Raw genomic sequence first — 144179 nt, forward strand, 5'->3', positions numbered from 1 at the left:
AAACCAATCTCCTTTCCCTTGGTGATTTGATCTCCTTTAAAGCTAAATGTTTTGGATATTTTCCATTTATTCATCCAGTTCCCTTCTCTATACTCTTTATGTCCCAGGAAGCTGGCCAATATAGATTGTATTAAAGGGCTACTTTATCTCTAGCTTCCATTGGGTTTGGCTCATGTGGGGCTTGGGCAGGAGTTTTGAGGGGAGGAAGAAACTGATATCAGGGCATTTATTCGCCCTGCTGTTTCTCTGCTGGTTCACTGATTGGCTTCCTTCTTCCTATCTGGAGGCCCTCTTTATACAGCTTCCCCATGCCCTTGGTGTGTTTGTGTTCCTTGAAATACTGCCTCTTCTTGACCCTTCAAGCGAAGGGTGCTAAAGGCTCCCCACTGTTATGATCCCCAGATGACCACGCCGTCACTTGTTTCCCTCCATAAAACTTTCCTTACAGGCTTCAATTACCCAGCTTAACTCTGCTTTCCATTTCCTGCTGAGAGCCTGCCTTAAGATGCCATTTCCAAGAACACAGTCATTCCCGGGGGTAGGATCTTAACTGGGCAAAGCTTCTCATCAAGTCCTTTAACTCTTATTTTTCAAGGTCTTTTGGAAAAGTAAGCTATTTGGCAGGAAGTCTCAGAGCCTTGAGAATGTATCTAATATTTGAACTGTAACTTCACCTTGGAAACTTTTCCTGAGGAAAGAATCTTAAATATTTGAGAATTTGAATGAAGATTTGTGCAACTATGTTTATTATTAAAATGGTCAAAAACTATAAACAGCCCATATCCCATCCTAGGGGTATACCAGGTATCTTTTGCTTGTCCCACTTCACTGTGCTCTCTGCCCTGAGGGGCCAGCCTTTCTGGACTCCAGCTATGGCTCCACTACCTTCTGGCTTAGGGATAGGCTTTGTCAATGGTGTGTTTTGATGGGAAATCAGAGAATGGAAAAAGAATGAAGTAGGGGTAGTTATTCTTCCTGTCCCTTCCCTGCAGATGACCTCAGGCTGGCTGTGACTCTTGAATAAAGGTAACAGAGCTTGTCAGGTGATATCCATACACTCAATATCTCTGGGGTTCAGTAATTCACTCATATTTTGCCCCTTGAAGCCTAAGAATAGTGATGCACCTCCCCATTGTCTCTAACTCACTGATACAGTCATATTACTGACACCTTATCCCCAAGTTTATAAATAGTCCCTTTATTAACAAATTGTCCTCAAATTATCCAGTTTGAGTATGATATCTGTTTCACTGCCAAGAATCTGGTGGCATCAAAGAGCATATTTAAGTAAACTGAACAACAAACTCACTAGGTAATGTTATATAACATATAAAGATATTCATGAAGAATATATACTAACAACAAAAATGGTAAACCCAGGATGAAAAAGCTCTGAAAAAATAAAGGAAATAAAACTCACCATGAAAATGCAATATATTCTTTAAATTTTCTATAATAAAAAGACATTTTTGTTTGTTTGTTTGGTAAGGAAGATTGGCCCTGAGCTAACATCTGTGCCAATCTTCCTCTATTTCATTTGTGGGACACTGCAACAGCATGACTCGAGTGGTGCATAGGCCCAGACCCAGGATCCAAACCCTAGAACCCCAGGCTGCCAAAACGGAGTGTGCAAACATAACCACTATGCCACCAGGCTGACTCCAACACATTATTTTTTTAACGAAAAATTTTTGTTTAAAGATTAGTTAAAAGTGAAAGACATTGTAGACTAGGCCTAGAGGAATCCAGAAAGACTTTGTAGAAGTCATATTAGAAATGATTCTTGACAATCAAGTAGGACAAATGAGAAGGAAAAGGGGAAAACACATGTTAAGCTGAGGATAAAGCCTCTGAAAAGGCAAGTGAAAGTGCTTGTTGAAAATCAGGATTCTATTCTCTAGGGCATAGGGTAAATGGAGTTGGAAAGAGGGAAGGAAGATGTCATAGAAAATGGCTCTGAGAATGTGATCTGGGGCCAGAATAATCAGGATTTCATAGTTGATGCTAAGTGTCTCTTTCATGGCCCAGAGAGAGGTTGGGAATGGCACAAGATGAACCATAGAAAGGTTTAAGAAAAGGATAATGAGTTTAGATTTGTGTTTCAGAAGGAAAACTCTCATAGCCCTGAGGGTCTGAGATGGCTGGGGAGTTCAAGAAAAGGATGAGAAAAGTCTGAACTAAGGCAGCAGTAAAGGCATTAAACAGAAAGGAAAAGATTGCAGAAACTTCGCTAACATGGGATTAATTTGTTAACTAATGAAAGACAGAGGTTATGCAGCATACATCTCCAAGAGAGAACAATAATAACTAGGGCACCCTTAAAAACTTGATACACTTCTCTGCTACTTTAGCTTGAAAAGGATTTGAATGAACGAAAACATCATTTGCATTTTTTTGTTGTGATTGTATATCACACTGAAATGTGCATCTTTATAAATAATTTTCTTATATTTCTGAATTTTTGAAGAACTAACTTCCAAGACACGAGATTAGTGTTTTAAGTATTTTAAAGATTTTATTACATGTTGTCAACTGGTTGCAAGAAAGATTGAACCAATTTACCGTTCCACCATAAATGAGTTCCTATTTCAACCCTCTATTGTTAACATTAAGTATCGTCATTTTGAAATGTCTTTGACCATTTAATGGCTAAAAATGGCGTCTAAGTTTTTTAATTAGTTGAAGCTAAACTTTGCCAATATATTTTTAAGCACTTGTATTTCCCATTCTTGAATCATATGCTGATACTCTTTGCACATTTATCTATTTTAGACTAAATGCCTTCTTATCCATTTATATGAATATATTCTATGGTATGCACTTCTACACTTTTCTGAAATATTTATAAACATCTATTTTAAAAAAACATTAAATTTGTTGATTTGTTCTTTTGAAATTGGATAAATTATTTTTACCTTTAGAATTTTTATTGCCAATACCAGAAAAAAAGATATATGTAGTCCTGTAGTTTTAGATTAAGCCCTTAATCAATCATGAATCTATTTTCTATAAAGTTTCTAAATTAATGTTTTTTTCAAATAGCTAACAATTGTCCCAACACCATTTATTCTTTATTCCCTCTCCACTGATTTTGAAGCATATTTTATGTTAAATTATTGACATTAGAATCTACTTTTGAGCTTTTCTATTTATAAACTCAGTCATCTTTTTTTTTATTATTACATATTGTTTCCAGATCAGATTATAATATCTTTGAGAAAAGAATTCGGTTTTACTGATGCTTGTATTTTCCATAGGACCTATCACTTTACACATAGTAAATGTTCAATAAATATTTACATATTTATTAAATGAATGTTTAAATTGAATATCCTGTGCCTAATTTACAAAGAATTTCCTCACTATGTTAAAAGGTCACATTCTTCAAGGTGAAACATGAAGTAATTTTGAAATTGGAGAAGGGGCTGAGAATGGAAGCATTCCAAGTAGAAAAATGTCATGTGAATTTGATTAGAATAATTTAAATTTTGTAGTGACTTCATTCTCCAGAGGCGATGTGATCATGAGAAAATGCTGAGGGGGGAATTTCAGTCGTGGGCTTACTCTGAGTTATTGAAGTTTAGAAAACCCTTTAGTTGTGTAATGATGTGCAAATCAGTTCACATACCACCATGGCTCAACAGATGAACTATGTCAATGGTGAAATGTTGTCTTTATAGTGTCTGCTGATACCTTTATTTGGGAGAACCAGCTGTGGGCCCTTAACATTGCTATACATTTAGAGTACTGAGCAATAAAGCAATAACATTTAAAACTTATTACATATTCATTTACCCTCCTGATTACATATAAGTTTAAACATGTTAAATTTTACATAAAAAGCAATATTAAGTATGTTGTCCCTGTCATGAGCAACTAAGTGAAGCTTTCATACAGTTTTATGTCAAACTGTACAAGGATGACTTCAGGCGGAAAAGATTACAGACAAGTTTGTTTGATTAAGGAAACATAAAACTAGACTGTCACAAAGCATGCTAGGATTACTATATAAAGACAGGCTCACTACGTTTATTAATGTGGGTAAAGAATTGTATAGTTACCAGAAAAGGAAAGCTACGTATTCACTAAAACCAAAGATATTTGATGTTACATTTATGACAATATGCAGGTCTTGAAATACGTATTTATGTATTTTCAATGTTGTTTATATTGTGAAATTAAAATAATCTAAATGACCACTGAAAAAACCCTTGCAATAACATAAGGTAAATTCTAACATGTGTCATTTCTGATCGCTCCTTTGATTCTCACAATAACCTTATCTGGTAGTGGTGTGTGTGTGTGTTACATAGACTTTATTTTGTAGAGTAGTTTTAGGTTCACAGCACAATTGAATGGGAAGTACAGAAAGTTCCCATATGCCCCTTAAATCCCGCCACATATAGCCTCCCTCACTGTCAACATCCCATACCACAGTGGTACACTTGTAATAATGGATGAACCTATACTGACACATCATTATCACTCAAAATCCATAGTTTACATTAGAGTTCACTCTTGGTGTTGTACATTCTATGAGTTTGGACAAATCCACCATTGCAGTATTATACAGAGCAGTTTCACTGCCCTAAAAATCCCCTGTGCTCTATCAATTTATCCTTCCCTCCCCCCTTAGCCTAGCAACCATCTTTTTACTATCTCCATACTTTTACCTTTTCCAGAATGTCATATAGTTAGGATCATACAGTATGTGGCCTTTTTACTTTGGCTTTTTTTTTTTTTTTTTGCACATAAACTTTTTTTTTTAATTAATGTTATGATAGATTACAACCTTGTGAGATTTCAGTTGTACATTTTTGTTAGTCATGTTGTGGGTACACCACTTCCCCCTTTGTGCCCTCCCCCCACCCCCCCTTTTCCCTGGTAACCACCGATCAGATCTCCTTGTCAATATATTACCTTCCACCTATGAGTGGAGTCATATAGAGTTCGTCTTTCTCTGACTGGCTTATTTCGCTTAACATAATATCCTCGAGGTCCATCCACGTTGCTGCGAATGGGCCAATTTTGTCTTTTTTTATGGATGAGTAGTATTCCATTGTGTATATATACCATATCTTCTTTATCCAATCATCAGTTTCTGGGCATGTAGGTTGGTTCCACATCTTGGCTATTGTAAATAATGCTGCGATGAACATAGGGGTGCAAGGGACTCTTGGGATTTCTGATTTCAGGTTCTTAAGATAGATACCCAGTAATGGGATGGCTGGGTCATAGGGTATTTCTATTTTTAACTTTTTGAGAAATCTCCATACTGTTTTCCATAGTGGCTGTACCAGTTTGCATTCCCACCAACAGTGTATGAGGGTTCCTTTTTCTCCACAACCTCTCCAACATTTGTCACTCTTGGTTTTGGATGTTTTTGCCAATCTAACGGGTGTAAGGTGATATCTTAGTGTAGTTTTGATTTGCATTTCCCTGATGATTAGCGATGATGAACATCTTTTCATGTGTCTATTGGCCATATTCATACCTTCTTTTGAGAAATGTCTGTTCATGTCCTCTGCCCATTTTTTGATCGGGTTGTTTGTTTTTTTGTTGTTAAGCTGTGTGAGTTCTTTGTATATTATGGAGATTAACCCTTTGTCAGATAAGTGGCTTGTAAATATTTTTTCCCAATTAGTGAGCTGTTTTTTTGTTTCAATCCTGTTTTCCCTTGCCTTAAAGAAGCTCTTTAGTCTGATGAAGTCCCATTTGTTTATTCTTTCTATTGTTTCCCTCAACTGAGGAGTTATAGTGTCCGAAAAGATTCTTTTGAAACTGATGTCAAAGAGTGTACTGCCTATATTCTCTTCCAGAAGACTTATTGTTTCAGGCCTAATCTTTAGGTCTTTGATCCATTTTGAGTTTATTTTGGTGTGTGGTGAAAAAGAATGGTCAATTTTCAATCTTTTGCATGTGGCTGTCCAGTTTTCCCAGCACCATTTGTTGAAGAGACTTTCTTTTCTCCATTGTAGGCCCTCTGCTCCTTTGTCGAAGATTAGCTGTCCTTACTTTGGCTTCTTTTACTTAGCAATATGCATTTAAGGTTTCTCCATGTCTTTTTATGGCTTGATAGCTCAAGTCTTTTCAGCACTGAATAATATTCCATTGTCTGGAGGTCCCACAGTTTATCCGTTCACCTATGAAATGACATCTTGGTTGTTCCCAAGTTTTGGCAAACGTGAATAAATCTGCTATAAACATCCAAGTGCAGGTTTTTGTGTGGACACAAGTTTTCAACTCCTTTGGGTAAATACCAAGGAGTGCAATTGCTGGATTACATGGTAAGAGTGTGTTTAGTTTTGTAAGAAATCACCAAACTCTTCCAAAATGGCTGTACCATTTTGCATTCCCACCAGCAACAAATGAAGGTTCACGTTACTCCACAGCCTCACCAGCATTTGGTGTTGTCTGTATTTGGGATTTTGGTCATTCTAACAGAAGTGCAGCAGTATCTTGTTTTAATTTGCAATTTTAGTAGTTATTTTAATTTCATCATTGCATAGATGAATAAACTGATATTTCAGCAAAAAGTATCTTCTAGTAGGTTATGTTCTTTATCATTGGAAGATGCTAGAAGTCATGGTCACAATAATACATCCCACTGTATGGACCATTCATCATCTCCTAAGAGCTGTAGATAAAGCAAGCTCACAGACAACTTGTGAACATCTGCTTAAAACTATTTACTATCTCTGATTCCAACTTAAAAAAGATATAACATTAAAATGTGAATATGGTTTTACCTGTAACTAAAGTCAATAAAGTCTATAATTTGGACAAAATCTAGTTAAAGGCTTAATACACACTAAAAGGAGCAGTCTCTCAGATGTCTCTCTCACTCCTGCTAACTGCCTGCTAACTAAACTGAGTTAGTGAGAAATCAAGGTTAAAGGAGTAGGGAAGAAACTCAATTCATCTAATTTTATGACTTAGCAACTAAAAGAATCTGATGATAGGATGGCTGGAATGAATAGCTAAAATATTTTTAAACTATCTGTAAATTTCATTTGCTCTCATTACCATAAATGATGAAAAATTAGCTGTCATAAATTTCAAAGCAAGACAGCAGAAGATGATAGAAACAGGAATTAATCAATTCACCATCTTCTGGAGTACCTTTTTCTCTGTTAGAACTCTTTAGGCAATATGATGAAGATAACAACACTGCATTTCTTCACAATATCCCATACATTTTCCTACAAGAAAAAGGATGAGTTGTGGTGACCAATAACATTAATTGGAAACAAGCAAACTTTTTGTTTCTGGGCCACTAGTTACAGATAGATAGATAGATTTTTTTTTTTTTGAGGAAGATTAGCCCTGAACTAACTACTGCCAATCCTCCTCTTTTTGCTGAGGAAGACTGGTCCTGAGCTAACATCCATGCCCATCTTCCTCTACTTTATACGTGGGATGCCTACCACAGCATGGCGTTTGCCAAGCGGTGCCATGTCTGCACCCGGGATCTGAACCAGCGAACCCCGGTCAATTGAGAAGCAGAAAGTGCGAACTTAACCACTGCACCACCAGGTCAGGCCCCACTAGTTATATTTATTGTAAGAAAACCCTACCGATTATTTGCAGGCTCAGGAGAATTCATTTTTATTTTTATAGCCCAAAACACACAGATAACTTGCTTGAAAATAACTTGCAAGGATCATGGTGTCACAGCTGGAATATTCTGTCTTATTTTATTTTGATAACCAGAATTATAACCTCTTTACAACTGGGAAGTGGTGATAAATGGCACTGTGCTTATTCTTCAACAACTCCATAAAACTGGCATCTGACCTACATTTGCATGAGCTTCACATAATAAAACGTGGAAGTCTTTCTTTCTAAAGGGCTTCAAAATTTCCTGTAACAGATTCACAAGCTTTCTTTTCTTCTTCTTGCTACACAGTTGTTTTGACTTAATATATAGAATAAATTGACATCTAACAACATAGAGTTAAAAAATTAGTGCATACCTCATCAATTTCATAAAATTACACCTATTTGCATAAACTTTTATTTAATACTGTAATTGCCACTTACATTTCCAACATCAAGTGTTAGATTAAAAAATGTCATGGAACTCTGATGCGATAGTCACTTTACAATGCAGAGTGCACTTACACATCCTTACAGGAATTATGGATTGACTTTTTTCTTTATTGTGGCACTGCATTGTCTCAAGGGGGGCTGCATTCCTCAGGACTGTGAAATAATCTCTGGAAAATACCCCTGTTGCCCCACTGAAGAGTCACTAATTAGAGCTTGAATATGTCCCTTTTGTGTTCAAATGTCAAGTCCTCATCCCCATCCGAGGCACTTTGCAGGCCCTTCCTTTACGACCACCGAAAGCAAAACTACAGCTGTTCAAATTTGGAACTAAGGAAAGAAAATAAATAATGAAGCTGAGCTAGATTTAATTCTACCTATTTAGAGTACATTGCCTATAGTGGAATGGTGTTTACAAATATCAGTTTTTCAAGTTTGGATCATTCATTTGTTCTCTCAAAAAGACCTGCTTTACAGATCCAGGGCACTTGTAATTTTCCAACTGAGTTCCCGGTTTGCTTGGTTAATTCTGTGGGCCTCAATGTGCAGTCCATACCTGAAAAGGGGGAGTTTTCAATGTTGTGGTTTATTAACCAGGTACTTTCCATTCACTCAGTGAACAATTAGAAAACAGAAAGAAAAAAGAGAGAAAGCCTCCTACTTGTTTTGTTACCCCAAATATGGAGATGGAAACTATTAAACAAATAAGAAGGAGGGAAACTCCCGCATATTTCACCTTGACCTGGCTGGACTCCTTTGATGCCTGTGAGAGGCGGGTGCTCTATGGAAGAGGTCGAGCAGGCTGCTAGCGAAAAATGAGAGGTCAGACTTTACCAAGGAGAGCCACTCCTGCCCCTAGAGGAAAAAAGAGAACCATCACCCTGCGTCTCACATTGGAAACTGCCTTGTTTTCAATCCGGGGGACTGGGTTCCCTCCTTCCGCCTAGCGTGGTAGTGACAGGACCCAAGGAGCCGTGCGGCTTCCCTGACGGTTGCCCAGAAAAACACCACCTCCCCAATGGCACCTAAACTTCTGAGCTGCAAGCAGGCAGAAATGCCCTCCCACCTCCTCTCCTTAGCTTCTCTCTCCTACTTCACTGCCCTTTCTAACTTCTTTGTTCCGTTTATTGGGAAGGTGACGCTTAAGGTCAAAAGACCCACCGTAACTAGCAAAAGCCCTGAGCCACCACCAACAGACTCTGGGAAGAGGAGGCTATCCAACCCAGGGCTGGGGCTACGAGTCGAGAAAAGCAGCGAGAAATTTCGGCCAGCACCTCCGGGTACAGCCCCCACGGACCGGCCCAACTCTCCAGGGGTTGGGGAGACGCCGGACGGCCTTGGGGTGGGGCAAAGGGTAAGCTCCTAACTCTGCAAGCAAAATAGGCAGTGCGCACCAGCGAGCCGAGGGTGTTGGGGGCGGGGAGAGGCCTCTGGACTCCACTTTGTGTTCGGCAGCTGCCGAGCAGTGAGTATCTCCAAACAAAGGAGCGCGCAGCGGCCCGGATGAGAGGCTGGGGTCTGCGCGCAGCTGCCACTCGTGCTGAGCAGGACTCCGTACCCGCTAGGCGAGCGTTGGGGTGCAGGGATTCGGGGAGGACGGGGAAAGGGAACAGGGCGTGCGATTCCTAGTGCGCGGCTATGCATCAGGAGTTCTTGTGAACGATGGGAATGGCAACTATCAGAGCTAAGGGGGAGAAAAAGAGCTGGAGTGAGCAAAACAAAGAGCGAGTGTGGGCCGCAGTGACTTCATGCCTCACCAATGTCCCGCCCACGCTGCTTCGAGCTGTTGCTGCTGCTGCCGCCGGAGCCGCCGCGCCTGCTGGAGGCCGGGGCGAGGCGCTCGGTAGCGTGGGGCGGTTTCCTAGCAACTCGCGGCCCCAAGAGCGCACAGCTATCGGCACATTGGGAGCCAACCCCGTGGGCCGGGGCAGGACCACTCCTCCCCCGCCCCTCACGAGCCTCGTCTCCCTCGCATCCTCGCTGGGTGCACCCCAGTGCGCGCCAGCTGCCCAGGTTCTGGACGGCGGGACGCCTGAGCCTCACACTGGGGCCAAAAGGCGAGAGCACGAAGCTCCCGCCCGCGAGGCCGGCCTCCTGCACCCCCGCGGAACCTCCTCTCCTGCGCTCGCGGCCGTGCGCTCCACTCCCGGCCAAGCAGGGAGCTGCGATGCCTCGCTCTGTGTCCGCGGGCGCCGGCGGGGGCTTCTAGGGCGCTCCTGGAGCCTCCTACCCCGGCTGCTGGCACCCCGAGCTTCCTCCCTCGCCAGCCAGGACGCTGCCGCTTCGATTTTGCCTGCTGCTCAGCTGACGAGGTTGCAAAGCTGCAACTAAATGGAGTTGGCCTCCCTGACCACCTGTGGAAGAAGCTCCCGCTGATTGATGCGCCATCGACTTTTTTCCCTTTCGGCCTCGCTGGCGTCCCCTCCCACAGATGCAGCATCACCCAGTGAATGTACATTAGGCTGGTTTTTCCCCCCAGCTTCAGGCTTTGTTTGGGTTTGATTGTGTTTGGCTCTTCGCTAAGCTGATTTATGCAGCAGAAGCCCCATCGGCTGGAGAGAAACAAAAGCTCTTTTCTTTGTCCCAGAGCGGACTGCGGAGACTTCGCTCGAGTCGCCGCCCCGGGCCATTGGCCGTCGGAGGAGGTGCTTCTCGCGGCGGTCGCGGGACCCGCCGTGCCGAGCTGGGAGGGCCGCGGGGGCCCTGAGATGCCGAGCGGTGCCCGAGCCAGCGTACCTGTACCGCTTGCTCCGAGCCGCGGGGTCCGCCTGCCGGGCCTGCGGGAAAGGTCCTAGCGACACTTGGCCCGCGGGGACCGAGGTGCGCCCGGGAGGCGCGAGCGCGCATCCGGATAGCAGCCAGGCAGCGGGCGCGGTGCGGGCTGCTTTGCATTATGTGCCGCTCGACCCTGGCTTTTTTTACTGCCGCATTTGTCTGCCTGCAAAACTGCCGGCCAGGTCCTGCCCCATTCCTTCGGGCGGCCTGGGTGTTTTCAGTTGTTCTTGGACTGGGCCAAAGTGGTAAGTTGTTTTGTTTTCTTTTGTTTTCTTCTCTTCCCCAAAGGTTTTGGGCTGTCACAAAGAGCATCCCGGCCAGGTAAGTGGCCCGGTGTCAGCCTCCATCTGCCTTGAGAACTTCGTGAGGGCGGGTGTGTGACAGCGTCCTCCATTGCAGGCGGCCTGAGGGAGGCCAGGTGTCAAGCATTTCCGCTCCGGAGTGACAGCAATAACTACTTATACAAGGAGACGCTGCGTGTTGCTCCCGGTTGTTGGGGAAGCAATACGAGAATGGAAATTTGGAAGAGTATTTCCAGAAGCCAATTTAGGGGTTCTGCTCCATCCTTGAAGGCATCCTCCTTGAAGATATCCTTGAAGATGCTTCCCATCTTTCTAGCATGTGGGTCCATTAATCACTAGCTTGCATTTGATTCAAGGCTGAAGATAAATCGCTATAATGGGAGTGAGTCTTCTGTTTTTTGAAGAAAACTATGAAAGAAAAGGATGGCAGTATACAAGTTTCTTCTATCACAGTGCTCGGCCTGAATGAATTAAAAACATTTAAGGAATATCCTTACTTTAAATCACCATTTTTTCAGCTTAAAAAAAAATTCCTAGCTAATTGATCCCCCAGTGAGATCAATCCCTGAGACTGAGACCCTGAAACAGAACCCTGTACCAAGATTGACGGCTTTCAGTCCAGACAAGCCACTTCTGTCAGAATTACCTTGATTTGGAGAGCATACTTATTTTAAAGTATATTGTCCTCATATTACAAATGAGGATAATAATACCTGCCTAAATCACAAAGAATAACTCAGGTCAAATAGCGTATGAAAAGGTGTTTTGGCTCTTCTGAATTATATGCAAATATAAGGTGGCAGTATGGGATTGTTAGCAAACAGTAAAGCATACAGTAAGTAATAGCAATAATCATCAATTTAGGATGAGTTCTTAACGGTTTTAAATATAGGTCATACATTTGTTTTTGCCAACGCAATGACTATTGCCATACTATTAGAGCCTTTCTCTGACCTCCCGTTGAAGAATTGCTGTAACTGTTTGTAGGCTAACATTTTCTCCTAGCTTTGAATTGATGTGTCAAGTTTCTGCCTGAAGCTGATTAAAATGGTCAAGTCATAACTTTATAAATAAGGCTTTATAATGGAAACATCCAGTTAGTTTCACGTATTTTTTGTATATATAGTTGTCTAATATTTGTTTCAAAAGTAGCTTCACCCAGTTATGTGAAATGAGAGCAATCAGAGTAAATTTTTATCTTGTGGTTATTTTTTGACTTGTATGTTGATTTCAAAATAAGTGAAACAAGGCAAAGGAAAAAGTAACATTCGTTATTGATTCTCTTAAGTGGAACACCCATTTGTTGCAGCAGATTTTCCACTGAGCATAATTCCATCCTGTGTTAATAAGTGAACAAAGTATTTTTCTAGATTTAGTAAACACATATACAATAGTAAAATGACCGAAACTTGTGCCAACAGAATACATTTTGTCCCCAATACATAGGCAAAGGAAAAAATCCTACTTGCCTCTAGAATTTGCTAATAATAGTAATAATTTTTTAGTATTCATTGTGCTTGTAAAGATTAGTCAAGTTCTCATGTAATAGCATTGTATTTCTATCCAGTGACTATAACTGATTTGAAGCAAATATTATGAATGGGCTCCCTTGCACCTGCAGTTGTGAAAAGGGAATGCTTATCCAAAATTAGAACAAGGCATCCTTTTCCCAGTCTCTGTCAATATACAAAGGTTTCTGATGTACACTGGTTTGCGTTGCAGTTAAAAACATGCAAAAAATTTAAATTATAGCCAGTGCAACTCAGAAAATTAGAGATCAGCATAAACTGTTGTACTTTCATGATATAGCTACAAGTCTCAAATTATATGTCTTCACAGTGCAAATTAGATGCTTAAAGCAGAAGAGAAATTTAGGTATCAGTTACAAAAGAAATCTTGTTCCCTCGCTCAGTAGTTTACACCAAGGAAATGTTGAGGGCAATAAAGCTATACAAAAGAAACCATAAACTGCACAACAACATAACTTTGGGTTTAATTTTTGAGTAGAATTTATAGGTCCCCAATTCTTAGTGGATTCTTAATCATGAATATATAGTGAGCAAGGGAGATGTTATTAATAAAACCTGAACATTTTTCTGATCTAGAAAAACATTATTGGAGTTTGTTTTTCAACTTTCCCTGGTGGAAATTACCGACAATGAGAGGAACAATAACACTATAAAATGGTTAATGAGTAACTGGAAAACACTAAAGAATACCTAGTGGTTAATATTTGAAGAGTTAATGTAGCAACACTGTTCTTTCTATGTTTACTAGTTTTGAAAGATTAAAATTTCTTTTACCTGCATTTTTATATAGCAATATGAGTGACAAATTTCTTTTAAAAAAGTGGTAAATATTATTGCAATGAAATTTCACCTTTTGTGCATAATCAACTATTTATTCTTTTAAATAACAATCAACTAAATTAGCATCATTTTGTAACTGTGGTATTACTTTACCTCAGAAGTATTTCATAGCATGTATTTTCAGGTTTCTTTATGCTTACCTAAAGAGAGAACCAAGGCTTCATTTTTAAGAATCCAGTCTTCCAAATTATTTGCACGATAAGCATACAAAATAATTCTATCTTAAAGCAACTGAGACACTTTGATAAAAAAGTTGGTGCCGTATATGAAAAGTCTATGTTTGTGTTGTAGATGAAAGCACAATAGCTGATAAGAATTGAAAAATTTCAGAGAAATTTTTGTGCCCCCAAATAGTTCCTTCACCTGTTACCAAATTATCTGAAATTTCACCTTTTAATGGATTTCTTTGGATTAAGCATGATATTGACACTATGTTTCTTTTAACTTTTAACTCTATATTATGGAAATTTTCAAACACATACAGAATCAGAGACAAGGGTATAAGGAATCACCATATACCTATCACCCAGCTTCGTCAACTATCAGCTCAAGGCCAACTTGCATCTCTTCCCCTACCCAGTTCATCTCCTTCCAACTAGATTATTTTGAAGCAAATCTCTCATATCATTTTATCCTAAAATATTTTGGTATCAAAACACTACTGGAGGAGAAACACACTGTCATGCGTGTTAATCCCACAACATGAATTATTTTAGCTGAAAGTTAGGGCCACAAGAATGTTCACTATCTTTAAAGGGAGGAATGCAGAAGTGAAGGAGGCAAGCAAAGACAGACATGCTCAACCATTTACTTTTCAACAGTTCTACTATGGCTCCATTAAAAATATTTTTCTTGAAAGTATGCATATGTAACAGCTTTTTGGTACGCATGTATATGAAGAAGAAGAAATAACATGAATAGAAAGAAATAATAACAGGAATAAATCTACTTCCCCAGACAAACTTTAATTACTTTATCCCGATGGAATCACAGCAGGTATATACCTTGTTTGAGTTTCGTTTTAAGGAGTGCTCCCCTTGTCTATTGAGTCATCGGTTTTTCTCCTCTCTAATGGGTCATTTACAGCATATGCACATCCATGCATGCTGTAATATCTTTCTTCTTCTATTTCTCACTCTCCTTTATAGCAAAAACCTTGAAAGAGTTGTCCATCTGTGCTGTCTCCAACCTTCCTCACCTTCTCTTTGATTTCACTGAAGTCAGGCTTTCTTTACCACCTCTGCACTTGTACCACTCTGTTAAGATCACAGTGACCTCCCTATTGCCAAATCCAATAGCCTATAGTTCATAGTCTTCATCCTGCTTGACGTATCATCTGTCAGTGAGTTAACACTGTTCGAAACACTTTTTTCCTTGGCTTCCTGGACCCACATTCTCTGGTTTAAGCCCCTTTTGCATCTGTGATGTTGGTTCTTCCTCATGTCCCAACCTTCAAATGTAGGAGTGGCTCAGTCCTCAGACTTTCTCTTCTGGATATATACTGAGTCATCAGGTGGACTGATCCAGTCTTAGGTCTTAAATACCATTCTATGCTGACAACCCCAGTCCTGACCTCTTATCTAATCTCTATAATGTATAGCAAACTGCCTCTTCAACATCTCCATTGTATGACTAAAGGCAAAATCAACCCTAACATATTCAAAACCAAACTTCAAATTTTCTCCCTTAAGCTTGTTCCTTTCACACTCATCCTCATCTCAGTAAGTGATAACTCAGTCTTTTAGTAGTTCAGAGTAACATTTTGGCAGCATCCTTGATTTCTCTGTTATCTCACATTCCACAATCAGTTTACCACCTCCACTGCCACCACTCTGGTCTATGCCATTTTTGCTTGAACTCTTGAATGCCTACTGAACTGGCTTCTCTGCTCCATGGTGCAGCCAGACTATGTTCCTCAGGTTCTGTCACCCCTCCACTCAGAACTCTACATGGCTTTTCATCTGTCTGAGATCAAAGGTCAAGTCTTTACATGGCTTCCAAGATCCAGCTGACTTCCTGACCTTATCTCCTTACCCTCTTTCCCTCTCTCACTTTGCTCCAGCAACACTGGTCCTTGCTATACCTTGGATGCACCAAGCATGATCCTACCTCCAATCTTAAACTCACTGTTTCTCTGCCTGGAATGTGCTTCCCTGAGATATTTTGTTGATTCCCTCTCCTTCACTTCTTCCAGATGTCTATTCAAATATCATCTTATCAGAGAGGTTGTTTCTGTCCTCCTTATCAACACTGTGTAGCCTACTTACCCCAGTTACCTTTTTCTCTTATGTACCTTAGCATCCCTGATCTATTATGTATTTGTTTGTTTACTGCTCTTCTCTCTTCTCCCAACCTAGCAACTAGATGACAGCTCATGACAGAAGGTACTTTGTTCTCTTTCTAACTATCGAATGCCAGCTCTGTAAAAGGTGCTCAGTACACATTTGTTGAATGAACGAAAGAAAGAATAAGTAAATTTCTTGTTGATTTTGTCATCAGATTGATTCCCAGTTCATTCCAAGACAGGGCTTCATTTATTTTCTATCAGTCTCTCTTCTCTTTGCAACAAATGGATGAACTGAAGAATTAAGTTCTATTATATTTATTAGAAAATAACAGAATCTTCTTCCAGAAGAAAAAATAATAAAGGTATTCCTACATGTAGTATATAAGCATGCAAAAAAAAAAAAAAAAAAGGTTTGCCTAATAAGCCAATTTTCCTCTTTTTTTTGTCCATTCATATTTGATAAAAATTGACTTAATCCTGTAACCTCTTTTTTTGGAAAAGTATAGTATATCCTCATGTGGTAGAACCATATATAGGACTATAAAAAATATGAGGACTGACCAGATAGAAAGGTTCTCAGAATAATTTTACCAGCTGATAATTTTTTAAATGTATAAGTTTTAAGGATATATTATTTATTCATGAATATATACACCTGCTAAGCTAATTAAGCCTTGATTAGACTGAAAACAAAATTAGTTAATAATTTTAATAAACCAGAGGAAGTCAAGGGATACAGTTTAGAAGAGAAAGGGACATTTTTAATAGGATTGAATACAGACAATTAATAAGATAAATATAATAATCAGTTAGCATTCCAATTTTATTTTTTATCAGACATGAGTAATATCATGATATAGAAACACTATATTACCTTTGCAATTTTCCCGTACTCCATTTTGAATGAACCTTCCTCAAAGCAAATAAAATATTTGAGATAATCTGGTCTTTGTTTAATAGTTTAGAGCGTTTTCTGCCTCACCTGTTAAATTTGATTTACCCAGGTATAAATAGTTTGGTAATAAATTCCTCACTTTGTTCACCCTGCCAGTGCCATTTTATTGATCACTAGATGGGTTGTCAGAGGGTAGTGTTTTGATCTAAGGTTCTTCAAACTTTAACAAATTCTGATCCTATGCAGAGACCATTCAGTTTTCTTTAAAAGTAATAAACTATTTACCTTGTGATACAGTCTTTCTCTTGTTTGGACATTATAAGCAAAGATGCTCAAATCATCCTCCTCGAAAGAGCCTGTTGTATAGCATTCTCAGTTATTTAAATGATGTCTTTTTGCTGGTTTGATAAGTCTCAGTGAGTAACTGATATAAAAATTGTATTACTTGTAATATTATTTAACCAAATTGACATCAGGAAATAGTTTTTTAATATGTTTATTGAATAACCTAGCAATGTTCATAACCAATCCTGTATTGTAGGTGCTCAGCCCTTCTTGGTCCTCAAAACTCTAGTCCCCGTTGCAGCCCACGTCTACACATTTAGAGGAGTTTTGCCAGCATGAGGACTGTGAGGCCTTATGTATCTTCTCCAATTATATATGAAATATATTTTGTAAGCTATATATTGATTATAAAATAAAATAAGCCATAGAAAAAATAACATTTTATGTTGATTCATATTGCATTTTATTAAGTTGAACAATTAAATACTGAGCTTTTTAAGTAGATGGCCTAATTATTAATCTCTAAAAATGTAACTATTCTAATTATATCCTAAAGATGTCATATAAGCATGGCTTCTATATGTAGTGGAAAGAAAGTGTAATGCTCATGTATTTTAACAAACAGTTGGGTAGCTGTCACTCTGTGCCATGCACTGATCTGAATGCTTTACCATAGCGATTTCATCTTCATACTAACACTAGGAGATAGGTAGAATTATTATCCCTGTTTTAGAAATGAGGAAACTGAAGCACAGAAGAGATTAGTAACTTGCTCAAAGTCACCTAGCTAGTAAGGAGGAAAGATGGGATTTGAACACTATTATGTTGCCTCATATTTTCTTCAAAAATTTTCTGGAAGTTGTTCTAACAAACATTCAGTGTGACTGTGAGAGAGAAGACGACCTTCACGCAGTCCTTCCCTGGAGATTCCCGGGCCCTGCCCTGTAACATTGTTGCCCTCACAGAGTAACTGCAGAGGGCAGGATAAAGATTTGTGAGTTGAAGGCATGGTCAAAGCATACCTCCTGTTGAAGCCCCCACATACTCTTAACTCATCTTAATTATACCTCACGATGGTTGTTTTCATATGGGAATGAGAAAGAGAGAGAACACACGTGGCTTTATGGAAATAACCCGGAATGTAACTCTGCCTCCCACAGGATTTCCAGTGTGTTATATAAATGTGTATGACTTGTGGTTATGAGCAAGAAAGAAAAAGAAAGCAACTGACCTGCTAAGTAGCTGGTAACCAGTTCAGTCAAAAGTGTTCAAAGGGACAAAGTTATAGTACACAAGTCAGACTACTGATCAACATAGGGCTCACCGCATTCCTAGCTGCTTGGAGCCACTCTATTATAGCTTGATATTCTATATTGTTTAATATATTCAGAGTATTTCTTCTCCATACATTTTTAATAAAGTAAGTGTTGCCCTGGCTGTTAAATATTTGCAGTGAATAGCCATGTCTAGCAATATTGGTCATTTAGAGCATGGCATTTCCAGTATATGCTAGGCTAAAGGTGTATACTGCTATGCTTCCTTCAGGCAGAACTTTTTGCTGTTTGTGTGTGTGTGTGTTTTGCAGTTTTATAACTTTATTTGACAATCAGTAGTTAGTTCTCATCCATACTGACTGTCTGTAGATTTTTGAAAGTGTGACAATTATGTAGGTAACCAACGTATAGAACATGTTTAGTGAATGTCCACCCTCATGTTTTCTGAACAACTACACATGGGTACAGTATAGGACATTGCTTATTCCTTTGGCCCAGACAGATCAGTTGAGTCTGGTGTCAATGTGCACATCTGGAGTTCCCTTCTCCTTCATGGCAAATTTTTTGAGTGCCTGAGGAGCACATTTCTAAAGCCCACTCTATGGATGCACTTATGAATGCCAATGGTGTATTCTCTGGTCACCACCTCATTGTTGGCAAAATGGCCCTTCTTCTTGCCACTTTTATTTGTGGGATCTATCCAGAGAGCACAAGGGATTGTGTCACTTCAGGCAGAAGTTTGATGCTCTGTCTAAGCACTGGTCATATGGCAGAGAGCAAATCAAAGTCCCCACTCACATGACACTTACAATCTAATTAAAGAGGACAAATATATGTATGTATGCATGTGTATATATGTATATATATATGTATGGTGTATATTATATATATGATAAAATATGATATATAACATCATGTATATTTTATAACATATATGATATACATCAAATATATATGTATATATGTATCTATATATATGATGAAAAGAAGAAGAAATAAAGCAGAGTGAGAGAACTGACCTGAGAGGGACTGGGACAGGCTGCTATTATATATATAAGATAGTCAGAGCAGGCCATTCTAATAATATGACATTAAACTTCTTAAGTTTTTTATTTCTGTGGTCCACTTAAGGCATTTCACAATCTTTCTTATAGTTTACGTTTTCCTAGAAAAACAAGGGGGAAAGATATGTTAGGATTTCCAAGCTGATAACAGTAATAGGAATATTTTTCTTCTTTGCTATTAAAGGTGATCAAATTCTCACTTATGGCTAGGAAGAAAAGAGCTGTAAGGTAGTGAAGGGAGGATGACAAGATGATAAATAAGTGGGTGATACTAGGTAAGAAGATTAAACGAAAATGGAGATTTTTGTTTCTTAACATCAACTCTTTGTCTATAATGGTTTCTCAAATCTGTCCCCTCCTTTTAATACAATGCCATTAGGACAGAGAAAACTTCAAATATCTTTCATTCTATGAGCTTCCTAACCAGTTTCCATCATGTCTAACCTTTGTCCACATTTTACCTCCCTACTCAGTATCTTCCATGGCTCCCATTGTCTGCAGGCTCCTCTACACGGTATACAAATCCCTTCGAGAGCATCCCATGCCTAACACTCTGACTCCTTGTTCATGTCCTGTCTCCATACCCACCCGTGACCTCCTTGAGAGGAGAAACTGCCTGTTGGTTCTGTGTCTCCAATGCCTAGAACACAATAGGTCCTAATAAATTATTTGAAGTAAATGACTCAATAAATGAGGTGAGGACATCAGTTTAAAACTGGGAAGCTAAGCAAATAAGCCCTATTCAGCTCTAACCCTCACTAGAATTTGAACTTTAAGAAATGCAGTTTTCTTTAAAAAGTGTGTTCTACCATACAAAGTTTAACACCATAAAAGACACTTGTCTCTGCTTTCCAGTCCACTCCAAAAAGCAGTCTCTTGACCTTATAGGCAAATCTTTAGCGAAGATCAAAATGGAGGCTTAGTGTTTTTTAGTCTACTTTTTACAAATTTGTTTTGCCTTCAGATTTCTCTGATAATTATTATTTTCATCGTTGATAATTAAGTATAAAAAGTAATCATGATCCTTTACCACTGTGTATTTTAAAATGGATTTATATTTAGATTATACAAACTGAAATTTGTAGTCATTTTAACAAAATACTAAGAAAAGCAATGAAAAGAGAAACTATTCTAATCCATTTAATCATTATTCATTCATATTTTCTTAGAGCACCTACAGCTTTGTGTCAGGCACTGTTTTGGCTTCTGGAGTTAAAAGAATAACAATGGTAAACATTTGTGAAGTATTTTTCTGTATGTCCTTCTGTACATGTGGTATGAAAATATATCAGTTAATGCCCACAACCCTCTGAAGTATGTACTCTGATAATTTCCATTTTATAGGTAAGCCAACTAATTAAACAACATTGAATAACTATTTCAAGATCTCTTCACTAATAAGTAATGGAACCAGAATTCAGGCCTGTGTGAGTTTGACTCTGCACTCTCTCAATCACCATTAAAGACTATCTTCCAGGGGTGAGAAGAGTTCCTACCCTGCTCTGGCCCTCCCCACAGCCAGGGGATCCATAGGGCAAGCCTATCCATAGTCTTAAATCTCCAGAATTCTCTGCCCAAACATCCCCAAAATACATTCAGGGCCATCCTGTGGGTAGACTGTGCCACTCGTATGCCAAAACCTAGGAGAAAGAGAAGTACACAGAGGTTGGACATGCAGGGCAGGAGTGTCCATGCAGTAAATGATAGGCTACTTTCAATGCAGAATAAAGCTAGATTTGAGAGAGAAGAGGGGCAGATCAAGGGCTACAGGGGCAACACTTCACACAGTGCCAAGTTCCCAACCAGAAATTTAAAGAGTCTGAAATTCTAAATTCAGACCTAGCCTTCTAGCGCATTACCAATGCATATTTTTCAAGATGGGAATATAGAAATCATTTTACTTAATGGTTTCTTATCTTAGGTTGTAACTGTTAAATATTTAGTCTTGTTATGCCCGCCACCATTTGTATCCTTGCTTGTGGCCCTAAGAAATTTAGGGGCAGACTTGTCTAGTATTTTACATATTATTAGGGGGAAGGGTGGCAAACAATGGAAGCACCAGAGATGACTGCATAAGGAGAACCACCTCATGTCAAGGTGCTTTTATATGTAGGGAACTGAATGCCTTTGGTAAACTCTAAGATGTGTACAGATTACACTGACTTCTATTCTTGCAAATAGTGTTGTAGTGAGAGTCTAGTGAATGCATATTTTTAATTTAGTTTTACTTTTTATTTCCCCCATTAATTTAAAACATGTCACAGAAAACATTTTACTTATATGAATAAGCCAACTTTGATTGAATTATTCAACTAGCATATATTTAATATGTACAAGTGAATGAATATGTAGAAAAAACATTTTCATACTGCCTTCATGGACTAAAAGGATTATTTTTCAACTTAAAAATCACTCTTAATGTGACTTTCTGTTTTCACAGTAAGTAAATTAGTATAATTTACAGATCAAAGAAAAATATGATGGAAGTCAAAATCCTTTCCATTAGGATTTTATAATTTAATTAAAACAGTCCAACCTTTCAACAAAAGTACCAGAATCGATTCTTGCTAGGAAATTACTAATATTAAACAGGTATATTAAAGTTATCCTCCATGAGTTATTTAAATCAGTTCCCAACTAAAATTAGTTTAATTAATAAGAATAGGATCATTAAATCGAAATGGCAGTGTTAAATTATAGTGGTCTTATTGAATATATACTCCTAAGACGACTTTAAAAGATGCTTTTGAGTGCTGTTATTCAAAGTACTAAAAGTTCATATTTTAAAACAGCACATAAGGCCTTAAAAAGTGGCCTTTCACAGTAACCTTATCAATGAGCCAACCATCATTACTATACTGGTTTTAGAGACATCTTATCTCTCTTTCCCAGGTGTTTTTGTTGTTTTAATCAACAAATACTGTCACATTTGTCAAAGACAGAGTCTGTTGCCACTCCAGATCAGTACTGGTGCAGTTTGAATATTCTAGAGAGTTTCCCCAGGTAGTATAAAGTAAGGAACCAGAATAGCTTCCAAGGGCTAATTCAAGCCAAAGTCCATGGGATAGATCAAGTTTGGAAGTGGAGGGAAAGGCTGGCAATGAAGACAGGAGGATAGAAGACAAGAAATATGTCAGGTCTGAAGAAACGTGCCAACTGTGTCTTATTAGGTATGTGAGGTGTGCAGTGGCTGTAGGCCAGAGATGTTTTAATGTTTTCCATGGTTTTGGAGGCAACTTCCTTTTGGAATAGAAAGTTGATATTGCAACATATGCCAGTGGTAAAATGCACCCACAGTTAAGGTACAGTTTGTTCCACATATACATATGGTGCCAAGATCCTATCCTTAGAATTGAACTGCAAACATTTTCCCAGGTACAAGCATTTTTCCTGATTTCAGTGGGGACCATATTTAGTATAATTCCCTAGTCTGTTACAGATACTGTGTAGAGAAAGGAGCTGGGTGGAAAGCTTTATCCTTAAGGAATGAGGGATTACCGCAAGGCTCCAAAGAAGCTTTAGAATATAATAAAGTTGACCAAAGAAAACAATTAAAAGAAAAATTCAAAATTCTACAAGATTAGATTGACAGGAGGTATCTTAAGGAGTGCCAAACTAGGGAATATCTTTCCTAATTGCCAGCTCAAGTTGGGCTAGGAGGCCAGGCTGGCTATGCCTAGTGATGTATTCATTGATTGTGGTAGAACTAAGAACACAAGAAAGTTTTGGAGTGTGCAGGAATTGCTGTAGAACTGGCTGTTCTAGTTGGAAACAAAGGAACTCATTGTAACAGAACTGTATTATTGGCAGAAAAATGACCTAGCTAGTCTTTTTCTTAGTACAAGGCATACCTTCCAAGATATCACTGTATTGTCTTTTTGTACATTTGGTTTGGATTTTTATGGTGAATTGAAGACAAATAGATCATAATTTGAAAAGAAAACCTTCTTGAAATGATACATAGGGCTTAAGTTTCAAGAAAATTCATCTGGAAGATAGTAACACTGAAAGAGGCACTCAAGAAAGGAGTCAGTTTCAGACATTCTAAATTTTGGTTTAAAAGGTCCCTTTTCATGAGTGATTCAACCACAGCTGTGTAGAACCAGAGCCCTAAGGTGAGGGCCAATGTATGTAATCACAGTACCTGCCCTCTGAGGTTGGTAATGGAAATGTGAGAACCAGTTATTAGTACCAGTCCCTACTTCAGAGGAGGTAGCATGTTTGATGCCTCTTGAAGAAACCAAGGTCACATGATACTCAGTGACATATGATGGAACTATGATGGGGTAGAAGAAGGGGAGGGGGTTTCCTGAGCATGTACCTGTGCCCTGCTGAAGGCAATATAACACAGCTGTAGAATAAAGCCCAGTGCTCCTGTTAGGGTGCACATGGTGTTGATACACATGTCCAGGACTGACCCTTGGCTATTTGGAGCTCAGCATAGCATTGATGCCAGAGGTCACTGCTCTCTGAGAACAGGGTTGCAGGCTAGATTATCTGGTGATAGACTTACTGGGCCAGAAATTGACTTACAGGCATTATGAAGAGTCAGATATCAGGGCCTTTTTAACAATTTCTGCCTCTCAGAGACGTGTTTGATTTTGAAGTTAACAAAAGACAAGTGCTCCTTCTGACTGAATTATTTGGCAGTGCAGAAATGTTTGGTTGGTTATAACTGTCACTGGATGTTACATCCCTCTTCCCGACAGGATAGACTTCTCAAACACTACCCAGATGACTTGGGTTTTTTTCCTCCTAGATGGGGTACTTATCAATTCCTTTGGGTATAATTTCTCTAAACAAAAAAGCCCATGTATGGAATCACGATTTTCTTGGCCCTTTCGCCAAATTAGATGTTTCTAACCCTGTGTTAAAACTTCAAGCTCCAGAGAACAGCAGAATTGGGTCTTCAAGTTCTACAGAGCTGCCTTGTGGCAGAGGACCTACTAACTGATCAGTCCACTTTAGGATATTTGTTACAGTTCCTTATTGGCAGGCAGGGAACCGAACACACAGGAAATCCCAAGAAATGTAGAATTATCTAAACTTTGGAAGCTCACTCTCCGGTAAAGCAGCATTCTTAGATACGATTTCCTACAAGGAACTTGAGTTCCTAAGAACATTACCCCTAATAGCACAAACTCACTTTTCTAGGGCTTTGAGGATGTTGCACAGTGAGTGGCTCAGGATGGTCCAAATGAGTTGGTTATACAAGGCAGGCTGTTGAATGTTGCCCAGATATACAGTGACTCCCTCCATCCAAAAGTTCACAGAAGATAGCACATGAACACTGGGAGACTGGCAGGGAATTCCAGAATCTAAGAGGGTATTACCAGTAATGTTCATACCTATGGCATATTTGGAAAAGGGTCTTTCATTCATCTCCTTTCTAAATTGTTAGCATGCAAAAGTGAAGTGCAGTGGAAATCTGGGTGTTTCAGGGTTGACTAGGAGGCAAGGAATCAATGACCACAGGTATGCATGCTGCATGTGAGAGCACAGAAGCTGAGGAACAGAGTCTGGTTGTCATTTGTTTCAGAATAGAGCAGAGCCTTCCAGGCCAGAAGGGGTAGGTAAACTGAGTTATCTCTGCATACTCAATGGATCTGCAACATGAGTCTGATAGGGTATAGATACACTCTATAGCCTCAGTCAAGGTGAGGGAGTACCTCCCATTTATCCACGCAAACATAATCATACTTGGTTGTATATTAAAAAAGGCAGCTTGGGGGCCTTTAGCAGAAGTGTAGGGGTTGAACCTGAATGGGGTAGTTAAGCGTTGGGAAACAAGAGACCTGAGGTCCAAGGGGAAGCTGAGTAGAAAACAAGTGGGTTCAGATATGAAAGATTAGACCTGGAGTGTTGGACATTGGGTGACGATTTAATTTCTGAGTGGGTTGCTGCTGTTTCACCAGCTTTTACTGATCCAGCAGAATTAATTAATTCAATCCATGATCATTCATATTTTGACTCTTTCTTTTGAAAATCTTTTCAAGACGTGTTTATAAAATTTCCTGCCTTGATAAGTACATTATTCGAACTTTCTTTGAGATTTGAGGAAAGCCTCACAGTTATTCAACCAATAAATCAAAAAGTATTGCTTGAGCACCTACTCAGTGCATTTGCCATTGTACTAGTTGCTATGGGGACAGAGGAGAAGGAAAATACCATGCAGATGGGATAGCTGCGCCTGGGGCACTGTGTGAGCACACAAAGCAAGGTGGTGATGTGGGGCTGAGGTGGGCAGTCTGGGTCATTAGTGCTGTAGCACTTTAGACTTCTGAACCAGACAGGATATAGGTCAAATGTGTCCTGATGCCAAGACAAAACCTCAAAGTCTCTTCTAAATATTAAAACTTAGTTTTCATTTTTCCTATACTTTAGCAGAGAATTAAATTATAGAGCCTTGATTAACTGAAATTTTCAACTACTTAGACTTTCTATACATATGGTTCACCTTTTTAGGCACAGTGTATTCCTAGGGACTGTCATAAAATGCATCAGCATGAAGCAAAATCCAGGTTGTGCATCCTGTACCCTAATAGTATACATGATTACTTACATTGTTTTTAGCTATTGGCAGAAACTGTTAAATCAGTGTGTAAAGATGGGAAGAACAAAAGTACAAGGATTAATTTATAAAATGAGTAGAGTAGGGATATCAAAGTGGTAAAATTCAGGGCCAACTTGTCAAAAAAAAAAAAGTATTATGTATGAGTGTTGGGGAGCAGTGCAGATGGCCAAAGAGAGTAAGTGCAGAAACAGGACAAAGCTTCCCCAAAAGGAGAGTGCCACAGTTGACTGAGAGAAGGGACACAATTAAGAGAAAGTTATCTGAGTGACACAGAAGTAAACATATCAAGTTAAAGAAAGAGCAAGAGCAAACAGGACATTTTGGTTGATAGAAGAGACATGCATTCATCTTCTCATTCAACAATTATGTACTGAGTCTCTACCATGTGCCAGATATTGCTCCAAGCCCTGGGTATAGAGCAATGAGCAAAACAGACAGAAATATCTGCCCTCATGGAGTTTACATTCTAATGGTAGAAGGCAGACCATAGACAAAATAAATAGAATGTGTACCATGCTGGAATGTGCTATAAGTCTAGCACCTTCTGTAGAATCAAACAAACTTAGATTGGGAGTAAGGAGTACTGGTGTGAGCATTCCTTGAAGTCTTGAAGGCAGTGAGAGAGTTAGCCTTGTGAATAATTGGAGGAGGGGTCAAGAAGAGATTAGATAGCAAGAGATGTAAAATAGGTAGGAGGATAGAAGGACTGGGGGTGGCAGATTGTTGGTGTCTGGATCCTAGAAGGAGTGGGTTAGATTGAAAGACAGGAGGTGGTGGTCAGAGAGGGTGATATGTTAAATTGAGATTGTAGATGTGTTGCAGTTACTGGTAATTACAAGGTCTAAAGCTATGACCATGGAAGAAAGTAGCTAAATCAGAGTGGAGGACAAAATAATTGGAGGAAAAGAGAACAAGAACTGAGGCATCTGGGTATTGCAAAGATGATCTGCATATATACTGAAATTGCCAAGAACTGAAATAGTAGTGTTGAAGAGCATGATAATGATCAAGGAGTCAAAATTCTCTAGAAATGAGACGGCATCACCTTTCTCATGGTCAGTAAATGCTTGCAGCAATTCCGAGTAGTGGGTGATGTAATCTGAGTTAAGAGTGTCAAAGCTGGGTGAGGGTTAGGGATGAGGGAAGGAGAATGCCCTGGAAATGGCAATGAGAACTAAGGAGGACACTTATCTGCTTCCAGGCTCAGTGCCATGAAGGTTTTGGGAGAAATATCAGTCATCACTCATGAGGTCAGTAAGGGAAGCCGTGTCCTCAGGGGAGAGCCAGGTTATGTTAGAGCAAGAAGGGATGGGAACATTCAGAGAAGAGACTGAGATACAGGGAATTCTTCCGGAAATGGACTATGAATTTTGGAGAGCACAAGAAGAGGGTTTCTGGAGTTCTAAAGGAGTGCAGATGGGGAGAGGAGAGATTGTGTAGAGCCTTATAGGGATTAGAGCATGTGGGGGAAATGAGGGACATCTGCAAATCTTAGACTCCTTAAAGGGACTGATGTAAACAGGGAGAAGTGAGATTAGTCTTTGTGAACTCAAGGTAGACAGCAATGATGAGATTGAGTGGTGACAGGGAGGGGAGGTTCTGGGGCTTGCTCTTGATACCTATGGAAGGATGGGAAGAGGTCTGAGGAAGCCTGACTTTGTTCTTCTGTGAGGGGCTCAGTCTATCCTATTTCCTGTCGAGTGGGAGATGGATTTTTCTGGATGCCTTGAGCTACCCTTGACCCCAGATGATGAAGCTCATTGCCTAAGGAAGTGTACAATACCTGAGGATTATACCTGAAGGTGGTACAAACCAACAATGCTTTGGAAGTGAAAAGGTTTAGCAAAGACTTTCAAACTGTCTAACATCATCTCCTCCCTGGTAATTACAAGGGAGGAGATGATTTGCTTCTTGTTAATTATATTTACATATGTGAAATATGTAAATTATACACACACTTGCATACCACATAACTAAATAAACAAAACACAAATAACTAAATATCATACATACAAATAACTATTATTCAATCAGAATGTAAGGATCACAATGCAAATTCTTATAAGGATTAGAAAGTGGAGAGATCAGCTATACCTGAAGGGAACAGGAAGGAATTGACGGCAGAGATGTGTGAGATAAGTGTCTAAACTGGATGCTGAAGGACTAGAAGGATTGTAATGGAGGGAAATGCCCAGGATGACTCTGCAGGCAGAGAGAGGAGGCATACATATTGTCCATAACACAGGGCATCAGAGGAGAGGTGAAAGAGGGAGCAGTAGAGTTAGATCTAGGCAGATTTGTTAGAACTTTACTACTCAGCTGGCAGGAAGTCATTGAAGGCTTTTAATTTGATTCTTTAGTAGGGTAGTAATGTGATACATTAAGGATGCTGTATCAGGAAGCAAATCTGGCAATAATTTATACAATGAATTTTAGTGGTAGATGCCAGAGTTAAAAGACTGTGAGAAAGTTGTTACAGTAAAGCAAATGATAAATAGTGAGGGTCTAAACTAGGGTGAAGTCCACTAACAGAGAGATGAATGCTAAAGAGACTGAGGTAAAAGCAAGAAGTCTTAGTGACTTACAGGTTGTTATGGTCGAGGAAGGAGTCAAGATTGACCACAAAGATTTAAAGCAGAATAACTAGGAGAATAAAGTAACTAACAGAAAATAGGTCAGTTAAGTCAGGAAGAGCTACTGGTGGATGGGAAGATGATTTTTATTTGAGACTTGCAGATTTTGAAGTTCCAGCAGGAATCTAACTAGGATATCTAGCAGATTGTTGACAATTCAAGAGAGAAACTTGGGTGAGAGTTTGAAACTGCAGATACTAATTTGGTGGTCTTGTGCAAGGAGGTGAGACTTACAGTCGTGTTAGTTCATGAAGCTATCAAGGTATAGAGTTTAGAGAGGTGTCAAAGTATCCAAAGATATAAAAAATTAATTAATTGTGAGAATGGAAGAAGTGATAGAAAGCATACTCACTGTTAAAAGACAGAGGATATTTAAACATTGCTAAATGCTAGTTACTAAATATAATTAGGAAATTATTGTTTGACTTGGAGTGAGCAATTCACTAGACAGATAGAGGAAATGATCTTAGCAAGGAGGAAAATTCTCCTTCCTCCAAAAAGAGAACAAAGACAGTAATTTAGATATTTTAGGCAATATAAAGGTAAGTTAGGGTCATATCTTAAATATGACTACTTAGGAGAAGTGTTTGGGGATTTGAGGAGAGAGAATCAGAATAGCGTATGTGAGAAATGATGATGGAAAGTCAACAAGAGGTGAATAAAAGCAAGGCCTAGGGGCTAGGTGAGGTGAGATAGGAATTTGGAAGAGACCCAATCCTTAGTAGGCTGGTGACAGTGCCCCATAAAAGGAGCTTCAGATGCTAAGATTTAAAGTGTTGCTTCAGATGCATCACTCTATTTGTGTCTGACCTACTTCTGTTTATTTTCAACTTCATGTTTAGAATTCTTGGCTCAGGAGCCTGCCCTCTGTCCCATCCTCTGGCTCCTGAATTTGTCACTCATCCTGCTTCTGTTTGGTCTTTGGGTCAAAGAACTCTTTCATGGTTCCATGATCCAGTGGCTCCTGTAGCTCATGAGAATTCCCTGCCACAGTCCCTGGCCCCAAGGATTCCAAACAACTCTTCCTAATGTGGATGTAGTGAGATGTGGAGGTGATTATATGGAATCAGGTGAGGCTGAATACCATGAGCAAGGTGATGAATACATTGTATAATTTAGAAAAGCATCTGCTGATAGTAACAAAGATGAGGAGCTGTAAATTTTGAAAGAATAGAGGTTGATACTATTGGAAATGGGGAATGAGGGATAACCCTATAAGTAGCCAATGAGAGTGAGGAGAAGATTATAGCATTGGTTGAATATTTACCCAAACAATGATGAACTCTGATAAAGCTGAGTTTTGAAGGAGAAGTAATAGTTGGATGACTTCGGGAAATATGGAGAACATGGAGCAAGAATTTCATAGGACAATATGGACTATAGATTAACTCATGATATAGTATCAATATTAAATGTCCTGAATTCATCAACTCCATGGTGGTTTTGTAAGAGAATATCCTTGTTCTTAGGAGGTACACACTGAAGACTATGAGGTAAAGTATTGATAATTGAGATATATATCTAAAGAAGTACCTTGTCAAATTACAGCCAATGAAATTAAACTGGGCAATTATTAATTGTAATAGTTTAAGGCAATTGAAGTATTATAGAGTATTAAATTCATTTCCCATAAGATAAGTGAAAATCTTGATTATAATCAGAATTTCCTTTGCCTGAGCCCAAAAGTAAAATTAATTTTATAAGACACTAAAGTATTTAGGATCATCTTTGACATTGAAGATAGAAGAGGTTTTACTGGAGAGAATAGAATATAAAATATATTAATAAAATTAATAAATTAATATATTAATAAAATATTATTAATGTGTACTTCAAACTATGTTAGTATTATTAGTGACAATAATAGCACTAATTACTAAGATTTTTAATCTTACATTTGGTATTACTACCTACTTTTTTCAATTTTTCTTACTGCTGAGGGCTTTCAAGAAATTCCAAGTAGAATATAAATAATAATTTTTAAATTTGAAGAAAGTTTTACCATCCCATAACTGAGTCAATCCGAAGGAGCATTAAAATAATTTACCTTTTGATCTGAATAGAAATTATGTAAATCAGGTAAATACAGTGTAGGGATAAATGACTTTAGTTAACCACAAAATGATCTGTAAGTCAAAAGATTTATATAATGTGTCATTGGCTTACTTTTTAAAAACCATATAAAGTACTTTAATATTTTTGTATATACTATCAGGAAAGGTATATATTTCCTCACTGTACACTAATTGTCCTTTAGCTAACAAATACTACTCTAAGTTAATGTACAACGCTAGTTTTAAATTTATTGATATAATTTACATCAATAAACTACATCTATTTAAAGTGACAATCGATTTTGACAGATGTGTAGACCTGTGAAACTACCTCTACAATCAACATACAGAACACTTCCATCCCCAAAAAAGTTTCCTTGTGCCTCTTTGCTGACAATGTTAAAATATAAAATGGTGAATGATTCTGCATTACTGGGCAGCTGTTGGGCAACTAACAAATATACCTAACAGACAGGGTTTTGAGTGGCCATTTAAAATAAATCTTTCATATTATAAATTGTATCTTAAAATATTCCCATAATTTAACAGAATTGTACATGCTATAAAGCAAATGTTCTCTACCAATCCTGTCATTTTAACTCATACTCTACTTTTTAAAGTGTTTTTACAGCTCAGTGGATACATATAGCACATAAAGAGGAGCATTTTCCCTACCTCATCATCAAGGAAGCAAAACCTCAGCAAAGTTAATTTATGAAGCCAAAGTCAGAGAATAGGCAGAGTTAGGACAAGAACAAGTTGCCTGCTTCCCTGTTCCAGATTTGGCTTCCAGGGCAGAACTGGAAATTCACAAATGGAAACAGCAACTGCAAACATCATTTCAAGTGCTTCTGCCTCATTAGCATGCAGCCCAGAGCTGTCCCCTGGCAAGAGGTTGGGGAAACACAGTCGTAAAAGGAGAAGCTTTCCCCCATGCTGAAAAAGTGCCAACCAATCTGATTCAGGCACTGGGTGAGATGTTCAGGCTTGGCCTTTGGTGTTAAAACTCAAAGTTTCCTTGTGCATGGAAATAAAATGAATTTTGAAAAGGGCACTGAAGTGTTTAGGGAGATCTTTGGCACTGAGGATAGAAAATAATCCTACTGGGGAGAATCTAACACCCTCATCTCTCTAGTGGGATTGATGATAGGAAAAGTATGACGTACTACTTGTATGAAAGAATTATCTTGAGCTAATAATGGGAATTATTATTGAGTCATCACTTAAGGACTAATAATACCACAATTAGCAAGGGTCTTAAATCCAAACTTTGGGATAATTGTCTTTCTTTATGTTATTCTCTATTCCATATAGACAGTGTTTAAGAGGAAAGGCTCTATAGTCAGAAGTGGGTTCAGACTTGATCTCTGTACTCACTAGCTGTGTGACTTTGGGATGAGACTTTGCTTAAGCTTTAGTTCCCCATCTGTAAATGGGCATAGTAATGCTTTCCTCATTGGAGTTTTCTAAAGTTTCAATGATAATACATATGAAGTGCTTGGTAAAGGACATAAAATAGAGTAACCACTTAATAAATATTTGCTATTTATTTTCCCTAATTTTATCCTATTGTATATATAGATTTGATTTTTCAAGTGGCAGAGTCAAATATAAATACTTTTTTGGTCTTTGAAATGTAATTACAGGAAAACCAAATGCTAAATAAACTAAAATTCACTTTGGATTTTAATTCATTTTTTTACTTAGAACAAAATTCTTTACAATATAGGGTGTTTCTTTGCTGCTCTAATCAAGTGCACACCTGCAATGTCATTTTGGGCTTAAAAAATATAATGTAGAAAACATGTTCCTACTATCCTGGGGCATTTCTTTTACCTTCTTAACTATGCCATTTGAGGTTTTGACATGAATAGCAGTGTGATTTTTTTTTAAGTGGGAGAAAGGAAATTCATACCTGCCAAGAGTTGGAGAGGAAAATAGGAAGAGCCCCTGGAACCTCTAATGTGTTCGATTAAAAACATTATTTAGAGGAATGGAGTGGGAAACCGGTGAATATTTTGGCTTTTATAAAAAGGGAGTGTGCCTCATAAACAGGACAGTTGGAATGTATGGAAAAGTTCCAGTTAAAACAAGATACAAAGCACATGACTAATATTGCTTTTCCAAGTCAGACAAATGCAGCTTTAACCAAAATTTGCCTCAGAGGGGCCTCTGGAGCCCTCTCTGAATCTTGAGATTTTGATCCTTTTTGAAGTTCCGAGTCTGAAGTAGGAAAGCTATACTGAGAGCTGTTGTGATTTGACCCCCATTTTTCTTCCTGAGTTTCTCTCACTTTCTCACCAATTCCTACCAGGTAATTGAGTGTCAGAAGACAAACTGATGTACTTAGGTAAAGGAACAACTGCAGAACTGAATTTGATCGTCCTCAGAAACTCTGCTGGTATGTTGAATACCTGCTTGGCCCACCAAGAGAAACTTTATTGTCTAGGACATAATATGAACCTCAGTCATTTTTAAATGCAAATGACAAATACTCTTTCATCTCCTTGCCACATCCAAGAATATATCTCAAAATGTAGGTAGCTTATAATCTAAAAACAATCAAACAAATTTCAACCAGATTTCTGTGTTGTACCCATCCTTCAAAACCTGTCAGGCCCTCCTTAATGTAAAGAGATTCCTTCATCACCTACTTACGGCATTCTTTCTCCTTTCATATTTCCTGTCACTTCAGCATGGAGTGCCATTTATTTTTTTTATTTCTTGTTTTACACCACCAAACTACTGCACATTTAGGGTGATCTTAGACCTCAGCTTACCTGAGGCCTTCTAGTTTACACCTGTAACATGAGTGTAATTAACAGTGCCCCCTTTCAAGTTAAAAAGTTTTCTGATGTACAGCATAAATTATATGATATTTCAATGTATGCTGCAATCAGAATTTTTCAAAGTAAAGTTGATTAAAATGTGTGTAAACGAATCACAATGAAAGGTTGTGATGTGACCCCACCAGACCTGCCTTCTTGTGATGGCCCGTTTCAACACAAACAAGTGTCATCAGTGACTTCGCAATGGTTCTTCCTGTAAATTCCTTCATGAACTAGAGTTTTGATTAATGCCATCACAGCACACTTTAAGTTCTGACTCATGTCGAGATTGCCCTGAACAGGGCAGGGCAGACTAATGGAATATGTAGCATTGCCTTAACATTTCTTAACCTGCCCAGTGTTGAAAGTGCCTCTTCCCCGCATTTTGTTCTCCAAAAATCTTTATGCTAGCATAAAACCCTTTGAACTCACATGGAGTTTTTGCTATATAACAAGGGTCTTTGAAACTTGTCCTGAAACATGAAGATTATGTGTAATAAAAGCCTAATAAACCTGGCTAATGAGAAGAAGATATATTAGTGCTATTTCCTAACATTGGCATTATAAGGAAGTTCTGCTCAGTAAGAAATTACGCAACCTTATAGGGGCAAAGAACATTTGCTGAATTGAAATTTGCTTTAGATCTGAGCTATAAGAAAAAAATAAATGAATTTGGTGATTTTGCATGTGAAAATGGTAGCCTTAAAAAGTGCAATTTCAATTCAGCATCCTTCCATCATATATTCAGAGTTCTTCAGAAAGAAAACAGTCTTGAGTTTTTAGTTCTTTCCGGTAACTATACAATATCAGAAGACCAAATGTAAAGCAAATAAATTTGTCACTATAGGTATGCTTTTTTCACATTTGGAAACATCAAGATGAGTTCATCCAGATGTGTATCATTAAGTAAACATAATTATATTGCTTTTTGCAAAAATAGGTTTTGGAAATGAAGTATTTTTTTATTGACATGACATTGGTTTATAACATTATATAAATTTCAGGTATACTATGAATAGTATTTTAAAATTTAAATAATCAAGAGCTATAAAAACCTAAGAAATTAAACTGATAAATCAACTGCAACTTAGAATATCATTTATTCACCCCACATTTATTGAGAGTGTACCAGGTGCTAGGCTCAAATACTGGGGATAGAAAGAAAATATGTGTAAGCACTTGGCCTCCACAAACTGACAGACTAGTAGTCTTACTTTTCCAAGGAAAAACAAAACACGAAAAAAAAAAACATCTCTTCAGAGTAGATGGTCTACCATAATGTCATGCTTAACATTTCTAAAAAGGCATTTATATTAATCCTGCTCAAGTCTTTCTCTTATTAATTTATCTTTCAAAACTCAGGTGAATTTTTCTTTTACATCAGAAACAGTTCTGAGAGACAACCCAGAATGGAGGCCACAACTCCATGGTTCTGTGAGTGGCCTGGGCTCCCTTTACCTTTGCTGTTCTTCCATGGGAAAGGTTCCCTCAGGTCTGAAGATGGCTACTGCTGGTCTAGACTTCCCTTCATAGGGCTGGTGCACCATCCCCAACCACTCTGAACTCTGGCTGTTAGTGGCTTACAGCTGTCACCTTAGAAGAATTGGCCTCCACCAAAGTGAGCCACGTGGCTCTGAGGCATCTGGAGGTTAACCCACCCTAACCCCCAAAACCCCTCCAGGCTGCCCTCAGCCAATGACCTACTAATGGGAGGATATAAAAGCCAGACCTCCCTTGCCTCAAGGTGTGACAACTTTGTATCATTTGTGCCCCGAGTTCTGGGTGAGATCAGGCTGAGACCAGACTTCTACTGCATCCACATCTTTGCTTAGTGCCTTGCCCTGTCCTGACCTTCTTACTTCACTTCCTTTCTTAATAAATCACTTGCCAAGAATCTCTACCTCAGATTCTTCCTCTGGGGAGCTAAGACAATTATCTCTTCTTATGATGTCCTCATTCCCTCACCCTGTCTCCTGAGCCACTATATAAGACTTGAACGTGATCATACCTTTTCCTCCAAATATACCTTTAGACTATCAAACCTGACCACTGGAACAGCTAACAGAGAAGACAAGAAAGAAAGGAATCCAAGCTGCTTTTCACTAAAAATAAATATGGGTCTATGTTTTTTCAAGAGCAAGTAGAGGCAAAATTATTTATACAAAATGGTTTTCCCCATAAAGATATTAATTTTCATTTTTATGGGCTGAATGCTTATTTGCTACATGGTTGAAACAAACAATATGGTAAAGGCAGAGGAGAGGAATACTCTAGACTGGGGTTGCTGCTAGAAAGCGGTATTTTCTGAATGTATAATTTAGTAGCAAACTACAAATATTAAAGTGAATTTTTCAACTAATTCTATATGAGCACAGTTGAAACCTGCACTTGTTGCATAAAAAATGTTTTAGTAAGCTCAAGTTCTGCCATAGATGTATTAATTCTTTTAATTATATCTACTTCTTTGTCTATTACAACAATAAAGTTATGTTTCATATATTCTGAATACTAAGTAAAAGAGCAAATGAAAAATGATAATAAAAAATGCAGTTTTATATTATGTTCATATGAATTCCAAGGAAAAAACTAGGAAAAAAATAGAAATACAAGTAGTTGTACTATTTCCTTGCTCCCTCCAATTTTGAGATACTGCCTCAAGCATTAACTTTCTTATGATACATCTCTAGCTCTTCAGAGCGTCCCTATTCAGCTCTACCTTTTCAAAAGAGCTTCCCAAGCTTCCACCTTTTCTCCCATGCCCCTTTATTTAATCCCTATTAAAATTTAACTGACTTTGGTTTTGTTTCCTGTGCCTGATTTTCAAAGAAATAGCCCTAATCACCTCTTCCCTCCCTATATTTTTGTAGGGACCTTAAGGAAGCAGTTTCTCAATCAGAACTTGGAATAACTGGGTAATGGCAAGTGATTAGAATGCTAATCTATTTCTTTGATTTGATTTTTCTATCAAATGACAGCATATATTAAATTAATGTTTAAAAGAGAGCTTTCAATAATCAGGTAATATATTTGAAGATATCTATAATATTTTACATGACCATGATATACAAAGTTATACTCCAAACTTTATTCTATGTGCTCAATTTGCCTGGTTTTGACTGTTATCAAAGGAGAATATGCACTCATTATAAGTGTTTACTTTGTTTTTTTTAAAAAGGAAGTAGCTTTATGTGATTATCTAAGTTTAATTTAATTTGTATAGTAAATGCAATTAGGAAAAGGATACTGCCTGGAAAAAAAGTGCATTTCTGCATTTTTCACAAATCATTCTGTCTAGGAGTAACAGGAGAATCTAGAATGATTGATCCTGAATATCAAGGACTAAAATTTTTATCAGTTTTAGTTGTTCCTTCTTCAGATAACCATGGACATCCTTTAAATTTGGTTCAAATTTTGTGGTTTAGACTTTAGGGCAGAAAAAGATTAGAAATGTTTCCTAAAACTCTCACTTGATATGAAGAAAGATCCCAATCTAAACATTGAACCTTCTATTGTCTTCTCTAGCTGTTGTTGTTTTTTTTCTTTTGTCCATTTTCTTCCTCCTTTCACCTCTATAGATTAAACATTCTCAAAATAATATGAATAAATGCATCATCTACAACAAAGAAATACCTAAGTGAGTGTCACAAATATGTAGTTTCCTGATTTTTGTGTTCCCTATCCTGTTGACGATGGATATTTATTATACTTAATGACAGAATTATAGAGGTCATTTCACATGCGTCATAAACATTTAATTCTGGGAAATAATTGAAAAATTATTCAGATTAAGTCAATGTTCACTATGCAAAATGCAAACAAAATGAAGGGGTTCTAAGAGATTTTCAGAAATCCAATATAGTCATGCCAAAATTGCATTTGTAATAGATTGGACTGAAGTGTATATAATTGGCTTTTAAGAATCATTTTTAAATAATTAAAATAAGTGCAGTAACTTTTAACTTAATAATTACTTCTATATATTAGCTATATTTTTTAAACTTTGTCTTTATGACCCAGGGACTTTCATTTTAAAGACAACCAATTACATTTACAATAAATTAAAAGACACATAATGCTTTCCCCTTTTTTGGAAGCTAGAACTAAATATACACACATATGTATGTATACATATATACATCTATGTATATATACACATATAACATTATAATGTTAATTATAATAAGATTACAATAGTCCCTTTACTGAGTGCCTACTATAACCTAAGCACTATGCTTGGCATGCTTATACTTGCTCATTTCATCCCGTATCAATATTTTGATACAGGTATAGTTAGCCCTGTGTTACAGCAGAGGAAATGGAGCTTCAGAGAACTTAGGTAACTAGCCTAAGGGTACATAGCTGCTAAGTAGCAGCACTATGGAAATTTTTAACTTTGTTCCCAGTAACAACTTAGCAATGCTACCTCATCTCACCTGTTACCTCCAGTTATAACATGATGAGAAAAAGTAAGACTCATTATCATCCTGCTTCCATTGGCCTAAGAATTTCCATTAGGATCCATGAAAAATTATCCTTAATAAAAACACAGTGCTAGAACATAAAGACAAGGTGCTTCATGCACATCACTGGACAAAGAGCTGGACAAGAGCTACCACTGCCCTAGAGTGGGAACAAGAACCACTCAGACACACCCTCCAATGACGTGTCAGCACTGAGGGCTGCTAGGGAACCACTGCTGGAAAGCAGCCTTCCTGCGATGTTGTGTCAGGGATGGGAATGAACTGAGTAGACCTGGAGGCTGATGACAAACTACCAGTGTCTGTAAACAACAGTCACACATTGATGTGTGCACAGTGTAAAGAATATTTCTGTTCGCACAGAAGGCTATGTGTGTGGGTATGTGTGTGTGTGTAAGAGAGAGAGAGACACACACACAGATTCCTAACGTGTAGTGACTAATAGCCCCCACGGTAGCATGTCCCTTCAGTGTAAAGAACTGCTATAATATTACTGGTGTAATATTTTTATGTTAGGTATTTACTTGGTTGCATATTTTAAAATTTAAAAGAAAATCCTCAAAATTCTGCTTACCAAGTATATGTGGCTTGTCTCCTCTAAAGTCTAACCTTGACACTCTCCAGCAGTGTTTGACACCATTCCCATGGAGTTCAATTTATGGCCTTCCTCCAGTTCTGCAGAACCACAAGACCCACCTCCTCCATATCCATTTATGGGATCGTTTTTCCTGTAGTTTTAGACTCTGGGAAATGTCAGTCCTGGAACCGGGGAAGTATTGACAGAACCAAAGTCTCTATCCCTCTCGGTCATCATCCTTAGATATCTGAAGTTTGAGAATAGAGGTTGGCACGATAACATTTTAAAGAAAACAATCAAAAAGCAGAATATAAAGAAAATGGATTTTTTGCTTGTAAATTCACTATTTACCACATGTACTATGGAAGTAGGAGCCTGATTTGAACTTGAATCTGGGTTAACTTAGGACAGAGTCAGACAACCATTAGAAACAAAGACCAGAGTCATAGAATCTGCAGCTCCCCTTCCAGGAAACTACAGTCTTAACTGCCAGAGCAAAACTCTTACCTATTCAGTGAAAGGCTTGGTCAAGTCTGATCTGAAATAGACTTAATTCCATGTTCCAGTTGGGTCAGGTTTAAGAGTTGGTAAAGGTCAAGTTAGGTCTGCCAATGTGCTTGATTTCTTGACCTAAATTGCTTTTCTTTCTGGAACAAAACTAAAAAGGTTACTCCCTCTTCTGAATACTTTAGGAATAAGCAGATTTTACAGTTTTTCAGGCTAAGCCAAATGAAAGGATTTTAGGCTATGGAGTCTTCATAGTTAGGTGGCTACACTGGTAGTTAAAGGAGCCCAAAATATTGTTATTTTTAGTCCTTGGAATTCTAGGCCAGTGAAGAAAATTCTATCCCAGTGCATCTAGATCAATGGAGAAGTCTTGAATAATGTATTTGAAAAGCTGATATAAAGCCAAGGACAAAGGGTGCAAGGGGACATGGAGAAAAGAAAACAGAACAGCAGAGGTGTTAGGGAAGGATGCTTTCAGCTTAATTCATGGGTGTCTGGGGAAATACAAGGAAGAGTGCTCACTACCACCCAGTCAGCACCTCTCTTCTATGTTTATGCCCCTGTAGTTCCCTTCTCTCTGTTCCCACTGGCAATGTCTGTGTGTGCCACCTCCGGGTCAGAACTGCTTACCATGTATTCTAGAATGTTGGAGGAAGTTGACAGAGAAGAAAAAAAGGAACCAATTGGATGGGGACAGCTAGAGGTTTTGTGGTCTCCATCCCCTTTCAAACGACCATGTCCACGTGTTACTGTGTACACACAGTCTTCTTTCATGCCTATGACATTTTTTTAAGGAGATAAAACATAGATTAGAAGAAACAAAACGAGATGGCAAAGAGACATACTAGATATCACTGCCTCTGGGGAGCCATCCTTAAATATGCTCTCTTCCCTCACCTCTGCCCTTCCCTCTAAAGCCGAGTGAGAAGCCCCTCACTATGTTCCCATGGTGCCTTGGTGATCTCTGTCTTGTTCAGCTTATCACACTGTATTTTGTTATTTGCTTATATAGTTCTCTCCTTACCTGGACTGTGAGCTACTTACAGCCAGGATGTTATTTACTGTGCGCCTGTGAGTAAGCTGGTTAGAATGCTGTGATTTCCAGCGTTCCTGGGACATTTCATAGTAAAGGATGGAATGTAGGAAGCATGTAATTGTTCCACTAAAAACTCATGATGAAATTATTTCTGACTCATTCTTTATTATATTTTATGCATTTAGGTCTATAATGACAAGCTTCCTTTTAATGATATAAGTAGTTAATGGCTGGAGGGATAAAGGTAAATAGTTTCCTGGCACAACTATGTTATTAAAGTATCACAGCCAAGTGGGGGTATCTATGGAAGAGTAGATTGGTCATGATCTTAAAGTGATCCAGTCAGAGGAATTAAATTGGGTTAACTAAAACAACTCATTCATTTTAACAACTTTATTTCTAAAATACTAAATCATGCCATTATATCTGGTTTTGATATCCTTCAAGCCAAAAATAATCAATATTAACACAATCCAAATTCCAAAGCTAATTACTCTGTCCATCCAGATTATTTCTCAGAAAGTTCATTCACTATGATTCAACATGGATTTACATGTTGAGATTGAGGTCTGCATATGATTATTTTTACAGGAAAAATTCTAGATCCAAAAATGTCTCATTGATTCAGATAATATGAAATACAGTGAAACTGTAGCAAACTAAAAAATTTGGAGGATCCTCTACTATTGCAGCAGAATTCAAGCCAAACCCCAAAACCTAACTAAAATCACATTTTTATCACTCTCCTTTTCCCCAACCTTATAAAACCAAATAATAACTATCCAGGAAGTGCAGTATCTATTAATTGCAGTGAGTGGACTTAATTTCCCAAAGAAATATATATATATTTTGATGTCATGTACTAAAACTATTGCCAGCTTATTTCAGTTTTAAAGATACATTTTCACCTATAATTGTATGTATTTCCCAATATGAGGGTGAACCATAACACCTCATTTTATCTTCCATTACAGAAGACAATAGATGTGCATCTTCAAATGCAGCGTCCTGCACCAAGTGCCTTGCGCTGGGTCCGGAATGTGGATGGTGTGCACAAGAGGTGTGTCTTTTTTTCTTTCTTTTTTTGCTCTTTTCTCGTTTCCTAACAGTTGACCTTCTCTCTAGAATGATTTCATTGCCCTAATATTCTATGCCTTGAAGGTACATCAGGAAAAAGAAAGATATTGCTGAGCATCAGGAAAATTTTATTTGGTTTTATGCTTGGAAACAGCATATGTGGCTGAATATAAAATAAAATATAACCTTTTTATTAGGAAAATTATGGTAATTTTGCAATGAAGTGCAAACCATTTTATGTTTTCCATCTGTTCTATAGAGAGAATTGGCAAACACAGATAGTAATTTTTGATAGGTCAGTAGGCTTCGCGTGAAATTCTTGCTGCAGCTTGGGGCATTAGGTTATATCCAAGTTGGATCATTGTCTTATACTTGCTTATTAATGAAAAGCAAGCTAATTTACTGGTCCATTTCATCTGTTTTTATTTGAAATACTTGCAGATAAGTGATTTACTCCATTTCATAACATTGTACATCAATTTGTTAGTTACTTAAGGAAAATGGGATGGTTTTCTTTTGACATGTGACTCTCTTCATGCAATACTGTGTACATTTAAATTGCGTGGGATGGAGAATAGTTCAGAAATGTTTCTTGTTTTTATATTCTAAGAGAAACATATCCCAATAACAAATTTTTAGTAAAGCAAGTATAATGCATTCCTTCCTTCTTGTCTCTAAAGTTGTTTTGTGAGTTTTTTCTTTTGTTCGTAATCTTCAATCAGAACTACTTTATATAATAAGTTGCAGTGAAGAAGCCATCTGCTAATTTGGAAGTTCTTTTATGAAATTGTCTAGGTAATTTTACATTTATTTATGTAGCTCTTGGGAATTGGAATAAATAGATCTTTAACAGTCTTTTGCTTGACATGAAGAGAAATCTCTAGCTTTTGCTTCCTCTGATTTAGCTCAAAAACTGCACTTACCATCATCTTTCGAACCTCTCCTGTTACTGCTTGCCCTTATGCATCCCTCAGGAGGAAAAAGAAAGCTGAAAAGTAGTAAAGGATGGTGGACATTACTTTCTTCTATGAAGCAAGTCAGAAAAGCAGCAGGGGAGGGGTTCATGAAACAGTAGCTGTGCCTGGAAGTAAGCATCCCTCCTACTGACAGCCTGAAGGCTTCCTGGATATGCTCTGGGCTTTACCAGTGAGAAAATCAGATGTCACTCAAAATTAAGCAGTGCTTCACCAGAACCCACGGAGCCAGAAAGGACAATTCCATAGTTTCTAGGACCAATTTCATCACTTCCTATGAGCCAAGTGACTAGACAGAATTCACTCTATTCTCTGAGTGTCCCTTTCTTCATCTCTATAAACTGAGTTTGGAATTTACTTCCAGGTTTTTCTCTGTCAAGAAGGCTTCATGGCTTGATATTTCCTGATCCTAACTCAATACTTCCTTTACTTTTTTCCTGCATCACTAAGAAAGATCCTTAGAGTGGTAAAGTTTGTGCCAACTTAACATCAGCTGCCTGAGAATGTTAGTGAGTGTAGTCAGGAGGAACTTTCAAAAGGTGGTTCAGAAAACCAGTTGTCAGCTAAATGCAACATGCCGGCCATATAGAATTTTAGGTTCCAGAGGGACCCCTTCTCCATCTCACACTCTCCTGGCATGAAAAATCTGGAGAGTCACAGTTATGGGTGTTGCAATGTCAGTCCTCCTGGAGGAAGGAGGGATTTTGAGTATTCAGAGGAATGGGTGGTTAAATGGAGGGAGGTAAACCAAGCGGGAAAGGTGGGGTGGCTGCCAGAGCAGAGAAGGCAAACCTATGTCTGCTGTTAGTCAGATCCTCAAAAGGGGATCTCAGAAAACACTCAGAAATGACTCAGTTGTTCATGTCCCAAAAATATTCTATGTAGTGCTGGCTGGTCTAATTTATGTGTTGAAAAAGCAGGCTCTGAAATGAGATAAACTTGGATTCAGATTTTAGTCCCATCAGTTTCTAACTGTATAAACTTGGACATGTTAACCAACCCAGTCTGAACCTCAGTTTTCCCGGGCTTTAAAATGGAAACAATAACTGTACCCATGACACACTGTTGTGAAGATTAAATGAAACAGGCTTTGGGAAGCATGTGGCACACAGGCATTGCTTAAGAAATGAGAGTCATTACTACAAGAAATTCAGTAAGACTCTAGAGCAATTCACCCAGGCTTAGGAAACAGAGTATTGCCTGTGTTACAAACACAACTTCGGGGAACCACCAGTGTTAGGACTCAGCCACTAGTCATATCATTAACAGAAGGAGCTGTCCACTCCCAACAGGCTGACCTGACTTCATTGACAGGAAGAATGTAGATTAATTTTGAAAGATCGCCCACCATTTTGGCACATGCAACTGATGTCTTTTATTTCTCAACCAGTAAGGGTGGAGGGACAAGGAAGAAAGATGCGGTTTTTCTCTGTTCATGACTAGAAGAGATAAACAGTAACAAATTAAGCCTGGTTTGTATAATTTTTAAAGCTGGTCAACAGTAAAGGATCACTGAAAAATTTACACAGGGTATACTCAGTTTACCTACATTCTTGTGTAGCACGTTAATCTGCCATTCTATATATTTTGCCTTCTCTTTCTGTCTGTGCTACATAAAAGTAATTGGAAAATATTTAGAATAGTCAGAATCTTATCAATATTACCTAGTTTAATGTCTCATATTCCTTTTTAACATATGCGAAAGACTTGACAAGTTTTGAAGACTTCTCTTCCTCTCCTGCCTGATGTGTCAGATACAGGTTGTGACTACATAGCCAGAAGTTTAGAGGGCAGCCTCGGAGTATAATTATACTAAAGTATGATATGAAGAGCACTTACTGTCAAAAGGAAGATGATAGGATTCTTTCATTTCTGTGAAGATTGCGATGTCTGGAAGTCAGAAGGACTCAGAAATGAGTAGGAAAAAAAACTTTTCTTATTTATATACCCAGATTTTTCATTAAATGGGTGAAAGTAACAACTTATGAAAAGCCAACCAGAGTAATTTCAACTTGGGCTTTTCAGTCTCAAATAGGTTTTAGATGCAGACAGTTGGAGTATGAGTTTGCTTGAGTATTTCTTGAAGAAAAAGTAAAACATAAGAATTAGAAGAAATTTAAATGACACAAAACACTAAGAATGAAAAGGGTGTGGTTTCAAATTATTTTCTTTTATACAAAGTGTAAAGTAGGCCACAGTGGGTAGGGGCAGCATTCCATTCTTTATTTTGATGCCATGGTCTTTTCTTCCCTTTTCAAACCTAATTGTCAAATTGGCAATGTTTTCCTAACTTAGTTTTCATAGTGGAGTAAAAACAGCCATGCTGATTCAGACATTGCAAAATAATTGAGGCTATTTTGTCTATTTCAGCAAAATGATCTGACATTTAAAGGTCAAGTGGCATTGCTTAATGTATAGTTGCAGTGGATTAACCACACTCCCTTCTTTTCCATTCTGTATACAAAAATAACAAAATCCCAAAATCCCTGGCTGAAAAGAAAAATCAAAGTTACGTGTACTTTATTTCCTTTCCTGATTTGAAGGCTTGGGGTTTTTACATCTGTAAAACACCTGTGGCTCTTGGTCTGTGGTCTGTCACGTGAGACATAAATGAGCAGACACATACCAAGCCTCATGCATCCTCATATTCCCCAGGCTCCTCCAGGATAGGTGGGATTCCCCGCCTCTAGCCTGAGGCTTGCTGAAGGAAAGTGACACGTACAATAGCAGTATATACCACCTTTCTCTGAGGAACTCCAAGTTGTTTATAAACTAAATCTCACATTCAGTACCTCTAAGTTTTGTCAATAGATAGGACAAATTTGGATATAAGAAATTAAAGCTTTGAACATTTTAACCTTCAGGCTAAAATCTATGTGTATGGGCAACAGCAAAGCAAATTGAATTTTTCTATTCCCATGAAGTCATTTACAAATGATTCCTTGAAATCTTGATTGAGAAGGACATATTCTCTTTTGTCTTTTAATTATATTTATGTTACAAATGTACTCCGCACTTGTAATTCTGGATCATATACTGTAATGGGTCACACAGTAAAATTTTTTAGGTTTTGTGGGCCATATACTGTCTGTTGCACATTCTTCTTTTTTGTTGTTTTATAGCATTTTAAAAATGTAAAAAGCAATTTTTAGCATTCAAGCCATACATAAACAGGCCATGGGTTGTATCTGTCCCACTGTCCCTAGTTTTCCAACCCTTGTTCTAAATAGAGAGAGGAATTAAATTAAAATCCTGTATGAATATTTTTATATTGCCTACCACCATCATCCCATCTAATTACTCACTCACCAGCGCCAGGGGTGTCCCTGTTCATAATTAGTGGTCTCTTTTCCAACTAATATTAAACTTGATAATCTCCTTTCTTCCATAACCCTATGACATTCTGTGCTTCCCCTAAATTTAAGGCCCATGATAATTACATTTACTTGCTTAATGGCTGAATTCTCTGATGGTCTGTTGACTCTTTGATGACCAGGACTCCATCTGTCTTGTTCCATTCTGTATCCTCAGCACCTAACAAATAACTGTCCCTGAGTAAGTATTCAATCAACATTCTTTGACTGAATCATTAATTGATTGGAAACCCAATTCTTAGAACCAGCTGAACTAGAGGAATGACTGAATACCAGATCAAAATAGCCACTGCCAGGAAGATCACTGAGCAAATATCCAGCAAATGTGTAAGCAAATATCCCAAATACTTCAGGCCAACATTATATATAATAAAATATATTTCTATACTTTTCAATATATTTCCTGTTCTTAGGAAAAAACCTGAATGGTTACATGAAAAATAAAAATATCAGTTTTTTCTCAGTCAAGATAAATTAAATTTTAAGCTTGCTCCATTAATTCCAAGTTTATTGGATGACTATTGGATAACCATCAACTACCCAATGCTGAATAGTTATGAAAGTTCTAGATTCAGTTGCAAAATCAGGAGAATTTGAGCTGCAATCTTACATCGCCCAGCCTCATATGAGCAACTTCTTTGGTTTACTGAATTACTTAAAGGCTGTTTGTGTGTATAAGAAGTTGGAGGATTTCATAGTCTACGAAATGCAGATTTCCAATTCATTCTTTTATGAAGTTTCAGTACCTAATTAGGCATGTGATTTCTGAGGACTTGCTCTCATATTCCAAACATAATAGTACATAATAAACATACCAGTTGGGTTCTTTGAGAACTGAGGCTTACATTTGGAACCACTGAAGGGTCTATTTTGGCTAATTTTCTTTTGGAGCAATCTTTCCAAAGTAAAATGTTTAGAAAGAATTAAGGTGGCATAATTTTACAGTGATCAGTTAACAGTATTTAAAGTACTTTTTAAATTAAAGTACTTTTTAAATCTTTTTAAATAGATTTAGAAGTTAAAGCTTTATTTAAGACAAATTTGCCAGTACTCTTTCTGGAAACATGCAGCTATTCTGAATAGTTGCATAATTTGTGCAATATTGGAAGATGGCTTCTTTGCAATATTTGTTATGTGGTTTTCTTTGGTTATAATTGAGATGATATGCACTAAAAACATGAGTGATTTTCCTTCTTTTAAACAGGATTTCATTTCAGGTGGATCAAGGAGTGTACGTTGTGATATTGTTTCCAATTTAATAAGCAAAGGCTGCTTGATTGATTCGATAGAATACCCATCTGTACATGTAATGCCAAGTGAAAATGAAATTAATACCCAGGTAACACCAGGAGAAGTGTCGATCCAGCTGCGTCCAGGTTTGGTTATTTTCAAATAAATCTATGATGATTCTTAATTTGAAATTACATTTAGTTTTATTTGCTTAATATTTTGTGGCGGGCAGTATTGGTGTAGTGGAAATAACAGTGGGCTCAGAATCAAGAAATCAGAATTCTAGTCTTTATTGTGCCTACAGCTAACAGTGGCCTCAGGCACTCTTTGCAAATCTGACCACAGTATATTATAATTATGTGTTTTCAGACTTGATCACATTGTAGTGCAATTGTGTTCCCACTCCACTGCCAGCTCTGGAAGAAAGAGAATATGTTTTATTCCACTCTGTTTCTCCAATGCCTAGCAGAGTCCTGGCATGTAGTAAACACTTCATAAGTATTCGCTGAATTTATTGGTTGATTAACTAATTAGTAAGAGATGTGAATTAACTTAAGCTAAGTCCTCAGAGCCTTTGTGACAAACTTTTAAACAGAAAACTACAATTCATAATTGTCATAATTAACTTGAGCTGCTTTGTGATGGACCCTGAGATCAATACACACTTTTCCTCCTATGCTTCTCTTGTACTTGCCTTTCCATCACATTGTATTCCACAGTTTGGCACTATATGCTATATGTAGTAGGCCACTGGAAATAATTCATTTTCTTCCAGTGCTAGAGAATCCCAGTGTACAAACTACATATGGCCAGATAAGTTCAGGCACACAGGTATGCATCGCTCAATTAGAAGCATTTCGTTTTAAGTAGTATGCAACTGCCTTCAAGCCTTCATTATTTCATTCTGGGTGGTCTTGTCCTGTCATTAAGTTTTTTAATAACCATTATTGACACATGACCTCCCTATTCCAAAGCTGAGCTCTTTCTTCCAGACTCTTGGGTTACCAGAAAAACAAAGTCTGTTTCTTTCTTGGCCTTAGGCATACTCCCACCTTCCAATTAAAACTGTGCTCTTCACCATTTAAATAAATATACATCCCAGAATGGACATATATTAGCAACAGCTGGAAAGAGATACATAAAAATGAAAGTAATTAGGTTGGTAAGATTATGGTGCTTTCTTCCTTCTATTACTGCCGTAACAAAATACCATACACTAGGTGGCTTAAACAACAGAAATTAATGCTGTGAAATCTAAGATCAAGGTCCTGGCTGATTTGGATTCAGTTACTAGAGAGGGAGAGAGAGTGACAGAGAAAGAGAGCGAGAGAGAGAAAGAGCTCTCTGGTGTTTCTTCTTAGAAGGGCACTAATCCCATCGTGAGGGTCCCACCCTCATGACCTCATCTAAAAACCTAATAATCTCCCAAAGACCCCCATCTCCAAACACCATTACTTTGTAGGTTACAGCTTCAACATATAAATTTGGGGGGGACACAATTCAGTTCATAGCACTTGATATATAAAATAATATTTTTAAAGGCCATGGAATATTTTTACAAATTAATCATATTTTACTCAAGAAAACTGACTTCCAAAAAGTGAAACTATTTTTATAGGCCAACTCTGAGCACTGTGCAATAAAATTTGAAGTCAGTACAAGAGGATAAACAAATATTAAATAACAGAGAAACTCAGAGAAGCTTCTCTTAAATAAACTTTATCTTCAAGAATAAATCAAAACTCTAGTCATAGAGTATTTAATAACAACAATAACAACTCACATCAAAGTATATGGGATATATGACTGAAGTTGCTCTTAGAAAAATTAAAAACTTTAAATACTTTTATTATTAAAGAAGAATGAACAAAAATTACCTAAGAATACAAATAACGATATAGAAACAACAAAAACAAAATAACCATAAGAAAAACAAGAGGAAGGAATTTATAAGTTAAGAAACAAACAGAATTAATGAAATGCGAAAGAGAAATAAAAAAGTAAAATGAATGTATAAAGCCAAGAGCTGGTTCTTTGCAAAGCCCAAAAAATCAGATAAATTGTTGGCAAAGCTAATTAAGCAAAGAGGACAAAAGCAAATAACCTAATTATGTAGACTATACTCAGAGAAACATATACTGGAAAAAAAGACTAAGAAAATAGTAAGCACAAAAATCTATAGTAAATGTATAAATCTTGATAATGTAGATGATTTTCTAGGAAACTACTTATGACAAATTGACTCAAGAAGAGGTAGAACCCTAAGGAATCTAATAAAGATATAAGTTAAGAAAATTGTAAAAGAAACGCTCCCTAAAGACATTAGGTCTAAATGTTTTCATGAGAAATGATTTCATGTTCACCCAAACATTCAAGGAACACATTATCCCAGTGCTAAGTAAACTCTTCCATAGTTTTAGAGAAGGCCTAGAAGCTATTCAATTTTTTAGCATAACCCTAGTATCAAACCCTTAATAGCATTTTAGGAAATCAAATTAAACTGTATGTGATAATAAGAACAATAGCACCATACAAGTAGATTTAACCTAGAAAACCCAGGGTAGTTGATTATTTTGAAATAAATATATTTTTATTATCTCAGTTTGCCAAAAGGAGAAAAAATGTACTGTTATCTCAATAGAAGCTGAAAAATCATACAATAAAATTTAGTGTTCATTCCTGCCAAAATCAAAATTGAAGAGTATTTCCTTAATAGATGTTAAAATCCTTCTGGAAGTTTTACATAAAGGCAATTAGACAAGAAAACGGAATACAATTATAAACATTTTGAAGAGATAAAGCAAAATTATCATTATATGTCTACCTTGAAAATCCAAGCAAATCAACTAAAACTATTAAAATTAAAAATAAAAAATGTGGCAGGTTGTTTTTTAAAAATATTCAAAAATCAATGAATTTCCCATGTAGCATTAAGTATAATGAAAAATGGGGATCAATTTACAGCAGCGACCTAAAAAGTAAACTGTTTAGGGATAAACTGTTTAAAAAATGTGTAGAAGCCATTGTGCTACCTAAAAGAAGATATGAATAAATGCAGAAGGATTTTATGTTCCTGAATAGGAAGACAATATTATAACAATGAGAGTTTTCTATAAACATATTTTATAAATGAAACAAAATCCAAATGAATCAATAAATGTAAGACAATCCCAATCAAATCTGAATACAGTTTTTTAAAACAAATCTTCAGTGATACTCATTATGCATGTATCTTTGTATATAATAGCATATTTATTTGGGATACATTCCTAGAAATAGATTTACTAGGTCAAATATATGTAAATTTATTTCAGTTTTTAATGTATATTATCAGATTATTCACAAGAAAAAATGATGTCCAGTTAAGGCTTTCATGAATCAACCTTGCCTGTTCTCATTCTTTTTAATCTCTTCAGTTTAAGTGTAACCAGTCCATTAGCTGTTTTCTTTTGCCTCTTTCCTAGTACTAGCAAGCTGGAACATGTTTCCTAAGCTTTCCTATGCCAGCTTTGAATCATAGTATATAAAGCTATAATTTTACCAACACCAGGTATTTAGAAACATCACTCCTCATGATGGAAAAGTCCTTTCCATCATGACACACATAAGAGTCAAGGGTTTAATATAATGCATACCTAAGTGTAAAATGCATTTATCCCCTAATATTGAATTTTATTTATTTGATTTATTTAGAGATAATCACTTTATTCTTATCTGATAAAAATTCATGAACTTCAATGTAGCATCTATCAAGTTTTTTAAATTTTTCATGGATATTTCTATTATATCATATACCAACTAAATTTTTATTTTTATTTTTATTTTTTTTTAAAGATTGGCACCTGGGCTAACAACTGTTGCCAATCTTTTTTTTTTTTTTTCTGCTTTATCTCCCCAAACCCTCCCTGTACATAGTTGTATATCTTAGTTGCAGGTCCTTCTAGTTGTGAGCCAACTAAATTTTTAAAAGAATAATAGTAGGACTATGTAAAGTATATATAACTGGATCTTTAAAATGAGATTTAAAAATGATATTTTCTTTTACTTTTCACTTCTTAAGCTATACTTTTTTTTATTATTTTTGCCTATCAATTTTATGGGAAAGTAATAACAGAAATAGGCTACTGATCCTAGTTTGTGTTCCTTAAGAACATTGAAGTGAAATCTTCAGGAAGGTAGGAGACAGAAAGGAACTCTTTAATTCTGCTTCAGAAGTAATACAATACATATGATAATTTCTTAGTATAATCTATACTTCACTAATTCAAGAAAATGTTTCAAACTTGATTCATTTTAATATTGTAAAGAAAAAAAGCCTTTAATTTAGTGTAGCTTAATTTAAAATGTAAGATTTTTCAGGTATTCTTCCTAAATTAAAACTTTTTTTCAAAAAACATAAAAATATAGAAATCATGCATATTTTCCCTTCACCCCCTGGTAAATATTCCCCTTTTTAGCCCCCGCAGAAATTCGGAAATGTGCTGGAGTCTGTACCTTGCTGTTTCAAACCAGTCTCATTCTTCGGCCTTCTCCTCCCCTTGCCCAAATCTAATGAATAGAAATTGGCTGCTCTTTCTTCCTGCCACAGTTTTCCATATTTTCTTATGGTTTTTCAGCCTCATCTTATTCAGAACTTTTAGCTATCTTTTCTTAATGTCTAGTCATGTTTGCTGCAGCCAGTTCTTCAGAGATACTCACACCATTATTTGAGTGATTTAAAACTCATTCTAACAACTTTTATTCTTTGAGCTATTCAAACCAATACTGGCAATAGCTCTAAGTAGGTCTCAACTTTCCTCCAAGTCTTCTTTCTTATTCTATGTCACAGACTCACTTCTTCCCTTCAAAGTTACTTGACAGGAATAAGGATCTCAGCCTTCAGAATCTCAAAAGGTATGAGGATGAAGCTTTCCTGGAGATAACATAAGTGGTGGCATAAATATTTTGGGGCCAGATGATACTCTTTTCCTCTTAAAGAGAGAAACTATTTAAGCTCTCCCTAAACTGTGGGAAAGAACGCATAGATATTAGCTTCTTATTGTGATAAATATGTGAGCATTTTGAAATGCTGTATCAAAAAATGCTTCAAATATGATTTAGTTAAAGAACATTTATGAGTGGCTATGCATGTACCAAACCCAGAGGCTTCAGAGATGAACAAACAGTTCTTACCCTAATGTTACTTAGAATCTAGTAATAGTAATGGTAATAATTACTAACATCTGCATATTTACTGTGTACCAAACACCATGGTAAATATTTTACATAGATTACCTGACTTAGTAGTTCTTAGCCACTAAAAGAATCTATCTCTGCATAGCCCCCCTCTGAGTAGCATTTAAGATGCTGCTGCATGCATTGATAACCTTACAACGGTGACAGCCACAGATATTGTCTTATTTTTAGATATTTCTTTTTCATTCAATATGTTCAAAGCCTTTAATGTCATCTGCCCTTTGAGCCCTGTGTTGGTAGCACCCCAATATGAACTGAATGGGGATTTTATCTAGGGATAGAGTATCCATGTTCCATGAAAAGGTATTTCTACTGCCTCCAAGAGAAGGTCTCTCCCTCACATATAATTATCCAATTCAAAGCCAATTTGAGAGCATATTGTGGGGATTGTCTCAAGCTCATGGGCAAAACATGGTAATCTAAGCTTGGCCCATTCATTTTCCTCCTTAACAAGCAGAGTGGGGTTTGGGTGAGCCTATTTAGGGCTGCTTACTTTGAGCTAACTACTTAAAGCTAGAACCTTGCAGGAAACATAATTGCCTTGCAGTTTAAAAGTAGCAATTATCATTCTCTCCAGCAATGACTAAAAGGCCTGTGTATGGAAAGATTCTCTTTTCTCCTCTATTGAAAACTTGTCTTACTGAAGTGTCAGCCCATACTGTCTTCAACTGACCCAGATACATGTGCTAATGCCAGCATCTACATAATCCAAAATCAAGTTACAGCAGCCTATACCCTCCAACTATGACCATTTGGCAAAGTTTCCTTACACATCTTTCTCTGCTGAGGCCAGTGAGACCAGGATTTGCTTGCTAAGTCATGAGCAGCAGGTGCATGCTGAAAGCTCCTGTGTGGCTATCATTTGGTTGGACCTCCCTGAATAGCTCAGGCCTCCAAGGACTGTGTTTTTGTTGATGCAACACAAACTCTGCTTGTTGACTGAAATAACCAACCAACAATATAACAACCTGAACAATATGCTGAATATCTGGTGCATTTTGCAATGTCTCTATAAAAGCAGATAGCCATTCATCTTTAGACAGAACCACCATAAACTACAACGATCCACCAAGATGAAAATACCATGTGGCCAGTACCTAAGGCCTTTAGCCATATGCCCAAGTCGACAGTTAAAAGACAATTACACAATTTGTAAAAAAATTTTTAAATGCTGACCCACACATTAAAGTTCAAGCTCGTCCACATGAACCATCCTCGCTAGTTGTGCTCCATTTCTATTTCTCATCAACCCAGCCTTATCTATCTGATTATATCATTCTCTTGAATTGCACTTCTCTACCCCAATTTACAGGACACTTCTATGTGTGCAAGGTTTTTCACCAGATACTCAAAAAGCAGAGATGAATAAATTAGAGGATTCCTTAAATAAGTAGATCAGACTACCAATTATGTTTACAAATTGGTGTTTATTAAAAAAATTTTTCCACTCAAAATATTCCCTGTGGACAAACAGTTAATGCTTACAAAAGTAAAATTTTAAAATTGTTTAAAAAAGTAAAATTCACAAATTGCCTGTATTTAAATTGTTGGCTTTCTTTTCACCATATACTTTAAAAAATTAACTAGGGAGCTACCAACTCTGTAGGGTGCCATATTTTTGTATGCAGGGATACAGATCCTTGTATCAAATGATAATGGACAGAGAACTAAATAGAACTGTATTGCAGACCATTGTCCTTGGGAGGCTCCCACAGTTCTCCTTGTGATGACCCTCTCTTCTCATCCAGTTCCTTTGCCTCCGTGATCCCTCTTCAACATATGTGTATCAGGCACCCACTATGCATTGGACAAATGCTGTCTCCCACATTGCCCAGGTCCACAATGTGGCACTGCTAGGTACCATTCTTTAGACCACTGTCTCATTCCTTCTTACAACTAACTCTTGGGAAGAATCTTACCAAATAATTCATGATGAAGTACTAAATATTTTGAGTAGCTTAATGTACTTCTCAGTACCAGAGTTTTCACATCTCATATGCAAATATGCCTTAACCCAAAAGAGTGAATTTATATTGGCATCCAGTAAGGGGTAATTTTTCTTAAGATGCTTTTCTGGTTTTCTTCAAACCTGAAAGCCACCTACAAATAAACACAGCCACCTACTCTGTCTTGAGATAGAATGCTGCTTGCTATTTTGCGCTGTGTTTTTCTAGATACTAGAAATAAAGTTTCATATGGTGACAATATATTCCCTATTACATTTACATTGTGCTGGCCCATTTGTTATTATCTCTGTCTGCCCTATAGAATTGTGAGAACTGCATTGTAGAAGTTGCAGACTAATAAATTGGTATGGTTTTCAAATTGCCTTAAAATTATTTCAGAATATCCATAACTGCATTTATTATGCACAAATTTTTTATAATTGTTCTATATCTAAAATGTGACTGATTTTTCTTGACAGCTTATCCTGAGATGTTTAAAATGAATACTACATATATTTGTCTTTCTTTGAACTAGGAGCTAAAGCTAATTTTATGCTGAAAATTCATCCTCTGAAGCAATATCCTGTGGATCTTTATTATCTAGTTGACGTCTCAGCATCAATGCACAATAATATTGAAAAATTAAATTCCGTTGGAAATGATTTATCTAGAAAAATGGCATTTTTCTCCCGTGACTTCCGCCTTGGATTTGGCTCATATGTTGATAAAACAGTTTCACCATACATTAGCATCCACCCAGAAAGGATTCATAATCAATGCAGGTATCTAGTGTTCAATGTGGATTTCAGAATGCTAAATAAATTTTTTCCTTATAAAATCTCATTTTGTTTTTATATAAAGGACTCACTAAATTTTACATTTTTGTTTTATTAAATGAGAAATGAAAATGCTGGGAGAGGAGGTATATTCCTGTCTGAAAACTTCTGAGATTATCTGTAGCTTGGACTTTTTATTTTTTCAAATAGCATTCAATTAGTTTTTATCACAAAAAACCCACAAACAATATTAATAATTTTGAATGAACCTTCAATAACCAGGCTACCATGTATATAAATATCTCTTTGAAAATTCTGTATTTCTCCTTTTGATCTTTCCAAATTTACTGAATCAAGTTTATCAAGTTTAAAGTACTTATGTTGCCAGTACTGCATCTATCCTTCCATTAATCTATTGTGACTATGTTTGTAATCATGTTGCTTATGATGTGACTTCAAAGAAAGCTCAGCTAGCACATGGAGGGTAGGTCAGAAGATGAGAATTTGCCTGCTAGAAAGAGCCCTTTTTCTCATCATTTTGGAAGTCTGATTCTAAATAGCATATGCCCCACTATAAAATGAGAACTGACCTTAAAGATACAAGTTTCTCGTACAATATTCTAATTGGGCTGTTGAATTTTCAGAGAGAAATAGATGTTCAGTTCTTCCTTAATAAAACATTTCATTTTAACATCTTCATTCCCAATTCCATAAATTGCTCAGATCATTTTACAGTACACACTCTCATTTAGCAAGATAACTCTGCTATCTGTTGTAGAGGAACAGGAGTGACACATCTCCTCATGGAGCTTCATGTGCTTTCTCCCTGAATGTGGATGGACCTGAGGAATGAGTACGATTTTTTGGGACATCATGGAATTCTCAAAACAATTTTAATGAATTTTGATTGTTCATCAATAATTCCACACCAAACATCTCTTAAAAAATCAGCACATTTTAAAATATGTAACAATAGTATAGTATTTTAACTAAATTCCTAAAACCATTTCCCAAAAAGTGTTTTTCAGCTGTCCTGTGGTCAAATGTGATTGGAAATCACTGCAAGTTCTTATCTCCCCTTAAAATTTAACAGTGCATATTAACATAATAAAAGCCCTTAGGTGTTCTATATTAAAGAAATATGTTTAATCTTCTTTATTTTTTGAACACCAAACCATTATATTCCTATTTCCTACTTGCAAAGAAATAGTTGCCAATATTGAACTTTTCTCTGATTTTATAAAGTACAGATTCTCTCTAACAAAATTTCCTTGGCAAAAAAAAAAAAAGTATTCCCTTCTCACACCAACCAGACAATTTTACTGTGAATAGTATTTTGGATCTTTGAAGGAAGGACAGCAAAATAGAATTTACATTTCTTCTTTTCTCATATAGTGACTACAATTTAGACTGTATGCCTCCCCATGGATACATCCATGTGCTGTCTTTGACGGAGAACATCACTGAGTTTGAAAAAGCAGTACACAGACAGAAGATCTCTGGAAATATAGATACGCCTGAAGGAGGTTTTGATGCCATGCTTCAGGCAGCTGTCTGTGAGGTAAGAAGTTTCACATTATTGAGTGTTTGTTCAGATGCAAAATCCTCCAAGAATTTAGGATTTTTATTTTCTCTTTGATTTATGGAGTGAAAACATAGCATAGAAGGATACACTCTTCTCCTATCTCTTATTCGTCACCAAAGTTATTCATTTTGGTATGTGTTCAAGACAGGGGGACTAAATTGGGAGAGGATTATAAATAGGAAAAGATAAAAGGGAAAAAATAACTTATTCACTTGGAAAACCCTTTCCAAAAGGGCCGCTGTTTTCCTCACTACTTTCTAAGGAAGAACCAGAAATAGCCTGTTAACCTACTCCCATCACGAACTTCACAAACCTGGCTTGTTCTTCTTCTAGGGGAACATTAGAAGTCTCTAGCCAGGAGCTAGTGTGGTCAAATGACTTTGTTAAAATAGAGGATATACAAATAAAAGTTAACGCTATTTATGAGACAGCATTGTGTTTGGGCACATCATTCTAGCCTAACAATGCTTGTTAACTCGAACTTAATGTTTACTTGAGATAAAGACCACAGTACAGATCTATGTTATTGTACAAGGGCTAATTACATCTTTATTTTAAGAGTCATATTGGATGGCGAAAAGAAGCTAAAAGATTGCTGCTGGTGATGACAGATCAGACATCTCATCTTGCTCTTGATAGCAAATTGGCAGGCATCGTGGTGCCAAATGACGGAAACTGCCATCTGAAAAACAACGTCTATGTCAGATCAACAAGCATGGTAATGCAGCAATAGCCTCTTAGTAGTTATGGATCTTCTGATTAAAGTTTAAGTTTAAATGGGCAATTCAGCTGCTCTTGTACCAAGAAATTACCTAAAGGAGCATGGTTCAGAGTCAGGATAAGCCATGAAAGAGAAGTATGGAACAATGCAATCTATAAATGCTGATCAATAAAATATAAGGCTAAAATACTTTGACAATATCTAGTAGCTGACTCTCTGATGTGCTACAAAGCACTATATTACTTACGAAAATGAAAGTGATACAAGAGCTTAATTTTTATGCAACTGAAGGATCTTAAAAATAAAAAATACATACCTTTGCTTTATATAAATAGACTAGTTCTACAGAGTTGGTATCTAAAAATGTATTAAGGATTGGTAAGAAAAGTATATTCGGCCTGAGGAGTCCTCATAGTATAACAGGTAGAATCTAAATAGAGACTAGGAAAAAAAAATATTCTGTACCTAGCTCCTTTCCTCTGAAGCTTATCTATATTTAGGGACTCTTTTTTTAAATCAGTGGATATCTGGATTGCTTCCTGAGGGTTAGCTTCAGCTCTGAATCACATATGTAAATACAATCTCCTAGAACCATATCTTTCCCAGCATTACCTATTCTACATGTGGAAAATCAACTGCACAAAGCATCATTTATTTCTGATATTGACATCTATTTATACATTCATACAAATGTTAGAACAGAAACTTCCAAACTTTTTCAGATCTTGGTACCCTAGTGTCTCAGTAATTCTTTTCCTGGTGCCCCAGGACAAAAAAAAACAAACACAAAACCTGACAGTTCTGTTTATAAAGTCGTTAGTTCCAAATATCTTAACTACTTATGTCCTAAAAACTTAGAAGCCAGTTAAAAAAATAATACATATGAATCATAAAAAATACATACAGTATGTATTATATCTGTGTATATATATACACACATATTTATATATACACAAAATATGTGTGTGTGTGTGTGTGTATGTGTGTCATTCTTAGTAAATAACTTACTAATGGGAACTTCCCAAGCCTTGGAATCAGATGGCACAACACCACCCTCATTTCCTGTTCCACACTGATTTTCGTGCTGCCCAGCTTTGTAAAGATATGATGTCATCTAAAGGAACAGAGTCAAGTGTAATCTTAAAACTGTGAACTACCTCCAGCTAGTAGTTCAGTGGTACCTGACAGATGCCAGGTATCACTGTTTCCCTTGAAATTTAAGATATTTCAAAGCACCCTGGTGAGTGTACTGTGGTGCTCCAAGGAACCTCACACACAATTTGTGAACTACAATATTAGAAATGTATAAATTATGCTGAAATATTTGTGCTTCCTGTGAGCAAAATTTAAATAGTTTAAATTTAGTTAATCTGGAATGCCCTACCAGACTTATTGAAAGTCTAGAGCAGCAATTGTATTACCACATAAAACAAGTTCAACCCTTGGTTGGTTTAGTCTCTTGACAGCAGCCTCAAAATTTAAAGATTTTAAAAGTTAAGTAGGGGCTGGCCCCATGGCCAAGTGGTTAAGTTCCCACACTCCACTTGGGCGGCCCAGGGTTTTGTCGGTTTGGATCCTGGGCACGAACATGGTGAGGCGGCCTCCCACATAGCACAACCAGAGGCACTCACAACTAGAATATATAACTATGCACCGGGGGGCTTTGGGGAGAAGAAGAAGAAGAAAAAAAAGGTAACTAGAGTTTGAATTTAAAAATTTGCGATTTGAGGTTATTCCAATAGTGTCTTTCCCTTTGCTAGTTCTCTTCTACTCAGCCACATTTCACTTTGGTAGACCCACTCACTTCCATTTAGTCATTTCTTATCTTTCTTTCCTTCTATTTAACTTCTTTTAATCTGAGATGGAGTTCTAACTTATTTACTGAGGAGTGGGGGAGGAGACAAGAGGAACTAGTTTATTGTGAGACAAGGAGAAGATATTTTTTAAGGAAAAATAATAATCACATTATTTTCAAATTGCCTTGTATTATTCTTTTGAAGTTTTGCCAAGTCACTGAAGTCATCTCTCCATAATTGTATTTTAGAGGGTGCTATTGTTCATCTAGGAAGGATTCCTTAAGGCAAAGAAATGCTCTCCTAATTTGAGATACAGGCCATGCCATATAACCTTACAGAAATAAATTATAATTCTGGTGGAATTTTACACAGTGTTTGGGCTCTTATGACATCAGGAATTTAGACAGTCTTTCATGAACTTCATTTGCCTTCTTGAACATTGTTCTATCTACTTAAAAGAATGAACCTTCCACATGTCACCAATGGAGCAGTATGTTTATTAATACCTTAGAAGAACACTTTTATCTCATTTATCCCAGGTGTGTATTTTAAGGGATCCTACTCCTAAGAATTCTCATTCCCTTCATTGCCAGGGACACTGCCTTAAAACAAAAGAAGTTGAAGATTTTGATTGATCCCTTGACTATGCACTTATATATACAAGATGTGCTACTGCTCCAAAACCTCTTATATCCAAAGCTACTCTGAAGCTGCTTCTAAGCATATGTACCTGTTCATTCTAAAATGACCTTCATCACCTCCTATTTGGCCATTATAGAAGAATTTAAAAAGGTATAAGTTAGACAAGCAATCAAACACTTCGCTTCCTGGCTTTATCTCCAGCAGCCAATACCAGTAAGGTTGAATGGTATTGGAACTTCTTCCTCCAAGACTCTGGTTCTTTTATTTATAAAAGGAAATAACTGATAAAAGACCTTCTATATGGTCTAAATGACAGGGACTAGAGTTCTACAGCTTGTACACATAACTTTTTCAGGAGGGTCAAGGTGAACTCCAGAATAATAAGTACATGTTTTGAGTACTTATTAACTGAAACCATTGTAGCAAACACTGCACACAGTATCAAATTTATCTCTACAACAACTCTGTACAGTAGTCATCATTATCCTTATTTTACCAACAGAAAAACTCAGGGTAGAAAGTTGATTGAGGACAGACAGCTAAAAAGTTAATAAGTAGCAGAGCTGGGGCTCAATCCAGTCCAATCTTACATTAAAATCTGTATTCTTAACCCCTTTGCCATAGTGTCTTGAGAAAAGTAGAAGAACTAGAGCAATGAAGTTCTTGGTGTCATTTCTGCTCTAACTTTCTGGCTGCAGTCTTACTTACGGAAGAAATAAAGCAGATAATTTGGCTTACATAAATTATAAAACAATATATAATTTAATATATATTTAAGATATAATTTAAAATAATTTATATTTACACATTGTTACATAGTTCTATGTGGCTGTTGGCAAATGATGTTAAACTATTGAATAAATTACATTTTCCACTGCTTTTTCTCCAAGTGTTGGAATGAAAAACTTGAGTAGTAATGCAGTTTTATCATTTATCCAGTAATAATGGCAGTTTAAATTATGGCAGTCTTTCCAAAATGGTAGATGTTACTGTAAAACTTGTTAATGGTATAGAAGATAAGTTATTAATACAGAGGGTCTGGAATTTCACCTTGTCTTCCCACCCAGCTCCTCCAGGGTGATTCCCAATATTACTCAGAGCCCTCCTCACAACCATTCACCCCACCCTTGGTGGAGGCCAAGAACAACACCAAGGTCTGCAGTAACAATAAAACGTGGAGAAGGAGCAAGTTTTTAGAAGAGGCACACAGGTCATGCAATGAACCTTTATTAATGGGATTTTCAAATGTCGCTGACTCAGTCCTGGATGAAGAGATGCAAACAGGCAAGATCTTAGCATACTCCTAATTGTATTCAGTACCTTAACTTTGGTGTTTCTTTCTCTACTCAGCCTTTTTTTTTAAATTTTTTTTTTTTTTTTTGAGGAAGATTAGCCCTGAGCTAACTACTGCCAGTCCTCCTCTTTTTTTTTGCTGAGGAAGCCTGACCCTGAGCTAACATCCATACCCACCTTCCTCCACATTATATGTGGATGCCTACTACAGCATGGCGTGCCAAGCAGTGCCATGTCTGCACCTGGGATCCAAACCGGCGAACCCCGGGCCGCCGAGAAGCGGAACGTGCTCACTTAACTGCTGTGCCACCAGGCCGGCCCCTATTCAGCCTTTTTTTGTGCCTCATCATATTATGGTCAGTGATTCTTCACTCATCCTATTATACAATTCCTCAGAATTCCCTTTCTGCTGGCTTCATGGTTCATCCCCTCTCCTGCAGCCTCATTTGGATAGACTAGATGCTGAATTGATCACCATCTTAGAGGACTGAAGCTGAATTGCAGAAAGCACATTAGGTATTACTAAAGAGTTTTGCTTCTTTTTAGGTAAAAACAGTCATTATTCTGCTTCTGACTTCTCATGCAATTTTGTTTAACATGTTCTTGATTTATAATAAGCCATTTAAGAAGCTTTCTTTTTATCATGTATTTCAACTATTTGGAATTATATTCAATTTTTCCAGAACTGCAGACGAAGAAAGGGAGCTCAAGAAGATGCTTTACTAGTTTAATCCATAATTTTGCTACCTGAGTTAACAAACTTTCAAAAAGTTATTATATTTATTTGTGTTCCTTTTTTTCTGAAAGGGCTATTTCTGAAATTTTTAAAGTCTGGGAGACTCATTTTAATTAATGCTGACATCAGACAGTATTCTATGTAAGGAGACAATTTTAACCTTTTAGTAAAGAGATCTGTTAATTATTTTTGCTGCTCTGTGACTAAGAAATAGTCTCTTCAACTTCAGAAAGTGTTAAATGTCTCTCTTTTTCTTCTTCTCTGCTTCTTTGTCCCAGACACATGCTAATTCATTGAGCACTTATTCTGTGCAGGGCACCATGCTGAGCATATTGTTTATGTTATCTCATTCAATCTTTAATGACAACCCATGTTATAGATGAGGAAGCCGAAACTTAGAGACATCAGATTAATTTATGTGATGTCACAGAGCTACTACAAATATCCGAGTCAAGCTCCACACCTAAGCTATCTAATGCCAGAATCCATTGATGTGCTTCAACCTGATGCTGTGCTGGCTCCCTCCATTTATTACCACTGACACTGAGCTAGGTGATCTGCCAGACCCTTCTATATCTTAGCTAATTAAATCTGCATGTTAACTTGGCAAGGTAAGCATCATCATACCCATCCGTAATGGATGAAGTGGAGAGGGAGGGTAAACATGTTGATTCTCAGATCTCAAGCTTGCCTCCTAAGCCACAATCTTCATACTGACTCAGTACTGACTGCCTTTGAGAAACCAGTGTATGCTAGTGATTTTGATGACACTGGAAGGCAGCTATATTAGGAGTCATTTTAATAAGTATTTTTAAGCATATTCAACTCTGAAGAGTCTTCTCAAAGTAATTATTCTTCTTACTATTTTAAATAGTTGAAAAAGATGTACTTCCTAAGCCTAAGTTTATACAATATTCCTAATTTTGCACAGTACTGAATCTTATATCTAATGGAAAAAAAAAGGCCTAGAATAACCCCAAATCTGCTACCTTTCGTTATAGACTGAGGCTTAACAGCACCGCAGCGATTTAAGGTCAAAAGGAGAGGCCATCGAAAACCAAATTACTATTGATTTAGCCTCATGGAAATTACTGATTTGTAATTATGAGAACAATAACAGTAATTCTAATATGGCTAAACTAAAGCATATAGTAAAACTTTTTATCTTCTTTCCTGATTCTTATTTTGTTTTTCTCTGCTTAATGTTACATTAAAAATGCAACTTTTTAAATTAATTAAAGAGATAAGATTAGTTTAGAGTGTTAGCACCTTTGAGTTTTATGAACATGCACAATCAGGAAAGTAAAGGAAATGCCACCCAGGCAGAATGCACCTAGAAAATTTTAAGTTTACGTGCATGTGGTTTTCTTAAAATATTGTCACAACTTTTAAAACTAACAAAATGCCTGATATCAGCTTACTGCTCTCTGAACTATCTGTTTTAAATTGTAAATGCTATGAGAACAATAATGACTTCAATAACAACTTTAGAATAGACCTAATTTGAATGCTTCTCATGCTTGCAGAAAAATAGCCAGGAAATGATCTCCGCAAACAATATTTAGTTTATTTTGTTTTTTTAAATTGAAAGCAAAACTTGCACACAGAATCACCTTGGCCAGGCTCAAAGTAGCCTGGCACTGTTTTTATAATGGCTCTAAAAATGAGAAAAAAATAATGGTTTACAAAAGTGGCACAATAAAAACAAAATTTGATGAAAATATTTATGAAATGGAATGTTCCAATTAAATTATGTTTTGGTTAAATTATATTTAAGCAGAAAATTTTTATTACCACTCTCATTGAAAAGCTTACAAAAATTATAAGTCCGTGCCCCTCCTTCAGTAACTAGGATATCATGATTATAATTGATACTGTGTTTGGCAGGAGTCGCAAACTCAAACACTTTAGGGGCCAGGTACAAAGGGTAAATAAATTAGGCAAGTCAAACAAAGCACATGCAGGAGCCCAACATCTAGACTTCAGTAATTGTCTCCAAATGTCTTTTATTAAGCAGTCTTTCATTGAAAGCTGACTTTTATTAAGCAGTCCTATGGTGTTTGCCCCTTTACATTTACCTAATACCACCCACCATCGCATTGAGGTGTAGATATTGCTACTACGTCCACTTTATAAACGAGAAAATGGAAGTACTAAAAGGATCAGGATCTTGTCTGTGGTCACACAGCCCTAGGTAGTAGTGCCTATAGTAAATGCCAAGCAGTGTGACATCAGGACATGAGCCCCTACTCACCATTAGTCTGAGCTTAATAATTACACAATGGTAAGTGAACACACTGTAATTATTACATATATTAACCAATAATCCCCACCATAACTCTGAGAGGTAGACATTAGTATTTATACCTGTTTTAAATGTATGGAAACTAGATGGCAGAGAGGTTAAGACAGCTGCGCAGTATTACATAACTAGTAACTGCAGAGCCAGGAGCTGAAGCCCCATGTGGTCGGTTTCGAGAGCCCCTGCTCTTGGTATGGTTCTCAACTGGAGTGATTCTGCCCCCCAGAGGACATTTCACCCTACAGAGACATTTTGGTTGTTCCAAAGTCGGGAGGAGGGAGATACCAGCATCTAGTAGGAAGAGACCAGGGATGTTGCTAAATATCCTACAATGCACAGGACAGCTCCCCACCTGCAACACAGAATACCTGGCCCAAAATGTCAACAGTGTCACTGATGAGAAACCCTGGTCTATGCAATTATTATTGTGCAGCCATGTAGATAGAAAACAGGCTGTTGCGATAGATGGGGACTGAGATCACATAATTCAAAGTCTTCATCTCTAAATAAATCTCTGCTATCAGACTGCTTTCATGTTGTCTCTTTCCCCTAAAAAGTAAACTGCAAAAAAAAATCCAGATAATTGAGTACTTTATTTAATCAAGACATTGGGGGTGTTTTTGTATCTCATTATGATGGTCAATACTATAAATTCTACATTATCTTATGAAAATTTTTATTATGAATTCTACTTTTATGAAAAGAATCTTAGACACTTCTTTTTTCGGCAGTTCATAGGCACATTATTAAAATTCTCCCATATATTTCTACACAGTTATCTCTTTAACCAAAATTGCTCCCAATGAATCTTTCTTATCTTCTTTTCCCTTCTGACATTTATAAGTCATTTCCCACAAGTCACAGCGAAGGTGTTGGTGAAGAAGAAAACTATGAAAGGAATCCTTTTCCCCTTAATTACTTAGCAGCTGTCTTGGCACATTGCTTTCCCTTCTCCCTTTTGCCTCTTGAAATGCCTATTATCTCCACTAATTCTTTTCAGAGCTTAGAGAAACAATATGTAATGGCTTAGACAGAGGGGGAGTTAGAGATGAGGAGGAGTGATGTCACCAGAACAGCTGGCTAAGATGGAGTGTTCCTGCTAGTGAAATACAAGACATAAAAGATAAAATACTTAAATGATAATACGCTTCCTGGAGGAAAGGGGAAGGGGCTTCAAGAATGGTCATTAATCCACAGCTCTCCTGTCAACAGTGGTTTATTTAAACATCTGCTAAACATTTGTAATTTTAACAAATTTGCCTCGAGGTACTTGGAATTTTCTTTTAAAACAGATTCCTTCTAGCATTCAAAATAATGTGTTCTTTTAAGGTTAAAAATCCAACTGACCTTCTTAATGAGCTTCTGACCAAACTAGAACTTTCTAGATTTAAATTTTGTGTACTTTTGGTCAATGTGACTTCCTGTTTTTGAAAAGAGGAAAGAGATTAAGAAGGCTCCAAAAGCTGCTTACATTTTGGACTATTCTTTAAATATTGATTTTATGTGAGTTAAGTGTAAGCTGATTAAAAACATATGGATTAAATTTTCCTTAAAATATGAATGGTTTTAAAAATTAAGAAGGGGGAATTCTTGGCAAACTGTGATTATTTTTTGTCAAAGCAAAAATATTTGAAAAGTAGTTGTTGCCATTAAAAAAAATTTCCAAATACAGCTAGATTTACCCTTCCTTTACTTGTCCTCTTTAATTTACTAGCATTGTGCAAACTGTCATAAATCTATTTTAAGAGTATACATATTAGGAATAAGGAATAAGAATTTATATGTCAGAATTTATATTTTGAGGATTCTTTTTCTATTACTTTAAAATTATATTCTCAAGAATTGCTCTGAGCAGAATTTTTCTTCTGAAAATCCATGTGCTAATACTTTTTAAACCTCTTCATAAATTGGTTTCATATCACATTTAAATGCAGTTCATGAAAACCTGATTTGTTTCTACCAAAGCAATTATAGATTATATAAAGGCAAAAGGATATTTGTTATGGTTATTATCTTAGTCCATTCGGGATACTATAACGAAACCCTATAAAGTGGGTAGCTTAAAACAGAAATTTATTCCTCACTGTTCTGACGGTTGGGAAGTTCAGGATCAAAGGCGCTGGCAGATTCAGGGTGTGATGAGAACCTACTTTCTGATTCATAGACAACATCTTCTAGCTGTAACCTCACATGGAGAAAGGGGTGAGGGAGCTTTCTCAACTGGCCCTCTTTTAGAAGGGCACTAATCCCATTCATGAGGGCTCCACCTTCATGACTTAATCATCTCCCAAAGGCCCACCTCCTAATACCATCACCTTGTGGATTAGGATTTCAACATGTGAATTTAAGGAGGGAGACATGAATATTCAGATCATCGCAGTTACTCATGTTAGTGATAGTATCTTTAAGCATAAGGCTATCTCTTATGTCTGTGTATATAAGTTTAATATGTGGGTTACAGAACTTGGGCTATAAGTGAAACTAGTAAAATTAACTCTTTTACTAAGTTCACATAGTTGCCAAAAGACAGAAATATTAAGCAAGACGGTTTAGCAAAATTTTACCTTGAAGAAAACACAGTTAGCATTGGAGGCTGAAAGGGCAAGTGAAAACTACAGAGTAATTTGAACTTGAATCCCATGATACTAATTAGGCTCAGTCACACGATTGTTGGCTGATGCAACTAGGCACCAATAAACAGGTGGGACCACTGCAGGTGAAGTTTGACATTATTTCTCTTAGAGGTGTCTAGGTATGAAGTTGTTATTTGAGATCATCACTTGAATATATGGAAAAGCATTTATAGAAAGAAAAGTATCAAGTACTACGTCTAACTATATAACTGTAGATAGCAATTTCTATAGTTGTCAGATTTCTCATGTTTACTGAACTAAATTTTATTCTCCCTGTCTTACTCATCCCCAGTTTTCTAACTACCAGAAAGAATGTCACAGTTGGCTCTACATAAGTTTTATTTATCAAAGTAAAACAGATTTATAATATATATAAAGTATAATGATAATAAGTTGAGAGATCTGTAACCTATACTTTATATGAGCTGTTGAAAGTAAAAATCATGATAATTGCCATTAGTTTTGAGTGCTTAATATATGCAAGAAACTGCACTAAATAATTCATGTACTATTGTTATCTTTTTAATCTTGCCAACAATCATATAAGGCAGATGTCATTCACATGATACAGAGGATGGACCTAAGAGAATTTTTATCATAAAGTGATAACCTGGGATTTTTGAGTACAGGGTTTTCTGCTTTTAAACAGAGTTTATACTATATCATGTTCTATATCAAATATATATGTATGTATACATGTGTATATACACATGCATATATTGCATTTCAACACTTGTGCTGAACTCCACTTCAGAATGTGATTGTCACTAATGTGTCTGTTTCAGAATATTAAATTGTCTTTCAATTATATCACTTTGAGTCCAATATTAATCCAAAAAGGTGCTGAACATTCTTTGTACTATGTTTAATTCAGCCCGCTTCATCTGTTGTAGGTTTTTAATGGAGATTTTGTCTACAAATATCCTTAATACATTGTTCTTGATCTTATTTTTTAAAAGAATTTAAATGCCTCTAGTTAAAACCATAATCCTTCCCAACAGTACATTTTTGTCAGTCATATGGTTTTCTTCATAATAGATGTTTGGATATGTGTGGAATTGAGCCACTAAATTTCACTCCCTTCTTTATGTCATTATCCATTCCAGGAACATCCCTCACTAGGCCAACTTTCAGAAAAGTTAATAGACAACAACATTAACGTCATATTTGCAGTTCAAGGAAAACAGTTTCATTGGTATAAGGTATGTTAATTCCCAAAATATAAAAATTAAAATGTTTGCATTGGTAGTTGAAATTAGAATACTTCTTTGAACCCCAGGTAAAGATTCTTGAGTTATTGTACTTTTTACAATCTAAATTTAATACTGTATTAACTAATATATACTACGTGTTGTCTTAAGTTAGCATTTAAGTATAAATTCTATCTATGTTTGGAACACTTAAAACCAAGGGTGAGCACTGATACTTAGAGTGATACTGACTGCAACAATATGGAGAAGACTTTAGTCAGGTGAAAAGTTGTTCACACTCCAACTACGCCTTTCATATTCAGAGACCTACATATATTCTGGTCCATGGGCACATCCTTGTAATAGATTACGTTGAGGAATATCAGCTTAATTTTCAATAGCACATAGCTAGATTTGGTGTAGGTCATCTAATAAAGGAACAGAAGAGCCAAGGAAGCAGTTGACCCAGTCAAAGTCTTCCTCCATAAGAATACATCTTAGTTTTGTCCAGAATCCTTCTGGCCAGGTGAGATCCACAAGCAGAATGGATATTTGGCATCTCTGTTACTCTGGCAGTGTCATGGAACCCACTCCCCCCAACTCCACATTGAACTGTTCTTCTGTGATGCTGTTATAGCTTTTTTTTTGAGGAAGATTAGCCCTGAGCTAACATGTGCTGCCAATCCTCCTCTTTTTTCTGAGGAAGACTGGCACTGAGCTAACATCTGTGCCCATCTTCCTCTACTTTATATGTGGGATGCCTACCACAGCATGGCTTGCCAAGCAGTGCCATGTCCGCACCCAGGATCGGAACCGGCGAACCCTGGGCCGCCAAAGCGGAACGTGCAAACTTAACTGTTGCACCACGAGGCCGGCCCCTGCTATAGCTTTATTTCAGTCTTTTAGATTCTTTCTTCCAGGAAACTCTCTTTTCTATAAAGAAAAGATGATGCTCTGATACCCTAATTTTCACTGCACATGTCTGATCAGGTTGTCTTCTTCATCTCTTCATTGTATTTGCTTCTTCCTTCCACTCCTAATGTCTTTTACTTATTTTTTAATGCTTCAAAGAGACTACGTTTTCTTTCAGCTTCAACAAATACTTGAACCCATTTGCATTTGCTACAAAGCTGGTGTTCCCTCTACCAGTTTCTCTAATACCCAACTGCCATATTTATCATCCAAAAGCACTACTTTAATCATCCTACTTCTTCCCTTAGAAATCTTTAGTGAAACTTTATTTAATTCCCTGTTTTCCCAAATTTTATACCATGGAACCCCTTTTTAATGTAACAGCTGTTAATATCCACAGAAGTAGGGCTCTGGCCCCAATTAAATCCCCAAACCACTTTATTAACAACAGTAACAGTTTCCACTTATTGAGTACTTACTATTGTCAGGCACTGAATTTATTAATATTGACTCATTTAATACTCTGAACAACTCATAACAATGTGGGCAGTATTACTAATATGCCCATTTGTAAAGATGAGGAAATACATTTAGGGAGGTTATATACTTGCCCAAACTTCCCTAATAGCCTAAATCCTGTGTTCTTAACCTCTAATCTTAATAGTTGAATTTCAAATTATTGTTCAGCTTTTTACTGCTTTTGCCTCGTCTATCTCTGCTATTTATTATTTCTTGACAGTCTTATTGGTTCTAGTAGTTTCTCCCTACTCCTTTAAAAAAATGTCCAATGACTGATAAACCATAAAACCAGGTTTATTATTAATTGAATTGTGTGCAGAGTAAGAATCAACAGGCTCTGAAAGCTTGAGAAGCTCTGCTGTAAGTCCTGTGTTTGCCCTTACAGTCACCTACTTTGGCTGCCCAGAGATAGTTTTATCAATAACCTCTGTCAGGGTTGTAACAAATTCCTAGCCCATCTCCCGAATCCATCATCCACCTGGCTGCAGGATCTATTTAAATCACAAGTGTGACCACAGCACTCCCTAGAGTAAAATATTCCAGTGGTTCCCTCTAATTTAGGGGATCAAGTCTTTAGCGTGGCCTAAGAGACCATCTGGTCCCCACTTGCCTCTCTGGCCTCATCCCTCACTATTCTCTGCCTTACACTTGTCCCTCCAGCCATTCTTCTAATTCTCCTGTGCACGCACTCACCGGATTCTTTCTTTCCTCTGTTCTTCCTTGTGCCTTTGCTCTTGCTACCTATCCCCCATGCCTGGAAGCCCTTCTCCCTCCTTACTTGGCTAACTCTTACTCATCCTTTAAGACACAGCTCATGAGTCACCTCCTCCAGGAAATAGTCTCTGACAACCTTCCCCAGCCCTCAAATGCTTGCTGAGTATCCCTCTCATTAAGTTATTATACCTCTATTGCTTCATGTGTACATTGTTTTTTGAAATTTTCATTTATATACCTGTGAGATCCTTAAGATGGCAACTGTATGGCCTAGCAATTTAGCATCTCCAAAGTGATACACAGTAGGTGCTCAATAATGGTTTAGATGAATGGATTTTAAAAATCTACAAGTGATATATTTTCACTGTTATCTAAGATACCAAATTGTTAGTGTCTAGGTAGTGGCTGGCATACAGAGAAACTTAATGATACTTGTGAATGGGAAAATGAGCGTATAAATGGATTTCAAGACTTCTCATAATCTAATTCCTATAAATATGCACCTTTCACGCCAGTCAGACTGGTTTCCTCTCTCTTCTTACTTCATCTACAAGTCAGGTAAACCTTTAAGCCTTTGCTAATTCTCATTTTCTCAATAGGAATACCTAGAATCTTCTCCATAATTATTAAGTACCATCCATCAAGAACACCTGCTCCCTGAAGCGTCCACTTGTAACTATGATTTTTTGCTCTGGTTTGGGTCAACATGTCCTAAAGGTTGTGCCATGGAACAGTAGTTCTGTAAAATATTTATATATGTTACAGAAAAAAGAGTTTTGTAACTAAAGAAATGTTGAGAAATACTGCATTAAATAATGCTAAATTATTTCTGAATTGCAGGACTTCTCTGAATCTTTCATTTTCAAGTGAGCATTTTGAGTCTCTAAGTGGAAGAAATCATATGCAGAACTTCCCAAACTTATTCACCCTCACAATCCTTTTCAAGTTTAAAATCTCTTAGGACTATGTTCCATGGAAGATACTTTGGGAAATACTGGTCTGTACTTTGATTAGGTTTTTAGGTCAGCATGTTAATTGGTGCACGAACACACTCTCATGCACATACACATTCACACACTACCATATCACATGTCTATGTTTTGGCTGGCCTACTTGGTTGCTTACATTTTTCTTTTGTCTTACAGGTTTTGAGTAATGAAATGGCTCACCTTCCACTGATAACTACAAGAATTTTTAATATTTGGTGATTGCTAAACCATTGTATACTATCGTCATTAAGTAAATGTACTGGTATATTTTCTAGGACCTTCTACCCCTCTTGCCTGGCACAATTGCTGGTGAAATAGAATCAAAGGCTGCAAACCTCAATAATTTGGTAGTAGAAGCCTATCAGGTATGTATATATTATACACAATTTTTTCAAATAAACTTTTAACCCCAATTTCTGTGGCAAGGTACAAAGTAGTGCCCTATCATCTTGAGAAGAGTGGTGGAAAGAACATTAGATTAGAAATTCAGAAGCTGAGTTTAGCTCTAGCTCTACCACTAACTAGCCATGGAACCTTGTGAAAGTCAGTTCAGCTCTCTGTGCCTCACTGTGTTTCACTGGTAGTAAGTAAACTCAAGTTGGGCTAGAGGCTATCTAAATTTCCTTCCAAATCAAATGTTCAGTGAGTCACCAAATCATAGTTATAGAATACACTTTATTACCAAGAAATTTCACAATTTCCTATGTCGTAAAGATAAAGTAAGAAATCCACACTGTTATTTAAAGCAGCAACATGTCAGGGAAAATGAACTATTTGGGATATAGAGATTACCAAGAGGACTCTGTCGAGGTCTCCTAGATCAATCACATCATTGTTCAATCAGTTATTTTAGCAGTTTTATCAAACTAATTTGATTAAAAGAATCACCTGAAGAGATAGACTGTTTTATTGAGTTGGCAGTTGTATGCCGTCCTGTCTATGAAGAGTGGGTGCCAAATGCGAAGATTTAAAGAAACATCTGCTCTTTCATTCCTGGATGGAATAGTCTCTGTTAAGATATTGTAATAATAATGACTTTTATTTTAATACCCTAAGAGCCAGTTACTTTTTATCCATGAGCTCATTTAATCTTCACAACTAACCAATAAGGCAGGTGTTAGTATTCCCATTGTGTATTTGTAGAACTTTAAAGAACTTGAGCAAGTTACCCAAATGTCAAATAGCTTACAAGCAGAAGCAGGATCAGAACCTGGGAATTCCTTAACTCCAGGGTCTTCCTCCTATATGATATCACCTGTTTGTCTTTTTTTTTTTAACATAGTGTCCAAAGATATGCTTTATTCTACCTTGAGTTTATCGACCATTGATCAAGTCTCACTTCCCAAAATTCTCTGATACCCTTCCTGACACAGTAGAGTTGAATAGCAGAAATAGTAGCCCAAGCATTGTAAACCTCAAGCTTCTCTTATTTTCTCCATGTAGCATTTGACTTCAACTCAGGTACAAAAGGGAAAGTCAGGACATGGGCTAGAAAATGAAGGATTTGTTTAAACTTTCTTCTTTTAAAAGGAAAATAAATCTTGTGAGTTTTTTTTTTTTTTTGCCAAGGAATTGTTCTGTCTGAAAACTATGTTGGATGAATGTTAGGAAGAGCATCTTTAATTATATTTCTTTCTCACTGTTAAAAAAGAATATTATGACTGGAGGGACTTCTTATCAATAAAAATCAAATGCGGGTACAATTCATTCCCATCTGTAGTTTGTTCCCAAGAATAATGAAAATAAGGAAGGAGCTCTCTGGGAGATAAAACATGTGGCTGACATAGTCTTACCTAATCCAAATAAAATTTACTAATTTGAGGAAGTATCTTGTTCTAAAGATTTACTACCATAATACCATGATCAGTTATTAATCAGTAAGCACAACTCTCTTTATCAATAATACAGTTGAAGAAGAGAAATTACTCACTTAAAGAATTATAAGCCATTAGAAATTATTTTTTTTCTCTATACCCTGCTATTCACTCTCTTTCCTTAGGTACATACTTCATCTTTTCCCTTTCCTTTTGTTTACAAGTATAAATTAAGGAGTTTTGTCTGTGGTAGACTCTTAGTTTTATGAGATAAAATACAGACAGATCTACAGTATATCTTTAATGTAGCCAAAACTTTTGGAACTCAGAGATTGTGATGGAAAAGATTAGTCCATGCATGATACATGATAGACATTACATAGATGCTTTTTGAATGATTGTATAAATGAGTGAATAAATGAGTGCATCGTTTTCTGCTTAGCAAAGGGCCCCATTTTAGCATTAAGCATTGGAACAAATTTGATTGATACAAGTGAACCCCAGGGACTTGGCAAAAATCCTAGGCCATTCTTTGAGAATTGACAGATCCATATCTGGCAAGTAATTCTTATGCCTACAATATAGACATGGCCTCCCAAAAATTTACGTTTCAATTCTGTATCAATAAGGCATTTTAGCTTTTGTGATAGTCTAAAGTGTTTGAAACTGAAACATTTCTTTAACAGCTGTAAATGTCAGAAGGATGTTTCAGATTTTTAGCTAAGATTTACCTTCTGTGATGATATATGTGTTCTCAATGTTTTATTTAAATTTCATCACAAAATATAAATATTATTGGATTAAAAATGATTATTTTTGTAACACAGGCTAAGTGAGAAATAGCTTTGAAGTGATCAAAACCATAGTCATAGAAATATGCGAAAAAATAGAGCAATTTAAATGCAGGTAGTCCAGTCCTTCAGTATTTCTTATGTATTTCAAATATAATTGGGTCATTATGTGGAAACACCGTTCTTATTGATACTTTTTATAAACAGACCCTTTGATTTAGTTAAAAATTAAATCTAGAATGGTTTAATAAGCCTGACTCTGTTTAGTTGCTTACATTTGAAACTGCTATCGTATACAATTAAAAAATGATGTCTCTGTAGAAACTCATTTCAGAAGTGAAAGTTCAGGTGGAAAACCAGGCAAAAGGCATCTATTTTAACATTACTGCCATCTGCCCAGATGGGACCAGAAAGCCAGGCACAGACGGATGTGGAAATGTGACAAGCAATGACGAGGTATGTGGGTGTGCGTTTTTCCCATTTAACATAAACTAAGTTCTTCAGCATGCTTTCCCACAGAAAATTAAACCATTCTGAAAAACTTTACTTGCTACTGACTCCAATGATCTTGTTTACACTTCGATGTAATTTTTATTGTCTCTTTGCAAAGTCCCTACTTGTTTTTATCTCCATTGACTGTTCTCTCAAACTCTCAAGTTAAAATAAATAGATATATATTACATTAAATACTTAATAATAACTTTAAACTTAGGCGTCACAGAATATATATTAGGAAATCGCATCTCATCAAACAAGTAGTGTCTATACTTATGATGATGATACTTTCTTTTTGGTTTCAAATCTGAAAATTCTCAAAGTAAATGTGAAATTGAAGGTAATAAGCCACAGAATAGAATGGAAGTGATGGAGCAGTTGATAAAACTAACAATTCCAAAATCTTTCACTTTGTGATCGTCCCAATACACTCACAATGATCTAGGAGGAGGTAAGGAAATGTGTTAAGAACAATAAAAAAGAAGGGTCAACATTTAACTAAAAAGGATGAAATATGGAAAAGAGAGGCCCAGATTATAGCAGTGTCAGGAAATAGGACCAGAGAAGATAGGGATTCTCCCAGGATCGGCACAATAGAAAGTAAACACACAGAAATATGCTTTGAAAGGGAATTCTTGTTGGATGAAGTGATTTTCAGTGAGTCACTTACCTCTTGATGCATCAGTTGCCTCATTTTTAAATGAATAACTTGGACTCGAATATTTCTAATCCCTCTTCCTTCTATCTCTAAGGTTCTATGATGTAATTATTATTTCAATGTCATGCTATAGGGAGGAAGAAGAAGAAGAGCTATTGAAAGCGATAAAAGGTCCTAAGATTCTAAGACTGAATAAAAGAGACTCTTTCTTTCTGTTTAGTTAGAATAGTTTTTCCTTCTTGGGAAGTTTAGAATTTCTGCAGGTAGTATAGTTGCTCCAACAAGCTTTTATTTGAAATTAATTATTGCTAGTTTCTAATTCTGTAGGCTCCTCCATAATCACTCCTTAGATTTTGTTCAAAAGACATAATATAGCAGTTAACAAAATACCTATTTGATTTCCATTAAATATAGAGAAAACTTGGTGCTAGCAAAAGATAGCACTAAGTTACTTTCAGAGAAAGGCTTACCCTCTTGGAAGTTTTTCCTATCAAAATTGGTCTTGGCAGAATCGCTTTTCTTACTTCTTACATTTTTTTTCTTTCTCTTTATCCACATCTCTTCTTTCCCCTCACTTTCAACCAAGTAGTATAAATAGTTTGACTCTCAGGAAGAGTCATATGACCTCTGAATTACATAAATCCAAAGTGTTGCTCTACTATTAATATTGGTAGTGACCACATTATTCTGTACATCTGTTAATCCTTAACATTCTTAAAGACAAAAAACATTTCAAGTACACCACCAGCTGTATTGATTTTAACATTATGACACTGATTTTAATTCCTAATGCATATATATAATATATAAGCCTGAATTTAGATCTTTCATATCATTGTGTGTATGTGTGTTTGTGTATGTGTGTGTATGTATATGTATTTGTGCAAAGCTTTTTGGTTGGGATGGAGATATATATCTATATAGACAGAGATTCATATATATATATATGAACAGATATATATGGATAGATATGTTATGAATAGACACATTCTAAGAATATGTCTATTAATAGTTTATGAATGGAATACATGAATAGAATAGAATATATATATTCCATATATATATATCTCCATCTCTCTCTCTATATATCTATATGAATCTCTCTATAGATCGATAGAGATTTAGATATCCCCATTCCAACCAAAAACCCTGGCACAAATTATTTTCAAATTGTAATGGATCTCAGTCTAACATGGAAAAAGCATTAACCTTTTTATTTCCAAAGTACCTGAAGATCGTAAGGTGTGTTAACAAATATAAAGACACAAACCAATTGTGTTGTGCAAAAAGAAAAAAATAGAGAAAAAGGAAAAATTTGGCAGGAGAAAGGAATTCTGTTGTTTCATGAGGGAAACCAATTCCTGCCAGCCCAGATCCTTAGCTCTGGGCTAACATCTTCACGGAGACAAACATGTGACCTTGTATTGAGATCTTGAGATCCAAGAGTCAGAGTCCTAAATCTTTTTCCATTGAGTAACATGAGAGAAAGCCTCATGTTTTCTTCCAACACCATGTATAAACTAAAATTTAATTCTGAAATTTTACTTGGGCCCCTAGAAAATAAGAACAAAATAAAAATTGCTCATTTGAACATCTCATCTCAGGGTTTTAAACCTTTAGTTTATTTGGTCTATCACTAATGCAAAATATTCAGTAACCCCATATTTTAAGGGCTGAGTCCAAAAAATGGTCTATTCTCTCTTAAGTTTGTGAAGAAATCAATTGAAGACATAAATTAATCATCAGAATTGGAGTAGACATTTCAAATAGGCTTAAACCCATGTCCACTTAATGGTACAATGTAGGCAAGCAGCAGTCATTGCATCCTTTTAACTCTCTAGCTCATTAATTAGGAAACAAATGAAACTTTAAAAGGATGTTATGTCTATGTATGAAAGAGAGTGCATATGTAATTTATAAATATTAATTTCTATAAGAGTATATTATTGATTCAAAATATAATTAACAGATATAATACTGGTAATAAAAATAATCAAGACATATGAATATATTTTCTTTCTCTCTCAAATTAAGGTTCTTTTCAATGTAACAGTTACAATGAAAAAATGTGATGTCACAGAAGGAAAAAGCTATGCAATAATCAAACCTATTGGTTTCAATGAAACCACTAAAATTCATATACACAGAAACTGCAGCTGTCAGTGTGATGACAGCAGAGGATCTAAAAGGAAGTGTGTAGATGAAACTTTTCTAGATGCCAAGTGTTTCCAGTGTGATGAGAATAAATGTCACTTTGATGAAGATCAATTTCCTTCTGAGAGTTGCAAGTCACACAAGGATCAACCTGTTTGCAGCGGTCGAGGAGTCTGTATTTGTGGGAAATGTTTATGTCACAAAATTAAGCTTGGAAAAGTGTATGGAAAATACTGTGAAAAGGATGACTTTTCTTGTCCATACCACCAGGGAAATCTGTGTGCGGGTGAGTATAAATATATACATGAAGTTTTTACTAGTCATTATTAAACTACCATATATGTTAAAGTATCTTTAAATCACATCTTTATAATTACCAACCCTGAATCTAGATTTAATATTTAAAATTTCAAAGTCTGTGAAATTAGAGCATGGCAACAGACTTATAACACATGATTCTGATATTTATATTTTAAATTATTTTGTACAGGAAATACTTAAAAATAAAAACCAAAAGTTAATTGTTATTCTCTAGTATGCCTTGACCTTGTAAAGATATATACCAGAAAAGGAAATTACTGATGATGTCTGACAAGTTTTCTATAATCGGGGTGTTCTTCTAGAATGATCTGATCCATTCTCATCAGTGGTCACTCCCTCCAGTTTGCTCAGATAGTGAGCTATAAAAATATACTTTTCATTCTTTGGAAAATTCTTAATGCATTATTATAGAGGGTATTGTAAATCTGTAGCAATTTAAACATCTCCAGTTTATTTTTAGAACAATGCCAGCAACGGAATTGTCAAAGACAGCATTCTTCAAGAAAATACTGGTTTCATAAGTAATTGAAAAGATTAATTCCAGAAGCTACATGCAGACCAAACTTAAAAATGAAATAATTTAAAATAAAATATCAAAAGTATTTTTTAGCTAATTTAGTTTATTGCCACCTAGAGGTTAGATTCCAGAAAATCTATGCAACATTTGAAAACACAAAATAATTGTTTTTAAATGAATTATCTTTTATATGACAGTGTGCTAAATCCACTTATTGTTAAAACACTTTTTTAGTGTTTACACTTTGGTAAGCAAATATTAAATTACTGATGAACTGAAATATCTCATTGTCATAAGCATATAGAAAGTAACAAACCTATACAAAATAAATTTTCTATTCTTGTATAAACTAAAAATTTGCCCTATATCATATAAATATGTGATGGAAAATTGCCTTTTTTATTTTATTATATATACAGAATATTTTATATTCTAAACATTTATTCAGGTGTACCAGGTATCATGGATAGAACAAATTATAGATGACTTTAGAACAAACCAGCAATTATCTGCTAATTTTTTAGACCTAATCCTGTTTGGGATAGGGAAGAAAAATAATTCTGAGATCATTTCCCACAGCTGTCAACCTCTCAAAGAAGTCTGAAATACATTAAGAATCCCAGTCTTTGCTTATAGTAAAAAATCAAAAATCAATGTACTGACCCTTCTATGTCACTGTGGTACTACTGACCCACAGGCAGTTAAGAATCTGCTTTGAATTATTTATGTGTAAGTTATAAGTGCAAACTGTAGGCTGACAAGCATTTTCTTCACTAGTCTCCTTTGAGAATAAAAACACATGTTCACAGATCAGCCGGCTAGGATTAGGCGTGCAGCCTACATACCGGGAATGACGTCTGGCCGGCATTTGTTTGGCCTGGACCTCATTAGTTTTTCACTTAGCAAACTAAGCTAATCCAACAGTAGACTCTATGGAACAGTTACCCTGTAAGGTACTCCACAATAAAGGGAGGGAGGGAAGAAGTCAGGAATTGAGGAAAGGAAGGAAGGGTGGGGTGGGGAGGGAAGGGGAGGTCTGTGTCCAAATGAGCTTGAGAAACACTATATAACCCTGTAAAATGTACCCCCTCATAAGCATATTAAATTTTGGAGACTTCCTGCAATCTAAAATCCATTTAATTACACATAAACAGTGTTTTTCCTCAACTTATTTGTCTGCATAAATGCCCCCAATCCCAACACACAGCTCACACCATAATTTAGGACATGCCCCACTACTGTTAAATAATGTGCTGAAGACGTGAAAGGACTAGTTCAACTTTCCCGGGGATCTTATCTTTAAACATGGAACTAACAGAACTGAAGCACTAGAAGGGTCTGCCTCACAGACCTTCAAAGTTATGCCAGGCCCTTAGCAGTAACAAGAGACTAAGAATAAATTATGGAAGCTGTTAATCAAAGACCCCTGCTTTTCAGATTTCAAGTCAGACAATTAACATTACTTCAGCCTTATAGCTTCTTTATAATTGTGTACTTTTAATTTAAAACTGAATGTACAGTGACCTTCAAGTAGTAGGGCGGCAACTGCAGCAGGGCAGACTTCCCAACTGTCAGCACAATAGATTAGCACTGGGAGATGATCTATAATAGAACAACTTTGATAGGAGATGCTCCTAAGGCCTGGAATTGTGTATGTCAGACAAGTAGAAAATGATGCTGTTTCTACTCACTTTGACTGTCAGTGTGTTTCCATGGAGATAGGAGGGGAATTCATGTTTGGGAACACTTCACAAAGTTGGTGGCCCCAATAATTTAGGTCCTGGAGTGTCTTTGTTGCAGGGCACGGAGAGTGTGAAGCGGGCAGATGCCAGTGCTTCAGTGGCTGGGAAGGGGATCGGTGCCAGTGCCCATCAGCATCAGCCCAGCACTGTGTCAACCCAAAGGGCCAAGTATGTAGTGGAAGAGGCACATGTGTATGTGGCAAGTGTGAGTGCACCGATCCCAAGAGCATCGGCCGCTTCTGTGAACACTGCCCCACATGTCACACAGCCTGCAATGAAAACTGGTATGTGTTCTCTGACTCCAAAAATACATAAAGCGGTCCTTTGTTATAGCTATGTCCTTCCTTTTTTATTCTGCCTTCCTTATTCTTAGAAGTTGTTGGATCTTCTCCGCCAGATAAATTGCTATCATCACACTAAAAAAGAACTGAATGGGGAATGTGGGAATTAGAAGACTTAGATTCTAATCTTTGGCCACTAGAAAGCTGTGGAAGCATCAGAATTTGTCTAGGCTTTCACTAGATAAAAAGCTAAAGCCTTAGCTTTTTTGAAATAGGATTTGAGTTTTTTTAAAGAATAATATTCAGTGTGCATAAGGGTTCATTGTGGGGTTTTTTCCCCAGCTTTATTGAGATATAATTGACATATAACCTTGTGTAAGTTTAAGGTGTATGACGTGATGATTTAGGGGCTGCCTGCTTCCCAGCTTACTGTTAATTAGCTGTTTAGTTTAGGGCAAGTGGTTGAAGTTCTCTGTGCCTCAGTTTCCTAATATCGAAAGCGAGGATAATAATAATAATACCTTGCTATAGTTCTGTGAAAGAATCAAATTAGATGATTCATATAAAAAAAAAAACCTAAACTTTTGTTCTTGGGGCACAGTCATCATAGAATAAACATTAATTGTTATTATTGTTTTATTTTTATTATTTTAAAGATAAAGAATTATAGTGGCTATAAAGCACTCTAGAAATAAATGATAGCTAAATGAAAAGTGATGAGTTAAATGAAGGTGGCATTATTGTTTTGTGCCAATAATTAATTTTCTAATAACAATTTGAGTCCTGCTCAAAGACCACTACTCTAAACATCACTGTGCCTTCCAATTTGTTTTATTCAAATTTTTTAAGACATCATTTTCTCAGATTGGTAGCTCAAGTAAAATTGTTTAAATTATGCATAGTAATTTATGTAACTCACTTGGAAACACAGCAGTTAAACATAACGATGGAGTTACTTCTAATGAACCCAACTAAATTTGAACTGTGTAGTCATTGCCAAAGTTTTCTGGTAGTATCATAATATTCATCTTTTAAACCATCTATGCATATTTTTTTTTGTAGTGAGAGTATTTTATTCATTTTCTAGGCATTTTCTTCTCAATACAGAAAAATCATTATTTTGATTTTATACATTATTAAAATATTTTAAATGGTTCGAATGTAACTTTGTCATGGCACTAAATTGAGCCAAGATTACAAATAAATGTCATAGCTTTCTTTCCCAGTTTTACAAAGCTGCTGTCTTAAAGTAGTACTCTATTTCGGTATTTTATTTCTTGCAGAAAATACTGCAGGCTACAGCCTATTTATTTATTTATTTATTTATTTATTTTTGAGGAAGATTAGCCCTGAGCTAACTGCTGCCAATCCTCCTTTTTTTTCTGAGGAAGACTGGCCCTGAGCTAACATCCGTGCCCATCTTCCTCTACTTTTTATGTGGGACACCTACCACGGCTTTGCCAAGAGATGCCATGTCCGCACCCAGGATCGGAACCAGTGAACCCCTGGCCGCTGAAGTGGAACGTGCACACTTAACCGCTGTGCCACCAGGCCTGTCTCCAGCCTTTTTAAAGATTCAATGTCTTCACTTTTGTTTCCCCTTACAGGAATTGTGTGCAATGCCTTCACCCTCACAATCTGTCTCAAGCTATACTTGATCGGTGTAAAACCTCATGTGCTCTCATGGAACAGCATTATGTAGACCAAACATCAGGTAAACCAAAGCTTAATAATCAAAGCACTGAAGAGTATCTGTGGAGACTCTTGTTCCCCCAAAGCGCCCAGAATCAACCATCCTAAAGAAAGGACTAACTGCTTCAGTGTTTTCAATCTCCCAGAGATGGTACTCTATAAAACCAGCTGAGTATATTCGCCATGCTTTGGCTGACTTGTTAGATCTCCCATCTTAACTACACAGCTAAATTTCCATGCTGTGTACCTCTGTAGAAGCACACCACAGATTTTCTAGAGAGGCCTCAGTGAGCCAAGAGTAAGAATTTCCTGTTTAGAGTCCCTTTCACCCTTAGAGACAAGATCTGAGGAGCCATAATTATCCTTTATAACCCAAACTTTCTTCCAGTTATAACCGTCCTCATGTCAAACCATTGTTGACTTTCAAGCTTCAGGTAAAGACAAAAAATTCTGAGTAGCAATGATCTGCTTTTGCAAAATACATAACTTCAAAAGGGCCATTCTTTCCTGGTACTTTTCATTCTGATATAAACATAATTTAGGGGTGAATTGTAATAAAGGTATGGCACTTTTAGTCTGAAGACCTTGGCTTAAGGCATGCCCTTTCACACCAGTAGCTAAGAAATATCAGCTCTCTTACAAAATTTCTCTAAGCCTGTTTCCTCATCTGTAAAATGGAGGTAATACCAACCTCAAAGAATTGTGTGAAATTAAATGAGCCAGTGAACATGAAAGAAGCATGTAAATTAAAATATGACATAAACATGAGAGAAACATGTGAGAGCTGTACCCAAAGATCATTTTTACACAAAAGTTCGTTAGAACCCAAAAGCCAGCACCCCTCTTTGCTCAGATAAAGCTGTTAAACGACACGTGAATTAGAAGTGAAGCTTGAAATTATGTCTTCACTGAAGACATGCCTACTGCTGCTATTATTTTCAGTCTCTCCTCCAACTTGTAAGAATAATTCTAGCTCTTAGAGAGATCGCACAGAATAACTTTCTCCAGAGTTTTGTTTCCTTCTTCCCTCTCATCCACACTGTTCTTAGCCCATAATGAATTTGGCTCTGAAAAGAGCCCATGTGCTGCCAGCTGGGGCTGCAGAAATCACTCCAGAAAGCCAAGTGCCTTTTCTAATAAATAGAGCCCTTACTGTCAGCATGTCATTTATTATGTTAAGTAAACAAACCTACTCTGACCTAAGCATGGTTACAAAAAGTATTCCCCTTAAAGCTCGCAGCTTGCTTGACCTAAACTCAGAAAAGATTCATGGCCAGGGCTAAATGTTTGGCTATCCAAAATGACATTTAAAAGTAATGCACACAGATTTGAGCCCTGAAAATGTCCTCTACCCTAACCCATTAGAAATATTTCTAAAATGTATCAGTAGCTAGGGGGCTCCCCTGCCCTTCCCAACTATTGTGCAAGGAGAGGGAAAGGGCATTTGTTAGCCACCTCTATTATCTATCCACTCAATCACACTTAAAGGGTGTTCTTTTGGTCTTCCTGGCTAAGCTCCTACTGGGCAAGAAGCCAGTAAGTGGGACCAAGCCATGCTCCCCCTTTGAGGATCTGCCTTAGCTGATTGAGTAGTTCTAAGTCAGCCAAGGGAAATGACAGTCTGTCAGAAGGAAAGGCGTGCATGTGATGAACTTGAAGGTTGCCGTGGAAGACCCCAAGGGCGCCACCTTTGACTAGAGCATCTTGGATTCTCTCTGTGTGTGAGACCTGTAACAAAGGGAGACCTGCACTAGCGTTTGGTGCTTCTATTCCAATTAGCAGTATTCCAGCCTCCCTTTAGTCTTTCTTTCAAGGAACCTTATGACTGACCAAAAGAAAACTGGGCTCTAAGTCTTCCCATTTGGAGAGGAGCCCTTGCCCTTGTTACTGAGTTCTTGGCTTATTCAAGAGCATGCTTGGTCATCCCTGGGAATTCAGACATAAATCACCCATGATTATGTGATCGCTCTTCTAAGCCTTGGCAGATCTCCTCCTGAAAGGCCCTCTCAGGGAGACCTTCAGACATTTAGGTGAAGCCCCCAAAGTCTGGAGAATGGGCAGAAAACATGCACCTTTAGGCCAGAAGGTAATTTTGTGAGTCTGGGGAAGCTGGTGGGTTCTGTGGAATATTTACATATTGTGCAACCATGTTCCTCTTGGATTAGGGTAATACCTCTGGCAGCCACAGAGCCTGTAGACTTTCCAGCTAGAATTTGCCAAAGGTCTGGAGCTAAAACAGAGATCTAGAATGCCTCCTCTCTTAACACAGTATTTCCTTTTCTAGCTAGTAATTATTTGTTCTTGAAAAAATACACAGTGGAATTTTTTAAAGCAAAATAGGATAGATTTGGTTAACAGACAAGTGAAAAATAAATTAATAAAAATTGAGGAAAGAGATTTGCATACTGTCCCGAATTGGACACTCTTGTTCCCTGGAGAAGCTATGTGTAACAATAACGAAAACTTGTACTGCCATTTCAAAGGAAATATTTATTTGTCTATTAAAGTAGTAGTGATTTTAGCTTCTGCAGATGTTTACTTTATTTTCCATTACTGATGTGCAACAAACGAAGAGCAAGCATAATAAGAGAAACATATGCTAATATGCAGAGCTGTTAAATAATTTTTTAAATCCTATCTTCCACTTAGAGATCAACAGCATGCATCACAAACAGTCCCTCTCTCTGTCATTGATAAAATTATACTTGGCTAAGGGATTTGGACACATTCCAGTTAATACAATTAAAGAATTGAGCTGCAAAGAAATCATTTTATTGAATACCTTAATTGTGGCTATTCTCCAAAGGAGAGTTTTCTGTTGAAAATATTTTAGTAATAAACGTGTAATAAAAATTAGAGAGTTTATTTTTAGAGTCAACAGTAATGGCAGTCCTCTGTTTTGAAAACGTAGATTTGCAGATATCTCTGGTCCTATTCAATGAGATAGTGAACGTTGTTTACTTGTTAGAATTCTTTGATTTACTCATTTCAGTTTTTAAATCCATTTATTTGTTTGCTTCATTGCAGAATGTTTCTCTAGCCCAAGCTACTTGAGAATATTTTTCATCATCTTCATAGTTACATTCTTGATTGGGTTGCTTAAAGTCCTTATCATTAGACAGGTGATACTACAATGGAATAGTAATAAAATTAAGTCCTCAGCAGATTACAGAGTGTCAGCCTCAAAAAAGGTCAGTGAATTCTAAAAAAGAATTACTATCAATATGTCATTGTCTACTTCCAATATGTAGGCCCTTATTGATGGTAATATTTCTTCTCCATCAAGGACAAGTTGATTCTGCAAAGTGTTTGCACAAGAGCAGTAACTTACCGACGTGAGAAACCTGAAGAAATAAAAATGGATATCAGCAAATTAAATGCTCATGAAACGTTCAGGTGCAACTTTTAAAAGATAAAAAGTACTTTATAGGAAACTGAACTTTTAGTATTGCTCCTAAAAATTATAATTTTAGAAGTCACAGGAGGAGACAAATTGTTCCAGATCATGCTGATTGCTGGTTGTCCACTCAAATGAAGACTGACAAGCATCCTCATCACCATGTGACTCATATCGCTGCTGAATTTTTCAGAGAAAAATGTGTCTTACTACTGTTTGAGACTAGTGTCATTGTAGCACTTTACTGTAATATATAACTTATTTAGATCAGCATAGAATGTAGATCATCTGAAGAGCACTGATTACACTTTACAGGTACCTACTATTCCTATGCTTCCCAGAGAGAGACAAGGCTGTGAGATAGTTTCGGCATTGTGTCACTACAAGGGTATAATAAACCCTGCACTGAACATTTGGATGAAAAAAATAATAATGCAGTTATACTAATGTTGCCAAACACTTAAACAATTGGCAGTGAACAGACAAGAACAGCTAAACGAATAATGGCTAGTGTTTCACTCATTCAAGAGGTGAACAGATAAAATGTTAATCTTGAGGGATATTGCTTTTGAAACTGTGTAGTTTGATGCATGTGTGTTTATGTTTTCTTCTTTTTACAAGATGGATACTAATTCCAACATTCTCTCCTCTTTGCCTTTATATTTTGGTTTTCTTTCTTACAGGATAAGTTTATATATGTCATAGATGACTGGATTAAATAAGTGCTAAGTTACTACTGCCATAAAAACCTGATAATACAATGTCACTTTATTAGAATACTGGCTTTAAAAGCTGAATATTTAATAAGGGACACTGTAAAGTAACATCAAAATCTGAACAGCTTCGTTGTTTGCAGATGTAGAGTTTTATATCTTCTTATCTGGTAAACTGGATAGATTCTTCACCACTTCATTTATCTAATCATCAGGTTGAAATTCACAAGATATTTAGAAACTCTGCCTCAAACAAAGTGCCACAGTTTTTAATGATTTTTCTTAGATATTTACTCCAAGCTGATATTAGCATTTCTTACATTAAAAGCTATATTATTTTTGCCCTTCAATAAAGCCTAAGGACGTTCTTTCCCTGAATCACCTCAACTCCACTCACCAGAATTCTAAAAGTATACAATTGGAGGAAGATAGACAATATCTTAGAAATAAGCTAATTCACCCTTTTAGTCAGTCAGGGAACCGAGGCTCAGAAAGTTTAAATGATTTCTCAAAAACCACCCAAGTGATTAAGCGGCAGCATTTGAAGAGAACTTCTATCTTCTTACCAGGTCAGTGTTCATTGCACAATATCATGCTACCTCTTAAATCTTTAAAATGTTCAATTGGCAAGTATTTTTAAATGTGTTTTACTCAAGTCTTAAGTATATGGGCATGAGAAAATTACAAAGCAAAGCAGAAAAGAGTAATTCAAACTGAAATGTCCATGATTGGCTTCCAGTCTTTCCTGCTAATTAGCTTCCGAGAGACTTCAGCATGGCCTAACTTCAGGGAAACCCAGTCATACCATAGCCTGTGTGAACAGTGCCCCCTGGAGTTGTGTGGTGTTCAGCCCAAGAGCTTGATACTACAGAGGCCATGAACATTTAACTTCCCCAATGGAAACTTCTTCACAATTACCATATCCCTATAGACATACTCAGTCTGATTTTATTGACTAGAAGCCCAACAGTCCTGTGTGCAGTACAGAGCTTTGCCTATGATAAAAAAAGGAATTTATTTAAAACATCTTTTTATAATTATCTTCTCAGATTTGTTGTCTTCCAGCACTTGAGTTGATCAAATTACTAGATATTTGCATTTCAATGAAAACTAACCCCCACTCCATATTCTACCATAAAGAGGATTTAAAAACATATAATAAGTTGTTCTGGAGCCAACAAACACAGCAGCTCCATTAGCCGTCCCCTACAGAGAAGCAATTATGACGCTAAGTTGAACTGTATTTCCTTCCCCAAATGAGAGATTGGGGACATTAATATAATTCAGTATGGTGACTCACTTGTGTAAAATACTTTTAATCACCAAGGATAATTTAAAAATCATATTTTTTGGCTTGCCTGTCACATACAGCATCCTTTTTTAAAGGAAAATAAATGGTAGACAGCCCCTCAAAAGGGAAAAGTAAAAAATATCCATTCATTAAAATGTTGACATTTTAAAAAGTGAACATTACAATGTTCATAAACTAATTTCCATGTGGTATGAATTATCCAAAAGAGCATAATAAAACGAAACCCTTAAAAATCAAGGATTTATATTTTTACACTCTGACTAGTTTGCACTAATTGATAACAGACCAAGGCTGTTATCTTAGCAAGGGACAAACTTCCTGATAGGCAGTTCAATGCTAGATGATGATTGCAGTTATGTTTGTGATGTCTTGTTCTTTCTTTTTTTACTTAAAGGTCTAATTCTTAAACATTTTAGAGCTTATATTTTACTTGAATAATTGATATTTTCCTGTATAATGGCTTGTGAGAAGAGAATTAATGTTTGACTAGCTAGAATTAATTAAAAGGTAAGGGAGAACAGGGTATTCTTAGATTAAATAATTTATGTAAATAGAACCTATTTTCAACTAATATGACCACAGGAGCCTTTTGAGATTCACTGATATTAAACACAAGTAAAGAAATTTTAAATAGTTAACAAAGTTAAGAACTTGAACACTTTTTGGTACGACAGTATTTCTGTGCCCTAAAGTATTGTAATGATTTAGAAATGTGCCATATATACACTACAATATAACTCCATGCATTTTATTTCTCTGGGGACATCTTTACACTGCAGTGTACATGGATTTACAAGCATTTTGATATCTTTTTTGGAAATTTATTAATATTTATGAAGTCATAGGTATTCTCTGCAAGACTCAAAAATTCACTAAAAATCTTACTATGTTCTAAATGTTCAATTTAGCTTTGGTTTATAAAGATTAAAAAAGTCTAAAGTTAAACAGAATAGATTTCTCTGGAGACAAATTTTTTAAAACTCAAAATTAGTGGATACATCAGATGTAAGACTTCACTAAAGAATAAATTCCAAGTATTTTTAAAATATATACTTAATCTTCATTGAAGATATTCATATGTAATGACAACAGGCATCCATGAGACACTGAAATATGATTATGATAGACTCTGAAAATTTTTCTCCATAGAATTATATTCCTCCTGGTACCTGGCATAGTAAATGAGACTCAGTGGCTTTTCCTTCCTTTCTTTACTCTTTTTTCCACTCACTTCTCCTAAGAGATTGCCCTAAAACTTCAAGCTCAAAAATCCTAATTGTGAAAAATAAATGTAATGATATAATGAAGTTCTTCATTTTCAAACATCTCAATGATTTTAAAACTCATTTGATTCTATGCACCTGAAGAAAGACAGACTCATTAAAAACTAAGAATTTTAAATTTTTACAACTGTTTGAGCTTTTCACTTTTAAAGGATTTGAGATCTATATATTTTAATAAAAGTATCAAGTGAAATATAGCTACTTGAGAGTTCAATCATGTGCATATTGTATTGTTCTATTTACTCTTAACATTTAAGTTAGAACTATCCTTATCTATAGTGAACTTAAGAACTCCATTTCATGCAATTTAAACTGATATATATTTTCAAAGAAACTAGCGTTCTTTCAGATCACTTCCCTTTTCTTTTATAATTCCTCTATGGCAAATTTATTATGGGTAATTGATTATACATATTTATATATCATTGATTCTAAGACATCCACTTTTTCAATTTAATATCTCTGAAATTGTGATGTATCTTGCAATCGTTGGCATCTTAGATGCAGTGTTTAAGGTTGTGCTTGAGTAAATATTACACTAATTCATCTTTAACTAAATGTTCAAGGGTATAGGGACATTCCTTTTCTTATAAATATTTGAGAACCCATATGTGATAACATAGGAAGCCAATTTTCAGTATAACTGAATCACATGCAACTCAAAGTGGAGACTCACCGTCTGACTTCAGCTCAGATCCTGCAGACCTTTAGGTTGTAAAAGCTCTTTCAACCTCTCGTTTATACTTCATGCTAGGTTTCTCCCAGTTTCATTAACAAATTTTTATTCTTTCTATTCCTTTCTAAGGAATACTTTCATATGATCATCTCATTTTCACACAGAATGAACTGGAAAAATATTACATGAAACCATCATAATTAGATTTTGCAGCATCTTGTATGTCTTCTGTCAATGACAGGAGAAAAATATGATACAACCAATCAGTGCTGTGGGAAAAATACTTGCCTTTCTAGTCCTCCTATTTTTTTAATTCTTCTTTACCATTTCTGTTCTTTTGTTTGATTTTTTCCTTGGCTCTGATAAATTTACCTTCAAGCCCATGTAATGACTGTCATAAAACTGCATATTTAAGTTATTTGAATTATATGAAACAATTGTTTAGCTATCTTGGCAGCTGTTAACGAAATACCTGAGAGTAATAACACTACTCCTTTATCTACCTGGAATACTTTCCCATATAAAATTTATCTTTGTAAACTAACTCTATTAATCAGGTTTCTAATCTCTACAACCTACTTCAGTTAAAATTATCTTATCCAACAATAGTTTAAAAAAAAAACACTGCAGTCATCAAGGATGGAAAATGTGTGTGTCGTGTAAAGAACTTTTGCTAACTTTACACTGTACCATGGATAAATGTGATTTTGATAAGTATTTTACACAATGACAAGTATGGTACATAGATTTTATTAAGAATATTGAATATAAAATATTTTAATTCTAAATTATAAGAAAATATAAATTTGCACATATTAATATAGTAATTCATTTTGTGTATATTTAACGTAACTTTAAAACTATTTTGCATTTACTAGCTACTTCATTTAAATTTTTTAAACCTCTATAAAAAAATTTTAGAAATGTTTTTAAATTATCAATAATATAACCTTATTTGTTTCATTTAACAAGTCTTGTTTTTGTAAAAAGAATTAATATAGAATATTTTTAAATTAAAATATTTGAATACAAAGTAGCTCTAAAAAGGAAACAAATTCTCATTAAACAAGTTTCTTATTATTTCTGGCTTTGAATTATACATAAAGTTAAGTCGCCTTAAATGACACAGAAAATTGGGGAATATGATAACTTTACATAATATACTATGAACCTGTTCATATAATTCTGATTGACTACTAACTTCTGTTTTATGTATTTATTAAAGAGCTGACACTGTAGTTTGTTGTGAGATGTTTATTTTTCTAACAGAGCTTATAACAGTTATGACAAGGCATTTAATTAATGCATCATTGTGTTTAAAAGTAGGTGTTAACCGATATGAAATTTTATGTTTTAAAATAAAAATGTAAAGATCTAAGAATGAACAGAATGCTTCTTTATTTACCATTGTGTGCTGCATGACCCTCAGAGCTGTAAGACAACAGCACACGTCACACAAGGAACTGTAATAACATCCATATTTTGTCACTGGTAAAGGACATTACATAATTCCAAAAAGCTACTACTTCTAGAAAATTGTAGGGCCAATGGTAAAGACGTGGGGCTATCCTAATTGCTGTATTTCCCTTTCAACAGCTGCCCAATGGTGGAAGCAGAAGGAATATCTTAATTACAAAGAACTGAAAACTTAGCTAAAAGATAAATCAGGCTTTTTCTACCAGCCAGAGACTTCTACCATCACCTTGATACAAATATATCATGTTGAGAGTCATATTTAAACAACCGAAATTTATGAAATACTCTTGTGTTGCAGTTTTTCTTTATTTAACTGAGGGAGAAAGTAAAGTAGGTGAGGGGACACATTAAAAGTTTAAGACATGTAGAAAGATTCCCTGTCTTTAAGGAGTTTTAATAGTTTGAAGGAAAAGTTATGTGTAGCACAACTATAGATAGAAGGGTTGCACTGTTGTGGTTTTTTTGGTGAGGAAGATTGGCCCTTGGCTAACATCTTTGCCAATCTTTCTCTTTTTGCTTGAGGAAGATTGTCGCTCAGCTGACATCTGTGCCAATTTTCCTCTATTTTCTATGTGGGATGCTGCCACAGCACCACAGCATCCAAATCAGAGAACCCTGGGCTGCCGAAGGTGAACATGAAAATTTAACCACTACACCACCAGGCCGGCCCACAAGGCTTTTACTTTTGAAAATTCATCCCAGTTGGGTTTGGGCTATATCTTTCAGGCTCAGAACCCTGATTTTGTTATGAGTGTCATTTGGCCCCATTCTTCCCTTCCCCCTTTAGTAATAGGACCTACCCCCTGAGTTTCAGCAGAGCACACACCTGAGACTACTCAGACTCCTTTGTAGCTAAATGTGGTTACAGGACTATGTTAGCCAATGGGATGGGAGAGGAAGTGATATGTACAACCGCAGGTCTCACTTCCTCTTTCCCTCTGTTTGTTGTCTGGGACAACTGGAGCATCTGTCTTGGAAAAGGAAACCCTGTGCTGAAATGGTTAGAGCTTCCCCCTCAGCTACTGGCTGCTCACCTCAAGACTGATCCCTGGTAGAGAAACAATCCTTTTAGCTAAACCACAGCATTTGATGTTGTAGCAGATAATCTGTACTTTAACTAATGATGTATTCTTTATATAATTTGTCTCACTGACTCCTCAGCAATACTAAATACCATTTCCCTCAATTTTTTTCAAATAAGGAAATCAAAGCACAGAGAGGTTAAGAACCTTGTATAAATGTATACAGCTAGTAAGTGGCCAAGGCAGGATTCATACCCAAATCTGTTTTTCTCTCCATAATTGACTGGTGATATGTTTCATGAGGTTAGATTTTACTAGTTTAACTAGTTTTAGTAGTTTAACTACATCCCCATACCCCAAAAAGCAGGTATAACAAATAAAGTTGAGGAGCTGATACATGTGCATACATACTACACAGGAAGACGTGAACAGACCTTAAAAATGAAAAACAAAATACTAAGTGCACTCAGATACTGCAGTTAGACTAGACCAGGTCCATGGAGGATAGCATTTGGCCCTAAGCCTTGGAGGAAAGGTGAGTGTCACATGTGGAAAGGTGAGGTCAGGGAGAGTTAGGGAAATGGTAAAGCAGAAAAGAGCGGGGGTTCCATCAAACATTGAAATCTTGTTGAGATGCAGTATTGGACAATGAAAGGCAATAATCTACAGGTCCCAGGTTATGGAGAGCTTGATTTACAGGCTAAGCTGTTTGAACTTTGGTTACCAGGAAAAAGCAAGTCCTGAAGTTTCTTCACAGAAAAGTGATATTATTGGAATTATACATGGTTTGGCATATATTTACATAAACTAAATATAATTTTTAATTAAACATTAATTTTATACCCTCTAATACTAAATGTAAATACTATTTAATACTATTAAATGCTATTTAATACTAAATTTGAATTTCAAGTAAATTTTTAATATACAAAAGCAGAAAAAATTCAACTTCCTAATTGCTATCACTTTCACACGTAGGCATATTTTCATTTTATTTTTCTAGGTACTTAATAACTTTTATTGTGCAGATAATACACATTTATTAGAAAACATCCAAAAACAAGTAGACATTAAAATTAAATCTTACTCCAATCCAACCACCCAGAGTGGACCATTGCCATATACCTATTTGTAGCTAAGAAAGAAATATGCTATAAATTGTCTAGTATAAAGATATTTTTGTTTTGTCTTTTTAAAGATTGGCACCTGAGCAAACAACTGTTGCCAATCTTCCTTTTTTTTTTCTTTCTGCTTTTTCTCCCCAAGTTCCCCCAGTATATAGTTGTATATTTTAGTTGTGGGTCCTTCTAGTTGTGAGGATATTTTTTTCCTCAAAAATACTTCAAACATCTTTCCATGTCAAGATTTAAACATTGTTTTAATAGGTAGATTTTATCCCATCTATGAATGTGCCACAATAATAGCTCTTATATTCATTGAGAAAAAGAATGAGCAGGATATACTATCAAATAAAAACACTGGTTAACAAATTCAGTATTCAACAAGAGGAGATTGGTTAAATACATTGTTTCTGAATGGGAGAGATTTGCATATTTACAAGGGCAGAGGAGAAGGAGGGAAATAGAGAGAAATATTTATGTTGGGAAGGTTTGGATTGGTCTAAGCTATAATAGGGGAGGTGTTTCAAACTGTGATAAACAGGAGTAAGTGAAATGAGCTTAGAGAATTTTCATGAGGAAGTAAAGATCTACACAAAAGCACAAGGGAAGGGAATATGAGCTACTGCTGCAAGGAAGATTTGAGAGAATTTAGGACTGGCTAGACCCGGGTGATAAGGAAAGAAGTTAGTTGAAGAGAATTCTAATGCCAAGTCTGAAAGCACTACAGATTTCTCTCCAAATGGGATAAAATTTCCAATCTGGTCTCACAAACTACATTGTTCTTGACAATCCATGACTTTTAGACTAAATTCTAACTTCATCAAAATATTTGGCCACACAAAACTAAAGCTGTGAATTTTTAAACCATGTCAATGATCATGTTTTCAATATTATCAAAATAAACCTAACTGCAAGATAGGCAGCATCTCCTTTTAATCTAGTTATTTATATATGAATATTTTGATTATAATTAGAAGCAGTGGTGGGCTGCATGAGAAAAACAATGACATGTTGGATTTCAACTTGGCAATCCTTTAGCACTGATTTGGACCAGTGCATTATTTAGTACTTAGGGCTCTATGCTGTTTAGACTTCTTCCAGTGAATTGGTTTAAGGTCTAAAAAAATTCTCAGACTATAGTGGTAAGATGAAAACTCTTTCTTTATTGGGCTTTGTCATACTGTATGCTATTTTTCCATTGTTATGACTATAAAATACATTCTAACCATCATTAAAGTCATGAGAGAGAGTTATCCACTTAAGAAAATCTTAATTTGCCATTAACAACAATTTTTTTTCACATTTTCCTCCATTAAATTCAGGATAATCTATAAGTCCACGGTTCTCAAAGAGTCATCCCCAGACCAGCAGTGTCCCTGTCACACGAAAACTTGTTAGAAATGCAGATTTTTGGTCCCTAGTCCAAATCTTCTGAATCAGAATCTCTGGGAATGCAGTCCAGTAATCTGTGTTTTAACAAGCTCTGTAAGTAATTCTGAAATTATTGCCAAAGTTTGAGAACCATTTCCATGAAGAATGAAAACTAGCCTCAAGAGACCCTAAGCTATAGATTATGCTTACCAGTGCACCTAGGCCAGTGCCTGACACAATACTCAGTGTACATAATAAATAAGTGTTGAGTGAGTCAATAATGTTCTGTTTTCTCTGAGCCCCTCAGACCTGTCCCTAAGAAAAGACTGTGCTCAAAATTTGTCATTTGTTTTAGTTAAAATCAAAGTAATAAAATGATTGGTAAGTTGTTTAAAAAAGTAGGGTTGACTTCAATTACTTTTTATAATAAGCCTATCATCTCCAGTGTTTGTAGAGGCCTACAATAAATATTTTTATTATCCACAGCCAGTTCTCATTTTCCTATCACTGAAACCCTCTCTATCCTTCCCAAAAGCTAAATGCATGTAGATTTGTGTGCACGTATGAAACAGTTGGTGGATCTCGACCAATGCCCTTATTAATAGGAAAATTCCTAACATCGTCCATGGAGTTCCACCTTGGTCAGAGGACAAAATCTTCTCTTCACATTCTCATATCCACCAAGGTATACAACTTCTCTCCCTCTCCTCTGTTCAGAGACACAGTGCCCAGGTCTGTTGGTTGTCTTCAGGGAATACAAGGGGGACAGCTATGCCAAGGACAGCTGGATGCATCATCCCTTCCATTCCACTCCCTGGTCACTAAAGTAGAAAATCTTTCTGCTCTCTCCTACTCTGAGGATCACATTTGTTTACTCTTCTTTTGTCTATTCTTCTTCTCTCAGGTCTAAATCATCCCTTTCTCCCTTGCCCCAGATCCAGTTTTATCTTACCTTGAAAAAAAAAAAAAGTAGCTCTACAGGCACGTATCCAAATTTGCCTCTAGAAAACTAAATTTTGCACTTATTTTTGTAGTATGTCTGCATTAGTGTGGGCTTGGAGAAGGGAATATAACCCCTACAGTGCTAATGAATAGCAAGAGAAAGAAAATATATACATACGTGTATGTAAGGGTCAGGCAGACCCAAAGAATAAGAAATGGTACTGAGAACCTGATCTGTGACTCTGAATCCCTTGGGCCCTGCCCTGGAGGATATAAAGAGAGGGCAGAGATGGAAGGGAAAGGAGATTGTTAAAAAACATTTTTTGAGAGCTCCCTGTGTTGAGTCTCCACTCCACCACTCTTTCAGGATAGGGTGAGGGATATACTCTCTAACCTCTAGCCTAGTGGGGCTTCAAGGGAACCACTAGGAGCTCTGAAATGTATTCCCTACATTTGGGAGACAGAAAAGTCTGATGCCTGGCTCATGCCCGAAAAAGAGGCTTCATCATAGATAAGTGCTGATAACACATATGACTATGGCCTAGGTTCTATCTCCTCTCAGGAAAACTAAAGGGGATAAATGACTAGTACTAGGTATGTCTATCCTAACTCAAATGTCTATTGTCACTCTACAGGTTAGAGTATAATTTCAAACAGAATAAATGTGTCATTTTCTTTCCTTTCAAATACCAAAACAATATCAGACTCTTCTCAAGAATGCCTTTGGATATAATTTACAACTCTCCTCTGACCAGAGAATCTTAAAAGAACAAAAGACATGTATTAAAACATTTCCAATAATACTGTTTATTATGTTTATTAAAATTAATTCAAATTTATGTTTTAGTGTATTTAAACTTTATGAGATTACATAAAAAATATTTACCTCAATCTACAGATTGATTTTGCAAATATTGGTTACTTTTCACTTGGCAATTTCCTAGCTTCCTTTTTTTGATTAAGAGCTTTTATTTTTTAAAATAGAAATACAGAATGTTTTTCAACATTTAAAATGACCACAGTGCTCTCCTTTGTCCTTGGATAAATGGTGAAAAGATCAATTATTAAGCTTTAAGATTTCATTAGCTTGTCCTCTGATGATATTGAGTTTATTTGAGTAAAAAAATATGTAGAACTCTTTGAGTCAAAATTGATGACTAGAATAACTATATATGTCATCTTTTAAATTTCTTCTATTATAACAGATAAATATGCAATTTAAGTTTCTTCCTAGCTCCTTAGTCCTTTAGTAAGAATCAGCATACTTCTTAAACTCTATTCTGGTAATGGGTAGACAATGGCCTAATTAGTCAGTAATTATTTGAAAACAAGAGCAGAATAGAAGAAGAAACCCACACAATTCCAAAGAATTGGGGAGAAAATAAATGCATCCTTAAAAATAATGGTGAGTGAAGAAGGCATCAGTGAGTATGATGTGTGTGGGTGGTTCATGAATAAAGGAGAGACAAATGAGGAAGAAAATGTCACAGCAGGAAAAATCACCACTTATCTATCAGCCCTTACACACACACACACACACACACACACAAACACAACCACATACTCCCATACATATACTCTGTATGAGATATCACATTAGTCATGACACAGCTGCCCAGGACCCCTTTAGGACTTTTTTCCTCCTGTATAATTTATACACAATATAATATACAGATCTTAAGTTCACAATTTGATGAGTTTTGACAAACGTATACACCTACATAACCACCACACCATTTAAGGTATAGAACATTTCTGTCACTTCAGAAGGTTCATTATCCCCCTTTCCAATCTATCCCCTTCTATGACGGTTAATTTTATGTGTCAACTTAACTGGGACACAGTGCCTAGATATTTGGTCAAACATTATTCTGTATATTTAGTAAGGGCATTTTGGTATGAGATTTACATTTAAATCGGTGGACTTTGAGTATAGCAAATTGCCCTCCATAATGTGAGCAGGCCTCATCCAATCAGCTAAAGTCACAGCCAAACCAGTTTATTCTATCACTTAATAGAACAAAAGGCTGATCTTCCTTGAGCAAGAGGGAATTCTCCAGCAGACTGCCTGTGGGGCAATGCTGGCTCTTTGGACTTCATCTGCAACATCAGCTCTTCCTGGTTCTCCAGCAGACAGCCGATTACTTTTGGACTCAAACTGCAACTCTTTCCTGAGTCTCTAGCACACTGGTCTCCCCAGTCAGATTTTTGACTTACCAAGCCTGCACAATTACATGAGCCAATTCCTTAAAATAAATCTTTTCCTATATATATATATATATATATATAGGGAAAAAAATATATATATATATACTATTGGTTCTGTTCCTCTGGAGAACCCAATATACCTCCCCTTTCATGCAATCACCAATTTTTCTTAACATAGCCAAACAGCTTTCTTACTTGTAATTCCCCTCAGAATTAGTAGCCCCTCACCTGACATTTACCCAAACCCAATCTTTTCAAAGCAATACTAAAGTATGGAAGCCAGCATAATATTTAAATAAATTACATTTGCTTTTTTTAAAGTCAGGTTTATTGTAGTATACTTTACCCCATAGAAAAATTCACTCTTTTCAGGTGGATCTCGATAAACACATGCATATCGTTGTATAACCACTACCACAAACAAGATACAGAATGTTTCCTTCACACACAGAAGTTTCCAGTGCCCCTTTATAGTCAATTCTCTCTATCTCCAGCCCCTGGCAACCACTAACCTGATTTCTGTCCCTATAGTCTGCTTTTTCTAGAGTGTTATACAAATGGAATTATACCGTACATAGCCTTTTGTGTATGGCTTCTTTCACTTAGCATAATACTTTTGAGATTCAACCACGTGGGCATGCATAAGTAATTCCTTTTTACTGCTGAATTGTAAGATTCTACTGTATGGATGTACCACAATTTGATGATCCACTCACTGGTTGAAAGGGCATTTGGACTATTTCTAGTTTTTGTGGTTATGAGTAAAATTGATACCAGCATTCTCATAAAGGCCTTAATGCAGAAATTTTTTTTTTATTTCTCTTATTTAAATACTAGGAGCAGAATTCTTAGTTCAAAAGGTAAGTGTATGGCTAACTTTATTAGAAACTACCAAACTACTTTGCAAAGTTGGCTGTACCACTTTATATTCCCAGCTGCAATATATGAGTGTTTCAGCTGCTCTGCATTCTTGTTAAGACTTTGTAGTGTCAGGTTTTTAAAAGCCATTTAGTAGGTGTGTATTGCTCTATCTTTGTGGTTTTAATTTGTACTTCTCTAATGACTAAAGATGTGGAGCTTCTTTTCATGTGCTTCTTTGCTATTTGTGGCCAGCATCCAAGATGTCCCCGGAATGATCCCTACATACTGGTATTCATACCTCTATGTAGCTCCCTTCTAAATTTAATAGGGCTTTGTAAAAAGTAGGATATTGTGGAAATGATGGTATGTGACTTCCTAGGCTAAATCATAAAAGCTATTGCTAGTTTCGCCTTGCTCTCTCTTGGCTCACTCACTTTGAAGTAAGCCAGCTGACATGTAACGAGGACATTGGAAAAACTCTAGAGAGAGAACCATGTGGTGAAGAACTCAGGTCTCCTGACAATAGCTAGCACCAACTTACCAGTCTTGTGAGTGAGCCATTTTGAAGGCAGATACTCAAGCCCCAGTTAAGACTTCAGATGACTGCAGACCCAGCCAACGTCTTGGCTACAACTTCAAAGAAAGTCAGAACAATCCCAGTTAAGCTGCTCCTGATTACCTGACCTACAAAAACTATGAAATAAATGTTTGTCATTATTTTAAGCCATCAAATTAGTTAGTAAATTGTTACGCAATAATAGATAACTAACACACCATTCATATCTTTTCTTTGGTAAAATGTTTGTTCAAACTTTCAGTCTGTTTTTAAAAATGTGTTATTTGTCTTCTCATTATCAAGTTAAAAGAGTTCTTTGTAAACTTTGGGTATAAGTTCTTTATAAAATAGGTGTTCTTCAAATATTTTCTCCCAGCTTTTGGCTTGCTTTTTCATTTTCTTAACAGAATCTTTCAAGAGAAGAAATTTTATCTTTTGATGAAGTACAATTTGTCTATTTTTTCTTTTGTGGTTCATGCTTTTAATGTCATATCTAAGAACTCTTGGCTTAATGAAAAGTTGAAGGATTTTTTCCCTATGTTTTCTTCTAGAAATTTTATAAATTTAGGTTTTACTTTTAGATATATGACCCATTTTTGAGTTTTTTTAAAATATGGTGTGAGTTTATTTTTTGAAAGTCTGATTGCTCTAGCATCATATCTTACGAAAGACTATTCTTTCTCCATTAAATAAACTCGGCACTTTTGAAAAAAAATCAATTGACTACATGTGTATGGTTCTATTTCTAGGCTCTATTCTATTTCATTGATCTATTGGTCTATCCTCATATCAATATTGCATTGGCTTTATTAGTCTAGCTTTAGAACATAAATCTTGAAATCAGGTTAGATGGATTCTCCAACTTTGTTTTTCCTTGTCAAAATTGTTTTGGCTATTCTAAGTACTTTGCTTTACTACATACATTTTAAAATATGTTTTTTCTGTTTCTATAAAAAAGCCTGCTGAGGTTTTGATTAGGATTCTATTGAATATATAGATCAATTTGGGGAGAATTGGTATCTTAACAACCTTGATTCCTCTGGTCCATGAAGAAGACATATCTCTCTACTTATTTAGATGTTCTTTGATTTCTCTCATTAATGATTTATAGCTTTCAACATACAAATCTTACACATATTTTCTTTGATTTATCCCTAGGTATTTTATATTTTAACGCAATTTTAATGGTACTGTTTTATTAATTTCAATTTTTAATTTTCCATTGTCAGCATAGAGAAATACAATTGAATTTGTGTATTGACCTTTTATCCAGTGGCCTTGCTAAACTCACCTATTAGTTTCAGTAGATTTTTTGTAGACTTTTTTGGATTTTTGATTTAGATAATCATGTCACCTGTAAATAAAGATAATATTCGTTCTTTTCCAATCTGTACAGTTTTCTTTCTTTTTTTAACCTTGATTTTTTTAATTGAGGTAATATTGGTTTATAACATTATATAAATTTCAGGCATACATCATTATATTTCAACTTCTGAATAGCCTACCTTGTGTTCACCACCAAAAGTCTAGTTTCCATTTGTCATGGTACAAATGTCCCCCTTTAAGGTTTTGCCCTTTCCTCACTCCTCTCCCCCTCTGGTAAGTACCAATCTGTTCACTGTATCTCTGTGTTTGTTTGTTATTGGTTTTTTTATAGTCGACATATGAATGAAATCATTAAAGAATCTCCATACTGTTTTCCATAGTGGCTGCAGCAATTTACATACCCATCAGCAGTATACAAAGGTCCCCTTTTCTCCACATCCTCTCCAACAATTATTTCTTGTCTTTTACAAATAGCCATTCTGAGGGACATGAGGTGATATCTCATTGTGGTTTTGATTTGCATTTCCCTAATAATTAGTGATGTTGAACACTTTTTCATGTGCCTGTTGGCCATCTGTATATCTTCTTCGGAAAAATGTCTGTTAATATCCTCTGCCCATTTTTTAATCGGGTTGTTTAGGTTTTTATCGTTGAGATGTATGAGTTCTTCATATATTATAGATATTAACCCTTTATCAGATATGTGATTTGCAAATATCTTTTCCCAATTTGTAGGTTGTCTTTTTGTTTTGTTGATGGTTTCTTTTGCCATGCAGAAGCTTTTTAGTTTGATGTAGTCCCATTTGTTTATTTCTGCTTTTGTTTCCCTTGCCTGAGGAGACATATCCAAAAAGATATTGCTAAGACCAGTGTCAAAAAGCTTACTACCTATATTTTCTTCTAGGAGTTTTATGGGTTCAAGTCTTACATTCGAGTGCTTTATTCATTTTCAGTTAATTTTGAGTATGGTGTAAGACAATGGTCTACTTTCATTCTTTTGCATGTGGCTGTCCAGTTTTCCCAGCACCATTTATTGAAGAGACTTTGCTTTCTCCATTGTATCTTCTTAGCTGCTTTGTAGAAAATTAGCTGTCCATAAATGTGTTGGTTTATTTCTGGGCTTTCAGCTCTGTTCCATTGATCTTCATGTCTGTTTTTATGCCAGTACCATGCTGTTTTGATTACTACAGCTTTGTAGTATACTTTGAAATCAGGGAGTGTAATACCTCCAGCTTTGTTCTTTTTTCTCATAATTGCTTTGGCTATTTGGGGTCTTTTCTTGTTCCATATACATTTTAGAATTCTTTGTTCTATTTCCACAAAAGAAATCATTGGGATTTTGGTAGAGATTGTATTGAATCTATAGATTACTTTTGGTAATATGGACATTTAAACTATGTTAATTCTTCCAATCTATGAGCATGGAATATCTTTCCATTTTTTTCTATCTTCTGTTTCCTTCAACAATGTCTTATAGTTTTCAGTGTATAGGTCTTTTACCTCATTGGTTAAGTTTATTCCTAGGTATTTTATTCATTTGTTATGATTGTAAATGGGATTGTATTCTTGATTTCTTTTTCTGCTAGTTCACTATTAGTGTGTAGAAACACAACTGATTTTTGTATGTTGAGTTTGTACCCTGCAACTTTACTATATTCATTTATTACTTCTAATAATTTTGGTAGATTCTTTGGGGTTTTCTATATATAAAATCAAGTCATCTACAAATAGTGAAAGTTTTACTTCTTCCTTTACAATTTGGATCCCTTTTATTTCTTTTTCTTGCCTAATTGCTCTGGCTAGGACTTTCAATACTAGGTTGAATAAGAGTGGTGAGAGTGGACATCCTTGTCTTGTTGCTAAAGGGATAGCTTTCAGCTTTTCACCACTGCGTATATTAGCTGTGGGTTTGTCATATATGGCCATATTATGTTAAGAAATTTTCCTTCTACACTCATTTTTGAGAGTTTTTATCCTAAAGGGATGCTGAATCTTGTCGAGTGTTTTCTCTGCATATATTGAGATGATCATGTGATTTTTAGTTTTCATTTTGTTAATGTGGTGTATCACATTATCTATTTGCAGATGTTGAAACATCCTTACATCCCTGGAATAAATCTTACTAGATCATGATGTATGATCTTTTTAATGAATTGTTGTATTTGATTTGCTAATAATTTGCTGAAGAATTTGCATGTATTTTCATCAACAAATTGGCCTGTAATTTTCCCTTTTTGTGCTGCGCTTGTCTGATTTTGGTAACAGGGTAATACTGGCCTTATAAAATGAATTAGGAAGCATCCACTCCTCTTCAATATTTTGGAAGAGTTTGAGAAGGATAGGTATTAAATCTTCTTTGAATATTTGGCAGAATTCACCAGAGAACCAACCTGGTCCTGAATTGTTTGTTGGGAGGTTTTTGATTACTGTTTCAATCTCCTTGTGATTGAATAGTGATCAGTCTATTCAGATACTCAATTTCTTGATTCAGTGGGGTTTTTTTGAGAAGATTAGCCTTGAGCTAATATCTGCCACCAATACTCCTCTTTTCTGCTGAGGAAGATTGGCCCTGAGCTAACATCCATACCCGTCTTCCTCTGTTTTACATGTGGGATGCCTGCCATAGCATGGCTTGATAAGCAGTGCATATGTCCACACCTGGGATCAAAATCGGCAAACCCCAGGCTACCAAAGCAGAATGTGCAAACTTAACCACTGAGCCACCAGGCTGGCCCCTTCTTGATTTAATTTTGAAAAGTTGCAAGATTCTAATAATGTATCCATTTCTTCTAGGTTATCCAATTAGTTGGCATATAGCTTTTCATAGTATTCTCTTATAATCCTTTGTATTTCAGTGGTATCCATTCTAATTTCTCCTCTTTTGTTTCTGATTTTATTTATTTGAGCCTTCTCTCTTTTTTTCTCAGTGAGTCTAGCCAAAGGTTTGTCAATTCTGATTATCTTTTCAAAGAACCAGCTCTTAGTTTCATTGATCTTTTCTATTGTTATTATAATCTCTATTTCATTTACTTCCACTCTGATTTTTATTATTTCTTTCCTTGTACTGACTGTGGGCTTCATTTGTTCTTTTTTGTTTGCCGTTATTTTAGGTGTAATATTAGATTGTTTTTTTGAAATTTTTCTTGTTTCTTGAGGTAGGCAGTATTGGTATAAACTTCCTTCTTATTACTGCTTTTGCTGCATCCCATATATTTTGGTATATTGTGTTTTCCTTTTCATTTGTCTCCAGGTATTTTTTATTTCTCCTTTGATTTCTTCACCAATCCAATAGTTGTTCAGTAGCACATTGTGTAGTTTCCACGTATTTGTGACTTTTCCAGATTTCATCTTGTAGTTGATTTCCAGTTTCACAGCATTGTGGTCAGAAAAGATGCTTGATATGATTTAAATCTTCTTAAATTTATTGAGACTTATTTTGTGTCCCAAAATATGGTCTTTCTTTGAGAACGTTCCAGGTGCACTTGAGAAGAATGTGTATTCTGCTGCTTTGGATGGAACATTCTGTATATATCTCTTAAGTCCATCTGGTTTAATGTTTCACTTAAGTTTGAAGTTTCCTAGTTGATTTTCTGCCTGGATGATTTATCCATTGATGTACATGGGGTGTTAAAGTCCCCTACTATTATTGTGTTGCTGTCAATTTCTCCCTTTAGGTCTGTTAATAATTGTTTTATATATTTTGGTGCTCCTATGTTAGGTGCATACATTATTAATAAATGTTATGTCTTCTTGATGGATCATCCCCCTTATTATATAATGTCTATCTTTGTCTCTTGTTACTTTTTTTGGCTTGAAGTCTATTTTGTCTTATATGAGTATGGCTACACCCACTTTCTTTTGGTTACCATTTTCTTGAAGTATCATCTTCCCTTCCTTCACTTTGAGCCTATGTTTGTATTCAGAGCTGAGATGAATCTCCTGCAGGCAGTATATTGTTGAGTCTTTTTTTTTTTTTTATGTATCCAGGCACTCTGTGTCTTTTGATTGGTGAATTCAATCCATTTATATTTAAGGTGATTATTAACATATGAGGACTTAATTCTACCATGCTATCTTTTGTGTTCTGGTTGCTCTATATTTCTATTGTTTCTTTTTCCTTGTGTTTCTGTCTGCCATTTCAGTTGGGTGGTTATCTGTGATGTGATTCTCAGTTTCTTCTTTTTTTATGTTTTGTGACTCCGTTCTAAAGTTCTATTTTGTGGTTACCATGAGGTTTGCATAAAAGGTCTCATAAATAAGATAGTCCTTTTTCTGCCTATGGTGTCTTATCTTAATTTTCTTATGCAGGTTCTGTCCTTTTCCACTTCCTCTGCTTGTTTTTGTTATCACAAATTATCCATTTTTCTGTTGTGAATTAATTACCAAATTCAAGTGGTTATAGTTATTTTTAATGCTTCCTTCCCCTTTAACATTTTTGTTATAATTAAGTGTTTACTAATCTATTCTGATACAGAGTTGCAATTTTCTGATTCTGTTTGTCCATTTACCACCCTGCTCAAAGCTTTGTATACCTTTGTCTTTTTATTTCATTTAGGAGAGTGCTTTTCAACTTTTCTTGTTAAGACAGATCTAGTGACAATGAACTTCCTCAGCTTTTGCTTGTCTGAAAAAGCCTTTATTTCTCCTTCCTTTGCTGGATAGAGTATTCTTGGCTTACGGGTTTACCTGTTAATATTTTAAACATGTCATTCTATTTTCACCTGGCCTGTACAGTTCTTCTGAGAAATCTGCTAATGGCCTAATAGGGATTCCATTGTGGGTGACTGATTTTGTTCCCCCTGGCTGCCTTTAATATTCTCTCTTTGTCATTGGTTTTTAACAGTTTTATTATCATGTGTCTTGGAGAAGGTCTTTTTGCATTGAGGTAATTGGGTGTTCTACTAGCTTCTTGGATTTGTATATCCAGTTCCTTCTCTAGGTTTGGGAAGTTCTTAGCTATTATTTCTTTAAAAGCTCTCTGCTCCACTCTCTCTCTCCTCCTTCTAGGATACCAATTATCATTATGTTGCCCTTTCTAATGGAGTCAAATAATTCCCACAGATTTTCTACATTTTTTAAAGTCTTAGTTCTTTCTCTTCTACATGTGTCATTTCTAGGTTTCTATCTTTCAGCTCTCTATTTCTCTCTTCTGTATGACCTGTTCCATTTCCAGTGCCTTCTAATACATTCTTCATCTTATTTATTAACTTCTTCAGCTCCAGAATTCCAGAATTTCTGCTTGGTTCTTTTTTAGAGTTTCAATCTCTGATAATGTATTCTGTCTGTTCATTGATTTTATTCCTAAGCTCATTGAATTGCCTTTCTGAGAGCTCACTGAGTTTCTTCATGATAGCTGTTTTGGATTCTTTATCAGTTAGATCACTATATTCCATGATTTTATGTTTGTTTCCAGAGAACTGTCATTTTATTTTTGTAATGCCATGTTACTGTGGCTTTTTTGGGAGCTTGTTGAGTTATTCTTCTGCTGGCACATTTGTTGGAGCAAATACATTTCTTATTTAGGTACAGATTTGTTTGTTTGATTCAAACTTTTTGACCACTTGGAGATTCAAAGCCTTTCTTTTGTTTTTCAGAATGTGGTGCTATAACACTAGTTTTTCATTTCTCTTTCCTGAGCTGCCTCTCATTATATTTGAGGGTCTGCATGTTCCATGCTCCACCACCTCTATTTGGGGTGTCACCAGTATCTTGTCCTCACCCCCTGCACCTTTACAGGTCACTGACACCTTGCTGTTACTGGTATCACTGCAGTCACTGACTTCACCACCAGGGGCACGGGTATGGCTAACTTCCACAGTGGATCACCTGGTTTGGAAGCTCCACTGTCATGGAGGAGGAGGAGGAAGGTAAGGAGGGAGCTGGGTTCACAGGGTACTGCCTCAGCTGTTCCTGTTACCTTATGGCCACAGGCACCACTATAGTTGGGATGTCAGAATCCTGTGCATACCACTTCCACTGCTACCAGGCTTCAAGCCACAGCTGAGGGTTCAGGATCACAAGGCTCTGTCTCTACTGCTGCCTCTGCTTTCCATAGCCACAGGTGCCAGCCAGAGTTGTACACATGCCTTTGCTGCCACCCACTAAGTTTTTTGGGGCTGAGGGCAGCTGGCTCAGCTGTTGCAGCCCAGGATCTAGGGTCCTGGGATCTACCTCTGCTGTTCCTCCATTTAATCTCCTCCATGTGCTCCAATCCACCCACTTTTGTATGTACCAGTATGTAGATCTCTCCAGTGTCCTGGTCTGCTGGGCAATGTAGCCTTTGTTGGGTTCTGGATGTAGATTGAAGGAGAGAGACAAAGGGATTTTTCCATGCTGCCACGATGATAAAGTCTCTGGCTTTTATATCTTTACCTTACCCTATTGCACTGGGTAAGATCTCCACTACAATGTTGAATAGGAATGAAGAGAGCAGACAATTTACACTGTTTCCAACTCTTGTGCAAAGGCATTCAGTTTTTCACCATTAAGCAAGTTGTTAGCTATAGGCTTTTATATTTATACCCTTTATCAAGCTGAGGAAATTCCCTTCTGTTCCTCATTTGCTGAGAGTTCTTTCATGATGGATGTTGAATTTTTTCTAATGTCTTACTGTATCTGTTGTCATGATTATATTTTTTTATTTTTTAGCTTGTTGATATTGTGATTTACATTTATTGATTTTATTTTGAATGTTGAACTAACCTAGCTGTTTTTAAAGACCTCCCACAGTATAACAGCGCTCTACATATTCAGCCATATTTTGCACAAGGTGCAATCACAAACTCTAAGCTGTGATACCTCATTATCCTCCTTGACTGATGCTCATCCTTTGACCCACAACGCTCTTCTCCCTCCACCCATCTGGATCTCTGTTTCCCTTTAAGGTCTAGTTTAATTCCAACTCCTCCATTAACTTTTCTCCAGTTATCCAAATTCTCTCTCCATGGGCCAATCATCTGAACATGAGCACTCTTTCAATATATTTTTTAATAACAAGGCCTGAAGAGGGAGGAATTGCTGGGGTCAGGGGGTTGAGATAAGAATCAGTGGAGGATAGTACTGAGGAGGCAGGGTAGCATAATATTTGAGTATCACTATTGGTGTTTTTCTCCTAGTACAATAATACAGGGAATTTCTTGTTCTAGTTCTGGGGAGATTCCAGTAATGTTATGCTCATAGATAATCCTCCTCCCACCCTGACTGCTCTTGGAACAATTCTGGAAGACTATGCTTATTCTTTTTGATGGAACTGCAAAGATAAAAAAGCCTCCTGTTTCTCTGAAAATCTTTTGTAAAAATATGGATAAAAGAATAAGATACAATGTTATATTTATTTATTCAATAAATGCTCAGCAGTACCTTGTAATTAACACTGTGTTGAGCTCTGTAGGGTATACAAAAATAAAAAGTATTTGATATCCCTGAATTAAAATTACACATAATGTTCTGTATACACTTATTTTTTCTTGTGTTGAAATCTTTATTCCTTTGTAGTTTCTCACCCCAGACACACACACTCAGCTTCCTTCTACCCATTAAAAAGTGTTATGCAATATACAAATACTAAAATATATGGCATATAAACACATTATTAACATCAAGTTAGCACTATTTTGTATAATTTTACAGAACCAGTTTCATTATCAAACAATTGTGAAATATAATTCTTAATTTGTAAAAATTATTTTGAATATTTTCTCATAATCTTTGAATAGAAAACCCATTTAAAATATAGCAAACTGGTTTTCATTAAAAATTAAAAATGAAAAGCACCTTGGTTAAAGCCAGCTTTTAAAATTAAAACCGTATGGGAGCTCTGAACAGTGCAGCTTTTGGCGCTGTTGGAATTTCCTGTGATGAAACTGGCACCTGTTTTCATGGAAGTATTTTGCCACCTATGCTTTTCGATATTTTCGGTTTTGGCCTTAATAACAGTCTCCAGATGATTATTAAATTACCAGGGCAAGGAACTGAAAACTGTAAATATTCTTTTTCAAATTTATTTGTCTTAGTGTGGCAGACATAGTACATAGTAACTGCCTGGGAAAACAGAAATTGCCAAATGTTGGATTAGCACTACCCCCCCTCAGATCAGAATCTTAAGACACAACAGTAAAACTTTGGTGATTTCCACGATCCAAGATGAAAAACAAAGAAGAAAGTCTTATCCTGTAAATGATAGTGGGGATTTTTCTCTCTTATATTAGAACTCAGCTAATTAAAGTTCAGCTGGAATTTACAGCACTCAATGGTCAACATCAAATGTATGACTTGAATTACAAATACAAGTCAATTGCCATAGGAATTATAGACTACAATACTTCATAAATCCCAATTTTATGTGCTTCCCACAATCAAATTCTGTGTGCAAGTCTTAATTCTACCTTAATAATTTGGGAGCTATCTGCCTGAGAAAGTCTCTGTTTTCCCCTTTCTTCTAGCTTCTGATACTCTGATTTTTGGTATGTTTTCTAGTTAAGCCTTGTCAACCTAAAGTAAATAATTTATTATTTCCAGTAAAGATGTAATGGTAGAAGAATAAACAGAATAAAACAGTATATAAAAGAAATGTTTTTAAAGTCTACAGCTATGTGAAAAGTCTCCTTCATTGCCTGTCTATAAATCATCCATGAAAACTAGTATAGACAGTCAAGGATATTTGAGCCAAGAGGGAATGTAGGAAGTACCCAGAGGGAAGAGGAGTACCTCATTCACCCTTTGTCAGCTCCTGCAGAGCCATACCACACTGAGGAACTAATCCATAAACACACAGAAGTCTTCCCTCCGTGTAACCCCTGATCCCTCTTTGTCCCTCTTCACCCAACAAGAAAAGCAAATGTAATCAATGAGACTCATAAGACACCTTAAATATAAAGAGTAAGTATAAAAGTAGCTTGTGAGACCCACAAGAAACTCATAATATGTAAATATAGACATTAAGTTAGTAACCTGTGAGATACATTAGACATAGATAAAGTAAGAAGAACAAAAATAATAAACAAAGATGGAGATGGAAAGACCAAAGGCACCAAATATTCATATGGCACATGAGACACCAAAGCTTCATGTTCTACCAAATATTTATGAGACAAAAGAGATACCAAATATTCATGAGATACTCAATACTCATTAGACTTTAAATTGCCCCCCACCTACTGGTGACACGCATTCTGGCTCACATGTCCTCTGCCTAAGACATGCAGATAAAATCTACAACTGCTCAGCAAGCTAATGGGCAAGCTACAGCCAGGCTTACTTGCCCCTGTGTCCCTCCTATAGCACAAGCATTTGTTGACTCTAGGTACCTTCCATCGGCTGAGTTCCTTGCTCACTTTCAGTTCTGATCCTTGTAATCACACTGACAGTGGGGATGGCTGATAAGTGGAAAGAGAGATAAGTCATAGAAACATTGTGTAACATAGAATTCACATAGTACGGTCATTCCATCCCTCTACCCCTTCCTAAGTGTGTTAATTTATTCATCTCTTTTCTCTTGCTTCTCACTCTTTTTTTTATATGGAGTCAATAAACCGTCAACTTTGATGATTTTAGTTTAATCTCTGAGTCTTTCTATTCCGTGACCTCTGGGAAAGCTTCTCTGGTTGTATGCTTGCAGGCTTCCATTGCAACAAGGTAAATTCCCATATACTCCCCATCCCCACTACCTCCAGTGTTGACTCTTAGACTTGCTGTCCTGGTTGGTATAGAATAATGACAGGTATTTAAGGATTCCAGATGGCTCTAGATTATGCTGTTCAGCTCCCCAGACTTAGAACCTCTTGCTGTCACTACACCTAAACAATGAAGTACCTCCCTATACTTGAGACATTTTTATATGAGTAAATTAGTTTTCCTTATATAATCTCTTATTTTTTTCTGACCTTTAGATTTCCAGTTGTCCATTTTATTAGTTTGATCATCAATATTTTTTCTATTTTAGACATTATTGGAAAAATTTTTATTATTATTGAGTCTTCCTCCCCCTCCTCTCCCTAGTCACCCAGCTTCTTTCTCCACAAACACCAAATATTTTCAGTTTTTTGAGAAGAAAGTGGATAAAGTAGAAGGACTCAAGTCACTCAATCAAATTTAATTTTTAGGCTATTCCCAAGGAAAGAATTTTACCTATTTCCATCAAAAAATACTTTTAACATTTTTATTATTAATAATAAATTGATTATAAAATAGTTAAAATCTTTTGGTGCTTTGAATTATGTAAAGGAATTTTCAAATTATATTTTTTGATAATCACTGAAACTTCTTAAGAAATAACTATAATACTACTAGATGTATGATCACAGGTAAGATCCTTAACCCCTCTGTGCCTCAGTTTCCTCATCCATAAAAATGAGAATAAAAATAGTGCCTATCTTATAAGATTGTTCTAAGTATTTAAATAACAAATGCCTGTAAAGTACTTAGAATAAATGCCTAGCACTTAATCATTTGAATCTCTTCTTTCATAAACTGTTCATGTCCTTTTTTGATTTCTCTATGACATGTTCATATTAAAAAAAAATAATAAGATTGTAAGCATTTGCTATTTATAAAAGATGTAAACCAGTTGTAAAGATAATAATACTTAGAATTAAACTTCATGGAACACTTGCCATGTTCCAGTCATTCTGCAAAATACTTTATCTAGATAATCTCATTTAATACTCAAAACAACCTTATGAATAGATATGTTATCTCCCTTTAAAGATAAGAAAATGGAGACTTATCATGATTAATTAGTTTTCCCAAGGTCACACAGCTAGAAAATACAGTCAAATATTAAACCAACAAATTTATCCATTTCTATCTCTAAAGTCCATAATGTTAATACTGTGTTTTAGTGCCTTTTGTCAAAACTTAAAATATTTCCCCACTCTATAATTTGCCTTTTAACTTTGTTTATATTAATTATGACACAGAAATGTTTCATTTTTATGCAGTAATATCTAATAATGTCTTGTAGTTTCTTTCAAAGTCATTTCCCACCCCAAAATAACATATTCTGCAATATTTTCTAGATACTTAAAAGTATTTTTCCTTCTATTTACATTTAATTCATTGATCAACTTGGTATTCATTTTTGCTTTAAATATGAGGTTAGGGATAACTTGATTTTCCCCCAAAATAATTAACTAATTGTCCCAGCACCATTTATCATGTAATTCTTTCTTTTACTAATATGTGAAATCACTGTAACTACACAAATTGAAGTTGTATTCTTGCTTTTAAGTTTGAAATAAGAAAATGTTAAAACGTACTCTACTATGAAAATGTTAGTAAAGCATCATTTTGTGCAGAAAATTTAATACCTGCACTCTAAATTAAAAAATCTTTCAAGAATAGATCAGACTCTTTACCTCTGTGGGCAACTGGAATTGTAAGTCAGAGTCAGTGTAGACCTCCTTGCTCGGAGTTGTCCACCCTAGGGATGAAGGAGCTGGAGATGTTATGCAGCAACTCGCATCAGTCTATATTTGAAAGCTACTGGCCACGGTGCTAATTCTCCAGCACTTCCAGCCACCTCTGGAGGCAGACCTGGCTTCAGTACTGTAATAGTGAGGCCCAGGGGTCTGGGTTTGGGACTGAAGGCTTCTGCTTCAGTTGGTAAACGGAAATGCCATTAGTCAGGATTCATCTTGAATGAGTTGCTGAATTACAGGAAATCTTCAGGAATAAGTCCCTTATGATTGCTGTGAATAAAGTGCGAATACTCACTAGGATGATCTATCCAACTATTCTATCTATTTTAGGGTAATTATGTACTCTGATCTGTTAGTCTGTCAATCTACTCTTGCACTACTGCAATATTTTAATCATGATACTCATGTATTTTAGGGAAAATACCTCCTTTTTATATTTTTATCCAGACTATTTTTAGCTAATCTCATTCTTTCAAAAGAAATTCAGAATTCTGCATCAAGTCCCACATCCATCCAAGAAAGAAATTCTATTAGTAATTCTATTAGGTTTCAAAAATTAATTTACTAAGAATTGACCTCTTTAGAAACAAAAGCAGTCTTTCTGTATAAATCTGCAAATTCAACTCTTCTTTTATACCTTTCAATACATCGTTGTAGCTTTATTCATAGGCCACACAAATGTTTTGGAGGATTATTCCTGGATATATTACAAGGCTTTCTTTTTTGCTATTCAATAAGGAATATCCCATTCTCTTTCTTCATTATATTTTTTAGCTAGATATTAATTGCATACAAGAAACTTACTGATTTTTTTGTTTCTTTTATTATATTTAATCTGTTTTTTTAATTCTTAGCATTTTTTATTATTTTCTTGTGCTAGCTAGGTTATCACCAAATTATTTGCAAAAATGATCATTTCTTCTGCTTTCATAAAATTTTATCATTAAACATTTGTTCCTTTGAATCAAAACATCATGTCTAAGGTACAATATCCTTCTGGAGAGAAGGAACATATTTGGTTCTTATCAGTCATTATTAACTTATTAGTGTGAATTCACTAATCAGATCCTTTATAGGAGGTTATTAATTGAGATAATGTATTAACAGGAAAAGGACAAAGTGTACTGGTAGAGAAAAGGCTGGGGGTTGTTTCTAGGCTTGTGGAGGTAAGATATGAACAAAGCTATTAATCTCTGCTGGGGAAATACCAAAGACCATCCACTCTTCTGCAATGTTGATTAGGGAAGGTTCTGATCTCCAGTGGCCTTCCCACTTATCAACCTGGCTCTTTTCCAGCTCTCCATCTAGCTACTGCTTCCACTTGATTTGACAACAAGAAAGAACAGAGTGAGAAATGCTTTCACAAGGAACTTGGCTCAATACACACACATTTTCTGAATTGCCTAGAGCTGCATGCTCGGGATATGAATAGTAGAAAATTCTGGACTTGATTATTATACAGCTGTATTATGATGATGAAGCATTTTGCTTAGTTTCTGGAAGTATGTTAGCACACACAAAAATAAAGAGCTTCACTACTTTTTACTCTAGAATCCTAAGACAGTGAGTAATTTTTTAAAAAGTGCTGAAATTTAACATTACAAGGAGACAACTTTAGGTAGAATATTAGTAGCATTTTAAATAACTATAAATGACTAGAAGGAAGAAAGCTGTCAATATCTGCAAATTTGAAACTTCCCTCTCACCAAGCACCATGTTGTTGAAAATAAGGAAGAAAAGGAAGGAGGGAGACAGGGAGGAATGGAGCGAAGGAGAAGGGAAGAAAAAAAGTGGAAGAAACTCATACAGCTAGTAATTCAAGGGATTTTTCCAATGTAAGAATCAGATCTAATTCTCATTTCTCTATTTTGCTTTATTTTTCTTTAATCAATATGCCTTCCTGCAAGTCATCTTCCTAAATATCTTTGAGGAAAAATTATTTTGGGGGTTCTCCAGATGGAAGTAACTTTCTGAAAACTAGAAAAGCCTTTGGATGTGAAATGACTGAAGTTCAAAACTTGTTTTGAAACCCAATTAGCTAAGTTTTACAAAATTAATTGGGAATAGCTTTCATTGTTATCTTTTTGGTAAATAAAATAAGATTAGCACAGTCTAATGTTTTGGAAATCATTAGGTAGAAAATGAAAAATCCTAAAATGCAAAGCTAGAAGCACATATTTCTTAATTGGAACCAAGTGAACACCATCTGTTATTTTCTTATCTAGCAAAGTCAAACCTTTAAAATCTCATATATTATAGAATGGATTATTAGAAAAAATGAAATCAGTTAGCATTACACAAACATTTAATTATAAACATTTAAATACAAAACTCAGTGGCTAAACATCATTGTTTTAATCATAAGTTGGAATATATTAGTTTTTGAGTAATTTTCAATAAACCATAGTTCCTGTGCAAAATGTTGATTAACACAAAATAGGTCAGAATTTTAATACTGACTTGGTTTTAAAAAATCAGATTAATTTACACAATGAGGCAGACTTTGTATCAAAATGAAAGCTTTTTTTATATTTTACAAAAAAATTGCCATATTCTTTATCACGGAAAGTCATCTAACACCTTCAGTATTTTGTGCTGTCCTGGTAATTTAAGTCACTCTTTGTACAATGAAAATGGATGTTGGTTACTTGAAACTCTCAAAAATAAAAGAGCCCTTAAAAATGCATTTTACTACCAGTCAGTGCAATAAATGCCTAGCAATACCTTCACCTTGTAGTTGGACTCATTAAGCACAAACACCATCTGTGCCCTAGAGTAACTTATATAATTGTAATTACACAAATAATCTAAAAATTCAAGCGTGATGTCACATTTTTATCTTCTTTTCTTTATAAGGTCACGCTCCTATAATATCTTGGTTCCCTTTTATTTAATAATGAATTTAGCTGGTCTTTGTCCCTGCTTACTGGGAGGTATCCTCTACACCCGTGGACTTTCCAGAGTTACAGAAGTATCTCTGCTATTCATGGTGGACCTTTGGAACCACACTTGTGTTTATTTTAATTAGGTGACTCATGGTAGGCCCTTGGATAGTTTATGCTGATGAGATGACTCAGAATGGGGGCTAGCCATGCCAGAAAGACCAACCATGTGATTAGAAGGTTTGGGCTTTGAGCCAGGTGATATCAGCTCAACCTCTGAGGAGAGAGGGACTGGAGAAGGAGTTCAATCACACCTATACAATGAAACACCAGTCAAAACTCTGGACACCAAAGTTGGGGTCAGCTTCCCTGGTTGGCAATACATATACTGTCATATACTAGATGTGCTAGAAAAGTAACATGTCCTGACTCCACACAGAGAGGACAACTAAAGTTTTGTGTTTGAAACCCTCCCAGATCTCACCCTATGCATCTCTCCCTTTGGCTGGATGTGATTTATATTCTTCACTATAATAAAACTACAACCATAAGTGGAGCACTTTTCTGAGTTCTGTGAGTCATTCTAGCAAATTATCACACCTGAAGGGGTAGTGGCAACGCCTAAATTTGTAGCTAGCTGGTCAGAAGTAAGGGTAGCCTGGGGTCTCCTTGCAGCTGGTGCCCAAAATGAAGGCAGTCTTATAGAGGACTGTGCTGCTAATCTGTGAAGTTAGGCCTAGTTAGTGTCAGGATCCCTTGCAGTTCTTTTTTAATTGAAATCATCTTACATTCTAATGACATTCTTTTAAATTCTTCTAAGTCTTTTCTTTTTTCCTTTCCATCCTCTATTAGTAAGTCCACTTAGTAATTTTATTGCCAAATTGTGAGACTGAGATGGTGTTTTTTAAAAGTGTAATTGGGTTAAGGATGTCACAACTTTTACTGTCACATTTTTTTCCTGTTATCTTCCTAGGGGGTGGGGTAGTGTTCTTACATCAGGATTCTTTTCGCCAAGCCATGTTTCTGAACACCATCTTAACTTTGCTAAGTAACTATTTTAATCTCCCAAAGTTTGTTAAAAAAAAAAAAATCCTTTATCTCTAAAAGAAGCAACATTCCTTAGGATGACTATCAGAACAAACTGATTTAAAAAGCATATTTTTCTTATGACTTAGCACTCTTTTGCTAACTTATATTATTAGATCAATTCTATCTTGAAGGAGAAATCCTTCTACTGCCTGGCAGTTAAAATAAATTGGTAACTATATTTTCTATTATTTCCATAAACAGATCTTAATTTGTATTAATTCATAATAGAGAGTAATAAATAAGTTAGCAAATAGTCTAATGAATCCCTAGAATCAATCCATACCTTTTCTCTGCTAGGACACTCAGATATTACCAAGGTAAGTATTCAAGTTATAATGGTCTCTGAGGTCTACCTTAAACATCCTATATGTACTCCTGGCCACAAGAAGTAATTTGCCATTGATAGGAAATGCACTATATTCAATGTTCCTTAGGTTATGTAAAGCGTTCCCTTATCAAGAGATGTAGTGTTCTCAAGGAAGACCTTAATTGCAAGAAAAAAAGAGTTCCTGGCATTTCCCCCAACATGAGGAAGTTTGTGTTTCTGATCTCATTTTTCGAGACAAAATTTCAGATGAGGAAATAGGATCAGAAAACCTTCCCATGAGGAAATAGAATAACAAAATGTAAATGTCTTTGATGTGGGCACGAAAGCAATCTATCAGGAATGTTAGTGAGCCCACAGCTCACTCACCCAAGCCAAAATACAGTGTCAAAAGATTTGCTTTCTACTTGCTAAAAATGTTGAACCTATGAGACTCTTGTAAATGAACTTAATGACTGTATCAGGAAATGTTTCTGTTATTTAACTCTCAAGCTATTTTTGTGTCTAGTAACTTTGGTCACAACAAGGGTTTAAAAAATGAGGAACTGAGAAGCAGAGTCATACCCACTTTATAGGAGCAATTTAACATTGCACATTGCTTCATTTCTCAGGAGATAAATGGCTCAAAATAGTGCAGAATCAAGACATCCTGATGAAGGTTATTTAAGGACATCTGTCTAAGAGGGGGAGGATGTGGAAGGTTGACTGAACCATCTGCCTCCTGACTTTCCCATTTCATGGCTAGCTTTTCTTTTCTCCCAGGTCACTTCTTAAGCAGGAGGTAAATTTTAAGGAAAAGACAAATGCACTCACACCTCCTTTTTCTGCCCAGCTAACTTTTACTTCCAACAGTCATAACTGTACCCTAAAGGCAGAATCCTGGAGGGAAAAGAATCAAGATGCCCAATATTTGGAGGTATCTGTCTCCCTTTAGTGCAAGAAATCTCAATATGCCTTAGGTAACCCTAAATCTCTGTGCTTAGTGTTCATTTTGTCTCCCAACTTTATTTGGTTTGTTTGCTCACTGAAATCTGCCTTGTACACCAAAGTTGTTAGAACACTTTAAAGTCAGAGCATGACCAATAAAAATAATTATATAATATGAATAAGAAGAGAGAATATGAACAGGCATATAAATAGAGAACCTAGCCCAAATTTATTAATATGCAGATCATATAAATCACTGTAGCTTCTTCAGTTGGGTTTCAGAGTTGCCAGGTGAAGTAAAGGGGCATATAATCACTCAGTTCTCATTCTGGAGAAAGAGAAGGTCACAAGTCAGGTTCTCTAGTAAGTAGACTTCTAAGCAGAGATTTGTATTCAGGAAGTTTATTGGGGAGGGCTCTTGGGATTAGCACCTGTGTAGGAGTGAGGAAAGTCCAATGGGCAGAGAGAGGAACTGGGCAGTGAAGCAACAAAAGCTCCCCAAGGAGAGCACTGAAGCTGGGGTGGCTCTGCCAGTTGTTCCAGTTGGATAACACAAGGCTTTATACCTCTCACTCCACCCCTCGCCCCCTAGATTGGGCAGTCATTATGCAGGCTGCTCCTGAGAAGTAGAGTAATGTTGGGCCAGGTGGCTCTTTTCAGCAGTGGGCAATTGGGGTGGGTGGGAAGGGTCTTATTTGCAAGTTATCAGCTGTTAGTTCTCCCAGGAGATTTGTTATATGTGCTTCAATCCGGAAGGTCATGGATTGGGGCTGCACTCCTACTGTTCACTTACAAAAGAAAGAAAATAGATTACTCTCTCTGAGAAAGCAAAGTTATTCCAAAACAGGATGAAAAATAAATTATTTTTTATTATTTGGTATATAGAAAACTGAGTAATATGATGGAAAAAATTCTCCCCAACAGCCCTACAGGAAACACAGTTAACAGATTTCATGGGGCTGTTTTTTACTGTATCCTTGATAAGAGGATAACATTAACACACCTCTCCATGAGAATGATTCTGTAACAGCTAACCACAAACAACCCTGGGACCCAGTCTTCTGGTAGTCCAGCTTCATTCATTCATTCATTCCTTTATTCAATAAATATTTATTGAGTGCTTACTGTGTGCCAGGAATTATGCTAGGCATAAGAAGTATTATGAAATGGGGGGAAAGACCCCAATGAGATTGAAGACTTTAATCAAAGAATCACATGAACAAACGTGAAATCGCACCTTTGATAACTGCACACAAGAGACGCTTACTCTCCAGTGTTATTGAAGCTTCTAATAGTAGAAATGGACCTGGTTATGGAGGTCAGAGATGCTTCCTTGAGGAAGTGATTATTTTTCTGAGGGTTGAATGAAGAGTAGCAACCAGCCAAATGAAGCAGCAAGAGGCAACAGACCCAGTGTTAGAAGGAACTAAAGGAAGCTAAGAAGGCTGGTGTGCCTGGACTTCAGACAGATGCTGAGGGTGAACTCGGAAGAAGGTGAAACCATAGAGTTAGAAAAAGGCAGACCAGGCAGAGCTTTATGGGTTACATTAAGGAATGTGGTCTTCACTTTAAGAGGAATAGGAAAATCATTCAAGTGTTTACACAAAGGCATTTTATTATCTTAAAGTTCTATTGTCCCGAAGTTTATAGTGGGTCTCCCCGGGCTAAAATCAAGTTGCCAACACTGGTGCATTCCCTTCTGGAGGCTCTAGGATAGAATCTATTTCCTTGCCTTTTCCAGCTTTTAGAGGCTGCCCACATTCCTTAGTTCATGGCCCCCTGTCATCTTCTAGGCTAGCAACGGTCAATCAAGTCTTTTTCTTATCACATCCCTCTGCTACCGACTCTTGTACATCCCTCTTCCACATTTAAAGACCCTTCTGACTACACTGGGCCCACCCAGATCATCCAAGATAATCTCCCCCATCTCAAGGTCAGCTAATCAGCAACCTTCATCCCATCTGCAGCCTTAATTCCCCTTTGCCTTATAATCTAACACAGTCACAGGTTCCAGAGATTAGGACATAGTCATCTTTGGAGTCTGACTACCACAGCGGAGACCACAATGGAGGCAAGCAGAGCAAGTAGAAAGGCTACAGGAGTTGGTATGGTCAATCTGGAGAGCTGTGGGAAGATCTGAGAGTCACTTAGGAAACAAAATTGAAAGGACTAGATCATGGTTGTCCTGGGAGTGAGATCTATCCAAGGAGCAATATAGCACACCTGAATGTATGCATTTATTCAATATTCTTTGTGTTCACATACTTTGTGAACAGATCCTGTCCTAGTTTCCAGGGATAGAGCACCGAGTAATTCATAAAAGCCCCTGCCCTCATGGACTTTACCTTCAAAGTGAGCCACTTATGCCAAAAATGATCATCTATAAATATCCTTCTTCTCAGGCAGACAATTGATGGGCACTAGATAGACACTCCTTTCTGATGAGGACATGATTAAAGACTTATCCTGTGTTCTCTGTTGGTTGCTGACACAGGCTACCTGAATTTTAATTACAGTTTTGATATGATCTTATACCTTTATGTTAAAACAGAAAATTAGGCAGTGTAAGCAAATATTGTCCTCAGTTTGCCAAGTTAAATTCTTCAACTTTCTGAGAGATAGGGAAATTTGCCACAAACTTGCTTCTTAATTCTGATTATCATATGGCAGATGAAGGTTTTGGCAGAAAAGAGGTACCTTTTGATAGTCAGACTAAGGGGCTCCACATTAGACCAGACTTCTCAGACTTTTTATTTTAGAGGAAATATTCTGCATCTTGTAGGCCTTATCTACTTTCATACAGAGTCTGATTTTCATAAGAAATACACAAATTCCCCTCATAGATTTTGAGTATAACAGCAAATGAAAATTATCCATGGCTAAAAATAGTTACCTGGTTGGAAAAGGTGAAATAGCACTAAACAGAAGGTCTTCTGCAGTATTGAATGTTTTCTAGGTTATTTAACGCTTGTATTTTATGTTGCATGATTTAGTCCCTAGCCATTGAAGAAGATACGGGATTAGTTTTGTACATATCACTAATCCTTTTCCTTTTAACTAAACAATCCTGCTACAAATTAAGAAATACTTAGGGCCAGCCCGGTGGCATGGTGATTAAGTTCGTGTGCTCTGCTTTGGCAGCCAGGGGTTCACAGGTTTGGATCCTAGGCACGGATCTAGCACCACTCGTCAAGCCATGCTGTCGTGGAACCCCACATAAAATAGAAGAAAATTGGCACAGATGCTAGCTCAGTGACAATCTTCCTCAAGCAAAAAGAGGAAGATTTGGCAACAGATGTTAGCTCAGGACCAATCTTCCTCACAAAAAAAAAAAGAAAGAAAGAAAGAAAAAGAAATACTTAACATGCTCTTAACAGAAGGTTGCAACCTTGCATTTATTCAAGTTTTATAAATTAAAAATATCTAACCTCTAATTCAAGTAGTATTATTTTTGCCTCTTTCTTTTAAAAAAAAAAAACGTATTTATGGAAAAATATCAAAATTGAAATTAGCTTCTGAAAGCAAGAAAGACTGGAGAGACAACTGCTACAACTTAAGGATTTACCCCTATGTGTAGTTTCAGATGGCTGCCAAAACTCCCAAATAGAGTTGTTAGGACTAAAATTATACAAAACCATTATATAAAATTATACAAAACCATTATATAAAACTATACAAAACCATTAACTCCCATGCAGTTGGTTATGCCTTTTCCTGCATGGGGTTTGGGGTCTGGCAATATATTTCCAGGAATTAGTTTGTTAACTATAGATAATATGGATAAACTACAAGTTTTCTTTAGCAAATCATTTATAGCAATTAATCTGAACAAAAACATGAAATCTGTTAATCAAATGCTTTATAGACATACACACACAGTCTCACACATTGGATGTTCTACTTTAACATGCAAAATGGAGAAGTAATTGTGACAGATGGTCCTAAACATTTGTCTTCCTTATAAGATCATCTGGCTTAACCATTCACCTCATAGTTTTCAACTGCTCATTCCCAGTTTTCAAAAGAAAATTAGTATCTAAATTTACAATGAGCTGGAAAAAATAGAGACTGGCTTTTACATAGTTGTGATGGTGTTCTTTTCTGGAATCTTACAACTAGTTAGCCATCCATAAGAATGGATGTCAATAAATATGTCAAGAGAAATACAGATAGTGGTCAAATCCCATATATGCCTCACCTTAAAAGTTATCAATGTACATGTAGTGCAGAGTGGCATGGGTAAGATGAGATCATGGCATGAGAAGAACGAGCATTTTTATAAGAATGGGAGAAATTCATTCCTTGGAAGAGAGAGAAGAAGAAGGAGGGATTAAAGAAGGCTTCATGTACATCCATGCTGCAGCGGCATTATTCACAACAGCCAAGAGGTGGAAGCAACCCAAGTGTCCACTGACAAATGAATGGAGAAACAAAATTTGGTTTATACATACAATGGAATATTATTTAGCCTTAAAAAGGAAAGAAGTTCTGCTACATGCTACAACATGGGTAAACCTTGAAGACATTATGCCTAGCAAAACAAGCCAGTCACAAAAACATAAACAGTATATGATTCCACTTATGTAAGGTATTTAGAGTAGCCAAATTCATAGAAACAGAAAGTAATGTGGTGGTTGCCAAGGCCTGGAGGGAGGGGAAAATGGGGAATTATTGTCTAATGGCTATAGAGTTTTGCAAGATGAAAAATTTCTGGAGATTGATGTTTCACAGCAATGTGAATATATTTATCACTACTAAACTGCACATTTAGAAATGATTAAGATAAGTTTCATGTCATGTGTTTTTTACCAAAACTTTAAAAAAAGAAGGCTTCAGAGAGAAAGATCATTTGAGTTCAACAATAATATGAATGACTACAATAAGTTGGCAGGAGTGAGGGACAATTCTAGGGAATCTTAAAACAAGAGAATACCTTGGGGGAAGGGATAGAGTTGGGAAGATGCAGAATAGTCACAGATCAGCAACTAGTTCAGGGCGAGTCATACGCCATTGAGTAATAGGCTAAAAGGCTGGAAATGTAGACTGAGTGAGCCTATGGTGGGCATATGTTTATTTGCATAATACCACCTCCCAGCTTTGAATGACTTGCCCACCTTTTCCATTTAATCTTTCTCAATCCATATGGTTTGGTCAGAATTAACCCCAGGTTTCAATAATCAAAGTATCCCCTCCCCCAAACATATATACACATATAGGAAAAGACCATTTAAATTCCTCACTAGAATTTTGTTGGCACTATCATGGAAAGAGACTCTCTCTTCCATTGATATTTAAGAGTTAAGGACCATGTAGACATGGAGATACCCCTGGACATCTTCTTCCATGTAGATTCCCACTGGAAATACAGAGGAAATCAGAGTTGAAATAGGAAAAGAAAGAAATAGAGCAGGGGAAAGAAAGAAAGAAAGGAAGAAAGGAGGGAAGGAGGAAAACTTGATACTTGATCATATTGTTTGAACATGTGAACTCATCTATGCCTGGAATCAGAACAACCCTAGACTGTTCTGTTTTGTTAACCCAAAAATTCCCTTGTTTGGGATAAGCTGGTTTAAGATGAGATTTTGTCACTTGAAATCACAAGACTGATGACTAATCCAGAGCTAGATTGTGGGGAGCCTAGAACAAGGCAATTAGAAAATATTTTATGAGCATTCACTTTGTCAGACACTGCGGTAAGCCCTTTAGATACGGCCCTGAACAAAATAACTTTTGTCCATGCCCTGATAGAAGTAACAATTTCTTAGACCCCTAACAGATACCTGGGCCTCATTATTGGTTATAGGCATCTCTTTGTTTTTTTAACAAGACCTACTGCAATAGTAAAGCACAGCCAGATTTGGTAATCATTGATCTAGAACAGCATATCCAAACTTGCCTGATGATATCTCCCCTAGGTTGCTTGTTAAGAAAAGCTTAGGCCATACCCCAGAGCCACCTAATTAGAATGTCTAAGGGTGGAGCCTGAGAGCACCTTTAAACATTAGCTGCCCAGTAATTCTCATCATCAGAGAAGTTTGTGAAATGCTATCTTGCTATTCACTGAGGATTCCATGGACCAGGGGCAGCGACATCACCTGGAAACTTGTTAAAAAGGCAGCATCTCAACCCACTCCCCAAACCCAGGGAACCAGGATCTGCCTATAATATTTTAATATGAATAGTTTGTATGCTATGGAAAGGTTTAATCTGAAAAACAAAGGCAAAGGAGAAAGAAATCTAAGAGAGACAGCTCACTCAGAAGTGCTTTCCAACAAAATCCTTTTATTTCAAATTCAAGATGACATTAACTAAAAATTAGATATTACCTGCACTGTTTTGGTCTTTTTTAAGCCCAGTGTCAGTGATGTTCCTCTTTGAGAACTGTATCAAAGGTTAAATAATACCCCTATATCACACAATTATAGACGGGACCATTTACGTTGTGTAGGTGTGAATGGTGCTCTCAGGAATTGTATAAAGCAGCAGCCCTGGATCCAAGTACAATTAGAGATTCATTCAGAGTCAAGCTCTGAAAATTGAACCTAGTGACTGCTTTGAAGTGATAAGGAGACCCACCTTCATTTTTGATAACTAAGATAATTGACAGTGATGATGTCCAAATATAACTTTTCCTTTCTCTTTGAGGAGGGCTTCTTCTAGTCACTAATAGAGATATTACAAAATAGCAAGCATAAAATAACATAAAATAATGACAAATATAAAGATGATAGAACATTTCCGCTTTTATCCCACTCCCTTGTTTTTACATTTAATTTATCTTATAGAAACAGAGGGACCTATGACTTGCTTTCCCAGGCGTGCACAGTGACAGTTCAGCCCTCTTTTGCAGGATTGTGGACTGCATGGGGCAGTTGGTAGACATGCGCCCTAGTTTCAGCTGCTTTAAAAGTGACAGTATACAGTAGTAATTAAGAGCCTGAACAGTGAACCCTGTCTGCCAGGTTCACATATTACTCCCCCACTTGCTAGCTATATAAACTCAAGCCAGTTACTTAACCTCTCTATGTCTCTCTTTCCTCAACTATATAACGGGAATAATAGGGGGATTTTGTCAAGAATTGCGAGCAGTCTTAGATTTTACCTTACTTGCAAGCTAACAAATTAACTTGCCACGATTTCATGAATACTGACAGAAGAAACAAGACTCCTAGATCAAAGACAAAAGACTTTACTACAAAAGCAGTAGCTAGAATGTCAGCATTGCTGTGTCAGTTCCCTGAACCCAAGTTCCTAGTGGCACTGTGGTTTACCTAGATGGATGCCTGTATACACAGTGTATTGTGTTACAGAAGAGGAATACTGGGCCTAGGGAAGTTGCTGCTTTATAGCAGTCTGTAAGCAGTCTTATTCTTTGTCCCAGAGTGAGATATTACCTCATCTCCCAAGGTTGTCGTTGCAAACACAATCCTGAAAAGTGACCCGAGTAAAGAGCTGTCAAGGCCTTGCATTCTTGGCATTCCCAGCAAGATGGGTGGCAGTGCAAGAGACCCATGTTAGACTGTCTCCAACAGGTTGTTGGAAGAGTTGAGTGAGTTAACACATGCAAGGTGCTAAGGATAATAATAACTAGGTATAATTGTTAGTTATTACTAGTAGTAGTGGTAGTAGTATGTGGATGTTAGCTGCCTATTTCTTTAAGGTAGTTTCCCAATAATATATGCATATACCTAATATACTGTATATATATTAGGATAGATAGATAGATATAACAGATACACAATATATATTAGAAAACTTGGGAAATGAAAATAAAGAAACCATTCAAATCTCCAGCATTATTACTGTCAAGTATTATCCACTATTTTGGTTTTTTTCTATGCATACACATATTTTTATTTTCTTGATATCCAAGTGCATACACCATTTTTCTCGTACTTTTTTCCACTTTTTATTTCATCATGAGCATTTTCTATTCAGTAAATATTAGTCTAAAACTAATTAATTTTAATAATATTCCTTCATATGAAAGTATCATAAATTATTTACTCATTCCCTTACTGTTGGACATTCTGGTTGTCTCTCATTTTCTGTGATATGCGTAACTTCTACCACAAATATAGATTAAGTGGAATTCCAATTAAAAGCAACTGAAAACATAAAGTTACATAAATCTAATTCTTGGAATCTCAACTCTAAGTCTTTCCTTAATTGGCACTGAGTTTGTCCTTTTTCCTTGAACCACATGAACAACTAACTTATCCCAAGGTCCCTCATCTAAACTACACACTTTTTGCATTAATAGGAAGTCACTGTAGCAGTGAGTTTTAGCCAGGGCAGAGTACTAGTGTTGTCATAAAGGCTTACAAAATTTAGGAAAACTTACTCTGAAAATTTTGTTATGATTTCCTGTGGAACTATATCCCTTATCTTTTGCTTATTTACTTACTGAAAAAGTAATCAATAAAAATAGAAGCAAAACAGATATCAAAAAAAATCCATGAATAAAGCTTACATATTTTACCTATACAAAAGCCCTCCAGATCAACCTACAAACTTTTACTCTACACCTAATTGTAAACAACTTCTCAGAAAGTAACATTTATTGAATTCTTTAATATACCAGGCACATTTTTTAGACATGTTAAATGTCTCATTTTAGTCTCTGCAAATTGGGGAACATTTATTAATATTTGAGAGAAAGCTAAGGTGAAAGAGAAGATCTATGAAAAGTAGACCTGACTTCTAAAACCATAACCATCTTAGCCCATTAGTATAGTGGATACTCTACAGGAACATCTAAAGAGAAAGTTAGATTCATAAATATTCCTTCAGGCTATCAAGAAAATATTTCACTAAGGCCGGCCCAGTGGCATAGTGTAGTTGGGTTTGCGTGCTCTGCTTTGGTGGCTCGGGCTTTGCAGGTTTTGGATTCCAGCTGCAGACCTACACACTACTATGCAAGCCATGTTGTGGCAACATCCCATATACAAAATAGAGGAAGATTGGCAAAAGATATTAGCTAAGGGCCAATCTTCCTCACCAAGGGAAAAAAAAATAAAAAATTTCACTGAAGTTTATACTATGAAAAAGATGCATTTATTCCAGATATATTTAACAAATATTTCCATTAATGTGCTTAAAACAGTTATCTTCAATTTTTTGAAAGATGTATTTATGTGAAACTGAATGTTTTTGATGTTACAGACGTGGAACTTTTAGTCATTACTTTGCTGAATGGGCCACCTATGTCACACTTTCTTTCCATTTTGCTTTCATTCATCTGATGATTAGTTTCCTTCTCTGGAATTTTTACCATAATGGAAGACATAGCATTAGCTAATCAAACAAAATGTAAGAATAACAAGAAAAAATGAAAACATAGATCGCAAACGATATTCCAACCAGAGAATACAGAAATAGAAAAAAGTGTGCGCTATGAGACATTAACATATATTTCCTTTGTTTAAAAGCCAAATATAATTGAGCTGACCTTCTAGAATTTTTGGAAAGAAAATCAAAATAATGGAATTTTGTTTATCTAATTGGTGCCTTGTGTTTTGGTGCTTTCCCTTCTGCCTTATCTCAGTTTGTTTTAGTGCTTTAGTGCTGCACCAGTTCTGTTGGCATAAGTTCCCTGTGAATGTAAAAAGCCAATTAATTCAACTTTATTGCCATTCAAATTTGTCAAGACAAAAAAAGCTTAACCTTCTTTGGCTTCTATTAAACTTCTACTTATCTTTTCTCTCTATAAAGGCCATTAATTAAAATTGAACAAGTTTGTAATGGGAATCAAAGCAGAACAGCAGCTATGAAGAGTGAGACTCAGTGACCAGTGATGCAGAAGCTGAGGGGGCTTAGAGGAGGTAAGGAAAATCTAAATTCCTCCCAAAGAAGAGTAACTTTTTTTTCCCTAAAGTCTTAAAACCATAGCAAAATGAGGAAAAGGACAGAGTGTGATAATTAGAGAATGAAGTCACTGGGGCCCCACAGTTAGGAGAGGGAAGGAAGGAAAAAGATGCTGTTGAGGATGAATCAATGGAGTCTTTTTGTGAGCAGGCCCTAGGGATCACCCTCCCCATCGTAGGTCCTGACAAACCATGGAGAGGGGCCAAGAAACAGTAGCAATGATAGACTTGGAATATTCTCTGAAGACCACTTAAAATCTAAAATTCTGATGGATTTAAATGCTACATTTTTTTTAGTTAAAAGAAAATATCATAAAACCTATTTGCAAATAGAAAGTACAAGTACCAAGACATGTACTCTTATCTGTTCTAATATAAAAAGGAACCTTCTACTGTGCAGTTGCATATGAGGGGGAAGTCCTTAGCTTTGATTAACAACAGCTCACTCAACAGTAAGATGAAAGAGTAGCCTAACTGACTCTTTCAGCATACTATTTTAATGCTTAGAAGGCAAAAACAAGTACCTCGAGGATCACTGGTCTGGTTTCAATGTATGGCTTTCAATATAGTTTTTTAACACAAACACTCAATTCTGTGATTATAGATATCATTAAAATGATGCAGAAATTGTAGACAGCTTAAGAAAAAAGTAGAATATGACCGAGCCCCTGCATGTCAGGCAGTTTACAAAGGGTATCTCATTTGGTTCTCACAACAAATCAGAAAAATTGAGTAATTTCCTCCTTGCCCAAGTTAATATAGCTTGTAGGGGCAGAAGCCAGGATCTGATTTTAAGATGATCTGTCTTCATAGTTCATGTTCTGTCTATTACACCATACTATCTTTTAATTTCCTTATACATGAAGGTGAAGGATTGACCCTTCAATGGGTAAAGACATGAACTACAGATTATTTTCCCAAGTGAGCCAAAAATACATTGTCATGATACAGAGACATTAGGAAGTACTTTAAAGGAAGTGAGAAAAGGCCCTATCCACTGGAAAACTTTCTTGATATTCTAAACATTTCCAAAATACTGGGGATTCCTCTACCAGTCAGCAGGGACCAGACACCAAAGAATTGATTGTACATATGACAGAGGATTTCCCAGCCGTCACCTTTATTTTCCCCATCTCAGCACAAAGAAACAGTACACCAGAGAAGAGACACCTGCCACCTCCCCCATTACCTAGCCCCCCAAGCACAGTCTTTAAAAAATGTATATATAGAATATTTAAGACATACAACTTAAGAAATAGCATATTAGTGAGATTTTAAGACATAAATACAATTAGGGTAAAAGAAAAATTCAAGAGGAGAACAGTTTCCTAATAAGTTTTATTACACATAGTGTTAGGGGAACCCATTAAAAAGCTAAGGTATATTTTTTGTCCCAAAATGCATTAAATAATTTATATAAAATGCTTAACATGTCTAAAAAAATAAGTAGGCATAATAGGAAATGTACATGGGGCCGAGCCGGTGGCGCAGCAGTTAAGTACGCGTGTTCCATTTTGGCAGCCCAGGGTTTGCTGGTTTCGATCCTGGGTGTGGACCTACACACTGCTTGTCAAGCCATGCTGTGGCAGGTGTCCCACATATAAAAGTAGAGGAAGATTGGCATGGATGTTAGCTCAGGGCCAGTCTTCCTCAGCAAAAAGAGGAGGATTGGTAGCAGATGTTAGCTCAGGGCTAATCTTCCTCAAAAAAAAAAAAAAAGAAAAAGAAAAGAAAGAAAATGTACAGGAAAATAAGTAAGAGGGATGCTTCTGTGTAGAACTCAGTGGCATCAGAGATATGACTTGACACCCAGGGCTGTTTACCGTCAAAGCAGACAGCAGGCACAATGACATGTTAAATTACCCACAGGATGTATAGCTTAATGAACCCCCTTGTGTTGATCACGGTTGGCATTAATCAGGAGCCATGAACAGACTCCCTTATTTTCTCAATGCTGCTCTGATAAACTGCAATTTCATTTAACCTTGGACAGCAACTTTAATAGCTTCCACGGGACAACTGTCGATACCTTCCTGGGTATACAGTGATTAAACCGAAACCCAAGATGCACGTCATGAATTTCCTTCATTTGAAAGTAGAATTTTTGTTCTTAACTATTTTCATAAAACACATTGAAGATATTGAGATGTGTAAAGATTTGCATTTACCCAAAAACTAGATTTGCCATGCTGTATTACAGAATATTAATTACTATCATATTCAAGAAAAAAAAAGAAATAGCATATGACCAAAACTTTGGAAGCCTCTGATAACTAATTCCTGATCACATGCCCCTCACTCCCTCACAGCATAACTAGTATTCTGAATTTGATGCTTATTTCCATATACTTTTTATATTTTTACTCCATCTGAATGCATTCCTAAACAAGATATATCACAGTCTTTTCATGTTTCCAAAACTAAATGTAAATGGTTTCATACAGTATGAACACTTCTGCAACTTGCTTTTTTCTTTTCTTTTTTAGAATGATCATTTCGTTTGTGAGATTCATCCATGCTGATATAGAAGGATCTGTAATAACATTTCCACTGCATAATTCCATCATATCAATATATAACCATTTTCCTATTGACAAACAGGACTGCTTTGCCATTACAAGTAATACTGTTCTAAATGTTTTTAAACCTGTGTTCACACATAAGAGTTTCCATAGGTTATGCTTAGAAGTGAAATTTCTGATCAAAAGGTATGTGCAACTTCAACTAAACTAGATATTGAAAAATTGTTTTGAAAGAGGTCAAATTCACAACCCGTCTCTTCTTTCAATTTTTTAAACAGATGTTACCAAACATAAATTTCAACTCCAACAATGCTTGATTCTGGGTGGATCCTCATTCCAGCAGACATTAAAAGAAGTTTGTTCTTTATCCACAATTATGTTCCATCTCCTCAAGCCAAGTAATTAGTTAAGGTAATTAGGCCAGAGTCCAAGCTGATTGTCAGTTATTAGTTGTGGCCTTTCTAATCTTTGGTGTGCTCATTCTGAAAAATAAAGATCTCTCACCTTTTGTTGAGAGCAATTTGGCAAAATCTAACAACAACCTTAAACACTGACTAGTCTTTGCTACAGAAGTATCTAGAAATTTACTCTAAGGACATATTCATATATACACATGGAAATTTGTATATTGAGATATGGTCTTAGTGTTAAATGTGATGTCCATGGCAATACTGTTGGTGCAAACAAGCAAAATATCACGTGGGAACTGAATGAATGGTTGTATATTCACATAATTGCACACCAAGTGGAAATTAAAAAGAATGAGGTGGGTGAAAATGATCTGATTTATTGTTTCAGTTATCAACTGCTACATAATAAACCATTCAAATATAAATAAACCATTTAAAATATAAAGCAATTGTTTATTATTTCTCAGGATGCTGTGCATTGACTGGAGGTGTTCTTCTGCTCCTTCTGTTGTTGTCTGTGGCCACTCAGAATGCTGCATTCAGTTGGCAGGTGAACAGAGCCTGGAACATTCAAGAAGACTTCATTCACACATCTGTCATTTGGTGCTAGCTGTCACCTGAAACACCTCAGTTCCCTTCCATGAAGCTTTTCTCCTTCCAGAAGTCTAGCCCAGCTTCCTTACAGCATGGTAGGTAGGTTCCAAAAGAGAGTGATTCAAGAGAACAAACTCAATTGTGCAAGTTCTTGTCAAGCCTCTGCTTGCATCAAGTTTACTAATGTCCCATTGGCCAAAGCAAGACATACGGCCAATGTCTAGACACAATGTGGGAGAGGACTACTTAAGGGTGTGAATTCCAGGAAACGTGATTTATTGGGGGGGTCTCCAATATAACAGTCTATCACAATTATTAAGTTAACAAATGAAAAAGCAGAAGAGTATAACAGGATAACCATTGTTTGAAAAAAACTTGCATAGAATATATCTGGAAGAATAAATACTAAACAGTGTTTGAAATGATGGAGTGAAATTTTCATGGAAAGTGGTAGTCAAGAATAGACTTTTTAATGCGTGTATGTGTGTGTGTTGCTTGAATTTTTTATAATAATCATATAATTTATAATTTTAAAACTATGAAAGAAAACGAGGTTGTAGAATAATACTAAAGTGAATGTTCACAATATGTCAATTGAAAAAAATGTTACTGGTGATTATGTCAGGATAAAAGAATAGTGAACAATTTATTTCCCCATCATGATTTTCTATATCTTCTATACTTTGTATGAGAAATACACACAGGTTTTTAAAATCAGAAAAAAAAATGAAGAGGAAATAGAACGAATTCAAACCATTGGTCAAGTCTTTTTTTTTTTTTTTGCTCAAGTCTTTCTTAATCCTCATGCGAGATTTCTAAATTACTTTATTTGGACATTATTTTTATCAAATTATTTTATCTACGTTTTATATTACTAAATGCTCATATGTCTAACAGTAACAAAAATTTTCCCAGTGTCAAAGTGATGACTTTATGTGCTAATCTATTCTTCTTCATGTTTTGCAATCTAATAAGATCATGAAGCAACTGTAAACTGCTTCATGATGATGGGTTTTTCCAAATATGCTTTTTGGGTTTCCCAAACTCAAATCTGTGTTTGCTAACTTATGAGGCACTTTCTGATGAAGCACTTTCCCAACTGTTTACAGCTGTCATCCTGTCTTAACCATGTCATCAGTTCTTTGGTAGTAAAGAAAAGTGTATTTCTTTTCTTTACTGTTTTTTGAGGATAGATGTTTTTCCCCTTGCATTTAATTGTTTTTAAATATACAAATATGATATTGTGTGTGATCTCTTTTATTTTTTTAAAATGGGCATCATTAATATAGTCTGGTGCTACTTATCTGAATATATGTGATGGAAAAAATTAAAACCATTCTTCTGTTGCTTCCTTAAATAAGGAGATATTTTTTTAAATTAAACATTATGTTTTAAAAATGTATTAATCATAATTCATGGAGATCTAGTTAAATTTAACCTTGTTTATTATTATTCATCTAAAATTTAAGACAACACAAATACAAATATTTATGAATACATAACACATGAAAATAAATAAAGTGTGTATTCACATCATATTTGGAATAGTGAGTCTTGCTGGGACTGAGGGAGTGGAAAGTGTTGGGGATAGAGGTTTCTTTAACTGTATCTATAATTTTTTCATTAAAAAAAGAAGGAAAACCAAGAATTGTTACATCTGGGTGATGGAAATATAACCATCTGTTGTATTATCCTCTGTATGTTGAAGTAGTTTGTAATTAAAATATTTTTAATTAGAAAAATAAAAAGTAACTTAAGTGCAGCTGGTGCCATCATCAGGATGGCTAAGGCAGAGCCACGCACAGCTAATGAGGTGATTCCTGAAACAACCCAGGCCCAAAAAGGAATTCAGATGCTCCATAATCCAGTCATGCCAGCGTTATTTTTAGGCCAAGAATTTGATCCAAGACATGTATACAACAGGATTGCACCTTCTTAATATATTGTGTCCAGGGCAAAAAATAAGGCCCCAGTTTTGGCAATGTGTGCTTGCTTTTTAGGCTCTTTTTGGAAATAGAACAGGTCTGAATCCAAGTCTCTCTTCTGATTTTGGGACTAGGGCTGGGCAGTGGGGAGCCTCATTAGAATCCAGACAAATCCCCAGGCCTTGGAATTTGCTTGACAAAGAAGAAAGTATCAAGGCTTGGAAACTTCTCTTCCTATGGCCAGAACTGGCCTTACCCAAAGATGGAGAAGAAATATCAACTGGAGATTTGAAGAGGTCTATAAGAGCTTACATTCTAGCAAATGCAAGAATATACAACTTACATAAAATCACAACTTCTAGAATTCCTATGCTGCATTACATGTAAGATTTTTCTGGGCTTTCAACGAAAGGGCACTTACCTCCACCACCATGGTCCATGTGCATATGCTCTGAGGAAGACAAGCAAGGTTCTGTACTTGGGAAAGCAATGGTAATCATATCTGAATTATGGGTCAGGGTGGGGACAGCAGTACAATTATGGAGAGATGGGATCTCAAGGGGGCATTAGTTCCCCATGCCCTGTAGATTACCACAGAGAACATGGTCACCATCTCTCTAACCAAGTTCTCCAGATTCGCAATCAACTGAACTTTCTACTGGATTAGTGTCCAAATCTGGTATATAATTAGGATTTCCAGTCACTTTTTTAATATAACAGATTTCCTGCCTCCAAATCCCCCACCCCCTACCCCTCACCCCAAGCCTAATACTTTCCTTTGAAATTTCAACAGTTTCATGGCTCTGTCATACATGGCTCTATCATGTATGTGTGGGTGGGAAAGGGATGGTTTGTATGCGTGTGGGGGGGGGGGTGTATGTGTGTATGTGGTGTGTGTGTTTTGAGTATGTGTGTGTTAAGTTCCCAAGTGTTTCTGATGCATTCTATCCTTGGACCTTGGATTGGAAAAATACTTCACTTAGACTAAATTATTTATTATGGACACAATTCAGAGATTTACCCCACTAGCATTCTTCATTACCGATGTAGCAAGGCATCATTTTCTATTGCTATAGATGGTGTCTGTACCTGAGCAGGGGAGCTGGGATATTGCTATTAAGAGGATAGTAAGTAATTTCTGCATTTTAAAGTAGAAACTGGTCTTGGTTCTTGGGACCAACTCTATCTAATTTGTCTAGGAGGAATTACCATGTTGAGTCTTTTAACTGTAAGAATGTAAGTTCTATGAGTATAAGGGATGTATCTGTTATTTACCACTGTATCTCAACTACTTGGTAGAGTGTCTGGCATGTAGTACACACTCAATAAATATTTGTTCAATGAACAGAGAAGAAGGAATGCAGAGGGAGATTTTGTTCTCAGGAAGGGCCAGTAGTGATGAAATATGTAAATGCAGATGTTTCAGACTAAAGCCTTAATCCATCTGTGCCACGATATAAAAGGCAGGCTTCATTTGAGGCCCAATGGCCCGAGGACAATTACAGTGTTGTTTGTGCTAGTTTGTTTGTTTGTCTATTTGTGTTGATATTTTCCTTCCTTTGGATTAGGCTAAAGGCCAAAATGTTTGGAGCTCTGCTGTGGCCCAGAGAGGAAGGAAAGAAGAGGAAATCTGAAGGAGATTCTCCAGTGGCGGGAAGAGAAGCTGTCCCCTGGCAATGGCTAGTAGGGGTGCTCTCTGAAGAAGCCTGACCTAGAGCAGTGACTACTGAGGCAGTGTTAAATTCTTGTCTGCATTGTAAACTCAAGTGTCCTTAAGCCTTAATGAAAGCTATGTTAAAACCACAGTCTAATGCCAACTGGGCACTGAGAATTAAGGTCTGAGAATGGGGAGCTGCAGCAGTTTGGAGAGGCCATTAGGAAGCAGCAGGATGCAGAGAGCAAAAATGTCCAGAGCTATCATCAGAAATGGCCCTGGAAAGCACAAATCTCACTGGATTTGGGGAACAAGTAAGTACTTCCTGAAGTACTTAACACTGGTAGAGAGAATGCAAAATAAGATGAGAGCTTTGAGCAGAAATTTGGAAAGAGGCCTTGGAACAAATGTTTGGGACCTTAAAGAGAAAGGTGTCTTCAGCAGGCTGGAAAAGTTGGAATTTGGAGTGAACCTGGTGGTTGATATGAGGACCTGAACCTACTTTGCTTCTTAGATTAAGACTCCGAACTAGCATTTTAGTGCTCAGTCATTCAAGGGTTTGCCAGTACCTACTATACTGCATGAAAAGGGATAAAGATATGGACATATGTACATTTCTCTATGTACATAAGCATATATTATAGACATTTACTAAATATATATGTATACATACATACATACACATACATATATAAACGCATATTCATATGAAATCATAATAAATACATCATGTTTATAGCTCCGATTCACCACTATTAATGGCTGCATATTATGTCATAGTAATGTTTTCCTATTCATTTAGCCATTTAGTTAATATTTATTGAATGCCTATAAATCAGTTAGAATTCATTCACTTACAAGTAACTCATAGCCCAAGATCAAGATTGACCAAAAATGACTGCAGATCACTCTAGACAACAAAGCATCTGATACTGTGGCTGCCCTTCCTCTCAGTGGGAAGAGCTGCACACCAGCTCGGCCCCCTACAGGACTCATGGCTTCCTCCTCCAATCAAAACCATTCTTCTGTCTTTTTAACCCTATGTGCACATTGTTCTTAATTTCCAAGACTTTTTACTGTTATTTCACTGCTAGATGGTAGGATTTTCATCTAGGAACAATAACTAATTAGTTTATTATATTTAGGCAGGATTATTTATAAATTGTTCATTAAAATAAAGGGAAAGAGAAGTATGAGAATACAGCTGAGTCCTATACATACATTTACTAGGTATGTTATAAATAGCATCTCATTTAGTTCTTAGACTATTCTTAGAATAACTCAGTTATGTATTAGTGTTTCCATTTTACTGAGGAGGAATTTGAGGTTCAAAGAGATGAAGTAATTGACATAATGTCAGAACAAGTGCCAGCTCTATCTGATTCCAAAACTAGGTTGTTTCTACTATATCATACCACCTGCTAGTCTAAGTGTTAAGTATTGTAGCAAATTCCAGTAACTCCAGACAGTTTTCCATCACGAAATCCAACATTAAAATGTCCCATTAATTCTTTCTGCACCAAATCCTATTCATTTTTGTCTTTTCTTAGTTGTTTATTTTATAAAGATGAAGATACTCAGCCAAATCCCTGAATTCCTACTTGATATGGGAAATTATGTCTTGCTTTTATTTCCCACAGACCAAATGTTTATCTCAATATTTATCAACTCTTTATGGTATTTAAGTCCATATTTTAAAATTTGCTGTTGATTTTCACCATATTTCTACAACCTTTGAGTCATGGGGTCCTGCCTTCAATTTACTAATTGAATAATACTAACCAGCACAATAAAAATTATCTAATTCTAATTCATAGTCACTTTTCTCTGGTACCACCTAAGTGTAGTTCTGGTAGTTTCCTACCCAAAAAGACCTTCCTCATTGACCTACTAGGATGCCACCACTTAGAAATTCAACTCTTTATTACTTTTTAATATATCCCTTATTAAAGTTCTCATATTGTGAAGTGAGGTTCCATTTTGAGCACTCATAAATTAATACAACAGTAGAGTGACTCTTCAGATTCTTTCAAAACTGTCAGTAAAGTTCTGCAGGGCTAAGGAAGAAGAAAGAAGCTGCCTTAAAGGGTCAGTGAGAGGACAGCAAAGACAAAGTTCCCTTACATCACAGTTTTGCTTCACTTCCCCTTTAACTGCCCGATAGTCTTGGAAATGGATCTCAACGGTGGTGTCATGATCCATGTACTCTCCACCGTGGCTTTACTCATGGATAAAGAGCAATCCAACTTCTTGAAAAGAAAAACTTGCAACCAAATTTGGTTGCCCAACAACACATGATTCTGAATCATTTTCCCATCTCTGAAACTGAAGTAATCTGGTATTATTGCTTTTTCTGAAAACTTTGCAATCAAAAGTCATTTAACCACGGGGCATTTACTACCCAACAACCACATGCTAGGCCCACAGCCTGAACAGTTTCAGGGGGATCCTGGGGCTTCCCAAGAGGGGGCTGTGGGGTGGGTGGTCACCGTGGTGTAATGGAAAGATCTCTGGCCTCAAAGTCAAAAAACCCTAAATTGCTCCATCTAAAATGTGGATACAATATCGTCCACCTCACAGGACTTTTTCCAAGAATGACATGTGAGAACCCTTAGCAGAAGGAACACTGACAAATGGAAGGCGCTTCATAAATGTGTTTATTTTTAAGTTAGAAACAGTCTGTTTTTCCTCTCTGGTCTTTGGATAAAAAGCCTTGAATAGTTTAGAGTAACTCCTTCCCTCTAACAATCCCCAGGATTTTGGAGCCTGAATCTCAAATTTACATGTACACACCTGAGAGGCTATAGTAGTCAAACACTGAATGCTTAATTTCAAGAGAACAAAACAACTTTTACCTCTGAAACAACCTCTAATAACAACTCAGAGAAATTCTGAAATTCCACGATTTGAAATTATTAATTTTTTGATAGCACTTATTTACAATATCAATGCGCCTGATAGAAATTACACATTAACCTTATCAGTCATTCATGTCTCTGTAGGAAGGACTTTATGAGGTAATATTTTATGAGACCAAATACTTCCAAGAAGCCAAAGCCAGGCAAATAAAATCTCTGCAGGGCTCCTGTAAGAAAAGGAGACACATAGGAAAGCAACTTGTAGACTCTGAAGGTGAGGGTCTTGGAGATTCTCTTGCTCCGTAACTGTGCACTGCACATAGCTCTGTGTGGAGGGAGCAGAGCTCCTAAGCAGGAACATGGCCCTGAATTCAGAGATGATTTTCCAGGACAGACAGACCCTTCCTAGCCCTATACAGGAAATGGCTTTACACTAAGGTAGCCAGCTTTAGCAAATAAAACCACAGGATTCCCAGTGATATTTGAATTTAAGATAACCAATTTTTTTTATTTAATCGAAATATAATTATACTTCTTAGCATACTTATTCATTGTTTTTCTGAAATTCAAATTTCACTTAGTATCCTGTATTTTATCAGGCAACCCTACTTTACACCCTTGAGAGGCCCAGGAAGAGCAGAATCCTCAGACTTTTCCACAACTCGGCTGTTGGATAACAAACAGAAAGATTTGGTAGCTGATATTGTTACTGTGAAAAAAAGGTTGTAGGATGAACTTTAGCATCCATGGAAAGAGAAGCACTATTTGGGCCCTTCCTTCTCCAAGACAGATGGTACACTGAAGCTATGTTTCTTTACTAATTCATACATTTAACTATGACAGAAGTACTTACCAATCAGCCACCATACTCCACCACTGTGCTTGTCCTGGGAATAAAGTGATGATCTAGACATATACCATTCATGCCCTAACGAAGTTCTCAGTCCATTGAGGGCTTAGGCAGTAAACAGCAATGCTCACATTTAATACAATAATTACTACTGTTATAAGTGCTATGAGCTAAGACCTGAGAAACAAATGTATGACTTCAGTTGATTCATCCATCTCATTCTATGTGTGTGGCTCTGTACTAGGTAATATCAGGCATATAAAGATGAAGGAAAGGTACTCCTTGCTTTTAAAGGGCTTATGATCTAATGAGAGAGACTTACATGGACATAAATAATTACAAAACAAGGCCAATTGTGATAAGCTATATAATGCAGACACTCTTACGTCCATTTGTAGCAAGAAACGCAGCTGCTTCTTCATACCAAAGTACTTTATTTGCACTTTGGAAGGAAAACAGAAGTTCACATTCCTTTTAGAATTTATTCAACAGGTGTCAAGGTCACTCTTCTGACAAGATTAATAATTTCACTACTGAGAATTCCATTGTTTAAAAGTATATGTTAAACACAATTTTTTAAAAATCCAAAGTTATGTCATTGCTTCCCTCCTATTTAAAAATCTTATTGTCTTAGTTGGGCTGCTATAACAAAAATACCACAGACTGGGTGGCTTAAACAAGAAACGCTTATTTCTCACAGTTCTTGTGGCTAGAAGTCCAAGACTAGCATGTTAGCCTCACTGAGCTCTTGGAGAAGGCTCTCTTACTGGTTTACAGATCACCATCTTCTCATTGTATCCTCATATGGTGGGGAAGAAGAGAAAGAGGAAGCAAACTCTCTCTTCTCTCTTCTTATAAGGGCACTAATCCCATTCATGAGGGCTCCATGTTTATGACCTAACTACTACCCAAGGCCCCACTTCCTAATACCATCACATTGGAGGTTAGGATTTCAACATACGAATTTTAAGGGATACAAACATTTAGTCCATAGCACTAATCAACAGACTTAATTATTTCATTATTTTCCTCCTATTTTTATCATTGTCCTCTCTTTGGAGGAGTTTTCATATAAATTCAGCTTGGAGAAGGGGGACACATAAAAGCTTTGGATTCATCTTGAATTTTCATTCTTAGATCATGTTGTCAAATTAAAGTGCACACTTGGAGAATTAAGGTCAATATCAAAGCCAAATTAGGTACATTTTGCACAGGGTAGATGGATAAGCCAAGGTTACTTTTTCTTTTGTTGAAGTTCAAATGTTCTATTCACAATACAAGTGTATCATCCATAAAATGATCTTCTCTTTCTGCACTGAATCTCATTGAGATTGAGGGAAAACCCATAACAAAAGCATTGGGCAACAATTTCTAGACTAATAGGATCTGACAAGGATGATTTACTAATCTCTTATAAGACATTTCTGTGACTTTTGCTGCCAATTAAAGGATGAAATATCCTTATTGGTATCTAAAACAAATGACTACAACTGTGTTACAACTAATAATAATGTACTAGATTAGAATTTCTGAAAAAGAAATTGAGAATATTTGGCAAAGACTTTTTTCACTCATTTATGACACAGTATGGTATATTGTAACCCAAAAAAACACATAAGTTCTTCTCACTTTAAAAAAATGCATGATAGTAACTCCAGGATTAATATAGACCCTAAGAATAATGGCTACTTTATGAAAACTCAATCTTTTTTAAAAAAATTCATCAATCATGCAAAGTAGACTAGATGACAAAACATTGTTCTGCCGTCAGCTGCCTTTTATACAAGTGCATAAAAGTTAACAAAGGCAAACTTTGTCCTTTCCCCAAGCCCTTCTGTTTCCATCCTTTCTCCTCTTGCTGTTAGTCTCCCCCCTCATTTCTACCCATTTCTGGAGCCCTGTTGTTCTCCTCATTTTCCCTGCCCCTTTTCTACCTAAATAATCAAAACAACACAAACTCAAATATGGAAAGATCTGATGAACAATTATAGCTATATATTGACTAGTGATTACTCTTTAATTAAAAATGCAAACTAATGAACTGTCTCATTGACGACTTTACTTTCTCAAGTTAAAAAAAAATGTTCTTCTTAAATCCGACCTTTCAAAGCTAATACCAAAGAATACCAATTAAACTTTGCCCCCATCTGGAATGGCCAAAGACTTTCCATCCTGGGGCAATTACGAATTTCCTTTTCTTTAAGTTCTGCCTCTCTTAGCTAATGGTACCATTGGCTAGCCTGTCACTTATGTCAGGGATCCAGACATCATTCTTGAATGGTAAATCTCTCTCATTCTTTGTTGTTTCTATTATTTATTCCTGAGTAATAAAACTCCCCAAATCTTAATAGCTGAAAGCAACAAAGATCTATGATTTCTCATGACTCTGTGGGTTGGTTTGGCAGTTCTACTGATTTCTTCTGAGTTCATTCATGAGGCTGCTTTCAGCGGAAATTTGAGCTAGAATGTTCCTTATTCTGGCAGATAACGCTGGCTACTTGCTGGGATGCCCAGGATCTCCTCTTCCTCTGATCATCCATCCCATCTGCTAGGCTGGCTTCCTTACGTGGCCATCGCAGGCAGTGTTCTATAGGCCAAAAGCAGAAGCTCCAAGCTCAGAAGTCACATAACATCATTTCCATCACGTGCTTTATTTTTCTTCACAGCACTTAACATCACATGACATGATGTGATGATGTACTTTAGTGGACTTATTTATTTCTGTCTCTCTCACTTAGAATGCAACTTCATGAGAGCAGGAACTTTGTCTGTTTCACTTCAGTATCCCCAGCATCTACAACAGTGTCTGGCACAGAATAGGAGGTCTACAAACAATTACTGAATGAATGTAAGAATGTATCTTCTTCTTCTTTAGTCACCAGATCCTGCTGATTCAGTATTCTAAGCAGCCAATTACGAGATCTCCATCAATTCTCACAGGGATACTATAATGGCCTCCTAATCCATCTTCCTTGCTCAGGCTTCTCCCCACCTCCAGTCTACCCTCCCTGTAAATCTGAGGGGTGTTTCTGAAGAAGAGGTCTGATCATGGCATTCTCTGCTTTAGAACTTCAGTGGGCCCCTTGCTGTCAACAGAATAAAGTTCTAAACACTCATCATGGAATTCAGTCTTCATGACATGATCTGAATCTCCCTTTCCTGCCCCGATTCCTCATCAACTATTCCCCCTCCCAACCAACAGATCTTGCTTCCAGTGTGCACTGACCTGTCTCCTATTTTCACTTCACTGAGTACTCCAGGCTCTTTGATATAGTTTGCACCTCACCTTTTCTGACTGACAAACTGCTCATCTTCAAGATCCAGCAATTTCATCACCTCTCCAGTGGAAACTTGCCCAATATCCCATTTATTCTGGGTCTCCTCAGAATTCTGGACCTAGCTAAATAAATTTTTATTATAATTTTTAAATTATAATTATGTCCTTATATGTCTGTCCCTCCCCCTCAACAAACTGTTATCTCCTTGTATCTTTTTCTTTTCTTTTTAAAAAATGTCTATACTACATTCAAGGCAGGGGTTGGCACAAAGTAAGTGTTAAATAAATGTTGCTGAATGAAAACTCCTAAAGACAGGTTTGGGAAGTATCAGCTTTAGAGTAGGATTAATGATTCAGTGAAGCTCACTGCATCCCAGGATAATTCCAAACCCAAGACCACAGTGGACTCAGGCATTATGAATAAAGAGAGCTGGAGAGAGAGAACATACCCTGGAGCTTTTGTCATTTGGTTTAAAATTTTAGGCTTCTTCTCTTCAGGCAGCCTCATCAGAAGGCCAGTTCACAAATGCTAACTACTAAGAATGTGATTTGCTATAAACCCATAAGCAATTGCAGGGAAATCTGAGAGGCTGGTGTTCCTATTCACTTCACGGGATGTAGCAGGGTAATGAACTTGAAATGTCTGATGATGGGAACTGCATCCAATGATTAATTGATCCTGCATCTGCTCAGCATCACATTAAGTTTTCTCTAGAACAGTTGGAAACAAGAGACTCCTAGAGTAAATAAACAATTCTTCGCCATAAATTTTTCCCCTAGTCAAGGAATGATCAAATTCCTGAGGAAACAGCATATACATTTTTGTTCAGTGAAATATTTGATTCTTTTCTTCGTGTACATTGATATTGAGAATGTTTTTAGAAACATGAGAACTAGTACTGACATTGTTTTAGTTCTCACCACACAATTACTTTTCTTATAACCCCCATCATGACATTTTTAGTAGAGAGTGAGTCAAATATCCTGGCCACCTACTCCATGACATTTTCAGTGTAGAGGTAGAAGCTTGCTCTATAAGGTGCTGCAGCTGTTAGGCATCAAGAAAAGTACTCCTACTGGCAATATTCTGCCATATCCCATATCTCAAGACTTTGTGTTAGCAGGAAAACTGAGCAGAGATTATTCTACCCTGGAATATTTTTTCTAGTCAAGGACGATCTGCTCCCAAGCAAGCAGTTTGTATATTTTTGCTCAATGAAATGTTGAAACCTTTTTCTGTACACTAATGTTGAGAACTTTTTGGAAACATATCAACTAGTATTGACCTTGTAAGTACTGAGTTCATTTTTGGCTCTGATTTCATCTCTGGTTATAAAATAAGGAACATTCTTTCCATATTCTTTAACAAGCTTATGATTAAATGTGGTAAGTTAAATACAATTTGTTTTTCTAAAGAAAATATATTTAATCAGCATGTCTTTTAGCCTTTATTGATCACAGTCATGAACATAAAAATGTTCAGAATAATACTGAGTGATGCCAACAAGGCCCATTCTGCTCTAAAATTATACTACCTCTCTTCCTCCTGGGCTGACAATTCTGGTGACTAATAATACCACCATTATCTAGAGATGTGATATGGGCACAGTGCTAATCTGTCCCCATCATTGCTTTAGCCCTGACATGACAAATATGAGGCTCATGTGCAGTCATCACTCCTCCTGATTCATGGTCCCATCACTAATCCATCTCACCATTCTTCCCCAGTGAACCCAGATCAAACCCAAGAATCCTCTTCAACCGAATGCTTTCAGTACCTACAACCTAGTGAACAGATCCAGCAAGTGAGATTTTTAAAAATCTATTTAATATTTCCATTTCTCTCAGAGACAAATCCCAACCCTAAAATAAAGCTTGTTAAGCCAAATATGAAGAAGGAGATCAGATACATGCAGGAGACAACTTTTAAGAAAAATATACTTTGTTTACAACAAAACAACCAACAATTAAAACATAAAAGCAGGAGCAGGGTAATCCCCTTGACATTGGTCTTGGCAATGATTTTTTGGATTTGACACCAAAAGCAAAGGCAACAAAAGCTAGAATAAACAAATGGGGCTACATCAAAGGAAGGCATCAACACAATGAAAAAGCAACCTATAGAAGGGGAGAAATTATTTGCAAACCGCATACCTGATAAGAAGTTAATGCCCAAAATATATAAGGAACTCACACAACTCAATAGCAAAAAAAACAAATAACCCAATTTAAAAATGGGCAAAGGACCTGAATAGACATTTTTCCAAAGAAGGCATACAAATGGCCAATAGGTACATGAAAAGATGCTCAACATTACTAATAATCAGGGAAATGCAAATCAAAACCACAATGAGATACACCTCACACCTTTTAGAATGTCTATTATCATAAAGACAAGTGATAACAAATGCTAGCAAGGATGTGGAGAAAAGGGAACCCTTGTACACTGTTGGTAAGAATGTAAACCAATGTAGCTACTATGGAAAAGAGTAAAGATGTTCCTCAAAAAAATAAAAACAGAACTACCAAATGATCCAGCAACCTACTTCTGGCTGCATATCCAAAGGAAATGAGACACTATCTCAAAGAGATATCTGTACTCCTATATTAATTGCAGCATTATTCACAATAGCCAAGGAATGAAAACAAGCTAAGTCCCTGTCAACAGAGGAACAGATAAAGAAAATGTGGTATAAACATATAATGGAATATAATTCAACACTAAAAAAGGAATCCAATAATTTGCAACAATATGGATTAACCTGGAGAGCATTGTGCTAAGTGAAATAAGCCAGACAAAGAAAGACTAACACTGCATGGAATCACTTATATGTGGAATCTAAAAAAAAGAGTCAAACTCATAGAAACAGAGAGTAAAATGGTGGTTGACAGGGGCTAAGGGGTGGGGAGGTGGTAGGGGAATTAGGGAGACGTTGATAAAGGGTATAAATTTCCACTTATAAGAGGAATAAGGTCTGAGGATCTAATGTATAACATAATGACTACAGTTGATAACACAATATTGTATAATTGAAATTTGCTAAGAGAGTAAAAGTTAAGTATTCCTACCAAAAAGAAAAATAAAAAGGTAAATAAGTGAGATGATGAATGTGTTAAGTAACTCAATAGTGAGAATCCTTTCACAACGTACATGTATATTAAATTATCACACTGTACATTTTAAATATATTACAATTTTATTTGTTAATTACCTCAATAAGCTGAAAAAAAATCCCACAAAAGCAGAAACAGCAGGGCTTGAATTAAGCCTCATAAAAAGTATTATTGATAAACTTGAAGGAAACCTGTCAAAAAAGATGAGGCAGGTTGAAGAGGGTAAAAAAAAAAGTCAGAAATATAAAATTGGCTGATGATTATTCACCACAATCTACCAAGGAGAGACAATGAATCTAGGGTTACTACTGTTAGAGAAGTGTTCTGTCTTGGGAGGCAAGGATAGTTTATTAGGCTTTATCAAAATGTAGACAAATCATTCCCCCAAATTATCCAGTCCCTGAGATCTGATTCTGCACCCACCAAGGAATTTTCTAATTCCAGCTTCTCAGCTCTGATACCTGAAGAGTGTTCCCTGGGAAGCCAACATCAACAATCCAAAAACTAGACATAGATATTCCCCATTTTAAACAAATAAAATGGCAAAGGAACAAATTTTTTCATAGATGAACGTTAGCAGCTAATCTGGTCCATGCTAAATATCCTTATAAATAAATATATTGGCGACTTGGTTTATACATCAGTCTCTTTTGAGTTCAGTCATATGGCTGTTCCCCAAATATTTCCAGTTCTTCACTTTTTGGGCAGAGGGCAGGACTTCACGTCCTGGCCCCTTGTGGTTGTATGAGGTCGTGTGACAGTGATGCATTTGTAAATGGAAGCAATGTGTCACTTCTGGGCAAGAGCATTTAATTGCCAGTGTGAGACTTTCCAGAGCGCTTGTTTCCATAGTGTTGCAGCTTTGGCAACATTTGAGACATGAGCTGCCCTATCTTCTTGGGTCCTAGAAGGAGGAGAGTGTAGAGTACAAGTTCCCAGAGGGTAATGTCAAGAGCCAAAGAGAAAAATGGACTAGGTAACCCATTCCAGGGATGACTTAAACAATAATCATTTTGATGTATTTTTCTAACGTAAATTACATATTGGCATAAATTCTTAAGTAGAATATATTGTATCTAGCTTTACTATTTTCAAAACAATCCAGTATC

The 144179-nt window shown here is 36.3% G+C and overlaps 2 protein-coding genes and 1 pseudogene across 2 annotated transcripts; 1 reads left to right on the plus strand and 2 right to left on the minus strand.

Moving 5' to 3' along the window:
- Positions 1–5852: 5852 nt before the first annotated feature.
- On the minus strand, positions 5853–10507 carry LOC139082730 (uncharacterized). Its single transcript, XM_070615344.1, has 4 exons — positions 10141–10507; positions 9807–10081; positions 8786–8904; positions 5853–8605 (listed from the first exon to the last, which is right to left on the minus strand). The coding sequence occupies exons 1-4, from the start codon at positions 10505–10507 to the stop codon at positions 8521–8523; spliced, it is 846 nt and encodes a 281-aa protein (XP_070471445.1). The 3' UTR covers positions 5853–8520.
- ITGB8 (integrin subunit beta 8) lies at positions 9787–89862 on the plus strand. Its single transcript, XM_008533494.2, has 14 exons — positions 9787–11069; positions 40962–41047; positions 46617–46788; positions 54359–54605; positions 55995–56160; positions 56744–56902; positions 67414–67509; positions 70907–70996; positions 73558–73692; positions 76424–76829; positions 79182–79407; positions 81012–81118; positions 84124–84287; positions 84383–89862. Exons 1-14 carry the CDS (start codon positions 10943–10945, stop codon positions 84503–84505), a joined length of 2304 nt encoding a protein of 767 aa, XP_008531716.1. The 5' UTR covers positions 9787–10942; the 3' UTR covers positions 84506–89862.
- LOC139083031 (large ribosomal subunit protein eL31-like) lies at positions 18576–19002 on the minus strand (annotated as a pseudogene).
- Positions 89863–144179: the final 54317 nt, after the last annotated feature.

The sequence above is a fragment of the Equus przewalskii genome, chromosome 4 (assembly GCF_037783145.1).
Source record: "Equus przewalskii isolate Varuska chromosome 4, EquPr2, whole genome shotgun sequence".
NCBI classification, from domain to species: domain Eukaryota; kingdom Metazoa; phylum Chordata; class Mammalia; order Perissodactyla; family Equidae; genus Equus; species Equus przewalskii.

Excerpts from the sequence above, each read along its gene's own strand:
- LOC139082730 (XM_070615344.1), bottom strand. The coding sequence starts at position 10,507 with ATGTACATTCACTGGGTGATGCTGCATCTGTGGGAGGGGACGCCAGCG. Across the intron at positions 10,082-10,140 it reads GTTCCGCGGGGGTGCAGGAG|GCGTCCCGCCGTCCAGAACC; the intron begins GCCGGCCTCGCG and ends TGTGAGGCTCAG. Across the intron at positions 8,606-8,785 it reads AGGAGTCCAGCCAGGTCAAG|GTATGGACTGCACATTGAGG; the intron begins GTGAAATATGCG and ends CCCCCTTTTCAG.
- ITGB8 (XM_008533494.2), top strand. The coding sequence starts at position 10,943 with ATGTGCCGCTCGACCCTGGCTTTTTTTACTGCCGCATTTGTCTGCCTG. Across the intron at positions 11,070-40,961 it reads TCTTGGACTGGGCCAAAGTG|AAGACAATAGATGTGCATCT; the intron begins GTAAGTTGTTTT and ends CTTCCATTACAG. Across the intron at positions 70,997-73,557 it reads TGGTAGTAGAAGCCTATCAG|AAACTCATTTCAGAAGTGAA; the intron begins GTATGTATATAT and ends ATGTCTCTGTAG.